Genomic DNA, 144,179 nt, shown 5'->3' with positions numbered 1-144,179 from the left:
GAATGATGTATTTGGTATGGATTCATGATTTTTAAAGTACGTTTGAGGCAGATGACACTTTTGACATGAGCAGAGAATTTTTTTAATTATTGGAGGAAGCTACGACGATTTTGAGATTTGACTGAGGTGTTATGATGTTATTTTTACGACGACGATGTGTATTATGCTGCTGAGGTATGTTTACGATTAATAGGCTGAGGCTATATGAGTTATTTGATTATGCTTCATATTTATAATGACGAAATATTGACGAGTGTCGATGGATACGTATATGTGTAATAAGGTAAGGAGTAATGAATAGTGGGTAGGGACTCTTGACTTGTGAAAAAGGATGTTGGAAACCAAGAATCGTACTTTAAGAGTTATGAAATGTGTGTAAATGCGTGAATGTATCACAATGCCGGCGAAAATTTTTTGGACAACGTTATATTTATAGGATTTTGTTTCTACAGATTTGCAACGCTAATTCTTGACCTGTGAAATATTTTTATGTGAAACTGTCACTGTAGCGGAAACTGGTGTCATAAATATTTCCGTAAGAAAGTTAAGTGACCACCTGCACATAATGCGTCGTGGGCACGCAGCTGTGTCAAACACCTGGAGAACAAGCCATTAGGGTGTGCCTTTCCGGAAGCACAGGTAGAAAAAAAAAAGAAAAAAGGCAGGCCTTTATCCTCGCCATTGGCATTCCTTTAGAGAAAATATTGCAAATGCGACACCCTCATTACTTCCATTAACCTTGCTATTGACATTCCTTTGTAGAAAGAATCGCAAATATTACACGCTCATTACCTGAAAACATATGATTACTCGTACTTTGTGCTAATTACTGAAATGCTTATGAATTGATGGGAAATATTCGTACATCTGCACACCTGATTATGACAAGTGTCTTTCTATGAGAGTTGAGAGCTACTGACTTACGAAATGCCACATGACTATTGAATGATATTTTTATGCTTTGCTTTTCGTAGTTGCTTATTTCACTTGATATCTGGTTTCCAGCTGTGTTGCAGCATTGCTTTTATAAAATAAAATGCATTTGCTAATGTGAACACTTTCTGTCAACAGATCTATTAAATAATTATTTTATGATCCACATTCTTTAAAAAAGGAGCACTTGAAAAGGAAAGAACAATAAGAAGGAACTAGTAACAGTAACACATAATTTTCTTTTCAAGTACATGGTAATATTTCTTTTTACAATCAGTTGTTGTGGTGCACCACTTTAATTTACATAGACATTAAGATGTGAATATACACTTCCCTTATCTGCATAGTTGTTTTTACTGTAATATCTTTTCTGCTTGAGCTTTGTCATGTATAGATATAAGTTTTATATTTTTTATATTTTTTATATTTGCTGCTGCTGTTTGCCAGGCATAGTGCTACTGAATTTTAAATTGTGTTACTCTGTTAAGCTAATTTCACTACTGACTTATTTTTCTTGCTACTGTACATTGGCTCATATTAGTTGTAATGTTGCATTGCTTGGTAATTTATATTTACTGTAGCTTGCTTTGCAATTTTCCATTTTTTTTGCATTGCTGTTTGTGTTAATTTGTTATGTGCTGCTGCATTGCCTCGTCCCTTAGTTTAGTATCTGAGCTCAGTAGATTTAAGTTAGCTTAAGAGGAGACTATATAAAAAACTAACTATTATAAATTTATAAGAAATGCATTGAGAAGCTATCAGAAAATGGTCTGGCAAAATAAAAAGGATACTGTACAGTGGAGAAAAACTATTATTGACAGAGGATGTGAACAGAATACAGAAAGCAGAGAGAAAAACTATTTTTGACAGAGGATGTGAACGAAATACAGAAGGCAGGCTTAGATAGGACTTTTAGGAATAATGATGAATGAAGGGAGAAGTTTTGTTTGCAAAATACTGCAATGAAACAAACCCTGTCCTTTCCTTTTGTGTTATCCCACTATGTGTTTGGGTACCCTTGTGTATATATGTTCTTCCTGTCTTTATATGTTTACCTCATCAGACTTTTGTTGTAGAATTTTTCTCATACTCAGCTACATGAACTATGATGAGGAATACTGTTATCCTCAAATATAATTTGCGTTAATAATATGTTATTTACTTTGTAAAGATGTTAGACATTATTAATTCTGTTTTGTTTTAATGCTCATGTGTAAAGTTGATGTTTCAAAAGTTATTCTGATCTTTTATGTATTTACTTATGTCATAATTCCTGTAACACTGATGTATATGTTTATTTCTATTCTTTTGTAAAGCCCCTATTACTACAAACGTTATCTGTATTATTATGTTTTTAATGATGTGTTTTGTACCTTTGTTATTGTATTCTAATGTTATAAAATTGTAATTGTCACCAGTTCATGATATTATTAACTTATTAGTTACATTTCACTGCACACGTTTCTGTTGGTCATAGTATATGGACAATATGTGAGAAGTAGGGACTGATAGTGTTTGCACGTGTGTTAATGATTCAACAAGGGACTGGATAACAGCATTGCTGGATCTAAGGACAATTCCAGAAACTTTGTGAGTGCACAAGTGGTGGTTTATGGACTTGCTATATTATCCGCAAGACTCTTCAATGGTGATTGTGCACCTGCACAGTCACAACAGATGGCTGCTGGCTATCTCTACAAGGACTACAGTGGGTCTGCATCTTTGATGACCCACCAGTCCCATTATCTCTTCAAGGACTACAGTGGGTCTACATCTTTGATGATCCATCAATACCATTATTTCTACAAGGACTGCAGTGGGTCTGCACCTCTGGTGGCCCACCAATACCATACTCTCTACCAGGACTACAGTGGGTCTACTCTGTGATGACCTACCTACTAATACTCTTCAAAATTTCGACTGACTCTGCTGTGGGTTTGCTCTGTTGTGACCCAATACTTGTCTGCATGTCGAGAGTCAGCACTGTCTTTCCGTTGGAAGGACAACACTACTTCTCCAAGACGGCATGGAAATCCACTACTTCTGTGTGCATTGTCTTTTACTGCTCAGACTTTGAGAAAAGAAACGGCAGTTTCACTGTGATGAATGATCAGGACTGTCTTTATAGACTGTGAGAAAATTTGAGCTTTTGACCAACATAATATCAATAAGTGTGTGCATTTGATTTCTTTGTTATTGTAATTATGAAAAATTTTTTCAAATCATTTTTGGCCACTGCCCAAAATAATTTGTAAATTTTTTTGTGGGGAGCATGGGGGCTATGTAAGTAGGCTGTTTATGTTTTCTCTATGTAAGTAGGCTGTTTATGTTTTCTCTATGTAAGTAGGCTGTTTATGTTTTCTTATTGGTAACGCCACCTCTGTATGAAAATCACTGGCTGTGCTGTGGGCAGTCTGTGTCTGCTTTGCATTGTTGTAATACTCGCCATTGTAGTGTTAGGCAGCTGGCTGTGAACAGCACGTAGCGTTGCGCAGTTGGAGGTGAGCCGCCAGCAGTGGTGGATGTGGGGAGAGAGATGGCGGAGATTTGTAATTTGTCATGAACTGCTATATTTATATATGATGATATCAAGGTAAATACATTGTTTGTTCTCTATTAATATCTTTCATTTGCTAACTATCCCTATCAGTAGTTAGTGCTTTCCATAGTTTGAATCTTTTATTTAGCTGGCAGTAGTGGCGCTCGCTGTATTGCAGTAGCTTGAGCAGCGAAGATTTTTGTGAGGTAAGTGATTTGTGAAAGGTATAGTTTAATGTTAGTCAGGGCCATTCTTTTGTAGGGAATTTTGAAAGTCAGATTGCGTTGCGCTAACAAAATATTGTGTGTCAGGTTAAGGACAGTCGTGTAAAATTTTTCTAAAGGGGATGTTACAATATAAACTTTATTATATAAATATTTATGTCGATCAGTAATTTAAAATTTTTCTTGCCAGTCTATGTTTGAATTCTATAGACTTATTAACTTCTTTTCTTAGATGCTTAAAACTTTGTGCACACATTTATAATATTGTCATCTAAAAAGTAGACTACAATGAAATGGTTTCAATCAATAGTTTTTATACTACACATACATAAATTAGACAATCAAAATTAAGGTAATTTTTTATAATTAATAAGGGTATTTTTCCTCCTGGTGATAGTAAGCTGGTGTCTGTAGTACACTTTTCTCCAAATGGTAGCATGAAATGCCACAAAAATTTCAGACCTCTGGCTTTTTTTGCGTAAAATAAACGTTAGAAAATAGGATCCTTGGGAAATTTAGTTTAAAGTTACATTTCATCTGAACCTCACCTCTGTTGTTATTAAAACCCTCCAGTTGCATAATATTCTTGGTTTGTGTGTTCCTCATCTTCTCTCTTCCTTTTCTTGCTCCTATCTGCTATTCTTGCCTCTTTAGTTGCATCAAGAACCCATTTTTCGCCTTCGGCCACTCTCAAGGAACCAATTGCCATCAGCGCTTGTCTCATATTGAAACCAGGAGTTAGTCCCAACAACTATGAAACATCACATCTGCTAACTGTCCCATCATTAAAATAAATAACTGCTTCTAATACACCTAATCTCATGGTATTGAAACCAACAAACACAGTTTTAGGTAGGCTTCCCATATCACATGGTTGGAACATTCATTAACATTATGTGTCTTTCCATGTAAGCACTGTGACAATAGTTTAGTTCACTTAGGTCCCTGTATATGGCTTTAATTGCTTCTTGAACCTCAAATGGCAGGGAGTGATGGTCTGCATAACTCTTACCATTTGCTGTTGCTTTTTTGTATACACACCATGTGTCTACACCACTGTCGTAGAGAGCATGCTGTGGATGGTCATCCCTAGAAGCTCTGTGGAAAAGTGTAGCCCATACTGCTTTCTTCATGGCCCCAATACTGTCTCGATTCCTCCTTATGGCTAAACCAGAATAGAGCTGCAGTTTGTCCACCTCTTCCTTAGTAAGATGACCCCGACCACCAGTTGGTTTGCCATTACTGAGCTTTTCCATCTTCATATCTTTTATTAGCTTACGTAAACGTGTGCCCATCCTCTTTTGGACATGACCAAAAGTGTATAAACTACTAACTTTTCAATTTTTACAGTTCTTCCATAAGGCATATTTTCCAACACATTTGCAAGCCCTTTGGAGGAATTTGACATCCGACTGCAGCGGAAATACGGTCGTTGCCGCATACCGACATATATTTAAATTCGTTTTTAAAGATGTTCCCGATGTCCGAATCGATTTATTTAACCACCATTTTGTTCACAAAACTGTAAAAATTGATTTAAGATGGAAAAAATTGAATTTTTGAAGCAGATTCACTAGCAAGTTACCTTAAGTGTCGTCATTTATCTTTCTGTAATAAAAATTCATTAATACGATTTGTCTGATTTGTTGTCTAGCGACCGGAGAAAGCAGGTTTTCTAGGCACCCCATATCCGACGAGTAGGAAGGACACAACAATTTAGGTAGATGATAGGACTCTACAGTGAAATGTGGGACATGAAGGTCTAAAATGTACAACGTAAGGTATGACACAAGGATATGGTAGATCAAATGTTGGAAGCTGTATAAAATTTGATATTTAAATTGTTTTATTATTTACAAGAGAAGAACATTATGTTATGTACATGTAGATATCATTAATTGTCTTAGTATTTTAATATTATCTCATGGAGGAACCAATTTTATTCAATATCTGAGCACGAAATGTATTCAAATTTTGAACAGTTAACGTTCTGTAACTGTATTTAGACAACATGTCATGTTTTTTTTCCCCCTTACTTGACCGAGATTAATGAAAACACACGTCCAACATTTTCAAAAACGCAATGGAATAGCGAAGAAGTACTCTGTTATTTTCAATAATTCTGAATATATGCTGCTGCTGAGATATCTAACGCATTTATAATTAAAATTTAAATTTAGAAAGGTTGGCAGATTCTTTTACAAAAATTCGTTTATGTAATTGTTAGCGACAGAAAGTATCATCAATCATAAAACGCATTTCACTTTAAAAAATATCATAATTTACACACTTTTGGGTTTAAATTAATCTATTCAAATATTTTAAGTCTAAAATTGATATATCCCATACATTTACCATACACTGATATGGCATATTTATAATTTGTGTAGAACCAGTAGGACAATAGTCACGTAGGAGTGACTCCCAAATATCGCAGGCAGTGTAGCAAGGTAAAGCAGCAGCCGTTGCTAGTGGATAAATAAGCAAATGCTTCCGTTGCCGCAAGGCTGGGCAAGTGAGAAGCGTGGAGGACAGAACGAGCTGCGCATAAGAGACAGTTTTTTAAGGCACACGACTCCGCCGTTTGAACGTCACCGGAAATCAGGCAAATAAGACCTCCAACCTAAGCTTACCGCTGCTGCTCACTCGGATGAAAAGTCCATTTGCGTGGGTCTCATCAGAACGTAAGACGTTGAAATTTCGCCTTAAATTCCTTCCGAATAGCGGGCACAAAGCTAAAATCAAGAGTATTGTAAGTAGGCTGTTTAGGTTTTTATGTTGGTAACGCCACGTAGCGCTCTATATGAAAATCACTGACTGTGCTGTGTGAAGTCTGTGGCTGGTTTGCATTGTTGGAATATTCGCTATTGTAGTGATGGGCAGTTGGATGTGAACAGCGCGTAGCGTTGCTCAGTTGGAGGTGAGCTGCCAGCAGTGATGGATGTGGGAAGAGAGATGGCAGAGTTTTGAGAGCGGACGATCTGGACTTGTGTCCGTCAGAAAAGCGAAATTTGTAAGACTGGATGTCATGAACTGATATATTTATTATGACTTTTGAACGCTACTAAGGTAAATACATTGTTTGCTATATTGTATTCAAATTTTGAACAGCTAACGTTCTGTAACTGTATTTAGACAACATAATGCCATTCACAGAGCCGTTGCTTAATCTGTTTTTTTCCCCCTTATTTGACCGAGATTATTGAAAACACACGTCCAACATTTTCAATAACGGAATGGAATAGCGAAGAAGTACTCTGCCATTTTCAGTATTTCTTTCATTTGCTAACTTTGCCTATCAGTGGTTAGTGTCTTCAGTAGTTAGAATCATTCATTTAGCTGGCAGTATTGGCGCTCGCTGTATTCCAGTAGTTCGAGTAACGAAGATTTTTGTGAGGTAAGTGATTCATGAAAGGTATAGGTTATTGTTAGTCAGCTCCATTCTTTTGTATGGATTATTGAAAGTCAGATTGCGTTGCGCTAAAAATATTGTGTGTTAGTTCAGTGTTGATCAGAATAAGTAAAGAGAGAAATGTCTGGGTACGTTCAGTTCTGCTCATGTGTTTGAAAATCAAATAACGTAAGAGGTTTACCAGCACAGTAATTCATAAATTTTCCAAAGGGGACGTTTCGGTATGCCCCACGATTTTCCAAATGTCTGTAACGTTAGATTTGGGACAAGGAAGGGGAAACGTAGGAGCGTTTCTCACAGGTGCATCCTTAAACGCAGCCCGTGTGAAACATATTCGCATATGGCAAAACAGATAAATATTTGACGTGGACACATATTTTGCAATGTATACTTAATGACACATCCATTACAACCAGCCCCTTGCATCAAAATCTTGAAGCGTGATTAATGCTTTCGTTCGATACATTTCGCTCGAAGAAAATGACGGACTTGAATCCGGCTCATCAGAGGGCGCAAATTTCTCGTGTTCGTCTGCGCACAATACGTTCAGCAACAGCAGTATATGCATCACCTCCGTCGGGGCGACCCTGTCGATCTCTTGTCTGAATGCTGTCTCCGTAAACGCTTCTGTGCTACAGCCCATTTTCTTCAGCCAGGCTACGAAACTCTCGTAATATAATGCTGTTAGTTCACCGACACTGTTTCTAACCAGATCGTGTCGTATGCTGGTGTACAGGAAAAATATGAGGTCTCTAACAGGCGACGAGTAGGTGAGCGTCTGGAAGTCGAAGAACTTCACACTCGTCGGATTGCCACTGACGTCGTTCAGGAACATCATGTTGTTGACCCACAGATCGTTATGCGACAGCGAAGCGTACGGTTCGACAACTTCCGCCCAAAGCTTCTCCAGAGAGATATCACACACCCGATCATTGGTAGCCCTAAGCCTGTCGTAATACGGTGCAACCTCTGGAAAAGATTTAAAATGTTCCATGAAGCTGTTGGAAAACTGCCGGTTCCTTTCGGCTCCCATACCAGCGAAAGTACACTTGCCGTCAATAAGGCTGCTAAACACTTGCGGTTTGAGGAGCCTGAGAGCGACAGCCGACGCTTGGAACTGCGCGACCTTCTCGACGAGCAACCTCGCGTGCGCCAAGTCCAGCCCCTTCTTCTGGTCTCCCATCTGGTAGCCGCTGCGCGTCAGGTTCTGCAGCAGGAGCACTGCGTTGTCGTCGGCCCCCGACGACTCGTCGTCGGCGATGTTCACCCGCGACCCGTAGTACCGCGGCATAGGGTCGCAGACCTCCTCTTCCGGAACGCCCCTCTCACGCTGCAGTTTAATCAGTTCGACGTTTATGGAGCGGTACGCGTGTATTTCTTTCACAAATGTCTTCGCCGAATCGAAAGCTGCTTTTTGCGCTTCTGTTCTAGGCATGAATTTGCCAACCAGGTACAGCGTTTGACCATCTCGCAAAGCTAACTCAATACTCAGTAAGCTGCTGCCGAAATTCTGACCGGGCTTCGTCATATTCTTTATAGATATACTTTCCACAGAGCCTTTGTTTAGCCCAAGGAGATCTTCAAATTTCGAAGATGTCACAGGCTCAGTCCACGGTATATTCTCCATGGCAAACCTGAAACAACAGCAAAAACAAATTACAAAGTCATTCATTATGAGCTCTGTTGTGATAACTAAAACACTAATTAAAACGAAAAATTTCCTTGAGTCATAAACGTTTTATTACACCCACTAGGGGTTTCCGTGACTAAATCATCATCATCATCAAATGAAAGACATCTATTACGTAACTGTTTCAGTTATAAGCGTCCACGAAAACTTGCAGCAGCGTGTAAAAAAATGGTTCGAATGGCTCTGAGCACTATGGGACTTAACATCGGAGGTCATCAGTCCCCTAGAACTTAGAACTACTGAAACCTAACTAACCTAAGGACATCACACACATCCATGCCCGAGGCAGGATTCGAACCTGCGACCGTAGCGGTCGCGCGGTTCCAGACTGTAGCGCCTAGAACCGCTCGGCCACTCCGGCCGGCAGCGTGTAAAAAACGCAGATTAGTCAGGCTACCTTCCACCTGATGATGTTCTGGCCACCGTTCAGCATAGTGCATGAAATAATACAACTGTAGTTGATGCAGAACCATAACCACACAAGTCACTAAAAATACACTACAGCCACTGTTTTCAGTCATTTCCTATACTGCAATGTTCCGTAATCTTACAGGATATACTCCTACTCAAAACTACACTACTGGCGTTTAAAATTGCTACACCACGAAGATGACGTGCTACAGACGCGAAATTTAACCGACAAGAAGAAGATGCTGTGATATAAAAATGATTAGCCTTTCAGAGCATTCACACAAGGTTGGTACCGGTGGCGACACCTACAACGTGCTGACATGAGGAAAGTTTCCAACCGATTTCTCATACACAAACAGCGGTTTACCGGCGTTGCCTGGTGAAACGTTGTTGTGATGCCTCGTGTCGGGAGAAGAAATGCGTACCATCACGTTTCCGACTTTGATAAAGGCGGACTGTAGCCTATTGCGATTGCGGTTTATCGTATCCCGACATTACTGCTCGAGTTGGTTGAGATCCAATGACTGTTAGCAGAATATGGAATCGGTGGGTTCAGGAGGGTAATACGGAACGCCGTGCTGCATCCCAACGGCCTCGTATCACTAGAACTCAAGATGACAGGCATCTCATCCGCATGGCTGTAACGGATCGTGCAGCCACGTCTCGAACCCTGATGGGAGCCTTTGCAATACCACATCCATCTGCACGAACAGTTCGACGACGTTTGCAACAGCATGGACTATCAGCTCGGAAACCATGGCTGCGGTTACCCTTGACGCTGCATCACAGACAGGAGCGCCTGCGATGGTGTACTCAACGACGAACCTGGGTGCACGAATGCCAAAACGTCATTTTTTCGGATGAACCCAGGTTCTGTTTACAGCATCATGATGGTCGTATCCGTGTTTGGTGACATCGCGGTGAACGCACATTGGAAGTGTGTATTCGTCATCGCCATACTGGCGTATCACCCGGCGTGATGGTATAGGGTGTCATTTGTTACACGTCTCGGTCACCTCTTGTTCGCATTAACGGCACTTTGAACAGTGGACGTTGCATTTCAGATGTGTTGCGACGCGTGGTTCTACACTTCATTCGATCCCTGCGAAACCCTACATTTCAGCAGGATAATCCACGACAGCACGTTGCAGATCGTGTATGGGCCTTTCTGGGTACAGAAATGTTCGACTGCTGCCCTGGCCATCACATTCTCCACATCTCTCACCAATTGAAAACGTCTGGTCAATGGTGGCCGAGCAACTGGCTCGTCACAATACGCCAGTCACTACTCTTGATGAACTGTGGTATCGTGTTGAAGCTGCATGGGCAGCTGTACCTGTACACTCCATCCAAGCTCTCTTTGACTCAATGCCGAGGCGTATCAACGCCGTTATTTCGGCCAGAGGTGGTTGTTCTGGGTACTGATTTCTCAGGATCTATGCACCCAAAATGCGTGAAAATGTAATCACATGTCAGTTCTAGTATAATATATTTGTCCAATGAATACCCGTTCATCATCTGCATTTCTTGGTGTAGCACTTTTAATGGCCAGTAGTGTAGAAAAAATGGTTTAACGTATTTCAAAAAAAAAAGTTTTTCACTTAGGCCATTTTACTTACATGGAGAATGGTGGGTAGTGGAGAGTGTTGCACGTTGAGGATAGTGCATGTGGAAGGCAGTATACTTAGGAACACATCTTATTTCCTGGTCGAGAATAGAAAGGGGCGATGTCTGTCGGTCCACGTTTGTCTAGGTTCACTATATGGTTCCAGAAGCAGAAACTCCGTGCTTCCGTTCTGGATACATTCACACGCTGCCCCTTAACGTGCGGTATTGGGTTTGGTTCGAAGGGTGGTAATAGTTTTATCATTTTTCAGCCTACTTTCGCAACTGCTTCTACCGCGTGAAATGAACACGCTGCACAGAAGAACAATGCAACCAATGGAAACGAATTGTGATTGTTATATGTAACTGGCTGCAAGCGTCGTATGCAACCTACGACTGTTGATATTTTTAAAAATATCGGGAATCCGTTACATTGGTATTTAAAGAATATTATTATTGTCTCTCGATATATCGACGGAAAAAATTTCGACGAACCGGCCTATGAAAATATTAGTTGCACATTGTAAATATACCGCCGGTTTTAGAGCTGAATATTTAAGTATTGGTTATTATTAAGAGAGCAGCCTGCCTATCGTCTTAGAGCAACAAACAATTGAAAGTAAAACGATACGCCGGCCCCTGTGGCCGAGCGGTTCTAGGCGCTTCAGTCCGGAACCGCGCTACTACTACGGTCGCAGGTTCGAATCCTGCCTCGAGCATGGATGTGTGTGATGTCCTTAGGTTAGTTAGGTTTAAGTAGTTCTAAGTCTAGGAGACTGATGTAGGAATGGTAACGGCTTGTAAGTGACGCAATAAAAGGTGTCCTATGGTCCGTTGTTCTGTTTCATCATTTATCGGATTTGTCCAAAACACTTCATGTCGACTCCCATGTTTTTTCGTTTCTGCCAACGCCAGCGACCTAGCAGCTGTAGCGTCGAAATTGCGTGGTGAAATTAAAAGTTTCAGTATCTTTTGGTAGCTGCGCTCCGAGCGCCCATTACGTCAGCATTTCCCCTCACACGTCTCCGCCCACTGCAAAGACCGTTAGATTTTTGTTAAACACTTTCGGCAACCGTTTTTGAAGAATGCCCATGTGAAGAAATAGCACACTAATTGCTTAAAAATTAGTTTTTTAACGCAGTTGGTGTGCTATTTCTTCACATAAATAGCACACTAATTGCTTAAAAATTAGTTTTTTAACGCAGTTGGTGTGCTATTTCTTCACATCAAAAATCTTGTTATTCCATTCACACCACCAACCGTCATTGCAAAGGGACTTTTTCTTTTGTGCCACTTAAACTTGCCTCACACACTCAAAGAGAAAGACTGGATGCGATGCAAGCTCAAAACGTAGTAAGACTCTTTCACACAGAAAAGTAAAATTACGTTCTACTGCAGTTTCAAACGAACAGTTTCAAATATTTACCATTAATCGCGAAAAAAATATAATATAAAAAATGGCCATTTTAATAACGATATATAGCAGATTGAAATATCGCCGATAACAATCGATATCTATTAGAAAAAATATCGATATACCGGTACTTTATCAACAGCCCTACATGCAACCTCTCCGCTGTTACACACTGCACCTGAAGTAGCAGAGCGATACAACAGTGAACATCACAGAAATCGTGACCAAGTTCGTTCGCTGATTGGTTATTACTATGACAAGTTTCCAGTAAACATCCAGCTCCCAATAACTTCGTTATTCTGCTCCAGGTATAGTGACTGGCTCTAGGATCACACGAAGGAATGGGCACAGCAAACAACCATATGAAGTTCCAGACATTTTCTGCTGTTTTTGTTTTGTGAGAAATGAGCTGCGGCGTTTGTAAATAGTGTGTATTCTTGATTGGCGACAGATTAGCAGACTTTGATGTTATAAGACAGGGCGCAAAGCTGTTGATACAAGGCATGCAGGTAATTTTGGTGTATTTACTGTTCTGCGTATGCTGCCTCAGTGTTGTAAATTTATCGTTCCAGTTGGCATTTGTTTGCGACAGGGAGAGAAGATCAGGTACGTTTGACAAGCCTGAGTGGTGCCTTCGGACTCTGAAGATGCAGAACCAGAAAGGTAGGTCCACTATGCACTAGATTATGCGCCCCGCTTGAACTACAGTTTCCTGGTACAAGCAGTTCACATATTGGTTACGGTTGGGACCGTCGTTCTTTTCTCCCATAACATATCGATGTGTTTCATTTTGTTTGACACGAAAATGGTAATAAGTGAAATTCACGTAAAATAGGAGAGGGAAGAGAGAACAGGTTACAAGAGGGCGATCTGCAGCGTTCTGTACTCTATTTACAGTTTTTATCTGAGAATTACAGCTTGGACATCAACAACGAAGAAACAAACACCGTGACCTTCTGAGGAAAATACCCAGTACAAAGTAAGATCTATATGAACAATAACTGTGTAGAAAGAGTGAACCGTTCACATATTTAGGCTATGAGCTACCCCTTTCTGGAAGAAAACAATGGGAGTCATAAATAACGGTCCATAAACACACCAGAATACGCCCTTATAAAGTCCACACGTAAAATATGCAGATAGTATCCGATCTGAGGCGTATGTATAGTTTCGACGATTTTTCACCTATAATAGTTTATGACGTAAAATATACATAAATGACCTTGTGGGTGACATCGGAAGTTCACTGAGGCTGTTTGCAGATGATGCTGTGGTGTATCGAGAGGTTGTAACAATGGAAAATTGTACTGAAATGCAGGAGGATCTGCAGCGAATAGACGCATGGTGCAGGGAATGGCAATTGAATCTCAATGTAGACAAGTGTAATGTGCTGCGAATACATAGAAAGATAGTTCCCTTATCATTTAACTACAAAATTGCAGGTCAGCAACTAGAAGCAGTTAATTCCATAAATTATCTGGGAGTACGCATTAGGAGTGATTTAAAATGGAATGATCATATAAAGTTGATCGTCGGTAAAGCAGATGATTGGAAGAATGCTAAGGAAATGCAATCCGAAAACAAAGGAAGTAGGTTACAGTACGCTTGTTCGCCCACTGCTTGAATACTGCTCAACAGTTTGGGATCCATACCAGATAGGATTGATAGAGAAGATCCAACGGAGAGCAGCGCGCTTCGTTACAGGATCATTTAATAATCGCGAAAGCGTTACGGAGATGATAGATAAACTCCAGTGGAAGACTCTGCAGGAGAGACGCTCAGTAGCTCGGTACGGGCTTTTGTTAAAGTTTCGAGAACATACCTTCACCGAAGAGTCAAGCGGTATATTGCTCCCTCCTACGTATATCTTGCGAAGAGACCATAAGGATAAAATCAGCGAGATTAGAGACCACACAGAAGCATACCGACAATCCTTCTTTCACCGAACAATACGAGACTGGAATAGAAGGGAGAACCGATAGAGGTACTCAGGGTACCCTCCGCCACACACCGTCAGGTGGCTTGCGGAGTATGGATGTAGATGTAGATGTAGACGCGCTGTCTCTTTGAAATTGGCACTTCACGCCTATGTGTTTACGCCCAAAGTGATAGTGCAGTGACAAAAATGGGCAAAAACTGGTCTTAACAGGCACGAAAAGAAGTTAAAATGACTGCCTAATATTATGCAAAGCTGGAAAGGCTGCAAGTTCAGTAAAGTAATTCTAAGTACATTCCTACTCTTTCAAGAATTAAAACAAAAGGCAGAGGCTTTGTTGAACTGCTGTCGATGAGTAAAGTATCAAAAATGGTTCAAATGGTTCTGAGCACTATGGGACTTAACTTCTGAGGTCATCAGTCCCCTAGAACTTAGAATTACTGAAACCTAACTAACCTAAGGACATCACACACATCCATGCCCGAGGCAGGATTCGAACCTGCGACCGTACCGGTCACGCGGTTCCAGACTGTAGCGCCTAGAACCGCTCGGCCACTCCGGCCGACAGTAAAGTATCCAGGAGAAATGTAAAGCATGTGATTATGTGTTAACCTCATATTATGCGTACTTTATGCGAGTGAACGTGCATAAATGTGCCTTATAAACGTGTCGAAGTACATAAACAAACTATCAAGACTTTCGTGACCTATAGACTTAGTTTTATATAAGCAGTAAACTTTACTGTAGCAGAGAAAAGAAGGGAACCAGTGGAAAATTCCTCCTATTAGAGGACAAGAAAGGCGAACATGTTCCTCGTTGAAAGACTTTGACCGAAAAGTGGGGAAGCAGCTGTCTCAATCCTTCTTCACCAAAAATTTTGACTTCTGAACGTAGGAGGGTTGCCCAGAAAGTAATGCACCACATTTTTTTCCTCAACCGAAAAAAATGCTACGAATGCGAAACGTTACGTATGTATTATTTGGAGTCTCACGAGTAAGTGCGCCAAGTTTCCGTCACTTTCGACAGATGGCGTAGCTGCAGGACGGTTTCATAATGGCGTCTATAGGTGGTGCACGTTACAAGCAACTTGCCGGCATTGAATTTCTCACTGCAGAGAAAGAAACTGTGAGCAATATGCGCAAAAGCTTGTGCAAAGTCTATGGAGCTTCTGCTGTCGACAGTAGTACAGTTAGTCACTGGGCACGGAGGGTGAGGTCATCAGAAAGCGGTTCGGCGGAGATATGCGATTTGCAGTGGTCGGGGAGACAATCCACAGCTGTCACACCTGACGTCCCTGACCTAACCCTCTCGGACTTCCACTTGTTTGGGCCATTAAAGGATGCCACTCGTGGAAGACATTTTGAGGACGATGAGGAGATGATTCACACAGTGAAGCGCTGGCTCCACCACCAGGACAAGGAGTGGTACCGACAGGGCATACGTGCCCTTGTTTAACGTTGGAGGAAGGCCATAGAAAGGGACGGAGATTACGTGGAAAAATGGAGCGTGTAGATAAAACTCCATTCTTTCATGTGTGTAATTCTCATTATGTTCAATAAAGAATTGTTCAAGAAAAAAATGTGGTGAATTACGTTCTGGGCAACCCTCGTATTTGCGCTATTTTGTGCTGAGAGAGTACCAAAAAGACAGTGGCGGTAGAACAGAGAAAAGGCAGTGCCAGATTGAGGTAAAGAGAGAGAAGACACAGACAGGAGACAGAAACTGGCAGTGAAAGAGAGAGATAGATGAAGATAATAGCAGTGGTAGTCAAGGAGGAAGAGGCGATGTTGAGGTCAGTGACAGACAACGGCAGTAAAAGAGAGAAAGAGAGATGGATCGAGATGGAAGGAGTGGAAGCAAAAGAGAGAAGAAACGATGGAAATGAAAAAAAAAGATGAGTGGAGACCAAATACGAGGCCTTGGGGGTCTCGGCCCTCTCAGATCGGCACACTTTAACACGTAGGTATAGCGAAGGACGTATTTTGGACCTAAATTTTAAACACGGGGGTGTAGGGGAAAATGTAAGCTGCCCTCCGCCAGAACTTTTGAGCTGCCGAGGTGTGGTTGAGACAGTGGCAACGGGAAAGAAAGATAAATGTAGACTGTAAAAGTGAAGGAGGATGGAGTGTCAGTGGGATAAACAGTGGTAGAAAAAAGAGATAGTGGGAGAGAGACATATATATAGACAGTGCCAGTGAGTGGGAGACCCTGAGTGTGGAGGTTTAACTACAAAGAGACACTGGGTAAAAAGATACAGAAAGTTCCCTGTTAGAAAAGCGCGAATATGTTCACACGCCATAATTCCGATGAGAAAGGCCGAATGAGGATTGATCCAGCGCTGCTTCCCCACTTTCACTGTCAGTTTTTAAAGAGGAACATATTCGTCTTTTTTTCGTGCTCAGACAGGATATCTTTTCCGCTGGTTCTTTGGAATAATGCTTGTGTTTCTTTACTGGTGTGAAATAGTACAGTTAATGCGAAGTAAAAGTTGTATGTGACCTGTGATTCAGTGGTATGGTGATCCGCGATAAAAAGAAAATACTTTCCCCATCACCGCTTGCGTGAGTTTCGCCGCCAACGAGAAGGCGGCGGGATGCTCACAAGATGGCGCCTCGCGACTGCTCTTCTGCCACCGAGACAAAGTACGGAGACGGCCGACCGCCGATCTGCAGATGCAGTGAACCGGCGAGCGTTAACACCATCAGCATGGCTGCCGGCCGCGAGGAGCATTTAGTCAACGCCGAACGCGAGAGAACTGCACAGTAAATTACGAAAGTGATCAGGAACGGGAAACAGTTACGAGTGTCGTTCAATTAGCAATAACCCACTTTTTTCTCAGAACATATTTATTGTTAATAGTCAGAATTTGCTGACAGTATACATCAACGTGTCTTGTCCATGTCCTATTTTTCTACGTAGTATCCATCACGTTCTATAGCCGTACGCCAACGTTGTGGAAGAGCATGTATTCCCTGCTGGTAAAAGCTTTTGTCCTGTAGGCTTAGCCATGTTTTCACTGCATGGCCGACACTCTCGTCATCTTCAAAGTGTGTTCCCTGTAGAGAATCTTTAAGCGGCCCAAAGAGATGGAAGTCCGAGGGTGTCAGGTCTGGGATGTACGGTGGATGAGGCAATGATTCAAATGGCTCTGAGCACTATGGGACTTAACCGCTGAGGTCATCAGTCCCCTAGAACTTAGAACTACTGAAACCTAACTAACCTAAGGACATCACACACATCCACGCCCAAGGCAGGATTCGAACAGGCGACCGTAGCGGTCGCGCGGTTCCAGGCTGTTGCGCCTAGAACTGCTCGGTCACTCCTGCCGGCGATGAGGCAATGATGTCCAACCCAATTCGGCGATGTGTTTCCGGGTTCTCAGACTTGTGTGTGGGCGCGCATATCGTGTTGGAGCAAGAATTCTTCTGGATTCTTGTCCGATCTGACACGTCGGAAACGGTTCTTGAGTTTATTCACTCTTCACATATGCCTCTGAACTGATGGTTGACCATCTTGGCATCACATCCATGAGAATGAGACCATCACAATCCCAGAAGACTGTAACCACGACTTTTTCGGCAGGGGGGTTGTCTCGAATTTCTTCTTTTGTGGTGAAAGAGGATGATGCCACTCCAAGGACTGCCTTTTTGTTTCTGGCGCGAAGTAGTGAACCCAGCTTTCGTCCCCCGTAACGATCCGTGACAAAGAGGCCTCTCTGTCGGTCTCAAAACGCTCCAAAAATTCAGATGAAATAGCCTTTCTTTGAACCTCGTGGTCCACTGTGAGCATTCGTGGAACCCATCGTGAGCAGCTCTTTGAATATCCGAGAGTCTCGATCACTGCAGACGAACTTCAAATGCCGACCGACAACTGTAGAGCCAAGTGACGAGTTGTGATGCGCGAGTCGGCACGAATAATGGCATCCGCAAGATTCGGCACGTCTGGAACAGTGGCTGTGACCCGGCGTCCCGATCGTGGCTGATCATGGAGCTTTGTTTCTGCTTTCCTGAGGCTGTAACTTTCTTTACCCATCGCCCAACTGTGCTCCTCTCGACTGCATCATCGCCATACACAACACACAAACGTTTATGAATGTTCACCACGATTTCTTTTTCTGCACACAAGAATTCAATAACAGCTCCACGCTTGTAACCGGAGTCGTAAGTAGACGCTATTTTGACGCTGCACTACGGCTCTACCAAATGCCAGAAAGGTTCGAAACTTCACCGGCCCACAGAACAAACATAAAATGTGAAGCACCAACAGGGACATTTGTCTATGTATATTAATGGCTTTTTTTTAAAAAAAAAAGTGGGGTATTACTTATTAAACGACCCTCGTAGTTACGGCGATGGCGTACTAATTTAATTAGATACCATTGAAACGTAGAGGAAAGCAATCACATAGACATGTAGCTGCTAAAATTAGGCGGTATCGAAAAGGAAACTGATTTCGGTACATCGTAAGCGAGAGTAACTGATGAGAGAAGTACATCAGTAGCGCTGTCAACAATGAAAGTAATAACGCCCGTTAGCTGTCGCGAACCGACTGTATATAAAAGTAGTAAAGCAACCTCTAGAGCAGCATTTCTCTACTGGCAGGTCGCGACACACTGGTGTGTCGCAAATATATGTCAGGTGTGTCGCGAGATTCTTATGTTCCTGCTTAAGAGAAATAAGTTTATTTCACTGCATGCCTTATATTTCTGTTCATATATAATTTGTATCTCGTATTCGTTGCACAATCAAAACAATGTTTTGTATGTACTTTGTGTGTTTGCTTTTTTGTATCTGGGAAAAAATATCTCATGTAGCGGTGTCACGAAACTTTAAAGCGTGCCGCAAAAGAAAAAGAGTTCGAGAAACGCGCTCCCTACACAGTCAGTACTATTGCAAAATGATACTAATGGGTAACCATAACTTTTTTACTCTTTAATGGTCCAACATTTGATACAATACTGGAAATAGACGTCCCATGACCAGAACACAAAACACTACAGTGAGATGCGCAATTCCACAAAGTCAGCGCTTATCTGTTACGTTACAGTACATTAAACGGCCAAATCTTCCAAAGAGATGAAATTTAAAAGTGCAGTTTCGCCTCAAAAGTACACTTTAAGACGAAAACACGACGTACCACGAAGCATCAAATGGGACGGAAATCTATAGGTGACATTTACATATACAGACAAAGAAGTGATTTCCGTTTCAGAAAAAATCGGTTATTTATTCATAAGAAAGAGGTGCACAAATTAAGCAAGTCAATAACAAACTGGTCCACCTCTGGCCCTTATGCAAGCGATTATTAGGCATGGCATTGATTGACAGAGTCGTAGGATGTTCGCCTACGGGATATCGTGCCAAATTCTGTCCAATTGGCGCGTTGGATGGTCAAAATCCCGAACTGGTTGGTGAGCCCTGCCCATAATGCTCCAAACGTTCTCAAATGGAGAGAGATAGGGCGACCTTGCTGGCCAAAGTAGGCTTTTGCAAGTACAAAGACAAGTAACAAAAACTCTCGCTATGTATGTATCGGCTTAATCTTGCTTAAAGGTAAGACCACGTTGACTTCCTACGAAGGGCAACACAACGGGGCGTACAGTATCGTCGACGTATCGCTGTACTGTAATGGCGCCGAGATTGACAAAACAAAGAAGTTCTTGCACGAAATGGCGCTCCAGACCATCATTCCTGGTCGTTGGGCCGTATGGGAGCCGACAGTCAGGTTGGCATCCCACCGCGTCAATGAAGTTCCAGGCTGAAGACGTGTCTGGAAACGCCCCAAACAGATGTGGATTCCAACCTTGCTGTCGCTCGCCATACGGCTCGACAACTGGGAGTGATGGTCTGGGGAACTATTTCTTTTCATAGACCCTTTGGTTGTCATCCTTACAGCACAGCGGTAAGTCGACGATCGTTTTGTTGCCATTCATGGCAAGTCATTCAGGGCTTACAATTCAGCAAGAACGCCCACACTCATACGGCGAGAGTTTTTTACTGTTTGTCTTCGTGCTTGCCAAACCTTTTCTTGGCCAGCAATGTCGCCGGATATCTACCCAATTGAGAACGATTGGAGCATTATGGGCAGCGCCCCCCCCCCCCTCCTTCCCAACTACCTGGAGAATTTGAAGATCTAAGGAACCAATTCGACAGACTTTTCCACGATGTCCCTCAGGAGGACACACATATTGAAGACATAGTTATGGGTAACTATCATCCAAAAATTCGTACATGAAAGAATTGTATTCGGGTGACTGATATACATACACAATTTTACTCATAACTTTCTAGTGATTTTTTAAATCAGTTACCTTCGTGGCATTCTCTGTATTTTATGAGCAACAACTCGTGCGATTCATTCTTAATATATGTGTTCTTATAATTATCTGCATAATTATCTGCATTTATCCAGAAAAAAACATGTTCCACATCTTCCTAGCCGGCCGCGGTGGTCTCGCGGTTCTAGGCGCGCAGTCCGGAACCGCGCGACTGCTACAGTCGCAGGTTCGAATCCTGCCTCGGGCATGGGTGTGTGTGATGTCCTTGGGTTAGTTAGGTTTAAGTAGTTCTAAGTTCTAGGGGACTGATAACCACAGCTGTTAAGTCCCATAGTGCTCAGAGCCATTTGAACCACATCTTCCTAGCAATCAGATGAAAATACTTGTGATGTTACGAAGGTCGATGCAAGGTCCCTTTGACGTACTTGTCCGACGGAACATTGTCTCATACTTCTTAACAGCACAGGCAGTGCCGTATTGTATTTATCCGCCGAATTCAAATGGTTCAAATGGCTCTGAGCAGTATGGGACTTAACATCTGAGGTCATCGGTCCCCTAGACTTAGAACTACTTAAACCTAACTAACCTAAGGACATCACACACATCCATGCCCGAAGCAGGATTCGAACCTGGGACCGTAGCAGCAGTGTGGTTCCTAGAACCGCTCGGCCACAGCGGCCGGCCGCCGAATTCAGAAATGAATTTCAATTAACATGTTCTCCCTTGTATGGGACTTACATAACGTGTGTACGAGTACAGGTTGCGTCGCAGGAAAGGCGACATATGGAAGTTTGGGTCGTGCACGGATATCCAAAGCGGCTAAGGCGCCCGCTCGCGTAAGGCGGAAAATCCGGATACTCGTCTCGGTCCGTCACAGATTTCCATTGTCGTCATTACCTTATATAGCTGATTGTTGTTCGTATTCGCAACTGCTAATACATATAATGAAATTCAGATGAAATATGTTTTTGTAAAACCGTTATCTGGGTAGTTAGAGCGTACAGATCTTCCCACTGTACGCGCTTTGGGTTGACGTGTGGGCAGAGATGATGAAATGGCAGCGACAAAGCGTGACGGACATCATCTCCACGTGCTGTGAAGGGGTTGCTTACACTCTGGTGTCGCGGCTCGGCGCTGTTTTGGAAGGCAGAGGGAAAGAGACGCCGCCTATGTGTCAACGCCCAGAAACAAATGAACAAAGCAGAAAAGAAATGTCACTCTCTTCTGTGATGTAATGACATTCATTTCGATGATGGTGTTCTATTTAACATTAAATCTCTTCCCCTGACGTGTGTGAATGTTACTAGACAGCAACAAAACACAGAAGAGTTATTTAAAGGCAGTTACCCTCTGGAAACGGAAATGAAGGCACATGGCAAGAGTTGGTGGCATTGCGTAGCAGGTCTACAGCATCAAGAAACTATGAGAATACGGCAGTAAGAAAATACCCAAGGTAAAAGTTCACGACCAGCTTTAGGGTGACAGATCATTGAAATGCAACGCGTCTTCTCGGATCAGTAGAGTCGTCAGAAGTTTCCTCTTCTTTACGGTTACATTTCGCAGCCCACAGTGCCTGCAATAACTTATCCGTTTTGGTTCACCCTAATAGGAACGCTCTTTCGTCTTCTTTTGAGTCCATTTTCAACTCTTATGCAACAACGCCAACAGCAACGCACAAGAAACTCAAAGATGCCCGTAGGCTGCAGCATGCGAGAGACTGGCAAGTATGTTACCCATAGACGGCAAAATATTTTCAGGCAGCACCCTAAACACTATGTGATCAAAAGAATCCGGACACCCCCCCAAAAACATACGTTTTCCACGTTATTGTGCTGCCACCTATTGCCAGGTACTCCATATCAGCGACCTCAGTAGTCATTAGACATCGTGAGAGAAGAGAATGGTGCGCTCCGCGGGACTCACGGACTTCGAACGTGGTCAGGTGATTGGGTGTCACTTATGTTATATGTCTGTACCCGAGATTTTCACACTCCTGAACGTCCCTAGGTTCACTGTTTCCGACATGATAGTGAAGTAGAAAAGTGAAATGAGCGTACGGCATTGTGGGCCGGGAGTGCCCCATTCAAGTTCGGCCGCCGAAGGCAAGTACTTATTGCATTCGACGCCACATTGGGCGACTTGCGCATCGGAGATTGGGATGAAATGATGAGGAGGACAACACAACACCCAGTCCCTCAGCGAAGAAAAATCTCCTGCCCAGCCGGGAATCGAACCCGGGCCCCTTGGCGTGGCATCCTGCTGCACTGACCACTCTGCTAACGGGGGCGGACAGTGAAGTGGAAACGTGAAGGGACACGTACAGCACAAAAGTGTACAGGCCGACCTCGACTGAGAGACTGCCGACAGTTGAAGGGGATCGTAATGTGTAACAGGCAGACATCTACTATACCATCGCACCGGAATTCCAAACTGTATCGGGATCCACTGAAGTACTATGATAATTATGCTGGAGGTGAGAAAACCTGGATTTCATGGTCGAGCGGCTGCTCGTAAGCGCCGGCCGGTGTGGCCGTGCGGTTCTAGGCACTACAGTCTGGAACCGCGTGACCGCTACGGTCGCAGGTTCGAATCCTGCCTCGGGCATGGATGTGAGTGATGTCCTTAGGTTAGTTAGGTTTAAGTAGTTCTAAGTTCTAGGGGACTGATGACCGCAGATGTTAAGTCCCATAGTGCTCAGAGCCATTTTGCTCGTAAGCCACACATCGCGCCGCTTGATGCCAAACAACACCTGGCTTGGTGTAAGTAGCGTAAACATTGGACGATTGAACAGTGGAAAAACGTTGTGTGGAGTGACGGATTCACGGTACACATTATCGCGATCCGATTGCAGGATATGGGCAAAGGTAAGGGTGGGCCAACACCACATTGAGTTCCAGCATTACCGATGGCGGGTGCCACGAACTCGTAGGTCATGTTCATCCAGGTGTCCAGATACTTTTGATCACATGGTGAACTTCAAAAGCTTTTGGTGTACTCAATATTATTGCCTACCACTCAGTCATTGCACATCCAGGAATATTGCACAATGATATTGATCGTCTGCGGGTCGGTTAATAATGTGACGCTGCTATTTGTGCAAAGTACCTACCAAAACCTGGAAACACTTGAAAATAATAATCGTGAAAACAAAGATAACGATTGCTAGGTGAAAGAGAGTAGTTGCTGGCTTTGAAATTTACTTACTGAGGCATTTACTTACTGAGGCATTTGATATGAGTACTAGACAGTTTAGAGAGTAATTCCGCTGCTGGGAGGGATAATTGAGGCCGAAGTAGCAGAATTAAAGATCAAAGGAGATAGAGACATCGCTAGCGCAGACGGTGTATGTCAATTTAACAAAGGCACTTTAATGAAGATGACTGGAGACTTGCAGAATCACTGTCTGTTTGGAGCAAAGGATAAGTGAACTGTACGAATGGACAGGGAAAGGTGGTTTAAGAATTCAGAAACTGATGAGACCAACGCACGCGAAGAAATTAGGCGGTAATGGAAGATAAGAGAACGGACTCTGTCATCGGCGAGTCGAGCGCCGCGGATGATAATCACATCTAAGTACGGCACTTCCAGTCGCTTCAATCATCAGGTAACCTCCACGCAGCTGCGTTTGTGAAACAGTTTAAGGATGCCGTTCCGTATAACTGGGACGAAGGTAAGAGAATACGCTTCTGCATTAGTTACATGCAAGAGACACTGCATGGGGGCTTAATTAAATGCAAGATGGAAAATATTTTTCTTTTTAGTAGCTGTATGTCCGATTACGCAGTGTCTCGTAATCGGTTGGCCCTGACTAGAATTATTACGCAATCTGACTGCAACAAACAATGTAAGAAGATTTTCGTAAACACAGTTAATTAATTAAGTCCCCAGCAACTATAAAACCTACAAAACCAATAAGCACAAAAGTAGCTGTTCTGTATGTGGGAGTGTGACTCAACGTCCACATCTGGCACGGTTCTTCTCCAACAAGACAAGAATTTTTAAATACCAATTATACTGACGTGACAAAAGAAAATTAGAAAAACTATAATTACGCAAGAAAACCAGAATTCACTCTAATACAAGAACACAAGCCAGATGCTTTGTTGACTGATCCTGTAGTGACGCATTATTTCAGACACACAATTAATAAAAGAACATTGTAGTTTTTACCTTCATATATATTGACGAAATGCACTCATTACAATAACATCTGCTATCTCTCCCATCAAATAACTGCATAAAACATGGAACAACACTCTTTACTACAACATCTTACTCCGACTTCACGACAAGCAGTGCCCACTAGGACATCTCGGCACGAACTCTTAACACACACTGTCCTCTACGAGCTCTCTACTAGCACTGACTGCTACGAACTCTTAACACGCACTGTCCTCTACGAGCTCTCGACTAGCACTGACTGCTCCGAACTCTTAACACGCACTGTGGAGGCGGCTTAATAGTACTCTTTGGCGCAATCTCTGGCGCAGTGGCACAGTGTAGCCACCTTTCATATGCCCCTCCTCCACAGGCCAGAATTTGATGGTACTTTTGCCAGCATTGGTGGTGAAAATACCACCAAATTCGTCCAGAAAAATACAGACAAAAATAAAAGATAATATTAATACCTAAATATCACATAATTAGTTAAAATTTTGGCTTTGCACTGACCTTTCACTAACCTAATATATGAAATACAGTAAGCAATACAACTTCTTTTCATGCATGTGGCTTTACATAATAGTTTACACAATATACAAAAAATCAGTTTATACAAATGTTCACATAAAATGCTTTCAATGATTAGTTTATACAAAAAAAGACACCAACAGGTTACATCTTTTCAGTAGAAGCAGTCCATCAGTGGCACCCAGCAATGTTTAGCAGGTACACCCAGCAACAAGTCACATTAATTCAGTAGAAGCAGTTCATCAGTGGCACCCAGCAATGTTGAGTAGGTGCAGACAGCAACAAGTGACTTCATTTCAGTAGAAACAGTTCATCAGTTGCACCCAGCAATGTTGAGCAGGTGCAGACACCAACAAGTGACATCATTTCAGTAGAAGCAGTCCATCAGTTGCACCCAGCAATGTTGAGCAGGTGCAGACAGCAACAAGTGACATTATTTCAGTAGAAGCAGTTCCATCTGTGGCACCCAGTAAAGTTCAAGAGGTACACACAGCAACAAGTCACATTAGTTCAGTAGAAGCAGTCCATCAGAGGCACCCAGTAGTGTTGAGCAGGTGCAGACAGCAACAAGTGACTTCATTTCAGTAGAAACAGTTCATCAGTTGCACCCAGCAATGTTGAGCAGGTGCAGACACCAACAAGTGACTTCATTTCAGTAGAAACAGTTCATCAGTTGCACCCAGCAATGTTGAGTGCAGGTGCAGACACCAACAAATGACATCATTTCAGTAGAAGCAGTCCATCAGTTGCACCCAGCAATGTTGAGAGCAGGTGCAGACACCAACAAGTGACATCATTTCAGTAGAAGCAGTCCATCAGTTGCACCCAGCAAAGTTTAGCAGGTACACCCAGCAACAAGTGACATTATTTCAGTAGAAGCAGTTCATCAGTTGCACCCAGTAAAGTTTAGCAGGTACACCCAGCAACAAGTGACATTATTTCAGTAGAAGCAGTTCATCAGTTGCACCCAGTAAAGTTTAGCAGGTACACCCAGCAACAAGTGACATTATTTCAGTAGAAGCAGTTCATCAGTGGCACCCAGCAATGTTGAGTTGGTGCAGACAGCAACAAGTGACATCATTTCAGTAGAAACAGTTCATCAGTTGCACCCAGCAATGTTGAGCAGGTGCAGACACCAACAAGTGACATCATTTCAGTAGAAGCAGTCCATCAGTTGCACCCAGAAATGTTGAGCAGGTGCAGACAGCAACAAGTGACATTATTTCAGTAGAAGCAGTTCCATCTGTGGCACCCAGTAAAGTTCAAGAGGTACACACAGCAACAAGTCACATTAGTTCAGTAGAAGCAGTCCATCAGAGGCACCCAGTAGTGTTGAGCAGGTGCAGACAGCAACAAGTGACTTCATTTCAGTAGAAACAGTTCATCAGTTGCACCCAGCAATGTTGAGCAGGTGCAGACACCAACAAGTGACATCATTTCAGTAGAAACAGTTCATCAGTTGCACCCAGCAATGTTGAGTAGGTGCAGACAGCGAGAAGTAACATCATTTCAGTAGGAGCAGTCCATCAGTTGCACCCAGCAATGTTGAGCAGGTGCAAACACCAACAAGTCACATCTCTCAGCAGAAGCAGTTCGATAAAATTCACTAGCACTGGTCACACCGTTCATCAGAGTTTATGAGCAGAAATTAAACATGTCCCAGTGGCATTAATCATGTAGAAAAGGTACAAGTAACAGTCCATAATAATTTTTTTTTTTTACAATCACTGATCACACAGTTCATCAGCAGAAATTAAACACGACCAAATGTCACACATCATGTTGAAAAAGTGCAAGTAACAGTTCAGAATATTTATCTTCACTAATCAGACAGTTCAGGCATGAACAATAGTTTGAATGCACATACAAATGCTTTTACAGTAACATACAAATCATAACAAACACACAAATGATGTCAAATAATTGTCCTATTAACTATTACAATACACAAATACCAGTAAACCTATAATATTCATGGGTGTCAGTGCAAGCCACTACCAACAAATAAAATAATACTTAGGAGATAGGTGGGTATGATTAGTAAAGGAAAACACACAAAACACACTCACTCATCTTCCATCCACATCAAGTACTACTGTGTAATTGAATAGTGTTAACTGTGTAAATGCAATTCTGTCAAAATCTGATGTTCATCATGTGTATCAAGTAGTACTGGCAGGAATGTATAATAGTCAATAATAGTTAGTCAACGTCATAGTCATCATGTCAAGACCAATGTTTGCCAAGCCAGATCAAATGTACTGTTGTTGAACAACTGTCAGTGAGCCAAGATATGCAATTACTTCCTCTCTCCAAAAAAAGTATATATTGCTTAGTTATTTAACAAAGTGTGTGTATAGACTATCTTCCTTCTATTTTAGTGTTCTAGTCTGGTATCTTCATCCTCCTTGTTCCATAAGACCAACAAAAAAAAATATGCTCCTCACTTACTTTACCTCTTATACACCAAAACTCCAATAATCATCAGCTTCACACAATCTCAATAATACCTCAATAATACCTCTTCAATACGTCTTATCATCAATATCATTTACCTTACCTCTTGTCCACAAAAACTCCATAATCATCAACTTCATATAATCTCTATACCTCAATAATACGTCGATAAATATAAACCTCAGCACCAATATCATTTCACTTCCATAACAACTCTTTCCTCTAGTCAGTCTCCTCGAACAAGTACAGATAAAATCCTAATGCAACTTCAATTCAGCATCCCATACAATCCGAAGACACAGTGTCCACACACAACCTCTGTGTAATCCATCTGACCCAAATTTTCTACTCCTTATGAATTATAAACAAAGAAATGCATACATGACCTCTAACAGACTTAGTTCGAATAACTCTCAGTAATTAAGTACGATTACGGAGTGTGAATAATCATAATGTTTCACAGTGTGTACACCACTTCAAGAATCATGGCAAACAGAAGCAAACATGTGGAGTATTTCTTGTGTCAAGTGTCACTTCCTATTTCAATTGCTCACGAAAAATGCAGTGTAATAATTGTCAATGGTCTAAACCTATTTTTGGTATGTCATGTCGTTAGCCTCCTTCTTATTAGCATAAATTATACAGCTTCCATAAAACCTCAGCTCATGTGACTTCTATGACTTTCTTGTACTAATGTCGTTCGTCGAATTATAGCAGTTCATTTTCCTATCTTAAAAATATAAGGCACTGAGCGTAAGCAAAACTTGCAATAGCGAGTAGATATACCAGTAAAGAACAGAATGTCAACAAGTGGATGCAGCACAATCCCTACAACGAGGCTCTGCCAAGCGAACAATCTATAATTAATCCAATAGTGTGACCTAAACTCTATGTTTATACACTGTACATCAGCATTGCTATACACCAAATTAAAGAGTAGTTATGACAACAAAACAGAAATGTATAAATATACAATATATACGCATAGCAGCAAACATATATCTTACGTAATAAACAGGTCATTAGCATCATATCAGCATAAGCAAATAAATATTCATATGTAATCTTAATAAGTAAACATGAAGGCGCAAGCAGATAAATCACAAAGTATAACTTACATACCTAAACACATTAGCACAATAAATCAGGTTACCATTATAATTTAAATAAATAAGCACAGCAGGAACATAATTAAAAAAATGACATCAGCGAAAAAGCAGTGCAGCCAAGCGATGCATAATATATACAAGTCACAACCCAGTTCATTAATCAATAATTGTCAAAATCAGTAAATGTATACAAGCACGTCGCTTCACAAGTAAATCCATAGAACATGAAATTAGCACAAAGTATGAATCACGTAATCGCGAGCAGCAAATTACGTCTAAAGTACGTACCTAAGTGGAAATATGTTACCTGAAAAATGAACTCAATTAACAGTTACCTTTTTTTAGTTTATTACTTTCTTCTTCGAAATTACATTCTTCCTGAAAATTTCTCGATAGCAAGTCGTCTTAACGTCGGAGACACACAGAATTTACCTGAAGTTCTCAAATATTTTACACAACCGTATCCTGGAAAATACTGAATGTTAATAACAGAATTTATCAAGTCACTATAGCTTTATACTGAATTTAGTCGGAGAAATTAGACTGAGTATTTGTTTACGGCTGTCAGTGCATTCGCACTGAGCGCTCGATCAGCTGTAGGCGCGTGACGTAGGAAGTCATTGTTTGCGGTCAACGACTGCCTCGTGCGGCGCGCAGACTTCACTGTTGCTTTGAGTATGTGCCGCCGCCAAAACACAGCGCGGTATCCTTGTACTCTCCGCATGTTTACATGTAGCTGTTAGTTTCTCTAAAGTATGTTATTCCACAAAAATTTTTACGTTAGATATATGATGTATTCCTTTAGAGCGTCGAGATTTAAGAGTTTCTACTTCGACAGTGTTATCATGAATAATTTTGCGAATTCTATATGGACCGTTATAAAGCAGAAAAAATTTGCGACACAAGCCTTTTCCTTTGTGAGACAAACGGTGGGACTTAATTAATACCTTCTGACCAACTGACAAGATTTTTGAACGACCAGGACGTCTCGCTGATTTCTCTCTTCTAGCAGCCGCAGATGCAATATTTTGTAGAGCCAGGTTGACAACTTCAGAATGCCGCAGTTTCCGTGAAGGCGGAAAAGGAACGATTTCAGAAATGCGATTTGTCGGTGCTTTGTTTTTTAATATCATTATAGGCGGTAAAGAAGTTGAATCATTAGGGAGTTCATTCAGAATGTTTTGAAAAATATGAAGATACTGATCCCAAGTTCTGTGATTCTGATGACAATAAAGACGGCACAATTTATTGATTTCCTTCATCCATCTCTCTGAAGCGTTAGATTGAGGGTGAAAAAGTGAGATGAAGATTGGTTTAATTTTACGACGCTGTAGAGTACGAAGCCAAATTTTAGAGCGAAACTGTGATCCATTATCTGATATAACCTTATCAACATGACCAACTTCTTTAAGAAAATGTTTGATGAAAGCGTTAGATACTGAACGAGCTGTTGCTTTGCGTAAAGGTGTAAAACACACATATTTTGATGTCAACTCCACTGCTACGAAAATGTACGCAAAACCATTAGTAGATCGAACCACTGGACCGAACAAATCGACTGCAGCCATCTCCTTTAATTTCGCTGGAATGATGGGAAACAACGGTGCTCTGTGAGAAATCGTTGGAGGCTTAGCCATTTGACATAATTTGCATTTGGCAAGAACAGATCGAATACGTTTTTCCATATTACTGAAGTAACAATTTTCTCGTAATTTATGAAAGCATTTTCGGGGACCAAAGTGTGCATAACTGAAATGCGTATACCAAATCAATTTATTGACCCACTCATCAGGAATACAAACTAACCAAACAGAGTTGTCGACCGATTTTCGTTTAAAAAGAATGTCATTGCGGACTAAATAATGCTGTCTAATCGCTACGCTTTCCTTTCTCCTCCACTTCTCCTTAATGTCCTTCCAGATTGGATCCTTATTTTGCTCCTTAGCGATGTCCTGGAGCGAAGACGAAATAAAGTTCTCAAACGCAACACCTTGAATATACATCAAACAATAATTGTTTTCTTTGCAGTCCTCTTCAGCACTTCGTTTCAAACCCATAGGTGCACGTGATAAAGCATCAGCAACAATATTTGAAGAACCCTGTATGTAAACAATACTAAAGTCAAATTCCTGTAGGTACAACGCCCATCGTGACAATCTGCCGTGAGTTAATTTTGTTGACATAAGAAATTCCAGAGCTCGATGATCGGTGTAAACCTTAGTATGTCTGCCAAACAAAAATGTGCGAAATTTTGTAAAAGCCCAAACAACAGCCAAAGCTTCAAGTTCCGTAATCGAATAATTCTTTTCGGATTTAGAGAGAACGCGACTTCCAAATGCAATAGTCTTCTGTACTACAACGCCGTTTTCTTCTATCTCTTGAAATAAATGTGCACCTAGGCCCTTGTATGATGAGTCCGTCGCCAAACAAAATTCTTTAGATAAATCCGGATGTGAAAGAAGTGGAGCAGCAACTAAAGCATCACGAAGCTGTTCAAATTCTGACTGAGCTTCCTCATCCCAACACCAATTAGATTTCTTTCCAGATAGTTCACATAAACGAGGTGTGGCCAAATCGTCCAATTTAACAAAGCGTCTAAGAAAATTACAGACACCAAGGAAACTACGAACATCACGTTTTGTAGTAGGAACAGCATAATTACGAATAGCGCCTAATTTCTCTGGATCAGGAAGAATACCTTCTGTAGAAATAATATGACCGAGAAATTTCACCTGAGAACGACCAAATTCAGATTTTTCCAAATTCACTGTCATGCCAACTCGTGCAAAAATACGTAATAATGAATCCAAAATTTTGTTGTGCTCACTCCAAGAACGTTTCGCAATAAGAATATCGTCAACATAAGAAGTAATGTTGTCACGAAGATAAACAGGTAAAATTTCATTTAAGCTACGAATGAATGCTGCTGAAGATACAGTAAGTCCAAACGGTAATTTCCGAAATTGGTAACAGTTACCAAAGGCTAAAAAGGTGGTGTATTTTCTACAGTCAGGGTGGAGTTCTATTTGCCAAAAACTTGCGCGCATATCAATCGTGGATAAAACTTTAATTCCATGGAAATGTTGAAGAAGTTCATCTAAATTTTGTGGGCGGTCAGTTTCAGGAATGATGATGTTATTTATCTGTCTGTAATCCAGAACCAGACGAATTGATCCATCCTTTTTAAGAACAACGTGTAATGGGCTAGTATAAGGACTGACTGCAGGCTCAATAATGCCCTGATCTAACATGTACTGAAGTTCATTCTTAACCTTGTCTCTGTAAGCCAAAGGAATAGCGTACGTTTTCCCGCGAAATGGTGTGTGTTCTTTCACTTTAAATAAATATTGTAAGCCTTGTATAGTTCCTGTGTGATGACTAAACACTGTAGCATGTGAAGTCAAAATGTGGTGCAGCTCTTCTCTTGCAACGTCATCTGGCACTTCAGCTTTCTTAACCTTTTCATTAATTAATTCTTCGCTATTAATTATATCATCCATCGCGTCTCTGTATCTATTGTCATTATCATGAATAAACACATTGTCGTCATAATGCTCAACGAAAACATCAGAAGTAAGAAACCTTAAACATTTTGTATCTGACTCAGATCTTGTTAAACACTCGAAAAATTTTAAACATTTCGGCATTCCAGCAACAGTCAAATTTACACTTCCTTCTTTAAAGTTCAAAATTGCCTTATGTGCGTTAAGAAACTCCATACCTAATATAATTTGTGTACTGAGTAATGGAACAATAATAAAATTAGCAGAAAATTCGTATCCTTGACAAATGAAATTTAAATTGGTCTGTTGTTTGACCTCCACACTTTTTCCAGAAATCGCACCTCGAATTGTAGTTTTAGAAATAGGTAACACAGGACAGGCAATAGTTCTTTCACATATACGAAAAACTGATTCACTAATGACATTCAATGGGCTCCCAGAATCTAAAACTGCAGTGAACTTATTCTTACCCACACATACTTCAATAACAGGATGTAAAAATGCGTCTACATTATTTTCCTTTTCATCTAACAAAATGTCTCTCATGTCTTCCAGGCGTACGTAGTGTAAAGTCGTAGTGTCATTACTTTCTGAACCGTCTATATTGCTGCCAGAAGCCGAAGCTGCAAGTCATTGTCGATTGTTTGCGTCACGTCTTTGAGTATTCGCGTCATTTCGCGGATCAATTTCTACGATTTGCACTTGTCTCTCTGAAGTTCTGTCACGTGGAGGATGCCAATTAGGTCCCTCCTGTCTGTTGGATGCAAATTCTTGGCTGTGTCTGTTATTAAAATTTCTGTTTTCCTGTCTGTCTGCATAACTACTTCTTGTGTAATTTCGACTGTCATTTCTGAAATTATTGTTGTATCTACTACCCTGGTTATTTCTGTAGTAAGAATTTCTATTACTGTATGAATAATTTCTGTCCTGATGATACCGATTACTGTTTCCGTATGATTGATCATTCCGGTACGAATTACCGCTATTGTCTGTGTAATTTCTGTTAGAACGTCTGTTATTATCATAAGGCTGGTATCTGTTGTCCTGTCTGTTACGTCTGTCATTCTCAAAATTACCGCTATAACGTCCGTTCCGACCACTATCACTTTTCTCTGAAAATCTATTGTAATTACTGTTACTGAAAAAGTTACAAGAGGTCCCGTCGTCGTTGTCATACTCAAGTTCTTGCAACAAAGTCTTAAAAGTCTCAATGTCATCTTTACATCTTCCGGCCAAAGCAATTTGTCTTATGGATTGTGGCAGCTTAGTTAAACAAATGCGAATTAATTCAGTCGGGCTATAAGGGTTGGACAGGAACTGATTCTTTCGAATCATGTCTTCAAAGTACTCTGCCGGCGTGCGGAACTCAGACTGTTTGAAATTACGCTGCATAATAAGACTGTGTTTGACTCTGTCTTGCGTGTTTTCGGACCAATATGCCGATAGAAATGCATGATAAAAATCATTTAGATTATTACAATCTCTAATGAGTGCGCGCATCCGCGTCGCTGGTTCGTTTTCTAAATATCCACACATAAATTCCAGTTTGTGACTTAGTGGCCAATTTGGTGGAAGTGCGTACATAAATTGATCTAACCATGCACATGGATGTATGTCATTCTTAGAATTGCGGAAGATCTTAAATTTCCGGACAGTCAAAAAGTGTTTATAGTCAAAGTTTTCGCCTCGTGGCGACAAAGACCTACCGTGTCTGTCCCAGTCCGAATGTCGATTATTGTAAAGTTCGCGCGCCTGGCGCTCTCTTGTTGCATCCCGTAAATGAAACAAATTATTTTCTTCAAACCCCTCTGCTACCTGTGATTCTAAATTTCTTCTGCTATCTTTTCCTACAATTTCGCCTTCGATCTGTTTGACTTGCTTCCGTAATGCCTCAAATTCCTTTTTCACGCGTTCATTAAATTTTCCCTGATTCTCAACATGCTTATTTATGTTCTGGTATTCTTCGGTTTCTGCAAATGGCAATGGAGCTGTATCATCTGAATCTCTGTCCCCATGTAAACTAAGATTTGTCAATTTATCTGAAATTTCCTCAACTCTTTCCGATAAGTCACCTAATTGTTCTTTCTGTTTATTTACGTCTTCCGTAAGTGTCGCGACTCGGGTTTCAGTATTGTCACATTTGGTAGCTAGCTGTTCATATTGTTGTGTTAGGTTATTTAATCTGTCATTTGGTACGGATCCTTCGATTCTCTCAAATATTTCTTCCTTATCCTTTGCACGTTGTAAATTTAACTCTGAAAAATTCTGTACTATCACGCGATCTCTTTCTTCCTGTTCTCTATCCTGTTCCCTTTGTCTGATTTCTACTGCGATTAATTTATTATTGTGAGAATTCAGAATCGGTTGTACTTCTTCCCTGATTTCTTTCTTTAATTCATCTTTCATATTTTTGAAACATGTCCCTATTCGTGAATCTATCCGTGTTTCCAAAGTTCCCATCTCTGTTTTAAATTCAGATCCTAACCGAGTTTCCATTGTTCCCATCTCAGTTTTAATTGTTCCTATCTCTGTTTTAAATTCAGATCGAAACTGCTCCATTGTTCCCCTTTGTGTTTTTAACTCAGATCCAAACCGTGTTTCCATTGTTTCCATTCGTGTTCCCATTGTTCCCATTTGTGATCCCAGATTTAATATTGCACCCATCAACTGCTCCATATTAACTTGTTCTAAATTCTTTTCGCCCCTAACATTTCCCGCAAAACCATTTTCCTTCGTCATAGCTGTAAAGCTATCAGTGTTCGATACTATTCCAGAATCTTCTATCGTTAATCTCGGATTCTGTGGATTATCTGATTGCGAAAAATTTTGAAATGGTTCCGGACTATTTTCCCGACTTATTACACTGTTTTCCACCTCATTATCCACCATACTGTTTTCCTCTGTTGGCGAGTTCGCCATGTCAACAATTTCGTCATTCTCACTATTCATCATTTTTCCCTTTTTCATCGATCGCGTAATCATTTGCAAAACATACAAAAAATTCGACACTGTACGAAAATTACACACAAGGACTCCTTATTTCCAACAATACCATTTACATGCAATGTCTCCCTCAAACACGATCAATCGAACAATTGAAATAATTGCACTAGATTGTCAAACGCGTAAACAAGACAACAAATCAAATTCTGAGAAAAAAATATCATTAGAAGAATGCCAATTACCAAATCTACACATGCAATATAACCTACAATTACTAAACTACAAATTACTACAACAATACTACAGTCTACAATTTTCACAATCAGAACAATTCCAAGGGACGATCTGAAGCAGCGGTCGCCACGTGCATGGGGGCTTAATTAATATTATTGAAAATGATTTTTGTAACTGTATGTCCGATTACGCAATGTCTCGTAATCGGTTGGCCCTGACTAGAATTATTACGCAATCTGACTGCAACAAACAATGTAAGAAGATTTTCGTAAACACAGTTAATTAATTAAGTCCCCAGCAACTATAAAACCTAAAAAAACCAATAAGCACAAAAGTAGCTGTTCTGTATGTGGGAGTGTGACTCAACGTCCACATCTGGCACGGTTCTTCTCCAACAAGACAAGAATTTTTAAATACCAATTATACTGACGTGACAAAAGAAAATTAGAAAAACTATAATTACGCAAGAAAACCAGAATTCACTCTAATACAAGAACACAAGCCAGATGCTTTGTTGAACCTGTAGTGACGCATTATTTCAGACACACAATTAATAAAAGAACATTGTAGTTTTTACCTTCATATATATTGACGAAATGCACTCATTACAATAACATCTGCTATCTCTCCCATCAAATAACTGCATAAAACATGGAACAACACTCTTTACTACAACATCTTACTCCGACTTCACGACAAGCAGTGCCCACTAGGACATCTCGGCACGAACTCTTAACACACACTGTCCTCTACGAGCTCTCTACTAGCACTGACTGCTACGAACTCTTAACACGCACTGTCCTCTACGAGCTCTCGACTAGCACTGACTGCTCCGAACTCTTAACACGCACTGTGGAGGCGGCTTAATAGTACTCTTTGGCGCAATCTCTGGCGCAGTGGCACAGTGTAGCCACCTTTCAACACATGCATGAAGTAGTCGCAGGATATGAGAATTGACAATCTGAATAACCATTTAAAACACATACTGGTCAATCAATAACCAAATAGGAATATAAAATTGTAAAACAATTGTAAAACAGGAACACCTGTGAACGGGAACGCGTTATGCAGATCTTGGTGCCTCTCGCGTCCATCTAGATTTTACTATTTTATATTCCTAGTTTTTACTGAGTTTAACGAAGGCGATATTGGCCTGATATATTCTACGATGCCCTTTGGCTACACTGACTAGAGGATTCTTCTAAGAAATACCACATTAAGGTATATACTCTTTCAATATTTGATCTGTTTATACATGCTCATAGGTTATCCAAGTCTGCACAACGCGATCGCGATTCTTAAATAGATGTATTTGTTCTCTGTTTTCCAAGTAGATAACTTTAAGATGCCTAAATAAGGCGAAACGCGTCGTTGAAAAATAAAAAACTAAAATTGCAACCAAGACTGTTTTTAACTAATACCGTTAAGCACTGGTTTGCTGTATGCCACATATGGATTGGAAGAATTTCTTTAGTCAATCTCGTTCGATATGCTGACATCAGATATGTCATTTTTGAAAATGTTTCTTCACAGCACTGATGCTATATCAGCGGAAAATTTCTTTAATATCGGAATATCAGGTAAACAGTGGTAAAGTTCGACAAGTTTTCCTTCTCTGTGCTTTTCTTTCAACAAGTCATTTGCTTGGAAATCAGTGAGCTCAAACTACAGTTTAACTGGCTCTTCAATAAGGTTACAATCAAAAGTATTCTAGAAAAGATGAATGGCATTGTGAATTCTGTCGGGATCTGAAAATCTCTAGAAAAAATGTTTCTTCAACTCACAGATAATTTATTTTGGAAAATAAGGATTACATCTTCGGGGACGGTATCACGAAGTTCTTTGAAATGAAAAAGAAAAGTTTTCTCCCCCCAGTTGCGCTTCAAACGACGACAGCCTTCTCCGAAATTCTTTGATGGTTCTACATAGGTCATAGACGAGGTTATCCTTTCCCTGAAGTTTTAAGTACAGTTCATACTCGTAGAATGTGATGTCGACCAAAATGGATAACTTTGACAGCTAGTCATAATTTCGAACCAGTTTCTTCAAGGAAAGCCTGAAACTGACGGTGATTTTGAGTGAAAGTCACCGAATCAATTTCATACTGGATTATGCGGGGCAAGAACCAGTGTACGGCGTTCGTAACGATGATCTGAAAGAGCCTGTACGCAACATGGTATGTGAAAAAGTTCCTAGATCCTTGTGTACCAAGAAAACCGGGTCCGTACCTCGGGACGCTGGTGCCGGGCGAAATATTTCGAAGTGGAGCTTACTGAAGTAGGACGAAGGTTCTCGTGACGGGTGGCATCTTGCTGCTCGAAAAATTCACCGTACACAGATTTTTCTGCAAAAGCTCCAACTTCAGGTTTAACGGCTGCACGTAGTCCGAGTAACACCAGCAGTAGGGCAAGTACACATCGTGTTGCATACGTTTTATGAAACAAACTGAAGTACCGTTGGCGGCATCAGGCGCGGGCACTAGTTTGGTGACCCCTGGCATTAAGTATGGACAGCTATGGGAGCCACCGCCGTATAATTACAAAATTAGTTACACATGGGTGCTGCCACTCCTGTTCATCAACGTGCGTGCGGTTTGCGTAATACTTTAAGCTTTTTTTGTAGTTAACAATTTACTGCGAATTGTGTACTTACTGCTATTCATGCCTAGAGAACATTTTTAAAGAAGTTTTCAATCGTTATCGGCTGCTGTCAAACACCACATATACTTAACTTTTCACGGCAAATATTTCGGATTTCCCTCTCTTATAGTGCCGATAAGTCTATGTAAAATACGTTGAACTAGCCACATTGATTACAAGTCGCTTCCAAGAACTGTTATGAGATCAGATTAATCTGAACTCAGTACTTGCGCCTAAGTCATTATTTCTCAACCTAAGCTTAAAGACCTAGAAAAATACTTCGAGTTTCAGCAGTGTGAAGTAGTGAATTCATACGTATAGACTTAACATTTAACAACTCTCTTACTGAAGAAGGCCGTTGTAATACGGACGAAATGTTGGTTTTTAGTTTATAAGTGAAGTATTTTATACAATGACGCGGTACAGCAGCCAGAAGAATTTAATCGTCGTAATCATCTTTATTATCTACGTCTTTTTAACCCGTATTTGCGTAAAACAAACGCTTAGTTTTAAAATGCCGCTACTTTGTACTTGAACTTAATCTGCGAAATTCCGTCAGTCAGAGATGATGCTGCTTGACGACTATATGATCTGGGATTGACGTTTATACAAGGCAGATTTCGAGTTCAGCTTGAACTGTCGTCATTTTCTGTGTTAATCTAAGGTCAACTGCTTTGTGCAATTCGATCCCTTGCTGAAAATATATATAGTGTTGTGCATTTTACGGAAAGTAAATGCATGCTATCTGTCTGACTACCTGATTAATCATTAATAAATAAAGTGAATCGTGCCTTATAGCCGGCGGGTGTGATACCGGGAATAAACCAGCTACGTAAATTTTAAGGGCAAGTGATATTGCATTCTACTTCTTTGCGATAGGTGTCACAGTTCAGATGCACTCGATTTTTTTGTAGTTTTCGGTATGATACGGCACTTTATAGTATTACAGAGCCTCACGTACATTTTTGCAGTGATAGTCTTGCAAAACGACTTGACAGTACGCTAGTACTTTTGCAAGTGTCCGAAAAACACCGAATTTGCCTCACATTAGTGATTATATCCCTGCTAATTCGTCCTTTTTTCTGCTATTTCCGCGTATTTATTTTCTCGGTTTTGCGACCTAAAGCACAATTTTTCTTACTCGTGACACTTTGAGGTGTATATTTAACGCATTTTACGTACTTGCTCCCAGTTTATTAAATAAATAGTAGACTGAGCAAGAAGGGGGGAAAAGGCGATCGGAGAATAAATGTACTGTAAAGCAAATAGAGTTGGTCATGTAACAGTCAACCCATATAACATCATTAAGGGAAGTGGAAAGTGGCACAAATGAAAGAGTTTGGGGACATGTTTACTAATATTTTACGCTTCTTAATGGCAAAGGAAATAAATTGAAGGCAAAATACACCAAAGAAGATGTGTACTTTTATTAGCTACACTATTGTGTTTTTTATTTGATTTGTGCAGAAAATGTATTTAAGCTGAATGCAGAAATTGGTAGTAGGCGTTGTGGAAAATTAAAAATAGTTGGTATAGCATCTATCTTCAGCCACACACGTCCAAATTTTTCTCTTTCTAAACATTCCTCTTCAAAGTGTTTTGAACATACTTTGGAATATTTTGTGGGGACAAAATTACTCCTCCTTATTTTCTGGAGCAACGTCTTTACTCATTGTTCATCCTTCGGGAAACTAAAATATAAATCACACACAATCATCCTCCATGTAGACACACTTGGTCTCTTTATAGTAAACAAAAGATTTGGACACACATATTATACGAAAACAATTATAGACTCCCACTCTATTGAATTTATCTGCCTCCCGTTTTCAAATCTATATACATAATCGACAAGTCACTGATAAATGTATGGAGGATAGTATTTGCTGAAACAACTAACCATTCCCTTGGAACGCACCTTCGTTACAGACGCCATTTTGAAGGCTACGTGTAGCGCTGCCACCTATCGGAACTTCATGAAACTGTAGGAGCTGAAGCGGGAATATGCCACGACGTCCCACAATAAATTCTGCCTTTTTTCACCCGAAACTGGCCGAGAAAAATGTGTTGCGTTACTTAACGAACGCCCTTCGTGTGTGAATAGAGATTGACGGCACAGATGACAGCAGTATGCCTTCAGTATGAACAGTTATGGTTATGTAAATTCATTTGGAGTGGTGACGTCGATAAGCTGCACAAAGACAGCACGTATACATCGTAAATCTGGTTCTTCTCAATTTGTGAACCGCTGTGTAATCAATGCGCCACCTGATCCAACTTCAGTTATCGAGATAGGATAACCACTGTTACAAGAACGATAATATCAACACGTTCTTGATAATACCAGTGACATCATAATGTAATAAGTCGTCTACATGTGTCCAAATTCTAGCAATATTTTACAACCAACAACATTCTCTGTAAATGACGCAGACTCTTGTCTTAATGCACATGCAGAATGTGTGGACATGGCCGACACGAAGAAAGTATCGCCCTAAAATGAACGGCGGATTGACGCACTTCGTTGTGAGGCAGGAAAAGCTACAATTTTAAAAAAAAATTGTTTTAAAATATTGACTGTGTTTTCGAAGCTGAACTAATCTTCAAACAAATTATACTGTTACAGCTATCGCCTAAAAATGGCATAATAAGCCGAAATCGCAATCGTGTTGAACTTAACAACAGCCCAGGAGAAACAAGGCATTAGAATTTGGCTATTTCACTCAAATGCTGAACTGAGCTTTGGAAGAAAACATTCTCTCGTAGTGCTTAAACCAACTCGTGAAGTTAGTACCCCAGACCACAGAATACGTGATCTGGGATATTACTTCAGATTACTTCAACAGTACTGATTAAATTTCAGAGTGTCTTTATGCAAAAATTTCATACACGATTAGCCGATGACATCATTACGACAGTTCATGACAAAGTAAAATATAAAGTTATACTGAAATTTACAGCTGCAATGGAATAGGTGATGTTGGCTTGCTATAACTGTTACAAAGCCTCAATTAGAAAGCTTCGGAATACGAAGTTCGAAATTTGCTGACGTGTTGCAACTGATCTGCTGCGTAATCGGAGCGGGTGAATACATTATTTTTCTGTTAATAATGAACGCTCACCTACATCTCATGAAACGGTGGCACCGTAAGACAGATCTGTAGATGCTGTGGAGGAGCGCAGCCAGATGCGTAGAGAAATACAGACCGTTACTTTTGCAAACGACATTGAGAGATATCTTGCTTAGATAAGTGCAACTGGTATCTGGTACTTAACGAGAACAGAGTTATTATAGTGGCTATCTTGAACATGAGAGTAATTCGAGAGAAGTCATTCAGATTGACTTCTGTAGAGGTTTGATCTGCGATAACAGTTATCAGACAGACGCCGGAAAGCAGGTTGGAAATCCCACAAACACTCAAAATAAAAACAGAAGATAAAATCTCCAGCCACTCTTTCTATAATCGATCAGCATATGTGGACATGGGATTTAAATTCCCGTTAACACTACTGTTCACATTAAACGCACTTGAATTTCTGAAATATACAGGGTGATCAAAAAGTCAGTATAAATTTGAAAACTTAATAAACCACGGAATAATGTTGATAGAGAGGTAAAAATTGACACACATGCTTGGAATGACATGGGGTTTTATTAGAACCGAAAAAAAACAAAGTTCACAAAATGTCCCACAGATGGCACGTGAAAGATCAATACGCGCGTCGTTTGGTGATGATCGTGTGCTCAGCCGCCACTTTCGTCATGCTAGGCCTCCCAGGTCCCCAGACCTCAATCCATGCGATTATTGTCTTTGGGGTTACCTGAAGTCGCAAGTGTATCGTGTTCTACCGACATCTCTAGGGATGCTGAAAGACAACATCTGATGCCAATGCTTCACCATAACTCCGGACATGTTTTGCAGTGCTGTTCACAACATTATTCCTCGTCTACAGCTATTGTTGAGGAATGATGGTGGACATATTGAGCATTTCCTGTAAAGAATATCATCTTTGCTTTGTCTTACTCCGTTATGCTAATTATTGCTATTCTGATCAGATGAAGCGCCATCTGTCGGACGTTTTTTGAATTTTTGTATTTTTTTGCTTCTAATAAAACCCCGTGTCATTCCAAGCATGTGTGTCAATTTGTACCTCTCTATCTACATTATTCCGTGATTTATTCAGTTTTCAATTTTATACTGCCTTTTGACCACCCGGTATATATACTGCCGTTAGTGCTCTGTGAAGTCATCTATAAATTTAGTTTGAATGATTACATTAAAAACACCAGTTGAGTAGTGTAGAGGCAGTGCAGTGGCTTTTTTTTTTTTTTTCGAAGTAGTCTCTCTTCTGATAATATACCGGGTGGTGCAAATAGAAGTGTCCCGAAGAACAGGCTACAAAGAAATACAGCAGAGACAGGAGAATGCAGTCTAACCTGACTATAGCAGATGTTCATCTCTTGGCTCTTTTGGGTCCTGATGAGCAAGTTGTTGAAAGCGGATCGAAGCTGGACTGCTAGAATTGCTGCAGTCTCATCCTAAATGTTCTGCTGCAGTTCTTGAAGATCATGATGGTTGTTGCCATACATCTTCGACTTGGGGCCCCCCCATTCAAAGTAATCGCACACTGACAGATCAGGTGACGTGGATGGCCAGCTAGGGGACGTCCAGGTGGAGTATTCGTCCACACGGTCGACGGGATATGTCGGTCTCTTAAGACATGCGACGGGTTGATTTCGTAGATTCTAAAGCATTTTCTAGCGAACTGCAGCCACATTTTCTGGTGTGCGGGCACATTTCGGAATATTTTCTGACTTGTTCAAAACAGATCCCGTCTGACGCCGTTTCCGGACTAAGGACTGCAAGGCACTCTTTGTTGGCGCTTTGACACCATTAAACCCTCAGCAAACCACCACAAGTACCTTCGTCCCCGTTGCACTACTCCACTCACGCTGACGCAGCTCTCACTACGCTCTGAACTGGTGTGGATCGCGCTACACGTGGTGTGCGGTTATATGCATACATTCACGTCCAATCGCGTCCACTCGTCTGGGTCACTTTTATTTGCCCCATCCCGTACATAGTAAAGGATGTTATGAATGCTAGACGCCGATCTGGGGTAGATCGGTTTGGGCTTCGCTGAAATGCAGGAAAACGCGAGCCAGTACTTAGGCTACGACATAAAGTCTTAGAAGGTAAGTTAAAAAAAAAAAGGAAAACTCACTGCAGCATTTGTAGATTTAGCAATAACTTTTGAAAGTGTTTACTGGAAAACTCACTTCGGTATGCGAAAGTCATCAGATATAAAATACAGAGATTGACATTTTATCTACAACGCGTGCAGATATCAGACTACTGGTGTAAGAATCGAAAGACATAAAAGGGATCCTGTAATTGAGAAGGGAGTGAGATTTGACTCTAGACTGTACACCGTTTTATTCAACCTGTACAAGAAGAGGGGAAAGTATTACCGTCGCCTTTGTGAGTGTATCAGAGTCGGTAACGCACTTAGAAGATCGGTTCAGCGGTCTGCATGGAATCTTGAAAAAAGACTATGAGGTGAACACGAACAAAAGTAAAACAACAGTAACGAATATTGTAGGTTTGAAATTAAGAGATGACACTTTAAAGTAAGACGAATTTTTCTATCTGAATAACAAAGTAACTGTCACTGGTCTTATATGGAAGTGAAATGCGGATGATAAAAGGGTAACAGAAACTTTTGAAAAATGTGCTGATACAGGAGGATGCTGATGATTAGATGGATGAAAAGAGTAAAACTAATGCAGTGATGCTGCATCGAATCAGGGAGACTAAGGAAGGCACAGGAAACATCCTGAGAGATAGAGGAGCAATGAATTTCGTAATGGGTTTAAGAATGGTAAGCAAAATTTGTAGAGGGAGACCGAGATTGGACTAATGCAAGCAGGCTCAACTTGATGTGGGGTTCCGTAGTAACGATGAGAAGAAGAGACTCGTGTAGGATGTATAAGCGTGGAGAGCTGCAGCAAACCAGTTTCGGACTGAAGAATATAACAACATATAATAACGCAGTCTTGAAGTAATTCCCATAATTTAGTAACCTTATTAAATACAAGGTGCACATATTACGTTTTCATTGTATTTTCAAGCAACATACTAATACGAATTCTTCAGTGAAGAATGGAACACCTGGTAGAGGGCGATCTCGGGAAAACCAGTTTTTATTCTCGAGAAATGTAAGAACACGCGAAGCAACATTGATTCTACACCTTGTCTTAGGTTAAGGAAACGCAAAACTACGTTTATAGCGTTTGTATACTTACAGAAAGCTTTTGACAAAATTGACTGGAACACTCTCTTTGAAATTCTGAAGGTAGCAAGGGTAAAATACAGGGAGCAAAGGGCTATTTCCAACTTGTACAGTAACCAGGCAATTATAAGAATCGAGGGGTTTGAAAGGGAAGCAGCGGTTGAGAAGGAGTGAGACGAGTTTGTAGCTCAAAAAAATGGTTCAAATGGCTCTGAGCACTATGGGACTTAACATCTATGGTCATCAGTCCCCTATAACTTAGAACTACTTAAACGTAACTAACCTAAGGACAGCACACAACACCCAGTCATCACGAGGCAGAGAAAATCCCTGACCCCGCCGGGAATCGAACCCGGGAACCCGGGTTTGCAGCTTATCGTCAATATTATTCAATCTGTACACTGGGCAAGCAGTAAAGGAAACAAAAGAAAAAAATTGGAAAAGGAAGAAATAAAAACTATGAGGTTTTCCAGTGTCATGGTAATTCTGGTAGAGACAGCAAAGGACTCGGAAGAGTTGTTGAATGGAATGAACAGTGTCTTAAAAGGAGAATATAAGGTGAACGTCAACAAAAGTAAATTAAAGATAAAGAATTGTAGTCGAATTAAATCAGGAGATGCCAAGGGGATTAGATTAGGAAATGAGACGCTTAAAGCAGTAGATGAGCTTTGTCATTCGCGCAGCGGAATAACTGATGGTGACCGAAATAGGGAGGATATATAAAATGTAGACAGGCAGTGGAAAGAAAAGCGTGTATAAAGAAGAAAAATTTGATGAGATAGAATATAGATTTAAGTATTAGGAAGACTTTACTGAAAGTATGTGTGTGAAGTGTAGTCATGTATGGAAGTGAAACATGGGCAGTAAACAGTTAAGACAAGAAGAAAATAGAAGCTTTCGAAAAGTGGTGCTACATAAGACTGCTAAACATTAGATGGTTAGAACAAGTAACTATTGAGGAGTTACTGAATAGAACTGGGGAGGAAAGAAATTTGTGGCACACCCTTACTAGAAGAAAGGACCAGTTGATAAGAAACATTCGGGGGGATCAAGGATTTAGTACTGGAGGGAACCATGGAGCGTAAAAATTGCAGAGAGAGACCAAGAAATGAATACAGCAAGCAGATTCAGAAGGATGAAAGTGGCAGCAGTTATTCGAAGATGAAGAGACTCGGACAGGATAGAATAGAATGGAGAGCTGCATCAAACCAGTCTTCGGAGTGAAGACCACAACATGAATATGTTTCCACCAATCTTTCGTTAATCTGATTAGTGGATGAGTTGAGCCTCCACATTTCATTAAGTGATATTTTGGGTATGGCCTGTTGTACATTTATGTCCTTGGGGTCGTGATACGATCCCTTATGGCATATCTTCCCGCGTAACCAGGGGCTGCAAAACGCGTGTACAGGCTACGCAGTTGGAAGTTCGCTTCTTTGGAGCTATTGTATCTGAATTCATCGCTTCTGATTCCATAATTTCCATCGTTATCTCTATTGCTTCAGTCTCTCTTTCCTCGATGACGGTTTTGTATGAGCGCGTCCACATAAGATCGAAGCATTGTCTAATGTCTTCTATGAAGAAAGATTCGTGCACTGTTATGTTAGTACAGCTATTCCTTGTCAATTTTGAGACTGACAGAGCTCTTTCTAGGAATTTGGCTTTACCATTTTCTTGTTTCCTGAATTTGCATTATTGCCAAAATTAGTTGACTAGTACTGTCAGCACAGACGGGCGAACGTCTGTCAAGTTTGTGAAGTAGGGCTAAGGTGTTGGCAGTATTGAAGCTGAGAGGGCAGGTCGTGAGTCGCGCCTGGCTAGCACAGTTCGTAAGAGGACTGCCCGCGAAAGGCAAACTCCTAGTTTCGATTCCTGGTCGGACTCAAGATTTTAATCTATCACGAAGTAATAATAAAGAACTGTTCTCTGTCAGACTGTGCTCGTAGAGAGACAGAGCTACAATGCAAGAGTAAAATACTACTGGCTAGCCACGGAAGTGTCCTGTAACACAGGTGAAAGATCTAGTCAGCTTGCCAAAATATCGCACCATTTGGGTATTCGTACGTGTACCTACAATGACGAACCAAAATGTTATGACCACCTTCTTAATAGCTTGCCTGTCCGTCTTTGGAACGAAATACATCTCTGAGTCTGCGTATCAGGGATCCAACAGTTTGTTGGTAGGTTTGTGGAGGTATGTAGCATTTGATGTCTACCCACAGGCCATGTAATCCGCGTAAACAGCGAGTCAATGATTTACGTGACCGGTCAAGGCGCCCTAGAGTGACCCAGATGCGTTCCATACGATTTACATCAGGTGAATTTGGTAACCACGACATCAACGTGCGTTCAGTGCAATGCTTCTCAAACCACTGTAGCACGGTTCTGGCTCCGAGACAACGACAATTATACTGCTCAAAGGTGAGACCGCTGTCGAGGAAGACGTAAAGAATGAAGGGACGCAGGAGGTTCGCAGCTGTCAGCGTGTCTTCCATTACTACCACAGATCCCATGCAAGAGCACGAGGATGTCTCCCACAGCATAATTGTGCTTAGAACAGCCTGCGCCCGTGGCTCGCTGCACATTTCGAGCTGCCGTTCACCTCAATGACGGGGATTTTGGAGACGACTGTAGACCCGGTGTAGCAAAAATGTGATTCACCCGAACAGCTTACACGTTTCCACTGATCGACGGCCGAACCCTGGTGGTCCCGTGCCCACTGCAATCGTAACTGAGGATGTCGTTGGGTCAACAAGTGAACACGTAGCGCTGGTGTGCTGCCGAGCTCCACGTTCAACCCTACGATGAACGGTGTGATCCGAAACACTTGAGCGTGCACCAGCACTGTGCTCATTAGGCGCAGATGTCACAGAGAACCATCTATCCTAGTTTACAGAGCATACAAGCCTTCGAACCCCACGTTCTGTGAAACATCGTGGACGTCCAACCATTTAGGGCCTCGTTGTTTCACTGTCGTTCTGCCTCATGCCGTAAATGCTCACGACAGTAGTACGTGAACATTCGACGAACTTCGCCGTTTTCGAGATACTCGCTCACGGGCTCTCGTAATAACAATCTGACCTTTGTCAGAGTCGTTTTCCTCAATGGATTTTCCCACTTGCAGCCATATCTTCGCTAGGGTATACGTCATCGTTCTACTATTTGGATTGCGGTAATGTTGTGGATACAGTTTTAATGTGCACTACGTAACAACCAGGTGCACGCCAGAACTGTATACATAACACTAATGCAATCCCAGTAGTGTAGAGCCAACGTACATACGTTCACTTTTTCGTATTGTTTGTTAAGAGCCACTCACACAGTTGTAGATGACACGCTGTATGCTGAAGAAACGGCAACAGAAACACAGAAAATATGCCGGAAACAGCGACAACAAATGTAAAAACCATGCTGTGACTTCAAATACATAAGATATTATGAAGCTGTTCACGGAACACAATATTTGGAATCAAACAGCAAACATGTAATAATGTTTTATAATGTTTATAGCTATGCTATTTTTTGCATGTTTTAGAGCTAGAGAACGCACTGATGATGACGATATTGTCGCTGAAACTAGTTTTGGAATAGATAAATAAAGAACAAAAGTGTTTGGCATCAAAGCAGACCCACATTCCCATATTGTTGCCGAAAATTAATATAGCACATGAAGAGGAATCAGTAAATAGAGCAGAACGTTCTACATTTTTGGGAGTACACACTGATGAAATCTTAAACTGAAAGAAACTTATCACTGTGATGCCCAAATAGTTAAATCATGCAACATTTGATCTTCGTGTAATTTTTAGTTTTGGAAACAAACAAATAAAAACATCTCTCGCATATTTCTGTAAACAGAAATTACTGATCGCACAAAAGCGAACTTTGACAATAAAATGTGATGTCCATCCACAAACATCTTGTAAGAGGCTGATTCGTAGTAAGTATAATCATTAAAGAAATTTGACTTAAAGAATCCATCACTATTTGGGGAGAATGGTGATGTTCACGAATACGACACTAGCGGAAAAAATAACCATCAGTACTGATGAACAAAGCTGTTTATAGATCAGGAAAGATTTCAATATCTTGCCTCATCCAAGACTGCCTTACAGTTTGACACTATAGTACGAAGCCATGCCAAGTGGACAGAAGAATCTGTCACTATATGACTGAATTTTGCGCTGTGTGCCACCCATACAAACTGCAAAGATTCCAACTCCTACACAATCATCTTTCCGACCTTAAAGTTTCACATTTGTTTTACTCGCTTCTACCACAAAAAATGTATTTCTTCTTTTGGGCTTGACTCATTTGGGTTCATATGTGAATTATACAGGAACGCGCCCACAAATCTAGTCGAATCACAGACAATCGTTCCCAGATAATCGTTGCTGTAAACTGTAATGTACAACAAAGTCTGTATCGCAGAGTCCAGGAGGGAGCGAGAACACTTGCCCCCTCCCCCTCCCCCTCACCTCCACCCACCTTTCACCAACCCCTTGTGGACTCCTGTCCATGAGACCCAGGTATTGTTGCGCGTGGGACATCTCTTAATAGATTATTAATAGCCCCTTAGTTGTTCTCAGTGACTTTAGGACCACTTTCGTGCGTATCACTAGCAAGAGCTCAAGCAAGGGAGCTATGGAGCTCTGTTTTCAGGATTATACGTACAGTTGCGTTCACTAAGGGCCATAGCTCTGGATCTCTTCTAATGATACGCAAATATCCTGAAGGACAAAATAATAGTAGATTAAAACTGTGTGCCGGACTGAGACTCGAACTCAGGACCTTTGCCTTTGGCGGCCAAGTGCTCTACCAACGGAGCTACCCAAGCACGACTCATGCCCCGTCCTCACAGCTTTAATTCCGCCAGTACCTCGTCTCTTACCTTCCAAACTTCACAGAAGCTCTCCTGCGAACCGAGCAGGACTAGCACTCCTGAAGGTAGGAGACGAGATACTGGCAGAAGTAAAGCTGTGAGGACGGGCCGTGAGTCGTGCTTGGGTAGCTCAGTTGGTAGAGCACTTGCCCGCGAAAGGCAAAGTTCCCGAGTTCGAGTCTCGGTCCGGCACACAGTTTTAACTTGCCAGGAAGTTTCATATCAGCGCACACTCCGCTGCAGAGTGAAAACCTCATTCTGAAAATAATAGTAATTTGTCAAGATTTTCGACCAATCCACAGTCACAAAGTTCTAAGTGCTGGTTTCCAGTTTCAAACAATATTGCGCCGAGCTCTGCAATATATTACTATGTTCAAGATTCAAATAAAGGCTTAAAAAGGGAAAATAAGTGACAAAATCCGCTTATGGTGAAGCCACCACGCTCCGCCATCACGTGTCGCGCCGCCATCTATCAGAACTTCATGTATTTATAGGTGCAGAAGCGGGAATATGCCAAGACGTCCCACAATAAATTCCACAATTTCTTTCAACGGAAATTCGTTGAGAAGATAATTTGTTGTGCTCTGTCTGTCTGTCTTTCAACTGGTATTTGAGGACATGGACTATAACGCCTGCGAGGTTCCTGTCTGTTCTGGATATCTGACGAGGATGTGCCACGTAAAGCCCGCAGTCAGGTGCGATCATCAGACTGAGTGATAAGCGCGGCAGAAAAACCGGCTCCGTGTCCTTGCACTGTGCTACCACTTCAGCACTGAGGCCAGCTGCTATCAGGAGAAGCTCCGATTAATCTGTAGCAGAGCGTAGCGCAACCGGCAGGCGCAAGGCGATCGAACCAAGGTCGGAGGAAGGGGGGGGGGGACAATTAAGAAACACAACAAATATCTTCTCAGCCATTTCCTGTTGAAAGAAATTGTGGAATTTATTGTGGGACGTCTTGGCTTATTCCTGCTTCAGCCCCTATAATTACATGCATCTTACAAGGGAACCTCCCCATCGCACCCCCCTCAGATGTAGTTATAAGTTGGCACAGTGGACAGGCCTTGAAAAACTGAACACAGATCAATCGAGAAACCAGGAAGAAGTTGCGTGGAACTATGAAAAAATAAGCAAAATATACAAACTGAGTAGTCCATGTGCAAGATAGGCAACGTCAAGGTTGATCTTAGCTCCGGAGCGCTGTGGTCTCGTGGTTAGCGTGAGCAGCTGCCGAACGTGAGGTCATTGGTTCAAGTCTCCCCTCCAGCGAGAAATTTTTATTTAGTTTGGCAAAGTTATGATCTGTCCATTCGTTCACTGACGTCTCTGTTCACTGTAATAAGTTTAGTGTCTGTGTTTTGCGACCGCACCGCAAAACCGTGCGATTAGTAGACGAAAGGACGTGCCTCTCCAATGGGAACCGAAAACATTTGATCGCAAGGTCATAGGTCAACCGATTCCTCCACAGGAAAACACGTCTGATATATTCTATACGACACTGGTGACGGCATGTGCGTCACATGAAAGGAATATGTTGTCGACCCCCCTAACTTGTACACTTGGTGAATGGGTAAAAACATTCTTCTACCTTGCCCGATTTAGGTTTTCTTGTGGATGTGATAATTACTCCCAAAAAAGTGATGAAAACATAAGAGTTTGTCACATAAACTGCAACAAATGAATCCAACAGTTTCGCAGTCGCTCACTTTTCCCTGTGCTCTGTCAAAACATATGTTTCAAATTTTTCCGTGTGTAGGCCGTCAAATCCTGCCTATGTCCAAGCAAATCTGAACATGTCCTGGAATTTTGGAGAGCGAAGTTGATTATGTGTGAGTGTCTGAACGTTGATAATTGTCTGAAAATAAAAAATTAAACCTTTCGCTCGAAGGGAGACTAGAACCTAAGACCTCTCATTCCGCAGCTGCTCACGCTAACCACGGGACCACGGCGCTCCTGAGTTCAATTTGTCGTAGATGTTGCATATCTTGCACATCGACTACTCGGTTTGTATATTTTGCTTATTTTTTCATAATTCCACACAACGTCTTCCTGTTTTCTCGATTGATCTGTGTTCAGTTTTTCAAGGCCTATCCACTGTGCCAACTTATAACTAAATCTGAGGGGGGTACGATGGGGAGGTTCCCTTGTTAGATATTAATAGCCGCTTGCAGAGTGTCTGTGGAGACCTGGCGCGCTGAACAAAAGCGAGGCGCCTGTCAAAGGCGTAACAACGTCGTTCAGATTAGTTCGATCTTCCAAGAGCTGCTCGGCCGCGCACGGCTGTCACTCCTCCAACGTAGAAACGTGTGGACGCTCCCATTCGAGGTGATCGACAGATCACAATCAAACACCTAGCTGCACAGCTGGTAGTGGTGACACACTCGTCCACCAGATGGGGTATCTTTGGGTGTGTCCGCTTGGTTCCTCGCCTCCTAAGAGAAGATCATAAAAAGCAACAAAGGACCATCTGTGCGCAGTTGCTTTGCACATTACGAGGTTGATGGTGACAATGTTTGTCGAACGTCGTTACAGGCGAAGAAACATGGGTTCGTCTCTTCGAACCGGAAACAAAACAGCTATCCACGGAGTGGCGCCAAACCACTTGAAAAGTACATACACTGGGTAAATTAATTCAAGTCTTGTAAGGAAATATTATATTCAACCAGATATTGTCAAATATAGTACCGATTGTGTAGTAGTGTCGCTGCTTGCGATCGTTCATTCAAGGTGTTATGGGTGATATGTTAGAGTAAATTTAGATAGGGAGGAGTCTCAAGTGTAAAGACGTGTTGTATTGGACGCGTGCTAGATTTATACTTACTCGTTACGGGCAGTAATGAATTTTATTTGCTAGATACTGTGATGTTTGCTAACTGTGAAAGGAATCTCAACTGAAGTTGGAAATAATTAAGTTAAAAGAAAGTTGATTTGTTACTAATTCAATGCGAGTATTCATAAGTAATGATTGAGAGAATGTATAGCACTCACATCCAATAATTTTGTAAAGCTAATTGTTAATGTGTAATAGGTTTATTGAGTATGTTAATTACGAGCATTACTAATTTTCAAAGGGTCAAAATACAAGTTTTAATGTTCGTGCCGTATTGTTACTTACCCCAAGTTAATACTAATTCCCAGATCCATGTATTTTTGATTCACTAATTTTATCAAGAAGTAAGTGTGTCAGTCATATGATTTAATTAAAATGCATGCTAAGCAACAGAAGTATACACAGCTGTTTGCCACCTATACAATTTAAAGTACTAACAGAGAGTAGTGCGAAGAGCGTTACCATTGCGTAGGTAAAGGGATAGCAATCATTAAGCACAGAGACCATTATTTTCAAATTGATCAAGTTTTATTTTATTATCAGGGCCAATTTCAAATCAGTAGTGTTGTATTACATTCAAATCTTGTATTACGCAAATTCATGCAGTTTTGGTTTGGTTTAAATTTATTGACAGTTTACATTCTCGCAGCTAAATTAAATTTACATTCTCGCAGTCAGAAAAGTTCAGTACAGGGCAAAGAGTATAAGCGACGAGGTAAGACACACGTCCAGAGGCCAAAGTTGTGCTTCAGGGCTACTGTCAGTTACGTAATTTCAAACGTACATGTTTCAATCTCCGCTCCGAAGAAAAAGTTCAAATCTGCACCCTCAGCCTGTAAAGACATAGTTATTGTCTTCTAGGACTCTGAAGAGGTTACTCTGTTCGATGTCTTCCCTCATGGCGCAATCGTCAACTCGGAAGTGTGTTGCGCTGCCCTCAGGAAACTGAATAAACGACCTCAGCGTGTTCGTCGCCTCAGAAAATGCAAACGAATTTCTCCTTCTCCATGACAACACAAGTCTGTGCATCCGAGAATACCTCACAGAACTTCATTGGACTGTTCCTCCTAGTCCACTATACAGCACGGATCTCACGTCTTCCACCTGTTTGGCCTAATGAAGAATCTATTCCGTGGGAAGCAGTACTTGGATGACGGCGAGGTTATTGATGTAGGAAGACATTGGTTCCGGCGTCGACCAGTAAAGTGGTACCATCTGAACACACAATCCCAGGAAGGTGGCGTAAGGCCGTCGCACTGAGAAGAGATTATGTTGAAAAATAGGGTTTTGTAGCCAAAAGAATGGGGAATGATATGCTGCATTGGAATGCTGTATAAAGTCGACCTACTGAACGCCTCTCGTAGAATCAAAGTAAGCGACACATTCCAACGTTTCCACACTCGTGATTAAGTGACAAGGTTAAATATTATTAAAAGAAAGTGTCATTTCTCCATTTCTGCTGCATTTATTTCTTTCGTACTTGTCTAGCTTCTCCTTTTAGCCAATATTCAACTGATTTTCTGCAGTATAAATATGCGCCATATTCCAGAATGAGATTTTCACTCTGCAGCGGAGTGTGCGCTGATATGAAACTTCCTGGCAGATTAAAACTGCGTGCCCGACCGAGACTCGAACTCGGGACCTTTGCCTTTCGCGGGCAAGTGCTCTACCATCTGAGCTACCGAAGCACGACTCACGCCCGGTACTCACAGCTTTACTTCTGCCAGTACCTCGTCTCCTACCTTCCAAACTTTACAGAAGCTCTCCTGCGAACCTTGCAGAACTAGCACTCCTGAAAGAAAGGATATTGCGGAGACATGGCTTAGCCACAGCGTGCGGGATGTTTCCAGAATGAGATTTTCACTCTGCAGCGGAGTGTGCGCTGATATGAAACTTCCTGGCAGATTAAAACTGTGTGCCCGACCGAGACTCGAACTCGGGACATTTGCCTTTCGCGGGCAAGTGCTCTACCACTTGCCCGCGAAAGGCAAAGGTCCCGAGTTCGAGTCTCGGTCGGGCACACAGTTTTAATCTGCCAGGAAGTTTCATGTGCCATATTTATTAAAAAGGCAGCACCTTTAAATTTACGTGTTTCATTAATTTTTGTAGCACATTTGGTGACTTCTTGATTTCATAGCCTGACATTTCAAGAGTGGAAATGGTCAGACGTCCTAAGTACGAAATCCCACATTGTCAGGAGAATTAAAAAACCAAGGTACCTCTTTTTGTATATAATTATTTGTGTCCAAAAAACTGAGAAAATATTCTTCTACCACAGAATTATGGTCCTCGCCTCGTCACTGCAAAGATAGTGAGACAAACTGGAAAATACTTAATTTATTAGGAACGTTTTAAGTGTTGTATCAGTGAACTCGCCGGTTCCAAGTAGCAATAAGAACGTTCTTCTTTCAAGTGCCATTAATACCATGGCGCTAAGTTGTATTTGTGATAATACAGCTGCAGGAATACAGCACTAATGGTTTAACTAGTAGAACAGTTGTCAACAAAAAACCATTTCTCTTATCTTTTAAATTTTTGCAAGAGAGTAACAAATTTAATTTAATTAAATTCAAGAAAAAATCTTTCGATATTGACTTCTGCTTCTTACACATACCCGTTCTTAGGATCAGTACTAAGTAGTGTATAGAACTCCCTGTGTTGTTGAGGCAGATGTACTTTTCGCAACATTTTCCACACATACATCGCTTTGACTGTCCACTTCTCCAATCTTTCTTACTATTTTTCAAAACCCAAATTGTCTCTTTCCATTATAAAGATGTTTCATTGATAAAAACAAAAATTCCGTGCACTCTGCTTTCCACACGAACTGTCCATCATCAAATAAATGGATGAGACCTTTACGCATGGCATTTGGAACTCCAAAGCAAAGCACTGCTAGGCACAAAGACCATGCGCCATCTGCTGATGAATGTTTGAAAACATTCTCTTCATTATTTGGTACTTGGAGCAAGGCCGCGCACTAATGTTCCGAGAACACAGCGGCAAAAAACGCGTAACGTGAAAGAAATGGAACTTGGAAAGTCTGATATTAGCACTCTTTCTTTTGATAATGATGAGGCACCTTATTAAAATGTCAGTTTGCCAAACCAACAAGAAAGCATATATCTGAACTGTAACGAAAAGAACACGTAAATTTAAAGTCACTGCCATTTTAATGTATATGGCCCATTTTCGTATTGCAGAAAATCACCTGCGAACAGCCTAATCGGCAGTAACTACTAGTGTACCAGTAATATAAATGCAGCAGAAGTGGAAAAATTACGCCTCTTTTTTAATAAATTTCTTGCTGTGGTATCCACTGCGAAGAAAATACATTGCAATCGCTTGATTGGTTCACGGGCGTCGCGTCGTATAATGTTGTGGAAGCTGCACAATATTTCGACGAGACAGCTGCTCGTCATCTTCCAACAAAGTATTTTCTCACTTTGAGGAATAAGATGGTGATTAAAATTTGATTGGGACGTACCGCCTCAACGAAAAATGCCTTTATTGATTGGCGGCTCCATGGATTGTTCTGTGCACCACGACCAAATAGTGGATAGAATTCGAAGGAGAATCAGCATTGGTCGTATATTTTTGTTTTATTATCCGCAAAATCGATTTTCGGTCACTTAGTGACCATCCTCAGTGCTGTAACATACAATTAAAATTGGTAGGCACTGGTATCAACAAGATTAGAGCGATCACATAAACTAATGTGATCGCTCTAATCTTGTTGATACCAGTGCCTACCAATTTTAATTGTATATTACAGCACTGAGGATGGTCACTAAGTGACCGAAAATCGATTTTGCGGATAATAAAACAAAAATATACGACCAATGCTGATTCTCCTTCAAATTCTAAAAATGCCTTTGTTTTAATGACTGCCACACCAGATCTTGTATCATATCCTTGACACTCTCTCCCCTATAAATCGCTGCCCAACTTTTTCTATGTTCTCCATCAATTCTGTCCGATGTGTGTCCCACACCGCACAACAGTACTCCAGAAGAGGATGCCCAACCACATTGTAAGCAGTCTCTTTAGTAGACCTGTTGCATTTTCTAAGTGTTCTGCCAATAAATAGCAGTCTTTGGTTTGCTTTGCCCACGACATTACCTATGTGATGGTTTCAACTTAAGTTACTCATAACTGTAATTCTTAAGAATTAAGTTGAATTTACAGCCTTTAGATTGGTGTTATTTATCGTGTAACCGTAATTTAGCAGATTACTTTTAGTAGTTACGTGGATGACTTCACGCTTTATATTATTTAGACTCAATCGCCACTTCTCGCACCATACAAATATCTTGTCTAAATCAATTTGCAACTGGTTTTGATTATCTGATTACTTTACAAGATAGTAAATGACAGCATTACCTACGAACAATCTAAGAGAGCTGCTGAGAATGTCTCCTAAATCGTCTATGTAAAACAGGAACACCAGAGAGCTTATAACACTTCCTTGGGAAACGCCGGATATTAGTTCTGTTTTACTCGATTACTTTCTGTCAGTTACTACGAACTGTGACCTTTCTGACAGGAAATCACGCATGTCAAATGGTTCAAATGGTTCAAATGGCTCTGAGCATTATGCGACTTAACTTCTGAGGTCATCAGTCGCCTAGACTTAGAACTACTTAAACCTAACTAACCTAAGGACATCACACACATCCATGCCCGAGGCAGGATTCGAACCTGCGACCGTAGCGGTCACGAGGTTCCAGATCGAAGCGCCTTTAACCGCACGGCCACACCGGCCGGCTCACACGTGTCCAGTCATACTCCACAGACACACAATTTGAGTAGAAGTCACTTTTGACGAATGGCGTCAAAAGTCTTCTGGAAATCTGAAAATGTAGAATCAATTTGACCTCGCCTGTCGATAGCACTCATTACATCGTGAGAATAGAAAGCTAGTTGTGTTCCACAAGAACGGTATTTTCTTGATCCGTGTTGGATGTTTGATAAATGATTTTCCTCGATGTAATTCATGATGTTCGAAAAGAGTAGATCTATGTGTTTCAAAATACTACTGCAAATCGACGGTAATATATGGGCCTGTAATTCGGCGGATTATTGCTATTTCCTTTCTTGAGTATTGGTGTGACTTGTACAACTTTACAATCTTTAGGAACGAAGATTTCGACGAGCCATAGATCGTGTATAACTGCTAAGTACGGAGCTATTGTATCAGCATACTCTGACAGGAACCTGACTGGTATAGAGTCTGGACACGATGCCTTGACTATATTACGTGATTTAAACTGCTTCGTCACACCGAGACCGAGAATATCTACTTCTAATTTGCTCATGTTGCCAGCAGTATTTGATTCGAATTCTGGAATATTTAATGTGTCGTTTATCGTGAAGACATTTCGGAAAACCGAGTTCAGTAGCTGTGCTTTAGTTGCACTGCCATCAGTAACATTAATTTGCTATCGCACAGTGAAGGTATTGATTGCGTCTTGCCGGAGATGTACTTTGCATACGATCAGAACCTGTTCGGGTCTGCAGCCGGCCGCTGTGACTGAGCGGTTCTAGGCGTTCAGTCCGGAACCATGCGGCTGCTACGGTCGCAGATTCGAATCCTGCCTCGGGCATGGATGTGTGTGATGTCTTTAGGTTAGTTAGGTCTACGTAGTTCTAAGTCTAGGGGACTGATGACCTCAGATGTTAAGTCCCATAGTGCTTAGAGCCAGCCATCTTCGGGTCTGCGAGATTTCGAGACAGAGTTTCGCTGTGGAAACTATTAAAAAGCATTTCGCACTTAAGCCCACACTAACTTTCAAGCTTCTGTAAAACGGTTCCAGTCTTGGAGGTTTTGTATTCTTTTAAATTTGACACGTGTATTTCATTGCTTCTGCAACAATGTTCTGACATGTTTTGTGTACCATGCAGGATCAGTACCATCTATATGGCATATATCCCTCAGATGCCGTGGATACAATTTCTTCCAATTTACGTTTGCATGGTCAGATCAGAAGGAGTGGAGACTGTCCCTTAGGACGGCATCAAGAAAATTTTTATCTGTTCTTTTGTAAACAGATGCATTTTGCGTTTACTCTTGGTGGATATGGATGCTGCTGTATTCATTCTTGCAACAATGACCTTGTGGTCACTGATCCCTGTATGCGTTATTATGCTCACTATTTGCTCAGCATTACTTGTAGCTAACAGGGCAAGTATATTTTCGCAACCATTCTTGAACAAATGGTTCAAAATAATTTTCTGAGATAGCATTCAGTACGACTTCGCACGACGTTTTATGCCTGCGACAGACTTTAAACATGTATTTTCGCCAACATATCGAGGGTGCACTGAAGTCACCACCAACTATACTCGTATGAGTGTGGTACCTATTTGAAGTGAGGTTCAAGTTTTCTTTGAGTTGTTCAGCAGCTTTGTCATCTGAGTCATGGGGTGGAGGTTGGTAAAAGGAACCAGTTATTAATTTATCGCAGTTGTCAAGTACAAGCTATACCGATAGTAACTCACGGGAACTATCTACTTTAATTTTTTTTCAGTGGAGCAATCAGCGCGCTAAGATGGTTCGACGTGGAGACGCGACAGAGTGACAGACAGAGCGGCTGTTCTCTGGACATATCCGTGGCCACGCTGTGAGTGAAGCGGCCGCCGGATTTTCTGGCGTATCAACGAGGACTCTCCAGTCTCTCTGAGAACGGTGTTCCATAACAACAGTGGTAGTGGAAAGACCCTATCTCACAGGTGCGGGAGACAGGTGTCGCGGCCTCTAAGTGATAACCGGTTTGAAACCGTACAGACATTTGTGCAGTCTGTGGACATTTGGAATTGAACTACATGCAATTGGCATCTGCAGAGGATACCCCGCAAAAATCCACTGCTCGCGTATAGCTACGCGTCTTCAGTGGGCCAAACAACACAGAAACCCCACGTAACACGAGCGAAGTGCTGTCCAACGCGTCGCGATTTCGGCTCATATCGAGGCGTAGAGGGCACCGACGGCTCGAATTGGCTTTTAACTCGCCGGCTGTCGATGGCGTAATTCGGGCTGGAGGACGTGGTTCTTCGATGTTTTGGGGGTTTTTTCCGTACCGCGACTCAGGCAAGCTCGTTCAGGATACCGCGAACGTGAGTCAGCATGCGAGGCGCCCACAAGTCTTTCAGACAGGGAATTCACAACCGACCACGTCGAGGGGCGAGCGGCGATCGTCGCGTGGGAGCGGTTTTGTCTGGAATCTCGTGTCGCGAGTTACGCTACGATGTGGCCGTAAGAGCAAGAAAAAATAACTCGTGATACTGGGCAGTACCGAAGTCTGTGTGAAAGGTGAAAAGTGCTGGCTCAAATGACACGTCATATAGTGCTCAAAGGCATTGCTCTGTTCGCATCTCTGGAACAGAGGACATAATCTCATGCAGAAACGCTTTGGCCGCACGTGGGAAGATCTTCAGTCATTGCAGTTTTATAAAATCATAATATTAGCTACTGAAACAGCTTGCACTGTTTTTAATGAGAGTTCCGACAGTCTCCGAAGTCTGCGTCAGTGGTTCACGTCAAAAACCTGGTACTGTAATCTAAAAGAGAGAAAACTGAAGACAATGTTACTCAGTATGTGTGAGCAGTGTTGATCACAACAATGATTCTGTTACCATATTTGATTATTTGCAGATCATTTTCTCTTTGTTGTGGTCAAGATCTATGTGAACTACAGCCATTTAGCGAGACAAATCGTATTTCGTATTCTCCTCAATTTTCTGATGTTGTTCTTGATGTGTTTTGTTGAAATGCTTCTTCTTATTGCAATAAAAGAAAGTAACTACAATGTCACTTTATTATCATTTAATTTCTTTTTTCACAAGATTTTGGAGTTTAAAAAGAGTACAGTTTGTAGAAAAAGAATAAAGATATATAAAACTGCAACAAAACTGGCCAAGTCAGAACTTAACAGAAAAAAGGATTATTATTAATTAGCTTTCACAGACCAACAGCACTTAAACACTAACCCAGTATGGTTATATTTACGAAAGAAAAAAGTTTGTAGCCCTAATTGCCGGCGGGGGTGGCCGAGCGGTTCTAGGCGCTACAGTCTGGAACTGCGCGACCGCTACGGTCGCAGGTTCGAATCCTGCCTCGGGCATGGATGTGTCTGATGTCCGTAGGTTGGTTAGGTTTAAGTAGTTCTAAGTTCTAGGGGACTGATGAGCTCAGAAGTTAAGTCCCATAGTGCTCAAAGTCATTTGAACCATTTTGTGACCCTCATTGTTTTACCTCTAGAGGTTTTTCATCCCTTTAGTGACAGCTAGTTTGGATAATATAACCGGCCGTTGTGACAGATCGGTTCTAGGCGCTTCAGTCCGGAACCGCGCTGCTGCTACGGTCGCAGGTTCGAATCCTGCCTCGTGCATGCATGTGTGTGATGTCCTTAGGTTAGTTAGGTTTAAGTAGTTCTAAGTCTAGGGGACTGATGACCTCAGATGTTAAGTCCCGTATTTCTCAGAGCCATCTGAACCAGTTTATGGATACTACAAGTCTTATATTTATTTCAACATTCTCGGAGACTAAATGCTGGCCTCTCTTCTACGTTCTCACGATGAGTATGCTGTCGACATTCTCGTTTTCCAAGACGATAACAGCTGTGTTTGTAGAGCTGCCCACATACGTTCCTCGTTTGACCGATGCTTACGCATGCCATCGTGACTGGTCAGCTATACCAGCCGATCTCAGTCCCATAGAACTTGGACCGTTTGCAACGTCGTAGCGAGCGAAATGTACCAATCAACACCCACGAAATTTGGTAGCTCTGCACTAGAAGATCTATTCGTTAGTGTGGATATGGCACGCCGAGTTGTCATCAAAGCTAGAGGCGGAGTCACTGTAGGACCAACACAACTCGGCACTTCAGCAGGAGACGCTCGGTGCCTCTTCCTGGCACACTGATTGTTTCAGCTGTGGAGAAGTGTGGGAGGAACAGCCGCAGCCCCACCCTCGCAGGGCAGCCAACACACTGGAACTACACTCGCAGTGCGTACTACACACCTACAGTAGCCCGCAGCTCGTGGTTGTGCGGTAGCGTTCTCGCTTCCCACGCCCGGGTACCCAGGTTCGATTCCCGGCGGGGTCAGGGATTTTCTCTGCCTCGTGATGGCTGGGTGTTGTGTGATGTCCTTAGGTTAGTTAGGTTTAAGTAGTTCTAAGTTCTAGGGGACTGATGACCATAGATGTTAAGTCCCATAGTGCTCAGTGCCATTGGGACCATTGGAACCACACCTACAGTTCTGTCGTGTGCTGTACCGTTTCCCAGCTACAGAGTGGTAGGAAACAAAACTCGTACAACTTCTTTCAGAATTTTTTTTATAAAAAACGTATAATCCGTATTACTTATACGTTTAGACGACATTGTCTGTGGAGTGCAGCGATCTGGTGCTAACTTCGATGAGAACAAGTATCGATTATTACCGGTTTCGGCTTACGTTAAAGCCATCCTCGGACTTTTCTTAGGCCCCCTTTTTATGCCACAGTGGAAGATCGTAGCATCACGAGAAGAACCGAGGAGCCGCCAGCTCTGGACGTAGGCGGCCTAAAAAATCTGAGTATGGCTTTAACATAAGCCGAAACCAGTAGTAATAAACATATCTTATGGCGATCTCGACAGTTGTTGGAAGAATAAAAGAACATAAAAATGTAACGACTAATTACCAATCTGTTAACTGTATAAGCGAAATGAGTTACAAAACGAGCCGGCCGCGGTGGTCTCGCGGGTCTAGGCGCTACAGTCTGGAACCGCGCGACTGCTGCGGTCGCAGGTTCGAATCCTGCCTCGGGCATGGATGTGTGTGATGTCCTTAGGTTAGTTAGGTTTAAGTAGTTCTAAGTTCTAGGGGACTGATGACCACAGCTGTTAAGTCCCATAGTGCTCAGAGCCATTTAGTTACAAAACGAGTTCTGCGCACGTAAGTAGCGGAATCTTCCAATAGTTTCTCTCACGAGGCTCACCCCCGTCGGAGGTTCGAGTCCTCCCTCAGGAATGGGTGTGTGTGTTGTCCTTAGCGTAAGTTAGTTTAAGTTAGACTAATTAGTGTGTAAGCGTAGGGACCGATGACCTCAGCAGTTTGGTCCCATAGAACTTAGCACAAATTTCCAGTTTATCCAATAGTTTCTCGCATTAAGTACAAGACATAAAAAATTTCCTTACGGTGCGTTCTTCCTCAACACTTACTGCTATCATCCCGCGAGAGTGGACATGTATCCACTGCCGGTTTTATACACTTAAAGATGGAAGTTGGTTTGCGTAAATTGTTTGCTAGATGATTTAGAGACAACTGCATGATGGTAAATGAGAATAAAACTGTACGAAAGAATCTTAGAGGTGTAAGGAAAAAAAAGAAAAAAATGGAAGTAGTACAGTACTAGAATGAAGGGACAGCTTCACTGAACAAACTTCTTACGCGAATTTTCTTGGACTATCGCTGGATGGGAAAAATATGTTCGCCTATATAACAGAAGTTCAAAAAAATGCTATTATCTTTTGACAGTGCTTACATATTGCTGTGACACTGAAAACTGTTGTGCGTGCTACTGTGTCCAAATGTGCACACGCTGGTCTGAGGAATTACAAGTTTTGCCAAACAATCGATTTAAAATTCAGAAAAGAGCAATAAGAATAATCAGTGGTGTGTGTGTTTGTGTGTGTGTGTGTGTGTGTGTGTGTGTGTGTGTGTGTGCTGGAGTGAGAGAGAGAAAGAGAGAGAGAGACTGTCTGTGTTGCCTTTAATCAGACGGGAAATATGAGCACTAAACAGCCCAGTTGACAGCTGTGATGCAACTGTAAGTAGGGATTATTTCCGTAGAGAAGCAGATAACAAGATCCTACTATATATACGCTGTAACTGGCAGACAACGCTCTGTGACACGCCACTTGAGACAGGGCTGTTTGAGCATTCAAGGCGATTTCACAGACAGCCTTTGAAACGATAGTAGTATAGCGCTGTATAATCTGCGCAGCCCCCTTAGATTGTTTGCAGATGACACTGTAATTTACCGTCTAGTAAAATCATCAGACGATCAGTTCCAATTACAGAATGATCTAGAGAGAATTTATGTATAGTACGAAAAGTGGCTATTAGCACTAAACAAAGAGAAGTGCGAGATCGTCCACGTGGGTACTAAAAGAAATCCGATGTATTTTGGATATACGGTAAATCGCACAAATCTAAGGGCTGTCAATTCGACTAAATACCTAGGAATTACAATTACGAGCAACTTAAATTGTAAAGACCACATAGATAATATTGTGGGGAAGGCGAAACAAAGACTGTGTTTTGTTGGCAGAACACTTAGAAGATGCGACAAACCCACTAAAGAGACTGCCTACATTACACTTGTCCGTCCTCTGCTAGAATGTTGCTGCGCGGTATGGGATCCTTACCAGGTAAGATTCACGGAGGACATCGAAAAAGTGCAAAGAAGAGCAGCTCGTTTCGTGTTATCACGCAATAGGGGTGAGGGTGTCATTGATATGATACGCGAGTTGGGGTGGCAGTCACTGAAACAAAGACGGTTTTCTTTGCGGCGAAATCTATTTACGAAATTTCAATCACCAACTTTCTCTTCCGAATGCGTAAATATTTTGTTGACACCCACCTACGTAGGGAGAAATGATCACCATAATAAAATAAGAGAAATCAGAGCTCGAACGGAAAGATTTAGGTGTTCCTTTTTCCCACGCGCCATTCGAGAGTGGAATGGTAGAGAAGTAATATGAAAATGGTTCGATGAACCCTCTGCCAGGCACTTAAGTGTGAATTGCAGAGTAACCATGTAGATGTAGATGTAAATTATTGGGCGTATGTGGGATGCCTTGCAATGTCCTGTTCAGAAGAAATATCTACCCCTCGTACCCTCGTACTCTACGGATTTATGGACAGCCCTGAAGGATTTATGGTGTCAATTCCCTCCAGCACTACTTCAGACATTAGTTGAGTTCATGCCCCGTCGTGTTGCGTCACTTCTGCGTGCTCGCGTGGGCCTTATACGACATGAGGCAGGTGTACCAGTTTCTTTTGCTCTTCAGTGCACAAAAAAAAGAAAAAAAAAAAAAATTCGGGGTCCTAAGATGGAATCTTGTGGGACACCGCGTGTAATTTAAATGACGCCTGATAGGTTAATGCATGTCTCTTTTCTAATAACACCCTTTGTTTACTGTCGTAGATTTAGGACTTGAATCACTTTGCTGCATTTCCTGTTGCACAGTAATATCATAATTTACATAGTCAAATGCTTTTAACATATCACAATATATACCAGTTGCCTGCTATGCATTGGTTAAGGAATTAAGTACATTCCCACTGTATGTGACTATAGCATCATCAATGTCAGAACCCTCTAGAAATCCGAATAGTGTCTTTGACAATATATTATTTGCTTTTAGACGGTTAACGAGTCGGTTGTGCATTACCGTTTCGAAAATTTGCTGGAAAAGTGAAACTGGCCGCGAATGTGACGATATTTCTTCATTTCCTTTCTTAAACAAAGGCTTAACTTCATATCTGATGCGTCATCTTTGTGCAAAATGAGCACAAGATGTTAAAATATTGTATTATTGTTATTATTATTGTTACTATTAATGTGTTGGTATTTTAATGTTCTTATGATGCAGTTATTTTAAGTGGCTTTCCTTTCTTGTGATGGGAACTGCACATCATTTTTTTCCGTGAAAGGCATTTAATGCAACTGACATGGAGGCGTGTTAAATGTAATAGTTTTTAGGTGTATGAACAGCGGTATAAAGATATCCAGTCGCAAAAAGAAAAAAAGAACTTTACTGCAGCCCTGAAATCCTACAGCGGGTGGGTCGATTTGTTCAGACGATGTGGAACCCATCAGTAATGTGAGAAGCCGAAGTTTGACAGGCGAGAAGTCTCTCACTAGGCTGGAGTTCGTGCCTCAAGGACGTACCTGTTGCGACTGCTGGAACAAGAGCTGCTGTGTGCTGTGAGATGCGTTACTGACTGCTGACTTGTCAGCGAGCGACTGATGGCGGGAGCGCTCCGTATCGTGACCAACGGTTTTCTGCCGGCCGCTATCTGATCTTGACGAAGACACCTGCAGACTGCCGTCACGTAACGGACGGTGGGACGCTGATATTCCTCTCAGCCGCTGCAGCACCTGGTTCGGGACAAGTCGAACTGACAACTGGTTATGGCAATAGTCGAAAGGCTATTAGCTTCCTCTTGTAGCAGCAGTATACCGGAAGTCGCTGGAGGAGCGAAGCGTCGGAAGTGACTGGAGAAAGGCACAGGTCACTCTCGTTTTCAAGAAGGTTCGTCCAACAGACTTAGAAAATACAGTGTGTATGTCTGACGCTACAGAATTTTGGAACACGTTTTACGCTCGCGCTTATGATATTTCTTGAGCCGAAGATCTCCTCTGTAGGGGAGAACAATGATTGGGTGGAACAGCGCTCTCTGCTTGCCCCAAACACACAAAAACCAGCAGATAGCGGGTTCTGGAAGGTACTCCGTAAAGTTCCACACAGATCACCTGTGTGACTGTATGACTGGTCTGAAGAATTTCTAGCAAACAGGACGCGTATCATTCTGAACGGAGAGAGGTCCTCAGACATAAAAGTAACTTCGGGCGTACTCCCTGGGAGTGTAATAGGACCAATACTTTTCACAATAAGTATAAACGACGTAGTAGACAAAGTTGGAAGTTCCACCAGGCTTTTTGCGGATGCAGGAAATTTTAGCGGAATTCAGGAACCCCTGCCGAGTATCGACACTTACGTCAGGAACTGGCAACTGACCGCCCAAACATAAGCAAATGTCACATATTGCACGTCCTTAGAGGGAAAGACCCATCATTGTATGGTTGCACGATAGCAATGGAGATACTATCGAAGACAGCGCTGCCTAAGCAGAGTTACTAAACACAGCCTTCCGAAATACCTTCACAAAAGAAGACGAAGTAAATATTCCAGAATTCGAATCGCGAACAGCTGCCAACATGAGTAACGTAGAAGTAAATATCCTCGGAGTAGTGAAGCAACTTAAATCACTTAATAAAAGTAAGTCTTCTGGTCTAGACCGTATACCGATTAGGATCCTTTCGGAGTATGCTGATGCATTACCTCCATACTTAACAATCATATACAACCGTTCGCTCGACGAAAGATCCGTACCCAAAGACTGGAAGGTTGCACACGTCACACCAATATTCAAGAAAGGTACTTGGAGTAATCCATTAAACTACAGGCCCATATCGTTAACGTCGATATGCAGCAGGATTTTGGAACATATATTGTGTTCGAACATTATGAATTACCTCGAAGAAAACGGTCTATTGACACACAGTCAACAAGGGTTTAGAAAACATCGTTCCTGTGAAACACAACTAGCTCTTTATTCATATGAAGTGTTGAGTGCTATTGACAAGGGATTTCAGATCGATTCCGCATTTCTGGATTTCCGGAAGACTTTTGACACTGTACCACACAAGCGGCTCGTAGTGAAAATGCGTGCTTATGGAATATCGTTTCAGTTATGTGACTGTATTTGTGATTTCCTGTCAGGGAGGTCACAATTCATAGTAATTGACGGAAAGTCATCGAGTAAAACAGAAGTTGTTTCTGGCGTTTCCCAGGGTAGTGTTATAGGCCCTTTGCTGTTCCTTATCTATATAAACGTTTTGGGAGACAATCTGAGCAGCCGTCTTCGGTTGTTTGCAGATGCCGCTGTCGTTTATCGACTAATAAAGTCATCAGAAGATCAAAACAAATTGCAAAACGATTTAGAAAAGGTATCTGAATGGTGCGAAAATTGGCAGTTGACCCTAAATAACGAAAAGTGTGAGGCCATCCACATGAGCGCTAAAATGAATCCGTTAAACTTCGGTTATACGATAAATCAGTCTAATCTAAAAGCCGTAAATTCAACTAAATACCTAGGTATGTCGAGGGACATGGTGGCAGGGGTAAAATACAGGGAGCGAAAGGCTATTTACAGTTTGTACAGAAACCAGATGGCAGTTATAAGAGTCGAGGGGCATGAAAGAGAAGCAGTGGTTGGGAAGGGAGTGCGACAGGGTTGTAGCCTCTCCCCGATGCTATTCAATCTGTAGATTGAGCAAGCAGTAAAGGAAACAAAATAAAAGTTCGGAGTAGGTATTAAAATCCATGGAGAAGGAATAAAAACTTTGAGGTTCCGCGATGACATTGTAATTCTGGCAGAGACAGCAAAGGACTTGGAAGAGCAGTTGAACGAAATGGACAGTGTCTTGAAAGGAGGGTATAAGATGAACATCAACAAAAGCAAAACGAGGATAATGGAATGTAGTCAAATTAAATCGGGTGATACTGAGGGGATTAGATTAGGAAATGAGACACTTAAAGTAGTAAAGGAGTTTTGCTATTTGGGGAGCAAAATAACTGATGATGGTCGAAGTAGAGAGGGTATAAAATGTAGACTGGCAATGGCAAGGAAAGCGTTTCTGAAGAAGAGAAATTTGTTAACATCGAGTGTTGATTTAAGTGTTAGGAAGTCGTTTCTGAAAGTATTTGTAGTAGCCTGCAGTAGGTACAGGGAGATGAAGAAGCTAGCACAGGATAGAGTAGTATGGAGAGCTGCATCAAACCAGTCTCAGGACTGAAGACCACAACAACAACAACCTAGGTATTACAATTACGAACAACTTAACTTGGTAGGAACACACAGAAAATGATGTGGGGAAGGCTAACCAAAGATTGCGCTTTATTGGCAGGACACTTAGAATATGTAACAGACCTACTAAGAAGACTGCCTACACTACGTTTGTCCGTCCTCTATTAGAATACTGCAGCGCAGTGTGGGATCCTTACCAGATAGGACTGACGGAGTACATCGAAAAAGTTCAAAGAAAGGCAACACGTTTTGTATTGTCGCGAGATATGGGAGAGAGTGTCACAGAAATGATACAGGATTTGGGCTGGAGATCATTAAAAGAAAGGCGTTTTTCGTTGCAACGGAATCTTCTCACGAATTTTCAATCACCAACTTTCTCCTCCGAATGCGAAAATATTTTGTTGGCACCGACGTACATAGAGAGGAACGATCACAACAATAAAATAAGGGAAATCAGAGCTCGTACGGAAAGATATAGGTGTTCATTCTTTCCGCGTGCTATACGAGATTGGAATAATAGAGAATTGTGAAGGGGGTTCGATAAACCCTCTGCCAGGCACTTAAATGTGATTTGCAGAGTATCCATGTAGATGTAGATTACACCATTCCAGAACAATCAATGGAAGCAATTACTCCCATAAAATATCTACGAGTAAGCGTACAGAGCTGTTTAAAGTGGAACGGCTACATACGACTAACTGGAAGTAAGGCAGATGCCTCAGCAGTTGTAGTCCACCCACCAAAGAAGGTACCTTACAAAACACACGTTCGTCCAATGCTTGAATACTGGTAGTCAATCTGGGATTCGTCACAGATAACAGTGTTAGAAGAAAGAAAAAAAAATCCAAAGATGAGCAGTGCGTTTCGTCACAGGGTCATTTAATGAGCGCGTGTCACACATACGAAGAAGTAGATGCTGCAAGAGATGCATTCAGCATCAAGTAGTGGTTTACTGACAAAATCCTCGTTAGTACACCCTCCGAACACGTCCAGCGCCACAGAAAAAAAGATCTAAATTAGGTGAAATTGGCTGATAACCACCAAGCTGATGATGAAGAAGAGACGGCTGTGAAGTACAACTTTTGCATGATGCGAAAATGGTATACATGATGGTACCGGAAGTGTCCCACATGTCCAACGGACACTGCAGTCTGTACTTGTAGTCAGGAGTGTCAGACCAGTAAGAAGATTACCGAGAGAGAAGTGTTAGTTACTACATCACTACAGAGAGTACTGACAAAAGAATACTTACACGAACGTGCTGTTTGTGACCTTGGCATAAACTTACAGAAAGAATAACCTCATAGTGGGTCTCAAACAGTAATGGCTATTTACTGTTGCGCGTCTGTCACTGCAATGCCGCGGGGGCTACACTGACGTGCAGGGGACCAGGGTACAATTTCTGGTACTGCCAGGGACTTTTCCTTGGTAGGAGGATTGGCAAGGGCAGGGCCGGCCAGAAATTCTGCACGCGTGCGGTGCTCCTGCACATGTGCAACTTCCGGGTCACAGCGTGCACGCCGGAGCCGTCAGCGTTCATGTAGTGCGTGTTTCTACGCATAGATGTCGCTTTATCCACTGTACCGGCGAATTCTAGTGCTCTTTCCACAGCTTGCAATCCAACCATGGGAAGGTATTTCCCGTATTAAACATTACTGTCACAGTCTGCTCATTGAGACGTCTACTTTTATGTTAACAGTTTAACCCAGTAAGACAAGCAATACAGTTAACAGCCGTGGGTTTTTATTAAGGCAGATTGACTGACGCCACGTAAATACTTGTAGTGTTTTTGATCTAATATTTAAGAAAGAGAGCACTTAGCGACTTTTCCCTCCCGTAAACTCGATCCTCCTCACCCACTCGTCTCCCCAATCCTCTCCCATCCCCGCCCGCTGCCGCGCCTGTATTCCCACGTCCCGCCCCGCCCGGTCTCCATCTCTCCACCCTCCTTACTCTCTCCCAAGGTGGCTTCCGCCAGCTCCCCCTCCCTGATGATGTCCTCCTCCCCTCCATCTACCCCTCCTATCAACTTTGACCCTGCCCCACCACCCACTTCCGGTGTCCTTTCCTTTAGGCACCCTCCCTCCCTCCCTTCTCTTCCCTTCCCTCCCCTTCTCTTTCCTTTTCCCCCGTCCCCTCCCTTCACCACTCTTCCCCCCCCGGGCTTCCCCTCCCCCTTCCTCCCTCCCCCCTTTCTCCCCTGCCCGTGGCATCTCCGCTCTCTCCTCTCCCTCTCCCACTCCCCTTCCTCCTCCTCCTCTCTTGGCAGGTCCCCGGACTCGCACACGCATGGTGAACATTCCATTCGCGCGCCCGAGATCATCGCCGTCAGTGTCTAGTGTGTGTGCTTCGTTTTGTGTTTCGTGCAGTTACAACTCCACTGTTCACATGTGCTGCGCCGTGTCAACAAGTGTTAGTGTCTTTTCGTCCAACGTGAACGGCTTCTTGTTTTTTTGTTTTTTTGTAACTACTTTCTTTGCCTGCCATTTTTTGTATTTTCTGTGTCACCTATCTCATATTATTGTACCCCATACGGCTGAAGAGCGGCGTATTAAGCTGCTGCCAGCCCGCCTTGTATGAGGTGCTGAAAATTACAATAAAGGAAAAAAAAAAAAATAGCGACTTCCAACGAACCTTATTCGTGATTTCAAATAACATTACACTAATGCAAGGTCTCCTATAACTAATTCTCGGTGCCCTGAGCTACACCCACATAATTTCTGTCTCACTGACCTCTGAACAGAATGATAACCGCAGACCTCTCGATGATCACCTGTTATTTCAATACCATCATTGCTACATCTTTCATCAGCTCCGTCTGAAATCTGCATAATAACCGACAATTAGATGAATGTTACGTTTTATCGACTTAAGCTGAGCGTAGCCCTCCACACATTAAAAAAAAACCTAAATGTAAGTACAGATTGGAACGATCGGTTTAATGACCAACTTTCCTGATAATAATGTAACATGGAGCAGAATGAGGCTCTAATGCACAGTTAGTAAACAATAATTTTTAATTATGAAAGGAATAAATCCAAACACGTTTATCACTGGTCATGAGAAAGAATAATCGAGTTGATGTGTCTCATCCATTTTCTTAAGGACATTTAATTTTGCTTGCCGTTCTTCACTCTTGAGTACACTACACTCCTCTTTGTGATATGTATTGTAGTGTCTTTCAATTGAAAACTTACGCTGGCCGCCTATTATTCGGCGGCATAGCAAACACTGTGAGTTTTCACCAACCGCTACAAAAAAGAACTGCAGTTCCCAGTCATTTTTAAACGACTGAGAACATAGATCTCCCGTCCTTTGCTTTTTCACAGTACCTGCCATTTCTCAGTACTTCTCTGTTAAGGTTACGGTTACCAGGAGTAAACGAGACTGGTTATGTTGCGCTCTTGCTTGTACCACATAAACACACACTGTGCAGCGTTTGGTCGGCCCTGGGTAAGGGGTTGCAGTCAGAATATTGAATGAGACGTAGGGGCTCCAAGATTTAAAAAACCGACGAACGGCCGAGAGAGCACTTTGTTGACACCCTGCCCCCATACTACGTCCGAATAAAGCCATGTAACGGACGATGACACTGTGGCCAGTCGTTATTTTATGGGCTCTTTGTGTCTGATCGTCGAGTTATATTCTCTTTTTTTATTCTTGTTTTTAACAGACGTGTGCAAGGAGACGAGACTGGGCCAACTGTGGAAGCATGGTTCTCCCAATACGCTCGGCGATTACTGCCTCGCAGTACAGTTACTCGGGACTGTTCTGTGCGACTTTCGTAGCGCCCCTTTATTTACATAGATCAAAACGTTGCACGAAAGGGGCAGGGAGAGAATGAGCTGGCTGTTTTGGCGAGACAACTACGCTGAAGAGCCAAAGAAACTGGTACAGCTGCCTAATATCATGAAGGGCCTAGCGAGCAGGCAGAAGTGCTTCAATACGACGTGACGTGGACTCGATTAATGTCTGAAGTACTGCTGGAGGAAACTGACACCATGAATCCTGCAGGGCTGTCCATAAATCCGTAAGAGTACGAGGGTAGAGATCTCTTCCAGACAGCACGTCTCAAGCCATCTCACATGCTCTCAATAATGTTCATGTCTGGGAGTTTGGTGGCTAGCGGAAGCGTTTAAACTCAGAAGTGTTCCTGGAGCCACTCTGTATCGCATTGTCCTGCTGGAATTGCTCAAGTCCGTCGGAATGCACAATGGACATGAACGGATCCAAGTGATCAGACAGGATGCTTACGTACGTGATACCTGTCAAGAGTCATATCTAGACGTATCATGGGTCCCATATCGCTCTAACTGCACACGCCCCATACCATTATAGAGCCTCCATCAGCTTGAACAGTCCCCTGCTGACATCCAGGGTTCATGCATTCATGAGGTTGTCTCCATACCTGTAGTCGTCCATCCGCTCGATACAATTCGAAACGAGACTCGTCCGACCAAGCGACATGTTTCCAGTCATTAACACTCCAATGTCGGTGTTGACGAACCCAGGTGAGGCGTAAAGCTTTGTGTCGTACAGTCATCAAGGGTACACGAGTGGGCCTGCAGCTCCGAAAGCCCATATCGATGATGTTTCGTGGAATGGTTCGCACGCTGACTCTTGTTGATGGCCCAGCATTGAAATCTGCAGCAATTTTCTGAAGGGTTGCACTTCTGTCACATTGAACGAGTCTCTTCAGTCGTGGTTGGTCCGGTTCTTGCAGGATCTTTTTCGGGCCGCAGCGATGTCGGAGATTTGATGTTTTACGGGACTCCTGATATTCACGATACACTCGTGAAATGGTCGTACCTGAAAATCCCCGCTTCAACGCTAGCTCGCAGATGCTGTGTCCCATCGTTAGTGCGCCGGCTATAATACCACGTTCAAACAAACTTAGATCTTGATAACCTGTCATTGTAGCAGCAGTAATGGATCTAACAACTGCGCCAGACACTTGTTGTCCTATACAGGGTGAGTCACCTAACGTTACCGCTGGATATATTTCGTAAACCACATCAAATACTGACGAACCGATTCCACAGACCGAACGTGAGGAGAGGGGCTAGTGTAATTGTTTAATACAAACCATACAAAAATGCACGGAAGTATGTTTTTTAACACAAACCTACGTTTTTTTAATGGAACCACGTTAGTTTTGTTAGCACATCTGAACATATAAACAAATACGTAATCAGTGCCGTTTGTTGCATTGTAAAATGTTAATTACATCCGGAGATATTGTAACCTAAAGTTGACGCTTGAGTACCACTCCTTCGCTGTTCGATCGTGTGTATCGGAGAGCACCGAATTACGTAGGGATCCAAAGGGAACGGTGATGGACCTTATGTACAGAAGAGACTGGAACAGCACATTACGTCCACATGCCAACACCGTTTTATTGGTCTTTTTCACTGACGCACATGTACACTACCATGAGGGGTGAGGTACACGTACACACGTGGTTTCCGTTTTCAATTATGGAGTGGAATAGAGTGTGTCCCGACGTGTCAGGCCAATAGATGTTCAATGTGGTGGCCATCATTTGCTGCACACAATTGCAATCTCTGGCGTAATGAATGTCGTACACGCCGCAGTACATCTGGTGTAACGTCGCCGCAGGCTGCCACAATACGTTGTTTCATATCCTCTGGGGTTGTAGGCACATAACGGTACACATTCTCCTTTAACGTACCCCACAGAAAGAAGTCCAGAGGTGTAAGATCAGGAGAACGGGCTGGCCAATTTATGCGTCCTCCACGTCCTATGAAACGCCCGTCGAACATCCTGTCAAGGGTCAGCCTAGTGTTAATTGCGGAATGTGCAGGTGCACCATCATGCTGGTACCACATATGTCGACGCGTTTCCAGTGGGACATTTTCGAGCAACGTGAAGATCATTCTGTAGAAACGCGATGTATGTTGCAGTGCTCTCCGATACACACGATCGAACAGCGGAGGAGTGGTACTCAAGCGCCAACTTTAGGTTACAATATCTCCGGATGTAATTAACATTTTACAATGCAACAAACGGCACTGATTACGTATTTGTTTATATGTTCAGATGTGCTAACAAAACTAACGTGGTTCCATTAAAAAAATGTAGGTTTGTGTTAAAAAACATACTTCCGTGCATTTTTGTATGGTTTGTATTAAACAATTACACTAGCCCCTCTTCTCACGTTCGGTCTGTGGAATCGGTTCGTCAGTATTTGATGTGGTTTACGAAATATATCCAGCGGTAACGTTAGGTGACTCACCCTGTATAGGCGTTGCCGACCGCAGCGCCGTTTTCTGCCGGTTTACATATCTCTGTATTTGAATACGCATGCCTATGCCAGTTTCTTTAGCGCTGCAGTATATGTCAGCGTGTCCTACCGTATCCGTGGCTGCTGCATCCTCGTGTCCCAAACAGACTTTTTATTTTAAAGTTGAGAATGGATGCTGGAAGATAATACTTATTACGTTCCACTAATCCTCCCTTTTTCTCCTAATTTTTTCTTCGATATTCCATGAATTTGAGTAGTTTCTGTAGAGTTAGTTGAAGCGGATGCTTTCCTTCTTCGTTCAAGTCCCATAGTAGGGTCCATATTACACTGTGAAAGACTTACGAAGCTGTTGTCCGACTCTGTTTCTTGTAGTATACGTACCTTTAGCCCTAGGCACTTTTGGGTCTCTGCCAAAATCCAGCACGCAGTTGCCCCACGCTATTGTTTTTGGGCGCGTCACGTCGGAAAGAGCCTCTGTGCCGAGGGGATGAAGGTAAGAACGTGTAGAGGAGAAGACGTGTACAGATTGGGTTGGAAGATGTGGAATGATGATCCATGTTGCCAAGCATTACAAAGTATTGTTGTGGTTAATACTAAATAAAGGCCGCGCGGGATTAGCCGAGCGGTCTAGGGCGCTGCTGTCATGGACTGCGCGGCTGATCCCGGCGGAGGTTCGAGTCCTCCCTCGGGCATGGGTGTGTGTGTTTGTCCTTAGGATAATTTAGGTTAAGTAGTGTGTAAGCTTAGGGACTGATGACCTTAGCAGTAAGTCCCACAAGATTTCACACACATTTGAACAACTAAATAAAGCTGAATCGCCGCTGTAGTGTGGCCACGTCGCGGTTTGGAGAAGAGGCAGTTATTGCCGTTCAGCGATTTTCACGGCAAGACGTTTGAAAAAACACTGAATTTCGTTGACTGTCAGCGGTCAGTGGAGGTGTATGTGTGAGCAGAACGGTTTAAAACTGGACTACCTTCCGACAAGAGCTGCACTAGATATATACGCTCGGATCTCCCGCCAGCTGAAGACAGTATTTCTCCATTGCGAAGGAATCCTACACAGAATCATGTTAAATACACAAGGAGATTTGTAAAAGTATAGCCCTAGAGAGGTTATATAAATATTTTTTCTTTATTATTTTATTTTAATCACAATATTTAGCAATAAATGTCAACACGTACATTAACAACATAAATATTTCAGTGTATCTGTATAATATCTTTGCTACAAAACGCCTGTTGTCGATTATCGAGACTAAACGATCGAGCGGCAGGGCTGATTGTTGACTTTTCCCGTGGCTGGTGTGTTGGTTTTCGTGCTTACAGAAACGAACAGAACTTTTTAATCAGTATGCCCCCAGCTTCGTGTGAATTGCTATTCGCGTTGATGGACTACACTTTCCACTTTTAGGAATTTTTTCTCTTTCTTAGGGTGCCCTGCCCATATTCCCCACAACAGCATATCAAGCGCTGCTGGATTCTGAACTGTTGACATTAAAATAATCGTCATAAAAATATTTAATTATTTTTTTCAATATGCACGGTAAGGGCAGAGAGGCTGAATGAGTTCTTTTTTATGTTGATGTGAATCATCAGACTCTTCTATCTCACTCAAACAAGATGACTCGTTAATGCTCGCAGCTGAAAGAATTCTTAAGCTTTGGATTCCATTAAAACAATTTTTGACCCCGAAGACAGACCACCCAAAATATTTTCTGATTTTCAGTAGTCCGATCTGTGAAATTTACGTCATGTTTATGCAGTCAAACTTAGCTCTGTTTCAATAAAGTATAGAAATAGTGGAGAAGAATAAGTCTCGATAACTGAAATAAGAAATATATTAATCAGCTCTCAAAGATGTCTGAGTGAAAGGAAGACTGGTAATTTTATTGGTATGCAAACCAAGATGAATTTGAACAAACTGAAGAACGAGAACCATAATTAATTTGATTTCGAAATTTGAGGAAGAGACTATGGATTTCTATACAATAGCATTTGATTACTTAGAGAAATGGGCTACTTCTTTTAATAAATATCAAGTGTTTGACCGGATGACATTATCTGAAAACCTAGATTAGGTGATGATTGAAAACACTATTATATACCTGACTAAAAATGGTTTGAAGATTTCAAGCGACAATTGTTTTCAGGAACGTAGTGTCTGAAGAGCTTTTAAGAAACTAATCGTGACTCGGAAGAATGGAAGTCTAAACACTCCGTGGAAGAAGGGTGGATTTCCTTTTTTAAGGAAACCGAACTCTGAAAGGAAATCCCAACTGCTAAAATTATACGAGTATGTGTTTTCTATTTCCGCACACAGCGCAGCTGTGGAAAGAGTACTTTACCTGATGGCGGCCCAGTGGACTGATGAAAGATATCAACTGCTGCCAGCGACTGTGGAATCAATATCATGGTGCCGGTTAGCCACAAGCTGACTTGCGTGGACTCCTCAGCTTAGCATGCGTTAGCCGCTGAGCCTTACCTTCAAGTGTTTTCTGTTGGTGAGCGTCTTTCATGGCGGCCGGGGCGCTGCAGTCTCTCGCCGACAATGCCTGCAGTAGCGAGTACACGCGGAGTCAGTAGTAGTATGAGTTCGATACTGAGAACGACCGAGGTTGCCAACCGTCCCATACGGTAAAGGATTTCCTTTGTTTGAGGGATAAAGAAGTAGTTCCAGATGGACCTTGTATAGCATGCTAAACTCCTGTATTAATATTTTCCCGCTAATTTACCCAATTCCTGTAACTCATTTGTCAAAACTATATCAATGGCAGACCCGTATGTCGTTGAGCAATATACTAACTTATGAATCTGTCTTATCGCACTGTCATAATCACGGTACAGTACGTCACACTACTTACTTATTATTAGAAAATGCTTATAAGTTTGAATTTACCGGCCGGCCGCGGTGGTCTGGCGGTTCTAGGCGCTCAGTCCGGAACCGCGCGACTGATACGGTCGCAGGTTCGAATCCTGCCTCGGGCATGGATGTGTGTGATGTCCTTAGGTTGGTTAGGTTTAATTAGTTCTAAGTTCTATGGGACTGATGAGCTCAGAAGTTAAGTCGCATAGTGCTCAGAGCCATTTTTTTTGCATTTACCTTATTTAAACTATAGCCTAAGTCAGTTGTCAGAGTAACTTAAATAATACAATCTACACATGTTACTAAACAATACTACGAAGTTTAAAATGTTTTGACAACAATGAATGGCGCTTTATTTATATGAACCAATTCTTATCTAGGGTACTGAACCAATGACGATTACACACAGACAACAGATTTCAATTGTCAACGCTAGACACCAGACATCAGTTCTTTGTTGTACGAATATGATTAACGTCGAAATACCAACATCTAATTCACTTCCTAGGCGACTGAAACAGGTATGTGTTTATGTACAAAGATGAGAAAAGGCATTAATGGCTAGCACACATCAATGATATTTCACTCAACAAGAAATGTGTATGTTGCAACTCAGTTACAGCTGTCAAAATCTTTTTAGTTGTGAAGAATGACAATTAACTGTTGACTACAAACAGATGAACACGGTTTTGTCAAAGATTATCCTAATGATGGAAGGAAGTATGGTAACGTTCAATTTTTGACATTTTGAATTTTTTGTAACTGTCTAAACAAGCTTTGTAGTATTTGCATTCAAAGCTGTTAATACAGTATTTTACAGTGAACCGATTAATATAACTTTTCTGCTTACTACCTGCGCATGTCCTTTCCTTAATAAAGTAACGGGTGATTCATTGGCGTCTCAAACTTAAATATTGTCGAATTTGGCGACCATAGAGCATAGAGTCGCAGGAAATGGTCACGTGAAAGTTAGTGCGGGGAGAATTTCAGCAGTTATATTGATAGAAGGTATATATTTGATACATGAAGATTAATTCAGACCTGTCAGTTGGAGAATCTTTCACGTTGAGCAAAAGTAAGTTTACGGGACAATATGTCATCTTACGCAATTCGTATGAATACCCATTGTTAGTGTGGATAACGACAGGGAAATAATTTCTAGGATGTTGTGGTTTTCAGTCCAAAGATTGGTTTGATGCAGCTCTCCATGGCACTCTATCCTATTTAAACCTCTTCGTCTCCGAATAACTACTGCAACTTACATCCTTCCGAATCTGCTCACCGTGTTCAACTCTTCGTCTTCCTCTACAATTTTTACCTCTGACACTTCCCGCCAATACTAAATTGGTGATCCCTTGATATCTCAGAATGTGTGCTATCAACCGATCCCTTCATTTAGACAAGTTGTGCCACAAATTTCTTTTCTCCCCAATTCTATTCAATATCTCCTCATTAATTACGCAATCGACCCATCTAATCTTCGACATTCTTCTGTAGCACCACATTTCAAAAGCTTCTATTCTTGATGTCTAAACTGTTTATCGTCCATGTTTCACCACGATACACGGTTATAATCCAGACAAGTGCCTTTAGAAGAGACTTCCTAACACTTAAATCTATATTCGATGTTAACAAATTTCTCTTCTTCAGAAATGCTTTTCTTGGCACTGCCAGCCTACATTTTATATCCTCTCTACTTCGGCCGTCATCAGTTATTTTGCTATCCAAATAGCAAAACCTATCTACTACTTTGTCTCGTTTCCTAATCTAGTTCCCGTAGCATCAACTGTTTTCATTCGACTACATTCCGTTATCGGTGTTTTGATTTTGTTGATGTTCGTCTTATATCCTGCTTCCAAGACACAGTCCGTTCCGTTCAATTGCTCTTCCAAGTCTTTTGCCTTCTCTGACAGAATTACAGTGCCATCGGCAAACCTCAAGGTTTTTATTTCTTCTTCTTGAACTTTAATTTCTGCTTCTAATTTTTTGTTTGTTTTCCTTTACTGCTTGCTCAGTGTACAGACTGAATAATATCAGAGATAGGCTACAACTCTGTCTCATTCTCTTTTCAACCACTGCTTCCCTTTCATGCCCGTTGACTGTTATCACTGCCGTCTGGTTTCTGTACAAGTTGTAAATAGGCTTTCGCGTCCTGCGTTTTATTCTAATCAACATTGTCAAAAGCTTCCTCCAAGACTACAAATGCTATAAACATAGATTGACCTATTTTCTAAGATAAGTCTTATTGCCAGTATTGCCTCGCATGTTCCTACATGACTCTGAAATCCAAACTGATCTTTGCCGAAGTCGGCTTCTAGCACTTTTTCTATTCTTCTCTAAAGAATTCGTGTTAGTATTTTGCAACCATGACTCATTAAATTGATAGTTCGGCAATTTTCACACCTGTCAGCAACAGCTTCCTTTGGAATTGGAATTATAACATTCTTCTTGAGATCCCAGGGTATTTCTCTCGTGTCATACGTCTTGCACACAAGGTGGAAGAGTTTTGCATGACTGGCTCTCCCAAGGCTATCAGTAACTCTGACGGAATGTCGTCAACACCGAGAGCCTTGTTTTGCCTTAGGTCTCCCAGTAGTCTGTCAAATTTTTGGTAGTATCATATCTCACACCTCATCTTCTTCTACACCCACCTCCATTTCTCTAATGCTGCTTCCAAGTTCATCTCCCTTGCATATAGCTTCTACATACTCCTTCCACCTTTCAGCTTTCTCTTATTTGCTCAGGACTGTTTTCTCATCTGTGCTCTTGATATTCATAAAACCGCTTCTCTTTACTCCAAAAGTCTCTTTAATTTTCTTTTAGGCGATATCTGTTTTTCCCGTAGTGAAATATGCTTCTAAATCTTTACATTTGTCCTCTAGCCATTCCTGCTTAGCCTTTTTGCACTTCCTGTCAATCAAATTTTTTAAATGTTTGTATTGCTTTCGCCTGCCTCATTTGCTGCATTTTTGTTTTTTCTACTTTTCATTTAAATTCAGTATCGCCCGTGTTATCCTAGGATTTCTACTAGGCCTTGCCTGTTTGCCTATTTGATCCTCTGCTGGCTTCACTATTACATCTCTTACAGCTATGCATTCGACCTCTACTATATTCCTTTCCCCTGTTCTAGTGAACCGTTGGCTAATGCTCCGTCTCAGACCCCCAACAGTCTCTCGTATTTTCAACTTATCCAGGTGCCATCTCCTTAATATCCTATCCGTTTTCTAAATTCTTTAGTTTAAATCTAAGCTCATAAGCAATAAATTGTGGTCAGTGTCCATATCGGCCCCTAGAAACGTGTTACAATTTAAAATCTGGTTCCAAAGTCTCTATCTAACCATTACGTAATCGATCTGAAACCTCCCGGGGTCTCCGGGTCTCCTCCACGTACACAACCTTCCTTCATGATTCTTAAACCAACTGTTAGCTATGATTAAATTACGCTCTGAGCAGAATTCTACTAGGCAGCTTCCTCTTTCATTCCTTTCCCCAGTCCATATTCACCTACTATTTTTCCTTCTCTTCTTTTTCCTACTGTCGAATTCCAGTCCCCCATCACAATGTAAATTTTCGACTCACTTACCTATCTGAATAATTTATTTTAACTCGTCATACATTTCTTAAATCTCTTCATCAGCTGCGAAGCTAGTTGGCACATAAACTTGTACTACTATGACAGATAACCACCTTACAAACAGACTGCCTTGCAATATTTATGAACAGATTCGCACTGAACCAACATGAATAATCTGCGGCTCCTCTGGAATAAACGGTCTTTTATTTGTGCGTTGCACCAGTGTGAATTAGCAGGAGATACACGTGTTCTGTTGTTTGTAGATTAATAAGATAAGCCAAAAAAATGGCTCTGAGCACTATGGGACTCAACTGCTGAGGTCATTAGTCCCCTAGAACTTAGAACTAGTTAAACCTAACTAACCTAAGGACATCACAAACATCCATGCCCGAGGCAGGATTCGAACCTGCGACCGTAGCGGTCTTGCGGTTCCAGACTGCAGCGCCTTTAACCGCACGGCGACTTCGGCCGGCTAAGATAAGCCGGTGGACATCATGTTTTATTGCAGGAGATCCTTGTAATCACTAGTTATTATTTCTGAGTGGCAATTAATTTCAAATACGTTGCAGGCAATAGGCACGCAGTTTTATATTTTGCCTGGCGTGATCTGTTTGCAAGTTGTCTGCCTCCGACAGATCCGATTGCCTTCAAATTGAATGAACTGTAGAATTTCGATGGAAGGGGGAGGAGCGAATGCTGTTACGAATGATGTTCAGGTAAGAGGAAAGGTAAAGGGAAAAAATATGCGCTTCTCATGTAGAGGACATTTTATTTGTTTATGGCAAACGTTAAACACCCAGTCTCATGAAGCATAAGAGACTATACTAGCTAATACATTTATCTTATAGCCAACCTCTTGCATCATAATCTTGGAGGGTAATTAATACTTTCTTTCGATACATTTCGCCCGACGAAAACGGAGGAACTGAATCACTCACATCATCTATAGAAAACTTTTCATGTTCCTCAGCGCAAATTACATTCAGCATCATCAGTATGTGCACAATCTCTGTCGGGGCGACCCTGTCGATTTCCTTCATGAATTCTGCTTTTGTGAAGACTGTTGTGTTGCACCGCAGTTTCTTCAGCCAAGCCACGAAATTTTCATAGTAAGCATCTGTCAGTTCATCGACACTGTTTCTAACCAGATCGTGTCGTAGGCTGGTATACAGGAAAAATACCAGGTCTCTTACAGGTGAAGAGTAGGTCAGAGTCTGGAAGTCAAAAAATTTAACGTCCGTTGGCTTCTCACTGTCCTCGTATCGGAAAACCATGTTGTTAACCCACAAATCATTGTGTGATAGCGAAGCAAATGGTTCCACAACTTCCGCCCAAAGTTTTGCGAACGGCAAGTCACTGAGGCGTTCGAAAGCAGCTTTTACTTTATCGTTGAACGGTGCGATCTCTGGAAGTCGGCACATGTGTTCCACCATGACGTCGCTGAATCGCTTCTGTTCTTCAGGAGGCATGCTGACGAATTTACACTTGCCTTCGATAACGTCTTTAAACACTTGTGGTTTGAGGATCCTGAGAGCGACAGCTGACGCATGGAACTGGGCGATCTTCCTGACCAGCATCCTGGCGTGCGGAAGGTCGAGTCCGGTCATCTGGTCTGCCATCCGGTAGCCGCTGGAGGTCAGGTTCTCCAGCAGGAGCACCGCGTTGTCATCGGCCGCCGCCGAGTCGTCGCCGGCGCTGTTTACCTGCGATCCGTAATACCGCGGCAAAGGGTCGCACACTTCCTCAGCCGGAACGCCCCTCTCACGCTGTAACTTAATTAGTTCGACATTTACGGAGCGGTACGCGTTTATTTCTTTTAAAAATGTCGTCGCGCTACCGAAAACTTTTTTCTGCATTTCTGTTGGAGGCATGAATTTGCCGACAAGGTCCAGCGTTTCACCATCTCGCAGATGCGCCTGAATACTCAATAGAGTGCTTCCGTAATTCTGGCCGACCTTCGTCAGACGTTTCACAGATAAAGTTCGTACGGTGCCTTGTGGCAGGCCGAGCAGGTGATCAAACTTCGCAGCGGTCACAGCCTCCGTCCACGGAATGTCCTCCATCGGAAACCTGAAATAATATTTGCAAATGTTTATATTCATGATTTTGATAGAATTACACAGGAAATTCATTATTAGACGTACGTTATAAAATATTCAGCATTTTTGTCTACTTTGTCTTTACGGTTGTTTCATTTCCGTCGCCTACACTAGCCAGGAACAGGCCGTCAGCTACTCACTAACAAGGGAACCTCCCCACCGCACCCCCCTCAGATTTAGTTGTAAGTTGGCACAGTGGATAGGCCTTGAAAAACTGAACACAGATCAATCGAGAAAACAGGAAGAAGTTATGTGGAACTATGAAAAAGCCGGCCGGAGTGGCCGCGCGGTTCTAGGCGCTACAGTCTGGAGCCGCGTGACCGCTACGGTCGCAGGTTCGAATCCTGCCTTGGGCATGGATGTGTGTGATGTCCTTAGGTTAGTAAGGTTTAATTAGTTCTAAGTTCTAGGGGACTGATGACCACAGCAGTTAAGTCCCATAGTGCTCAGAGCCATTTAAACCATTTATACTAAAAAAAAATAAGCAAAATATACAAACTGAGTAGTCCATGCGCAAGATAGGCAACATCAAGGATAGTGTAAGCTCAGGAGCGCCGTGGTCACGTTGTTAGCGCGAGCAGCTGCGGAACGAAAGGTCCTTGGTTCAAGTCTTCCCTCGAGTGAAATGTTTAATTTCTTTATTTTCGCCAAGTTATGATCTGTCCGTTCGTTCATTCACGTCTCTGCTCACTGCAATAACCTCAGTGTCTTTGTTTTGCGACCGCACCGCAAAACCGTGCAAGTAGTAGACGAAAGGACGTGCCTCTCCAATGGGAACCGAAAACATTTGATTGCAAGGTCATAGGTCAACCGATTCCTCCACAGGAAAACACGTCTGATATATTCTATACGACACTGGTGACGGCATGTGCGTCGCATGACAGGAATATGTTGTCGACCCACCTAACTTGTACACTTGGTGAATGGGTAAAAAGATTCTTCAGTCGTAGCGCGCTGGTCACTGCAGCACGCGGCGCTCTACTACTGCGGGAGAGCAAGAGAGGAGATCGTACTGCGCGCGGGTGGCAAATTGTCGTGTTGCTGTTTTAACGGCAGAAAGCAAATTGTCATAACCCTAGCGCGCAGTATGGTTAAGATGAGCAGCGTGGGACGTGATGTCGCGAGAGGCGGCAACTCGGCGACAGAAGAAGCAGTTTCCCCCGCTCCCGCCCTGTACATCAAGTGCAGGGAGGTCGAGTGGGTGGAACTCTTCGATGAGATGGGGCAGAGCTGCGAGAAGGAGGTCGTCGTTGAGTCCGTCGACTCCGACGCCACCATCAAGCTCCAGGCCGCTGACTGGAACGACTACCGGGCCCTGAGTGCCCTTGTGGCCGCTCACACGGTGGACGCCCCGGGAAGAGGTGCGATGGGTCCAAAGACTCGTCGCAAAGACGTCACCAAGGCGCTCCTGAGGGGACTGCCTTGGATCCTCTCGGAGAGGGCGGTGAAAGAAGGACTGCGCCGCCAAGGTTTTGTTGAGGCAACCGTCAGGTTGCACAACAAAACCAATAGGAAGAAACCACCTCTGTTTATCGTCGCCACACCAGCGGCGGACAATGACGGGGGCATTCTTGACATCCGGAAGCTCTTGGGCTTCCACGTGCAGCCGGAGACTCTCCCCCCCCCCCCCCCCACCTGGACACGAAGCCACAGTGCTTCAAGTGCCAGGAGGAAGGACATGTGGCAAAGCACTGCCGCAACGCCGCCAGGTGCGTCAAGTGCGGACGTCACCATGACACCCGCACTTGTACCAGCACCAAAGATGTCAAACCGACGTGCGCCCGCTGCGGCGGTGAACACGTCGCCAACTGGCGCGGATGTCAGGCCTTCAACGGCAGAAATCACGCCACTACAAAGGAGACGGCGTCCCGGGCAAAGAAGCGACGCCGCAGGAGAAGGCGACGACAACGTCCTGCAGCCGCGGCGAGCCGCGAAGGGACAGTGGAATCAGCGAGAGGAGGGGGCAACGCCGCGGGAACAACGGCGGCGCCCGGAGGTGATTCGACGGCGGCCACCGCTCACGTGCGGCCGCCTTCCCCGCCGCCTGTGGCAGGGGCGGAGGAGGGAGGCGGCGGCGCGACGCAGCGAGTGGGAAGACGGCGACGACAGCTGGTCCCGACATCGAGTCGGCCCTCCAGGAGGCGGAAACACGATTCCGCATGGTTCTCCATGCGGAGATGGAGGCCGCCTGCCTCACTCTACGTGAATCCCTTAGCCGCAACACCAACAAGAAGGAGGCGCAGCACCAAGACGACAGGATGGCAACAACAGCAGCACAGCCCAGTCGCGACCAGGCCACACAAACGGACTGGCCTAAGAAGATGACAATAAGTCGAGCCGCACAGGCCTCGTTAGAAGGCAAGGGAGAAGCGGTTGCACGTCAGGACTCAAGCGTCCAAACCAAGGAGTTCGTCAACCACCGGGCGGAACTTGTGGACAGCGAAATCCTGGACGACGCCAGCCCACGAGACGAGTACCAGATGAGCTTCCTGCAAAGCAGGGAGCTCAGAAGAAGAAAGGAGGAAGCCCTGAACGAGCAGTTCAGAAGACAGAGAGAGGAGCAAGAGGCGGAGCGTGACAGAAGACGCGAAGCCGCCCTTGCCCGCCGTGAACGCCAGCGTCAACGCTGGCAACACGGAAAATAAAGAGAAGGCAGTTCTGGCCGGGTTTTGCAGGTTTTCCTTGGCCGCTAAGGTAAATACCGGAACTGTCCCCTACAAACTCCTGCAAATAAATTCCCAATTGGGAGATATCCACCCCTTTCCCCGCACCCCAGCAACAAAAATAATAAACGGTGACAAAACAGAATAACTAAAACCCATGGCTGAAAAGAGCCCAACGCATGCTCTATAACAGCCCGCCCTTCTCCATCCGAGAAAAGGGAATGAAAAAAAAAAAAAGAAAAAAAAAAAAAAAAAGATTCTTCTACCTTGCCCGATTTAGGTTTTCTTGTGGATGTGATAATCACTCCCAAAAAAGTGATGATGGACAGATAATAATTGTCTGAAAACAAAAAAATTAAACTTTTCACTCGAGGGAAAACTTGAACTAAGGACCTATGGTTCCACAGCTTCTCACGCTAACCACTGAACCACGGCGCTCCTGACCTTACACCCTCCTTGATGTTGCCTATCTTGCGCATGGACTACTCAGTTTGTATATTTTGCTTATTTTTTTTCAAAGATCCATACAAGTTCTTCCTGTTTTCTCGATTGATCTGTGTTCAGTTTTTCAAGGCCTATCCACTGTGCCAAGTTTAACTAAATCTGAGCGGGGTGGGACGGAGAGGTTCCCTTGTGAGTAGCGTTTACATCCTCTGTTCGACCACTGAGTTTATCACGGTGAACTTGTTAGGGATTAGTCACATCTTAAGATGGCAATAAAATGCTGAAACCGGTAATTTGACTATTGTAGTTATTAAATAATAACTTATTACATAAACATTTATGAAGCCCATATACGATATTGAAAGCAGTCTATTGCGGCACACTTGTATGTGGTACCGAATATAACAATAACATTATAAACGGATAGACTTTATAAAGCGGATCGCTGACTGTGTACGACCGCAGAGCCAAAGATACTGCTTTTGGTCTGAGATTGTAGTGTTGAAGTAAGAGAGCACTTGGCGCACTGTAGTGGGTAGTTGTCTGTAAGCGAAAGAGGATCGATTAGGCAGTTTTTGTGCTGTGATCTGTGAAGCCACCGTGTGTTAGATTAAAGTAGAAATTACGAGGACACGGAAGCAAAAGTCTTCACGCAAGCAAGGTAGAGATGCTAAATAATTATGACTTTCGTTTTGCCAGCGCGTTGGTATAGATGAGTTGGCTGATGATTTGAAATTGTTGAGTAATCCCAAAATGCACGTAAACTGATTTGATGAAAAGAATAGTTAGATATTTCAATTTTGTAATGTTTCTAAGATTTTTTATCACGGGTATATGTAATTTGATGATTTGTATTTATGCTGTTTTTTTAGAGAGGTTAGATAATAATTGCTATAAAAATCTCATTGTTTGTCAATCAAGTAGGAAAAAAGGAAACGTTAGAGACAGCCCCGTACATTTGCACAAGCCCCGCCCATTTACCCCCCTCCACACCAACCCCTGCCACACCAACCAAGAGCACATCAATATGATCTTTGGTAGTCCTCGTCGCTGTCGTGTTTTTGTTCGTCGTTTTTTGTTTTACCGCAGTTGTTCGTACTAGCAGTGTTGTGCTGTTAGTACTTCTTAGCAGTTTGTGTAATACTGTCAAAATGAAACATAGCTATGCATTCTCAATAAAATTATCATACACAAGGCACCTAACCTTGACTGTTGTGGCCAACTGCTGTCAAAACTGATATCTAACAGACGTTAAAGTACGATAAGATGTGTTGCAATGACACTGACGAAATTATGTACATATGTTTAACAATAGTCAGCTCTAAAGCTCTCAAACACTGAAGAAGAACTCAAAGTAATCTCGTGTCTGCTATAAGCAAGCAGTCATAAGAGTTCACAAGTAAAAATTCACCCATTAGACAGGCAAATATTAATGAAGAATGTCACTGTATAAATATCTGACTGCTTGCATTACGCACTTCTACATTATCCCACTCTTATATTCTTTAGTCTTAATGAGGTATTCACAAACAAACCAAGACAGCGACTTTGCCTTGTTTATGCACAACATTGACTTTAGACAATCGAGATAATGGACAGCATCCTTGGCGATACTACCAATTAATATTTCCCAACAGAATATCTTACACTACGCGAGGTGACGGAAATTTGCGCTCACTGCAGTTAACAAATATCACATGTTTTGATATAGTGCAGATGAAAGCTCATGAAATAAAAAAGACAGTGTGGATACCATTTTTATTTTTCATTCTTATTGATGATTTTTCATCTCGCATATTCAATGAACATATTTCTAATTCTTTTCACAACTACTGATTTTCTCCCTTGTTATGACTGGCATATCTGTGATACGAACAACTCTGATGTTGGAACATGCGGCAGACCGTGGGCGGAGCTTAGGACATGGATTGGTGTTGAGGGGGGTGATTGGGTGGGACTTGTGCACCGTCCGGGGCTGTCGCTAACGTTACGTTAGGAAAAAGGATGTAATTTTTCTGAGGAATATAATTTCAAATGTCAGATGTTTTGAAAAGCCAAACTTAAATTGCAATATAATTATACTAAAAAGTCAGTGTTAGTAATTCACCACAATCAATACCGTCTCCCTGTCCAGGTCATATGTCTTTCAAAGATGTTGGATTTTTCTTAAATGTTTTCATCTATCAGCCAAAAGTATTTCATTTGCATTTCATTGTATTACGGGCAGCATTGCACACCGCTGAGCCTGAAGCTACGATATTTATATTTTTGTTGTGAGAGACCAAAATATATCGCGTTCCACCGTTGCTGCTGTAGAGGTAAGACAGTATATATATTTGTATGCACACGCATTCATCCAGTCTATTAAAACATAAGAAGAAATATTATAAAAGATCGTTACAACCTCCCAACGTCCCCCCCCCCCCCCCACAACCCGGAGAACGGAGTTGGTGTCCATTACATAATCTTCTACAAGTGAGTGCATAAATATCATTTCGTTGGTGTATAACAAGGTTTTTGTCTCGTCTACAAAAATTAGATCTTGTGGCATGAGAGTCTCGACCAGTTCAGTTATGTCGCAAATGACAGTTTTAGACTCTTGTCTACGCTCCTAGATAAATTTCTGCATACGCCCATAATAAGGACATATACTTTCGTTTCACAGTATGCCTACTCACAATATTTCAGTAAGCAGAGTTAAGTGAAAAATCTACTAAGCGAAACGTCTACAGATATTTCCCATCCCTCTTCGTGTCCTTCCCGGAGAGACTGCGAAGACAATCTACATCTATACTCCGCGAGCCACCTTACGGTGTGTGGCGGAGGGTACTTATTGTACCACTATCTGATCCCCCCTTCCCTGTTCCATTCACGAATTGTGCGTGGGAAGAACGACTGCTTGTAAGTCTCCGTATTTGCTCTAATTTCTCGGATCTTTTCGTTGTGATCATTACGCGAGATATATGTGGGCGGTAGTAATATGTTGCCCATCTCTTCCCGGAATGTGCTCTCTCGTAATTTCGATAATAAACCTCTCCGTATTGCGTAACGCCTTTCTTGAAGTGTCCGCCACTGGAGCTTGTTCAGCATCTCCGTAACGCTCTCGCGCTGACTAAATGTCCCCATGACGAATCGCGCTGCTTTTCGCTGGATCATGTCTATCTCTTCTATTAATCCAACCTGGTAAGGGTCCCATACTGATGAGCAATACTCAAGAATCGGACGAACAAGCGTTTTGTAAGCTACTTCTTTCGTCGATGAGTCACATTTTCTTAGAATTCTTCCTATGAATCTCAACCTGGCGCCTGCTTTTCCCACTATTTGTTTTATGTGATCATTCCACTTCAGATCGCTCCGGATAGTAACTCCTAAGTATTTTACGGTCGTTACCGCTTCCAATGATTTACCACCTATGGCATAATCGTACTGGAATGGATTTCTGCCCCTATGTATGCGCATTATATTACATTTATCTACGTTTAGGGAAAGCTGCCAGCTGTCGCACCATGCATTAATCCTCTGCAGGTCCTCCTGGAGTACGTACGAGTCTTCTGATGTTGCTACTTTCTTGTAGACAACCGTGTCATCTGCAAATAGCCTCACGGAGCTACCGATGTTGTCAACTAAGTCATTTATGTATATTGTAAACAATAAAGGTCCTATCACGCTTCCCTGCGGTACTCCCGAAATTACCTCTACATCTGCAGATTTTGAACCGTTAAGAATGACATGTTGTGTTCTTTCTTCTAGGAAATCCTGAATCCAATCACAAACCTGGTCCGATATTCCGTAAGCTCGTATTTTTTTCACTAAACGTAAGTGCGGAACCGTATCAAATGCCTTCCTGAAGTCCAGGAATACGGCATCAATCTGCTCGCCAGTGTCTACGGCACTGTGAATTTCTTGGGCAAATAGGGCGAGCTGAGTTTCACATGATCTCTGTTTGCGGAATCCATGTTGGTTATGATGAAGGAGATTTGTATTATCTAAGAACGTCATAATACGAGAACACAAAACATGTTCCATTATTCTACGACAGATTGACGTAAGCGAAATAGGCCTATAATTATTCGCATCTGATTTATGACCCTTCTTGAAAATGGGAACGACCTGCGCTTTCTTCCAGTCGCTAGGTACTTTACGTTCTTCCAGCGATCTACGATAAATTGCTGATAGAAAGGGGGCAAGTTCTTTAGCATAATCACTGTAGAATCTTAAGGGTATCTCGTCTGGTCCGGATGCTTTTCCGCTACTAAGTGATAGCAGTTGTTTTTCAATTCCGATATCGTTTATTTCAATATTTTCCATTTTGGCGTCCGTGCGACGGCTGAAGTCAGGGACCGTGTTACGATTTTCCGCAGTGAAACAGTTTCGGAACACTGAATTCAGTATTTCTGCCTTTCTTCGGTCGTCCTCTGTTTCGGTGCCATCGTGGTCAACGAGTGACTGAATAGGGGATTTAGATCCGCTTACCGATTTTACATATGACCAAAACTTTTTAGGGTTCTTGTTTAGATTGTTTGCCAATGTTTTATGTTCGAATTCGTTGAATGCTTCTCTCATTGCTCTCTTTATGCTCTTTTTCGCTTCGTTCAGCTTTTCCTTATCAGCTATGATTCGACTACTCTTAAACCTATGATGAAGCTTTCTTTGTTTCCGTAGTACCTTTCGTACATGATTGTTATACCACGGTGGATCTTTCCCCTCGCTTTGGACCTTAGTCGGTACGAACTTATCTAATGCGTACTGGACGATGTTTCTGAATTTTTTCCATTTTTGTTCCACATCCTCTTCCTCAGAAATGAACGTTTGATGGTGGTCACTCAGATATTCTGCGATTTGTGCCCTATCACTCTTGTTAAGCAAATATATTTTCCTTCCTTTCTTGGCATTTCTTATTACACTTGTAGTCATTGATGCAACCACTGACTTATGATCACTGATACCCTCTTCTACATTCACGGAGTCGAAAAGTTCCGGTCTATTTGTTGCTATGAGGTCTAAAACGTTAGCTTCACGAGTTGGTTCTCTAACTATCTGCTCGAAGTAATTCTCGGACAAGGCAGTCAGGATAATGTCACAAGAGTCTCTGTCCCTGGCTCCAGTTCTGATTGTGTGACTATCCCATTCTATACCTGGTAGATTGAAGTCTCCCCCTATTACAATAGTATGATCACGAAACTTCTTCACGACGTTCTGCAGGTTCTCTCTGAGGCGCTCAACTACTACGGTTGCTGATGCAGGTGGTCTATAGAAGCATCCGACTATCATATCTGACCCACCTTTGATACTTAACTTAACCCAGATTATTTCACATTCGCATTTGCTAATAACTTCACTGGATATTATTGAATTCTTTACTGCTATAAATACTCCTCCACCATTGGCGTTTATCCTATCCTTGCGGTATATATTCCATTCTGTGTCTAGGATTTCGTTACTGTTCACTTCCGGTTTTAACCAACTTTCCGTTCCTAATACTATATGCGCACTATTTCCTTCAATAAGAGATACTAATTCAGGAACCTTGCCCTGGATACTCCTGCAGTTTACCAATATTACGTTAACTTTTCCTGTTTTTGGTCTCTGAGGACGGACGTTCTTTATCAACGATGATAATGTCCTCTCTGGTAGGCCGTCAGGTATTTTATCGTTTCGCCCAAGGGGGGGTCCCTCTAACCTAAAAAACCCCCGTGTGCACGCCACACGTACTCTGCTACCCTAGTAGCTGCTTCCGGTGTGTAGTGCACGCCTGACCTGTCTAGGGGGGCCCTACAGTTCTCCACCCAATAACGGAGGTCGATGAATTTGCAACCATTATAGTCGCAGAGTCGTCTGAGCCTCTGGTTTAGACCCTCCACACGGCTCCAAACCAGAGGACCGCGATCGACTCTGGGCACTATGCTGCAGATATTAAGCTCAGCTTGCACTCCGCGTGCGATGCTGGTTGTCTTCACCAAATCAGCCAGCCGCCGGAAGGAACCAAGGATGGCCTCAGAACCCAAGCGGCAGGCGTCGTTCGTTCCGACATGTGCTACTATCTGCAGCCGGTCACACCCAGTGCGTTCAATAGCTGCCGGAAGGGCCTCCTCCACATTACGGACGAGACCCCCCGGCAAGCACACCGAGTGCACACTGGCATTCTTCCCCGACCTACCCGCTATTTTCCTGAGGGGCTCCATAACCCGCCTAACGTTGGAGCTCCCTATAACTAATAGGCCCGCCCTCTGTGACTGTCGGGACCTTGCCGGAGAATCAGCCACTGGCCCAACAGGCGAGGCATCCTGTGGTGGCTCGGAAACGATGTCATCACCACTAGGAAGCACCCCGTACCTGTTGGAAAGGGGTAAGGCAGCTGCCACGCGGCCAGATCCCACCTTTGCCTTTCGGCCAGGCACGCGCGAGCCCACCACTGTCCGCCATTCACCCTGGAGTGATGGCTGACCGGTAAGATGCTCACTGCCGGAAGACGCAGCGACATCAGGGGTTCCATGTGATTCCAAGGCCACCGAAGTAGGCATAGGTCTCACCACAGTTACCCCAACGCCACTACGAGCCGACGCCTGCGCCTCGAGCTCGATGAGCCCAACAGACAAAGCCTCCACCTGCCCCCGAAGAGTGGCCAATTCTCCTTGCGTCCGCTCACAACAACCACAGTCCTTACACATGACTATGTTTACCCTACTCTATACGGTGACAAATTCCCAAGATAATCTTCTGATGAGCTACTCTGATAATCAAGAAACACTCACTGAAATACGAGACCCGAAAACTACGCTAGGTTTTCCCAGAAAAACTATTTAAAAGCTAAGCGCAGCAAATAAGTACAAAAACGCTTTATACAAACAGTACTCGCTGCTGCTGGTGCTCTCGCTCTGGCTGTCACAAGACAAGTCTGGTGCGGCAGTACCATCATATACAGCGCTTTGCGATAGCAGAAATTGGCAGCTTAATGTTCTTAACGTTGCTGGAGGAAAATACTTCGTTAGTGGCTTCTGGTGTAAGATTTCCCTTCAGTGAGGCAGTCCCAGGTGGGGATAGTGATGGACCTGGGTGGTCGCAGCCCTATGAATAGGCGATAGCTTATCTCTTTCCTGCTGGGCTGCTGGATCACAGAAATGTTGTGACGACATGCTAGCCGATTTCCGGAGTCCGTGAGGCTCCACGGTAGTGGAAGATAGCAGGGCGGCTATGGGTGCCCTTAGCATTTCTGGTGTGACAAATCTGCATTTCCTGTCGGCAGCTGCAAATATGCGACACCGAAATTGTGCCGTGTTCAGTGTGGTGTGGTTCTAGAATCTAACTGTCCGGATGACGTCAGCCAATCAGAAGGGTCATCGACGTAGGAATTGTAGCGTAAATGTCTGAACCAATGAGTGGCGACACAGCATATACAGTGGGCCAATCTCTGATTAGTTAAACGGCACTCAGTAAGCGATAGTGGAGAAGTTTTAGTAGGCTTCAGCCTGTTGAGAAGCTCTCTTGATTGTCACTGTCGCAGTCTGGTGCAGTTTTCGCTGAATCGTTGAGTAAGTGTCGCCTTTTTAGCGCTAGCGCGGCTTTTCTCCCAGGAAGCTCACAGTTTGCGAGGTAAATTCCGCAACTTGTGTTGCTTTTTCAGTGTTTTTGCTTGTTTAGATCTTGGATACGGTTTTAACTTGCGTTTCAGAGCTGCACAGAGCTTGGAAAGCCCATCGCGGTTCCATAGCAATCTTCTGTTCAATTAGAGGTACCCACCACATGTTAGCAGAACAGTGTGTCTCAAGTAGGTTTGGACACATCAGTGTGCATTCCATTGCAGAATTTGATTTGTTGGACTCTTTGGAGAGACAGTTTCTCTCTTATCTAAGCATTCAATAAGAAACGGTTCAAAGATCCATTTCGAGAAAATATTCACTTTACTTGTATGCCAATTTACAGAAAATAAATCCACTATTTAAAAGAAATGGTATGTTTTCCTCCTTTTCTTTCGACCCACAACAAATTAGGTCGGGCGACGCAAATTATGAAACGTACCCGATTTATTCTGCATCACTGAATTGTGCTCCCAACGTGACAGGTTTCCGTTGTAGAGCAGCATTTACACGACAAACGACAGATGAGAAATGCTCTCATTTCTATTTAACAGTTGTGGAGTCACAGAGACCTCTCAGTTACTGTGGTTAGTAGTGTGCTGGGTTACGGCAATATAAGGTTACATCAGTTTGCATATCGTTCGTGTGATGAGCTCGTAAGTGTGGCAGGCAGACAGCACTTTCCACTGCAGAGGCCAAGCACACAGCAACCGCCCTGTGAGCGGCACATTGCACTGGAATAACCGTAGCGTGCAGGACGCAGTCAAGCAGTCATTCTCGCTGTCACTGGAACGAGAACAAGAGCTGACACGTGCTATGATGCCAGGTACCCCTCTGCCATACACTTGCACAGTGCGTTGCAGAATATCCATATGTGGATGTAAGACACCGTGACCAGCATCTCGATATTATGACGACTCGTTCACGGTTTTTAAGTGGTTACGATGAGATCATTTAAATACTGACAACCCCAAGGAGAGTGATAGCTTTCAATCTTGAAACGAGTTGCTGTGTTTTGTGGACGTAGCTGTAATGTGTGTCGAAAGCTGCTCAGCTACAGCATACGATATGTATTTATTCTGAGCAATAAGTTGTTAGCAGTAACAGAGAAATCATTCATGGAGCTCAAGGCTGTGCAGGGCCTCTAAGATTAAAATCGGATCACACCATGACTTTTCTCTAGAAGTCGCAATTAAAGTTTTACATCGATAAAGTAATGACAACACTGATGGAAAAGTACGGAGAAGGGTTTACTTAAGACGAAGCTATTTAGAGAAATCAGTTTCATCAACTCCAGTATTCTCTTCATATCGACGAAACGCGTAGATAATGCGATTTACGTGCAGTCCTAAAAAGAAGTAAAATTATGGCGGCAAAAGAAAAATTTTCAGCGAGGTCAAAAATTTTCTGAACAGTGTCATCATACAATAAGGCGTAGTTATCGTATCTTAAGAATAATGACATAGTTAAATTTAAAAAGTAGAACATGTCTTTTGCCAATTTACCTTCACTGCGTAATGCATGTTACTGGAAAAAACGTTATGCCAGATATCTTTGCTGGAAAAAGTTAACTCCTTACATCTTTCTGATCTGAACACCTCCTTCGTTGACTCAATTTTTCAGACGCGACGGCACTACTTCAGACGGACAAATGGGAACGCACATCATAATGTAGGGAAGAGGCACGGGTGTAACCATGGTCCTGATATAATTTGAAAGGATGTGTGCGTAGTGAGTGCAATGTGTCTCAACTCTTGATGAGAAGTGAATTAAAAGTGTAACATTAGTTTTGGAATTAACTACAGCCGTAAGCAATTATATGCATGTATATTAGTTCAGTTTTAAATATATGTTACGTTTAAATAAGTTTAAATCTTTAATACAGTTTTAAAGCAAACTGTGGAGGAATGAACAGCTAACTAATCTCACGCAGCTAACAAATTAAGCAAAGTTCAGATTGTTTATGGAGCCGTGGAGCGAAACCTAAAATAAAAGAACGAAAAAATATATTACGTGAGAGCCACAAAATTGTGCTCTGTCATTCTTGTGTGGAGGTGTGACATGAGTACTGGAATGGACAAAGGAGAATAAGTCACATCTCAACACATGTGAAAGATGGCGCTTGACTCTATAGGTTACATAATGAAGATACTTATAAAGATCTAAAACAACATTCTCTCCTATTTTGAAGACATACAAAAACGCGTTTCTGCAAACATTAGCGTTTGCACATGTACAGATGTCAAATGCTAAATTTCTGCATGAAAATTTTCAAAATATTCACGCAGTATATAATATGAACACCTGGAAGTTAAAACAAACGCATTGACTACGTCTGTAAAAATCTTCGAAGGGTAAGAAGTTCGATCAGTAACAAAATACATCAGATAACAGACGATATGTGTTTGGGTAGCCATATTTTGCAGTTAACAAATCAGAATAGCGAAGACTTTACCAAAGTATAATAAATCAATTGCGTATTAAAAAAACGTGATAGATAAATGATATAAGAAATACAGATCATATTTTACAATGCAATGTCGAAAGTGGCTCCCCTAAATGGTAATCAAAGTTGGACTCTTTCTCAAAAAGATAAAGCAAGCACGAACTAAAATTCTTACATTTCTAAAGTGGCCTAACTTTGAGGGACAGAATGAGAAGTAAAAATATAAGAAAACTATGACATCTAGACGAAATGTTTTACGATTTGCATATGTACTAATCTGAATGACACAAGTATGTTGCTAATATTCCAGGGAGTAGGATTCTCCATAAAACATCCCCATAGGAGAAGAGATTTAGGAAGACGATATCTTCGATGGATTTAACATTTCGTTCAGTCACAGAATGGCAGCATATCCAGTACTGTTAATAGATAATGATGTTACTAATGACGATGAAAATATAACCGGTGTTTCTACACATGAGTTCAAATGGTTCAAATGGCTCTGAGCACTATGGGACTCAACTGCTGAGGTCATTAGTCCCCTAGAACTTAGAACTAGTTAAACCTAACTAACCTAAGGACACCACAAACATCCATGCCCGAGGCAGGATTCGAACCTGCGACCGTAGCGGTCTTGCGGTGCCAGACTGCAGTGCCTTTAACCGCACGGCCACTTCGGCCGGCTACACATGAGTTGATACGCGGGAAAACAGTAGTTGTTTTAAAGAACAGCCAGCAGGACACCAGCCACACATTAAGTGGAGGCGACATAGTTTCACATTGACAGCTTTGTACGTGTTAAATCAGAGATTCTGAACATTGCCTCGAAAAGGTACTGGTGGAAGATATGGACTTGGCAAGAGTTATTCAAGCAGGAATTGATAACGGTGTTTCCTTGGAAACTAATGGGTTAGACTTTGGTGTGATTTACCAAACGAAACAGACAAGAACACAGTAGTAACTTCTGAAATGTGATGCGACAGGACGATGGAGTAGACGGGTAGATACAGTAACTAATGAAGAGGTACTGAGTTGCACTGTGGGTTAAAGAAATTAATGAAATGTAATTTATATTTAATTCTGCGGCAGTCACGAAGTTTTTCGATAGTTCCACGTGGTCGTTGTTACTGGAAAGCGTTGGTGATTTTGTGCAGCAGTATCTGAGGCTATCAATGACACAACATACCGCCTTGGCCGTCACACATGAAGCTGAGCAAAATCACCGACACTCTCCTGTAACAACAACCACACAAAACACGCCTCCCACGGATCGTAATGGTTAACCATCGAAACGCGTTGCGGCCAAAATAAAATTTTGTTACACAGTATTGAAAGTATTATATGTTTTTTCATTCTGATTCACAGTTACAGCCCTTGTTGTTGTTGTTGTGGTCTTCAGTCCTGACGCTGGTTTGATGCAGCTCTCCATGCTACTCTATACTGTGCAAGTTGCTTCATCTCCCAGTACGTACTGCAGCGTACATCCTTCTGAATTTGCTTGGTGTATTCATCTCTTGGTCCGCCTCTACAATTTTTACCCTCCACACTGCACTCCAATACTAAATTGGTGATCCCTTGATGCCTCAGAACACGTCCTACCAACTGATCCCTTCTTCTAGTCAAGCTGTGCCACAAACTCCTCTTCTCCCCTATTCTATTCAATACTTCATCATTAGTTATGTGATCTACGCACCTAATTTTCAGCATTCTTCTGTGGCACCACGTTTCGAAAGCTTCTATTCTCTTCTTGTCCAAACTCTTTATCGTCCATGTTTCACTTCCATACATGGATACACTCCATACAAATACTTTAAGAAAGAGACTTCCTGACACTTAAATCTATACTCGATGTTAACAAATTTCTCTTCTTCAGAAACTCTTTCCTTGCCATTGACAGTCTACATTTTATATCATCTCTCCTTCGACCATCATCAGTTATTTTGCTCCCCAAATAGCAAAACTCCTTTACGACTTTAAGTGTCTCATTTCCTAATCTAATTCCCTCAGCATCACCCGAGTTAACTCGACTTCATACCATTATCCTCGTTTTGCTTTTGTTGGTGTTCATCTTATATCCTCCTTTCAGGACACTGTCCATTTCGTTCAACTGCTCTTCCAAGTCCTTTGCTGTCTCCGACAGAATTACAATGTCATCGGCGAACCTTAAAGTTTTTATTTCTTCTCCATGGATTTTAATACCTAATCCGAATTTTTCTTTTGTTTCCTTTATTGCTTGCTCAATATACAGATTGAATAATATCGGGGAGAGGCTACAACCCTGTCTCACTGCCTTTCCAACCACTGGTTCCCTTTCATGCCCCTCGACTCTTATAACTGCCATCCGGTTTCTGTACAATTTGTAAATAGCAATTCGCTCCCTGTATTTTTCCCCTGCCACCTTCAGAATTTGAAAGAGAGTATTCCAGTCAACATTGCCAAAAGTTTTCTATAAGTCTACAAATGCTAGAAATGTAGGTTTGCCTCTTCTTAATCTAGCTTCTAAGATAAGTCGTAGGGTCAGCATTGCCTCACGTGTTCCAACATTTCTGCGGAATCCAAACTGATCTTCCCCGAGGTCGGCTTCTACTAGTTTTTCCATTCGTCTGTAAAGAATCCGCGTTAGTATTTTGCAGCTGTGACTTATTAAACTGATAGGTCGGTAATTTTCACATTTGTCAAAACCTGCTTTCTTTGGGATTGGAGTTATTATATTCTTCTTGAAGTCTGAGGGTATTTCGCCTGTCTCATACATCTTGCTCACCAGATGGTAGAGTTTCGTCAGGACTGGCTCTGCCAAGGCTGTCAGTAGTTCTAATGGAATGTTGTCTACTCCTGGGGCCTTGTTTCGACTCAGGTCTTTCAGTGCTCTGTCAAACTCTTCACGCAGTATTATGTCTCCCATTTCATCTTCATCTACATCCTCTTTCATTTCCATAGTATTGTCCTCAAGAACATCGTCCTCGTATAGACCCTCTATATACTCCTTCCACCTTTATGCTTTCCCTTCTTTCCTTAAAACTGGGTTTCCATCTGAGCTCGTGATATTCATACAATTGGTTCTCTTTTCTCCAAAGGTCTCTTTAATTTTTCTGTAGGCAGTACAGCCCTTAAAGTATGAATAATCCATAAAGGATGTTTAATGTTATCCATTACGGATGTGAGGTAATGATTGTTAAGATTTCACTGTCATAATTGGTAGCATTCATCGATATTTCTGTCCTAAAAACATCTCAACAATGCGTTCCAAGAGTCAACGCTATTATCGTCAGGTTGTAAAAAAGCTGAAGATTTTAAAAGGCTAAAAATTCTAACAATAATAATGATTACAAGCTGGCCGATGTGTCCGAGTGGTTCTAGGCGCTTGAGTCTGGAACCGCGCTGCTGCTGCGGTCGCAGGTTCGAATCCTGCCTCGGGTATGGATGTGTGTGATGTCCTTGGGTCAGTTTGGTTTAAGTAGTTCTAAGTTCTAGGGGACTGATGACCTTAGATGTTAAGTCCTATAGTGCTTAGAGCCATTTGAACCATTTTTGAATAATGATTACGGTATTCATGAGATAAAACAAAATGAAAGTAAATTGGACCGTGGGTCTCTGTCTTGCGTCAAAATCGTCTACATCTGTCAGTGGTCGTCCAAACTCACACGTTGGTCCACCTCTGGTCCTTGGGCAAGAAGCTATTCGGCTCTCCATTGATTGATAAAGTTGCTGCATGTTGCCCTGAGGGAAGAGAGCCACCGAGCTTGCAGGCCAAGGTAGACAAGTCTTCCCTGGTCATCGGGGCTCAAGTTGAAGCGGGACCCACCACTGAAGACGCCCTCTACATCGGTGAGATACAATACGGCCCGACCACCAGGAGTGCTGGTATCGGGTGCCATTTAATTTCAAAACAGGACTACTTTGGTTGTTATCCGCGGCACCTTTGCAGCACAGCGGTACGTCGACGATATTCTACTCCCTTCATGTCAAGCCGTCCTGGGCTTACATCTCAAGGTAATGCCTGTCTTTGTGCTTCCCAAAAATACCTTGGCCAGCTCTCCACAATTGAGAGCTTCGGACCATTATTGGCAGAGACCTTCAACCAGCTCGGGATTTTGACAATTTAACGCTCCAGTTGGACAGAAGATGGCACGATGTCTCTCAAGACAACATCCAGCAACTCTATCAATCAATGTCAAGCCGAATAACTGCTTGCATAAGGGCCAGGTGAGAAACAACGCGTTATTTACATGTTCAATTTGTAAAACTCTTTTTTTAAATAAATCATCCAATTTTTCTGAAATTGTAAACAGTTCTGTACGCGTAAATCACATGTACCGATTTCTGGCCCACTGTGGTAATTCCTTCGTGGTGCGTCTTTTTTTTTTGTCTTAGAGCGTGTATTGGACAGACTGCAAGAACATTTTCGATCTGCTACAAGGAAGACAAAGTTGCGTTCAGGTCAATAAGTATGACAAATCAGCTGTTGAGAATCATATGCACGAAATAGGCCATCCCCTCGGGATTAAGGAAATAGGAGACTTAGATATCTTGCACAGAGAGGTGAAAGGGAAGAAACTCGCCTTGCTAGGAGAATTGAAGATTGTCATTCATGAAAAGAAACATGGGAATAATCTGAATGCACGAGTGAAAGATAACGAAAGGAATTTTCTTAGCGGAATTGTAGAATTATTTTATAGGGCAGTACATGTTCATATATTTATAATAACTCTTTGACGGAACATACAGAGGCTAACAATGGTAAATTTCGGAAATGAGGAAAAATAAGCGACCAAGAAAACGGCATTATGGTTGAGCCAATACCTGCAGTTACACAATGGTTCCGTGGACGTGTCGGTCCACAGTGACCCCTGGACCTCTGCAGAGGCGTCAACTCGACAGTCTTGGAGTCCACAGCAGAGTAATAGGGCGCGGCGTGGAGTAGTGTGCGATGCGAGTGCCGACAGATGCCGACGACTGCAAGACAAGGACCCACAGTCTACCGTAATTTTATTCTATTTTATATTCTGAACGCCTCAATTATTACTGTTGGTACATTTTTATGTTTTACAGTCTGATGACGAGAGCACTGGCTCCCGAAACGCATGGTTGGTCTGAGTGTAGGACAGAAATTCGGTTAAATGCTACCCATTATTACTGCATAATGGATGTAATTGATGGGATAGGTTGAGGCCTCAAGAAATAATTTGATAACAGAGGGAAGTAAAAGGGGGGGGGAGGGAGGGAGGCAGGGTGTTAAAAATTGTAGAGAGAGAGAGAGAGAGAGAGAGAGATAGAGAAAGAGAGACAAAGGTTTAAATACAATAATCTGGTTCAAATTGGTATATGTTGTTGCAGTAGTTATGTAGGTATGGAAAGAGTTGCGTAACATAGACTTATGTGAAGAGTTGCATCAAAGCAATCTTCAGATTGATAGTTAAAGCAGCAGTCTGATATTTATATCTTGTAACGGATATCTTGAGTCTTTTAGTTTGCTGAAATTGTCAAAGGCATAACAAGGAGACAGCTGCGGATTCAACGGAGATTGCTAACATTTTGTAATTGCAGTTCAGAGGCGTGACGGAATTTTTCTATAGTCTGTCTGATCGCTACATGGCACTGTTGAATTTACGGCATTTAGTTTTGACTCGTCTATCGTGTAACCGATGTTTAACACATTCCTTTTAGCACTCATGTGGATGACTTGACCTTTTCATTATTTAGCGCCAACTGCCAATTTTCGCACCCTAAAGATATCTTTACAAAATCGTTTTCCAATTGTTTTGATCTTCTAATGCCTTTGCTACACAAGAAACGATAGCATCATCTACAATCAGTCTAAGACGGCTGCTCGGATTGTCACCTAAACCGTTTATATACACTCCTGGAAATGGAAAAAAGAACACATTGACACCGGTGTGTCAGACCCACCATACTTGCTCCGGACAATGCGAGAGGGCTGTACAAGCAATGATCACACGCACGGCACAGCGGACACACCAGGAACCGCGGTGTTGGCCGTCGAATGGCGCTAGCTGCGCAGCATTTGTGCACCGCCGCCGTCAGTGTCAGCCAGTTTGCCGTGGCATACGGAGCTCCATCGCAGTCTTTAACACTGGTAGCATGCCGCGACAGCGTGGACGTGAACCGTATGTGCAGTTGACGGACTTTGAGCGAGGGCGTATAGTGGGCATGCGGGAGGCCGGGTGGACGTACCGCCGAGTTGCTCAACACGTGGGGCGTGAGGTCTCCACAGTACATCGATGTTGTCGCCAGTGGTCGGCGGAAGGTGCACGTGCCCGTCGACCTGGGACCGGACCGCAGCGACGCACGGATGCACGCCAAGACCGTAGGATCCTACGCAGTGCCGTAGGGGACCGCACCGCCACTTCCCAGCAAATTAGGGACACTGTTGCTCCTGGGGTATCGGCGAGGACCATTCGCAACCGTCTCCATGAAGCTGGGCTACGGTCCCGCACACCGTTAGGCCGTCTTCCCTCACGCCCCAACATCGCGCAGCCCGCCTCCAGTGGTGTCGCGACAGGCGTGAATGGAGGGACGAATGGAGACGTGTCGTCTTCAGCGATGAGAGTCGCTTCTGCCTTGGTGCCAATGATGGTCGTATGCGTGTTTGGCGCCGTGCAGGTGAGCGCCACAATCAGGACTGCATACGACCGAGGCACACAGGGCCAACATCTGGCATCATGGTGTGGGGAGCGATCTCCTACACTGGCCGTACACCACTGGTGATCGTCGAGGGGACACTGAATAGTGCACGGTACATCCAAACCGTCATCGAACCCATCGTTCTACCATTCCTAGACCGGCAAGGGAACTTGCTGTTCCAACAGGACAATGCACGTCCGCATGTATCCCGTGCCACCCAACGTGCTCTAGAAGGTGTAAGTCAACTACCCTGGCCAGCAAGATCTCCGGATCTGTCCCCCATTGAGCATGTTTGGGACTGGATGAAGCGTCGTCTCACGCGGTCTGCACGTCCAGCACGAACGCTGGTCCAACTGAGGCGCCAGGTGGAAATGGCATGGCAAGCCGTTCCACAGGACTACATCCAGCATCTCTACGATCGTCTCCATGGGAGAATAGCAGCCTGCATTGCTGCGAAAGGTGGATATACACTGTACTAGTGCCGACATTGTGCATGCTCTGTTGCCTGTGTCTATGTGCCTGTGGTTCTGTCAGTGTGATCATGTGATGTATCTGACCCCAGGAATGTGTCAATAAAGTTTCCCCTTCCTGGGACAATGAATTCACGGTGTTCTTATTTCAATTTCCAGGAGTGTAGATAAGGAACAGCGGAGGGCCTAGAACACTACCTTAGGGAACGCCAGATATCACAGTCCAACAATGATTTTGTGCATTAGTTACCCACGGACGGGATAGTTTTGGATTATGAGGTAGAAATCAAGAAGACAGAAGCAGCAGGTGAGGCATGCTTAATACTATTGCCTTGCTTTTCGTGGGATTCATTTTAAACTCCGCAGGTTGAACCAGGGTGATGGTGTTGAGGTGTATCTGGAGAGACCATTCAGGAATATAGACGGTTGAAGTGTAGAACCACTGGCATATCGGAGCAGGCTTTTGCTAGCAAGTGTCGTAGGCATATCAGCTCTGTAGAGGAATGGTGACAAAATCAATCATTGTGGCAAACCTGCAAACTGATGACGGATTAAGGATTGAGTGCAGTCAATAAGACAAAAAAGGATGATCAGCCAGGGAGCTACAAGGCAAATGTAATTAATTGGAAGTGATTAACTCTGTAGTTTGGACAGGAGGGCAGAACACAATACATCATAAAAGGCTTCATTGAGATTGATGGAGAAAATTACCGCGTTTCGACTTTTGTTCAGTTGTAAGAATAGAGTTGGGCCAAGCTAATGGTCCATGTAATGCTTGAAAAGGTGGGAAAGCGAAAACATTGTACTATATTTTCATGGATGCGCTGTGTTAGAATTGCTGCAAATATTGTTGAAAACGAATTTGAGGTTCATGCGCCGATAGGACGAAGTTTTGTTAGTCAGTTTTGTTGGGTTTATGGAATACAAGTATTCTGGAAGTCTTCCACGGCACTGGTTCGAAACCAGTACAGAGGATGATGTTGTAGAGTATGGTCAGAGCTTGCAGGAAGAACTTAAGTCTTTCTTTGTGCTGGTGGTGGTAGGTTTCTGTGCGTGCGTATGTGTGTGTGTGTGTCTTTTCTATATTACTCTTTTGATATCTTGCACTGTAATTGGCAACTTTAATTCTGTTTGTGGTCTGGAGTGAAGATATTCCAGATAGGAAGTAAGAACAGATCTGTAGTGTTTTTGCGTTGGTAGCTGTATGGTGCTAAGGAGTAGATGGTTCGATCATTGGTAAATCGAGCAAATCTTCAAGATATAAGGCAAAGAAGTAATGTGATAGCTGTTTGCTGTTTTGGAAGAAAGGATAATGTAATGACAGGCTGATGCCAGAAAAGCAGTGGAATACTTTCCAACAAATCGATATTTAGCCAACAGCCATCGAGTGAATTTTTTGCTGTTGATTACTAGTACGCGAGGCTATTTTCTTATCCTTTAAGTCAACGAGGTGGAGCATGCGCGTAAGGCGCTCTTTGACCGCCCTCTGTCGAATTCTTCGTTAAGTGTCGAGTTGTACTGAATCTCAGGTGCGCCTGCGCGGGCGGCACGGTGTTATTGTTTGTACGACGTCTGTCGAACTGGGCACTTCTCCAGAAACATGAGCATCATTCACATATTGTGCAGTAACCGTAGAGATCGAATCGAGGTGGAAAAACCACGAAAACCTTATAGAAACTAAGACCAATGGCAGGTTTCTAGATAGATTTAGTATGTCCTACAGGACACTTTGCACAGCACCCGTCACTGGATACAGGACCTCTGTCCCGGATCTCCATCTGGGCAAGCAGCCAAAAAAAGAAGGAAGGAAGCTTAGAGTGCAACACCTCATTGACGACAAAGCAATTACAGAGAGGTACAAGCTCAGAATTAATGTACATGAGAAAGGAAATGTGACTGTTCCGTCTAAGAGTAGTAGGAGTAATCCACTAAATTACAGGCCCATATCGTTAACGTCGATATGCTGCAGGATTTTAGAACACATACAGTAACTGACGGAAAGTCATCGAGTAAAACAGAAGTGAGTTCAGGCGTTCCCAAGGTAGTGTTATAGGCCCTTTGCTGTTCCTTATCTATATAAACGATTTGGGAGACTATCTGAGCAGCCTTCTTCGGTTGTTTGTAGATGACGCTGTCGTTTATCGACTAATAAAGTCATCATAAGATCAAAACAAACTGCAAAACGATTTAGAAAAGATATCTGAATGGGGCGAAAAGTGGCAGTTTACCCTAAATAACGAAAAGTGTGAGGTCATCCACATGAGTGCGAAAAGGAACTCGTTAAACTTCGGTTCACGATAAATCAGTCTAATGTAAAAGCCGTAAATTCAACTAAAGACCTAGGTATTACAATTACGAACAACTTAAATTGGAAAGAACACACAGAAAATGTTGTGGGGAAGGCTAACCAAAGGCTGCGTTTTATTGGCAGAACACTTTGAAAATATAACAGACCTACTAAGGAGACTGCCTACACTACGCTTGTCCGTCCTCTTATAGAATACTGCTGCGCGGTGTGGGATCCTTACCAGGTAGGACTGACGGAGTACATCGAAAAAGTTCAAAGATAGGCAGCACGTTTTGTATTATCGCGAAATATAGGAAGAGTGTCACAGAAATAATACAGGATTCGGGCTTGAAATCATTAAAAGAAAGGCGTTTTTCGTTGCGACGGAATCTGCTCACGAAATTCCAATCACCAACTTTCTCCTCCGAATGCGAAAATATTTTGTTGACACCGACCTACATAGGGCGGAACGATCACCACGATAAAAAAAGGGAAATCAGAGCTCGTGCGGAAAGATATAGGTGTTCATTCTTTCCGCGCGCTATACGAGACTGGAATAACAGAGGATTGTGAAGATGGTTCAATGAACCCTCTGCCAGGCACTTGAATGTGATTTGCAGAGTATCCATGTAGGTGTAGATGTCGATGTAAGGGTGTCAAAGATACTTTAGTGAGACAGTGCACGATATACGTAATGTTACTGTTCTCACAGGTCGTCCGAATATCGATATGCGCGTACGCATCTAGGAACAGCGTCGGTGAGTTGCGAGAATACGTAAACCTACATCTTCGTCCGCACCAACGGGTGGGTTTTGCACTGTGCTTAGCGCCGCTGGCAGCAGCGGTCCGTCGGCAGAGGAGTTACCAGGAGGTCGTAGTAAATGATTGGACGATACGGATCGGTAGCGAGAGTTTAAGATAATTTCCTTGTCGATTATTGGAGAGTTTGTAGAGCAAAATGGTTCAAGGTTCAATTAAATTACTAGTCAGATAGCTCAGTTAAAGCCGGTGACATATAGTATTCAGTGAAATTTGGTTATAGTCTGCCCGTCCAATCTTCAGCATTCTTCTGTAACATCACATTTCAAAAGCATTTGTTCTCTTGTTGTCCGTGCCGCTTATCCCCCAACTTTCTCTTACATGTAACTCTATAATCTAAGCTAAACCAAAATTTTCTGAAAAACTATTTATGTTTGATGATTAGATACATTCTAAGAAGAAAACAAGAGACACACCAGGAAGGAATTACCTGAGCGAGACGAAAATCTGTAGATGTGATCAGTATGTGCAGGTGCAGACAGACAAATGATTACAATTTCGGAAAAACTGAGTGATTTATTCAACACAAACAGCTTCGCAAATAGAGCAAGTCAATAACCCTGGTTGGCCAACCTCTGCGTCTCATGCAAGCAGTTATTCGTCTTGACACTGATTGACAAAGTTGTCGGATTTCCCCCTAAGTTATATCGCGCCACATTCAATCCAACAGACACGTCAAATCGTCAAAATCCCGAGATGGTTGGAAGGCCGTGCCCATAATGCTCCAAAAATTCTCAACTGGGGTGAGATCCAGCGACCTTGCTAGCCAAGGCAGAGTTTGGCAAGCACTAAAATAAGCAGTAGAAATGGAAATGTTCGTATGGTGTCAGTGGCCGGGAATTCCCAGGCGGGAAGTTCGGCCACCAACTGCAAGTCACATTGAGTGCGACGCCACAATGGGCGACCTGCGAGTCGACAATGAGGACAGCACAACACCCAGTCACTGAGGGGGGAAAATCTCCCAACACAGCCGGGAATCGAACCCGGGCGCCCGTGCGTGGCATTCCAACGCGCTGACCCATCAGCTAATGGGGCGGACTAAGCAGTAGAAACTCTCGCCATGTCTGGGCGGGTATTATCTTGCTGAAATGTAAGCCCAGGATGGCTTGTCATGAAGGGCGACAAAACAGGGCGTAGGATATCGTGGACGTGCCGCGAATTACAACCAAAGGAGTCCTGTTATGTAAAGAATGGCACCTCAGACTAACACTCCTAGTTGTTGAGCCGTATGGCGGCAACAGTCAGCCTGGTATACCCCCGCTGTCCAGCGAGTCTCCAGTCACGTCTTCGGCCTGGAATCTCATTGACTGGAGTAGAAATGTCTTCAGCGTTGGCTCCCGCTTCGAACTGAGCCCCAGTCACCGGCGAAGTCGTTTCTGAAGACGCCCCGGACAGCATTGGGCTGTCAGCCTGTCTGTCGCCTACCATACGGCCAGACAACCAGGAATGATGGTCTGCGGTGTCGTTTCATTTCACAGCAGGACCCTTTTGGCTGTGACATGCGGCACCTTTACAGCACAGCGGAACGTCGACGATACTGTACGCCCCGTTTATTCGTTCTTCATGGGAAGCCTTCCTGGGCTTACATTTCAGCAAGATAATACCCGCCCAGACATGGAGAGAGCTTCAACTGCTTGTCTTTGTCAAAGGCTGGCTTGGCGAGCATGGTCAGCGAATATCTCAGGAATTGAGAACGTTTGGAACATTACGGGCAGGGCCCTCGAACCATCTCGGGATTTTGACTATATAACGTGCCAGCTCGACAGAATGTGGCACGATATCACCTAAGTCGAAACAAGGCCCCAGGAGTAGACAACATTCCATTAGAACTGCTGACAGCCTTGGGAGAGCCAGTCCTGACGAAACTCTACCATCTGGTGAGCAAGATGTATGAGACAGGCGAAATACCTTCAGACTTCAAGAAGAATATAATAATTCCAATCCCAAAGAAAGCAGGTGTTGACAGATGTCAAAATTACCGAACTATCAGTTTAATAAGTCACTGCTGCAAAATACTAATGCGAATTCTTTACAAACGAATGGAAAAACTAGTAGAAGCCGACCTCGGGGAAGATCAGTTTGAATTCCGTAGAAATATTGAAACACGTGAGGCAATACTGATCCTACGACTTCTCTTAGAAGCTAGATTAAGGAAAGACAAACCTACGTTTCTAGCCTTTGTGGACATAGAGAAAGCGTTTAACAATGCTGACTGGAATACTCTCTTTCAAATTCTGAAGGTGGCAGGGGTAAAATACAGGGAGCGAAAGGCTATTTACAGTTTGTACAGAAACCAGATTGCAGTTATAAAGAGTCGAGGGGCATTAAAGAGAAGCAGTGGTTGGGAAGGGAGTAAGACAGAGTTGTCGCCTCTCCCTGATGTTAGTCAATCTGTATATTGAGCAAGCAGTAAAGGAAACAAACGAAAATTCGGAGTAGGTATTAAAATTATGGAGAAGAAATAAAAACTTTGAGGTTCGCCGATGACATTGTAACTCTGTCAGAGACAGCAAAGGGCTTGGAAGAGCAGTTGAACGGAATGTACAGTGTTTTGAAAGGAGGATATAAGATGAACATCAACAAAAGCAAAACGAGGATCATGGAATGTAGTCGAATTAAGTCGGGTGATGCTGAGGGAATTAGATTAGGAAATGAGATACTTAAAGTAGTAAAGGAGTTTTGCTATTTGGGAAGCAAAATAATTGACGATGGTCGAAGTAGAGAGGATATAAAATGTAGACTGTCAATGGCAAGGAAAGAGTTTCTGAAGAAGAGAAATTTGTTAACATCGAGTATAGATTTAAGTGTCAGGAAGTCTCTTTCTTAAAGTATTTGTATGGAGTGTATCCATGTATGGAAGTGAAACATGGACGATAAAGAGTTTGGACAAGAAGAGAATAGAAGCTTTCGAAACGTGGTGCCACAGAAGAATGCTGAAAATTAGGTGCGTAGATCACATAACTAATGATGAAGTATTGAATAGAATAGGGGAGAAGAGGAGTTCGTGGCTCAACTTGACTAGGAGAAGGGATCGATTGGTAGGACATGTTCTGAGGCATCAAGGGATCAGCAACTTAGTATTGGAGGGCAGCATACAGGGTAAAAATCGTAGAGGGAGACCAAGAGATGAATACACTAAGCAGATTCAGAGGGATGTAGATTGCAGTAGGTACTGGGAGATGAAGAAGCTTGCACAGGATAGAGTAGCATGGAGAGCTGCATCAAACCAGTCTCAGGACTGAAAACCACAACAACAACATCACTCAGGAGGACATCCAACAACTCTATTAATGAGTATCAAGCCGAATAAATGCTTGCATAAGGGCCATAGGTTGACCAACAGGTTATTGACTTGCTCTGTCTCTGAAGCTGTTCCTCTTGAATAAATCATCCAATTTTTCTGAAATTGTAATCCTTTGTTTGTCTACACATGTCCATCACATCTACGGATTTCCATCCCATTCGGATTATTCCTTCGTCGTGCATCTTTTCTTGTCTTCGAGAGTATTATTCCTTTTCAGCAGTTATTTTGTTGCTGCTGGAAGTCTACATTTCATATCCTCTTTACTTTTGTGGTCATTAGGTATTTTTCTGTCCAAATGCCACAACTAATCTACTCCTTTTACTGTCTCGTTTCCTAATGTAATTCCCCCAGCATCACCTGACGTAATTCGGCTCCACTCCAGTCCCCGTGTTTAGCTGTTATTCGTGTTGAAGAATGAGATTTTCACTCTGCCGCGGAGTGCGCGCTGATATGAAACTTCCTGGCAGATCAAAACTGTGTGCCGGACCGAGACTCGAACTCGGGACCTTTGCCTTTCGCGGGCAAGTGCTCTACCGTCTGAGCTACCCAAGCACGACTCACGCCCCGTCCTCACAGCTTTAATTCCGCCAGTATCTCGTCTCCTACCTTCCGAACTTTACAGAAGCTCTCCTGCGAACCTTGCAGAACTAGCACTCCTGTGAGAAAGGATATTGCGGAGACATGGCTTAGCCACAGCCTAGGGAATGTTTCCAGAATGAGAGTTTCACTCTGCGCTGATATGAAACTTCCTGGCAGATCAAAACTGTGTGCCGGACCGAGACTCGAACTCGGGACCTTTGCCTTTCGTGTTCACTGTGTAACCTCACTTAAGGCCACTGTCCATTCAATGTATCTGCTCTTCCAGGCCCTTTTGTCGGAAGCAGTACTATATAAACAAACATTTTGCGAGGAAAGCTCTGCGCGGCATCTATTCCGAGAACCTATTAGATGGCAAATGAGAGAAAATTAAGGGAATGATTGGGCTAAACACCCAGTAAAGATGTATGTCAGGCGATGAAAATTATGCCTCGTCGGGCTATGAATGAGATGAAGTGGTGGTATCTTTCTAGGTTGAAGGCGACGGAGGCCTTCATGATAGTGCGTTTTAATAGGAAGTCTCTATCTTACAGCGTTACATCTAACTATGAAAAAATTAAGTGTAAAAGGCGTTCAGCAAATTTTCATAATGTAATGCAAAGGTCTCAAGTGGCTCTTGTAAAAAGTGAGCTTCGTGATGGATACAGGATAAAAGCCATTATGACAGAGAAAGTATTCGATCTTCAATGTTATCTAGAACAGCTTATTTCAAAGTCGTACAATTGTAAGTACTAGCGACGGGAATCACATCTACGATTTTCTATTATCAGATGTTCTGTTTCTCTCCTGCGATGTAGGGGATCCAGGGACAGCCGGATAGAGCTTCTTCTGGGTATGAGCTACTTTTAAGGCATTGTTAGTATTTTATGGATAACTAGCTCGAATTATTTCCCTATAGCTGTTCCACATATTTAGCAACCTTGCAGAGTTAGAAATGCTGCTTCTTCAGTGACAGTCTAGCGACAGACCTAGGCGACACGGTTTGTTGTTACTGCAGTATAGTGAGTAGAGTATCCTTCGACGTCAATGATACGTAGCTCGTACTTAAATGACCAGCCGTAAATCAAATGGAATGTAAAGAGCGAGAAAATGAACATAAAATGCCAAAATCTCTTCGCAGTTTAACGAAAAGAAAATCACTCAACATTTTGTGTCTGGTTTGTGTTATTTCAATCAACTTTGTTTTTACATCTACATCTACACAATCTACGACTCCACAAGTTGCTGCAGAGTGTATGGCGGAAGATACATCGTCCTTATTTCATTCACGAACAGAGCGGGGGTAAGTAGGTTGCCCATATATGCCTCTGTACGCTGCTGATCTCACTTACGTTATCCTCACGATTCCTACGCGAAACGCGCAGTCGCACAGTCTCGTTCCAACACAGGTTGTCGAAAGTCACCCAGCAGTGTTTCACGACAGCTGTTTCGTGCTTCTTCCAAGGTTTCTGATTTCCCCGAGAATTTCTATAACACTTTTGTATAGCCTAGAGCGACCTGTTACGCAGCACGTCTTTGAATTCGTTGGACGCCTGCTGTCGTGTCTGCTTGATAAGGACTACAAATACTGGAACTTGGCACGGTCTCCAGTGACATCGTTATCAGAGCGATTTAAACCGTGGTCTTCGTTTATTCCTTGCCTGCAACTAAACATCACACTCTAGCAGTTCATCGTGAGTCGCTGGAGCAACAAAGGGAATAGAAGAAAGCACACGCAATTCCCGTTGTAAAATTTACGCATGGACATTCCTTGCTTGTTTCGTAGTTTACACACGATATACAAGGGGTGTTCAATAAGTAATGCAACCCATTTTTTTCTGAAATCAGGTTGGTTTTATTCAGGATTCCAATACACCCTATTGTTTCCCACTCTTTGGCTACAAAACCCAATTTAAATGAGTCGGCCTTACGTCACAGCCTGCACGCCCGCAGGGCGCCACTCTACTGGTCAACATCGGAGCCAACGTCTTGCTTCGTCAATAACTTCCCCATCGTCAATGTACTGCTCCCTTCGTAGGACCAAACTGATGGAGGTGGGAGATCCGGACTGCAGGGTGGATGAGGAAAAGCAGTCCAATGAAATCTCGTGAGATCCTCTCGGGTGAGCAGACGTGTGTGAGTTCTTGCGTTGTCAGGGAGAAGGAGAAGTTCGTTTGCATATTTGTGGCGACGGGCACGCTGAACTAGTTTCTTCGATTTCCTGAGGGTAGCTCGCGGGAGATCGGACAGGTGCGTGCGACCTTGTTGCGATGATGACAGACGCCTCTACCAACGACTCACCGTGCTTTTGTTCACTGCCTAGCCTCCATAGACATTCTGCAAGCGCCTACGATTGTCTGCTGTGTCCTGATCTTCTGCAATGGAAAAAAAACACACAATGACAGCTGTCTGCTTGGAACGCACCTTCGTCACAAACGGCATTTTGACGCTACGTATAGCTCTGCCACCTGTTGGAACTTCATGAAACTATGGGGACTGAAGCGGGAATATTCCACGACATCTCACAAAAGATTCCGCATTTTTTTCAATCGAAATTGGCCGAGAATGTTGCATTACTTATTGAATTCCCCACCAATGTACAATAATATCATCGAGATACTCGTCAATTATGTAACATATGTCTTCTGAATTTGTCTTGCAGTTTTAACTATTACGATGAAATGTGCGTCAAACATGGCACGGACGTAAACATTAGGTTACGCTACAGATCAGTCTGTTAAAACAAGTGGTAACCGGCATTCTCATTCGGTGGCTTTGTCAAATGACAACCTAATGTACACTAGAGATCAGTCTTTCATACCATTTCAGAGGAGGCGGGGGGGGGGGGGGGGGGGGGAGGTTGCAACGACACACACTTGCCATTCCCGTTATCAAGAGGGAACGTCGGAGAAATACATACAACAAATGGTTCAAAAGGCTCTGAGCACTATGGGACTCAACTGCTGAGGTCATTAGTCCCCTAGAACTTAGAACTAGTTAAACCTAACTAACCTAAGGACATCACAAACATCCATGCCCGAGGCAGGATTCGAACCTGCGACCGTAGCGGTCTTGCGGTTCCAGACTGCAGCGCCTTTAACCGCACGGCCACTTCGGCCGGCTACATATAACAACTAATTTGTCTAAAACGGTGACATCAGTCTGTTGCAGAATTATGGAACGCTTTTTATGCTCCTGCAAAATAACCTTTTTTCAGATCAAAAATCTGTGTTTGCGATGTGCCTTCACTTCCGGAGGAGGAGATTAGTGTTTGACGTCCTGTTGACAACGAGATTACAAGAGACGGAGCCCCAATTCGGATTAGGGAAGGATGGAGAAGGAAAAAACCGTTCCCTTTTCGAAGGAATCATCCCGGCATTTGCCTTAAACGATTTAGGGACATCGCGGAAAAACTAAATCAGGCGACCGGAAGCGTGTTTGAAGCGTCGTCCTCCCGAATGTGAGTCCTGTGCTAACCATTGCGCCACCTCCCTCGGCTTTACTTCCGAAAGGCTTTCAGCGCAGATCTGCACTCTTGAAGGGAAGAAAATACACTCCTGGAAATGGAAAAAAGAACACATTGACACCGGTGTGTCAGACCCACCATACTTCCTCCGGACACTGCGAGAGGGCTGTACAAGCAATGATCACACGCACGGCACAGCGGACACACCAGGAACCGCGGTGTTGGCCGTCGAATGGCGCTAGCTGCGCAGCATTTGTGCACCGCCGCCGTCAGTGTCAGCCAGTTTGCCGTGGCATACGGAGCTCCATCGCAGTCTTTAACACTGGTAGCATGCCGCGACAGCGTGGACGTGAACCGTATGTGCAGTTGACGGACTTTGAGCGAGGGCGTATAGTGGGCATGCGGGAGGCCGGGTGGACGTACCGCGGAATTGCTCAACACGTGGGGCGTGAGGTCTCCACAGTACATCGATGTTGTCGCCAGTGGTCGGCAGAAGGTGCACGTGCCCGTCGACCTGGGACCGGACCGCAGCGACGCACGGATGCACGCCAAGACCGTAGGATCCTACGCAGTGCCGTAGGGGACCGCACCGCCACTTCCCAACAAATTAGGGACACTGTTGCTCCTGGGGTATCGGCGAGGACCATTCGCAACCGTCTCCATGAAGCTGGGCTACGGTCCCGCACACCGTTAGGCCGTCTTTCGCTCACGCCCCAACATCGTGAAGCCCGCCTCCAATGGTGTCGCGACAGGCGTGAATGGAGGGACGAATGGAGACGTGTCGTCTTCAGCGATGAGAGTCGCTTCTGCCTTGGTGCCAATGATGGTCGTATGCGTGTTTGGCGCCGTGCAGGTGAGAGCCACAATCAGGACTGCATACGACCGAGGCACACAGGGCCAACACCTGGCATCATGGTGTGGGGAGCGATCTCGTACACTGGCCGTACACCACTGGTGATCGGCGAGGGGACACTGAATAGTGCACGGTACATCCAAACCGTCATCGAACCCATCGTTCTACCATTCCTAGACCGGCAAGGGAACTTGCTGTTCCAACAGGACAATGCACGTCCGCATGTATCCCGTGCCACTCAACGTGCTCTAGAAGGTGTAAGTCAACTACCCTGGCCAGCAAGATCTCCGGATCTGTCCCCCATTGAGCATATTTGGGACTGGATGAAGCGTCGTCTCACGCGGTCTGCACGTCCAGCACGAACGCTGGTCCAACTGAGGCGCCAGGTGGAAATGGCATGGCAAGCCGTTCCACAGGACTACATCCAGCATCTCTACGATCGTCTCCATGGGAGAATAGCAGCCTGCATTGCTGCGAAAGGTGGATATACACTGTACTAGTGCCGACATTGTGCATGCTCTGTTGCCTGTGTCTATGTGCCTGTGGTTCTGTCAGTGTGATCATGTGATGTATCTGACCCCAGGAATGTGTCAATAAAGTTTCCCCTTCCTGGGACAATGAATTCACGGTGTTCTTATTTCAATTTCCAGGAGTGTACGATCTTAAAATTCGGACCAGATTTACTTCTTGATTCAGGACTTCGTAGCTCCCTATATGGACTGGAAAAAAGTGCAGTTGCCTCCTGTATATAAGAACGGACCCGCAAAATTACAGTCCAGTATTCTCAACATCGGTTTGATACAAAATTCCTGAAAATATCCTGCGTTCGAATATAATAAATTTCCTCGAGACAGAAAAACTTCTGCTCACAAATGAGTAGATGAGCAGCTATTCAGAGGCCACAGCCTGTGCGAAACTGAAATTCCCTTTTCTCATACTGTGAAAGGTGACTACACTGAGCCACTGCGCCAAAGAGTATTATTCTGCCGCCTCCACAGTGCTTGGAGAGAGCTCGTAGCAGTCAGTACTTGTTAAGAACTCGTAGCAGAGAGTGTTTGTAGGCAGTGCTTGCTGAGATGTGATATTGGAGGGTTCTGGTTGAGATGTGATGGTAGAGAGACGGTGTGAGATATATTGTAAGGATTAGAGTGATTTTCATCAATATAAATGAGGTAACAAACTCCGTTTCTTTTTATTTCAGCATCCTAAATAATGCGTCATTACAGGTTCAGTGAACAAAGCATCTGGCGTGTGTTCTTGTATTAGAGTTTAATTCTGCTTTCCTTACGCAATTATAGTATTTGTAATTTTCTTTTATCACGTCAGTAAAATTGGTATTTAAAAATTCTTATCTTGTTGAAGAAGAACCGTGCCAGATGTGCGTTGAGTCATACTTCCACATACAGAACAGTTATACTTGTGCTTTGGTTTCGTAGGTCTTATAGTTGCTGGGGACTTAATTAATTAACTGTGTTTACGAAAAATTTCATTTCATTCTTTGTTGTTGTTCTTTGCAGTCAGATAGCGTAATAATACTAGTCAGGGCCAACCGTTTACGAGACTTGCGTAATCGGACATACAGCTACAAAAAAAATTATTTTCAATCATATTTAATTAAGCCCCCATGCAACTGTACCCTGCGAACCACGGATGAAGGCCATCAGGCAGACTCCATATTTTCAAATTTCCGAAAAGCATTTGAGACAGCGCTTGACAACGAAGATACGAGCACATAGAACAGGTTCCCAGATATATGAGTGGTGAGCTGTGCCGCCTTTAAGCTAGTAGACTGTTCTGTCTGGCGCCACTAGCTCAGGGGCAGCATCGACTATCCCCCGTGCGGCCCCGTTGCCAATATCTATGAGGAAGAGTTGGTATCTGTGGGCTGTGTCTCCAGAAACTCTTTGCTTGCCGATGTACGTACGGGTTCGCTCGCCCGAGAAAAGAGGCACCAAGTTTGGGGATTGGCGGTAGCGCCGCGACAAGAGGCGGTCACGATGTCCGAGCGGCCGAAGCCACGAGCTGCGCAATGACGGCCTTGCTTCACCGCGGTCAGCGTCGACTGCAAGCAGCAGGCCGATATCCCGTCGGTTGGCTGACAACATTTGTGTCGCTCGCCGCTCGTGGCCCGGCTGTCCCCTTCTTCCTGGTTGTCATCGGCACCGCTCAGTAACCGCTGCGACGCACCGTCGATCCGTAGAGCTGCTTGCTGATAAAGGGGACCAACATTCTGCAATCCTCGTTTTGACTGGTGTCATTGTCTACCCGATCTCCTAATTAATTTCTGGTTTGAACCCCGCTCAGAGTTTTACTCGGTCGGCTCTTTGGCCGTAAATATAGACCGTAGTATTATACTAGACATTAACTGTCGTTCGAAAGTTTGTTCTGGTATTATATTGCCCGTTCTTTCTAGTTCATACCCGATCATCGGAAATACAGTCGGAACAATTGTACCAAGGCACATGTTGCCGTTAAACAAACAGGAGTCTTTTGGTTAGATTTAGATATTAATCGGTTCTATTCAAATGGTTCGAATGGCTCTGAGTACTATGGGACTTAACATCTATGATCATCAGTCCCCTAGAACTTAGAACTACTTAAACCTAACTAACCTAAGGACATCACACAACACCCAGTCATCACGAGGAATCGGTTCAATTCCTTGATAGTTATTGTATTTGAGATAATCTGAACTGCCTGTTGTTCTAAGCTGTGCGTTCCTGTCCTTGAAAGACGAGTCATTATTGGTGTATTTTTATCTGGCTCTTGTGGTTCCGGCGAGTGAGTTCTCTTGTAATAAGTGCTCATACGTTCCTTCAAGGCGGCCTTCATAACTGAGAAGCAATTTTACATCAAACTGTCACCAGGGCTTTAGTCAGAACAAGATCGTCAAAAGGGACGGGTTGGGATCCAGTCGCACCTTGTTGCTATGATTGAAATGAAAAGGTTTCTCTCTTTGAAGAAAGCCTTATCATTGTCATAATTGTTTCCTAATTTTCTTAACCTTTAAGCATAGGTGCGCATCTTAACCTTTCGACATACAGTTTCCAAATAAGACAAAATTTTTACGTCATTTGTTTGAGTAATTGAAACACTCTTGTCATCAATATTACTTATGTTTTCATGTGTTGCAGAAGGGCATTTAATAAGAGAAACTGTGTCCAGCTCGGTAGTAAACACCGCTGTTTCTCCAGGTAGCGGGCGGGCTGCAGGTCCGTGCCCTCGTAATTATTGTCATGTTGTCCCTGTTTTGATTTCTCTTGCAAAAGCATATTCATTTCACTAATTTGTTAATTTGTAAAGAAAATAAATCTATGGTTATATATTGTTAATTAAACAGGTCGTGCGAAAAGAAAGTTACATTGGTGAGTCCTCCGTTCCGCGTTTTCCTTAATACCAGTAAATACCACGTATCAAGTGGGACGAAGACTTCTTAAATAAATGAAGCCAGTACGTTGTTGTGGACGGCGCGCGTTTATCAGAGACAAGGGTGTCGTCAGCAGTGCCCCAGGAAAGTGTGACAGGACATCTGTTGTTATTCTGCTGTTATTTTCAATACATAGAAGTGGCGTAGTGGACTGGGTGAGCAGTAGCCTGCGACTGTTTGCAGATGACACTGTAATACATGGGAAAGTATCGTCGTTCATTGCCTGTAGGAAGATGTAGAATGACTTCGACAGAATTTCTACTTAGTGTGACGAATGACACCTTGCTCTAAATTTGCAAAAATGGAAATCAATGCAGACGAGTAGTGAAAACAATTCTGCAATGTTCGAATACAGCATTAGATAGACGTGCGGTGCTTGACACAGTCACGTGGGTTAAATATGTAAGAGTATTGTTGCAAAGCGATATGAAATGGAACGACCACGTAATGTCGATAATAGGGAATGTGAACGGTCGATTTCGTTTTATTGGGAGAATTTTGGTAAGGTGTAGCTCATCCGTAAAAGAGACAGCGTAAAATGTGGCTCTTTTTCGAGAACTGCTCGAGTATTTGGGGTCCACGCCATGTCGAAGCAGTTCAGAGGCGTGCTGCTAATTTTGTTTAATAGTAGGTTCAATCAACATACGAGTGTTAGGGAGATGCTTCGTGAACTCAGATGGGAAGCCCTGTAGAGAAAACGACTCTGTTCTCGCGAAACACTCTTCATAAAATTTAGAGAACCGGCATTTGCAACTGACTACAGAACGGTTCTACTGTCGCCGACGTACATTCCGCTTAAGGACAGGGAAGACAAGAGAAATTAGGGCTCGTACAGAGATATATAGATGGCTTTTTTTTTCCTCGCTCCGTTCGCGACTGGAACAGGAAAGGCAGTGACTAGTAGTGGTATAAGATATCCTGCATCATACACCATAGTGGTGATGTGGGAGTGTGTCTGTAGATGTAGAACACTGGTTTCTAAAACAGACGAAATCTTCAGATATAAATGCAACAGTGAGAGTGTTACAGGTCTGTCTCGTTTTACGGTATACATATCTCACAAAGTACTGTGGTTTCCAAACTTTCTCCCTTCCGAACGCCCTTGTTATATCCGAATTTTTCCGCGACACCCTAAGCCGAAACAATCGTCCACCTAACACAATTCAAGTGCCCAGTTGATGATCGCATGTTAAATTGACAAACTGTCAACTGAATATATTGTGAATATATTTTTCATTAATATAACGAATGGAATTGTTAAGGTTATTGCTCGCTACACAATTTCTGAGATCTCATAATCAAACTGTTCCACGTTAATTAACGCACCACCAAAAACCCAGTGCCACGAAAAAGGATGTTGCAAATGGAATGAATGTTCGTTGTTCTTTGCCACCAGCGAACACTCATCTCTTACCGTTGTCGAAAGTTCATTAAGTTTTATGCTGCCATACTACGTTTTCAAGCTCAATAAGACTTCCTTTTTCCAAACAACTAAATTCAGACAGAAAATTCGCTCTAAACGGGTCTCGAATCTAAGCAAATTTTCCGGTATTATACGCTAGAAAAGCAACTGATAAGCTTTGATAGCTGATCTTCAAAAACAGGTTTTATATTGTAACGCCAAGCAACTTCGTTGGGGCCGACCGGAGTGGCCGAGCGGTTCTAGGAGCTTCAGTCTGGAACCACGCGACCGCTTCGGCCGCAGGTTCGAATCTTGCCTCGGGCATGGATGTGTGTGATGTCCTTAGGTTAGCTAGGTTTAAGTAGTTCTAAGTCTAGGGGACTGATGACATCAGCTGTTAAGTCCCATAGTGCTCAGAGCCATTTGAGCCAACTTCGTTGGGGTTAGATGGTTGGTTGGTTTGTGAGAGTTAAAGGGACCAGACTGCTAAGGTCATCGGTCCCTTTTTCCATAAAAAAAGAACAAAAACAAAAACAAAAAAAAACTAAAATCACCCACAGAGAATAAAAAACGAACAACAGAAAAGACGGCAGACGACACAGGACAAGAAAGACTCAGACAGAGATCAGACAAAACAAATTAAAACCACACAGAGTGTGACGGTGGTTGGTCGACCATAGAGATAAAAAAGGAAAAGCCAACCACCGAGGACACATTAAAAACTCAGTCTAAAATCGAACGCCAAAGGCCAGAATCAAAACAAAAAGGACATAAAAAACACTCAGATTAAGTTATAAAAAACCCCTGCCCGAATAAAACGCAAAACTAAGTCCACCATGGCACAGTCATCTGTTAAAAGTGCAGGGAGCGTGTCAGGCAGTGCGAACGTCTGCCTGGGTACAGCTAAAAGGCGACACTCCAATAAAATGAGGACCACCGTGAAAACGGAGCTGCAGCGACATAAAGGTGGGTCCTCACGTCGCAATAGGTGGCCGTGCGTCATCCATGTGTGCCCAATGCGCAGCTGGCAGAGGACAACGGACTCCTTACGAGAGACCCGCAAGGAGGAGCGCCACACACCGGTAGCCTCCTTGATGGCCCGAAGTTTGTTTCGTGAAGGCAGGGCGCGCCATTCAGTGTCCCAAAGTTCCAAAATTTTGCGGCGTACGATCCCTCGCAAATCAGTCTCCGGGAGGCCAATGTCCAGAGATGGTTTACTGGTAGCCTCTTTCGCCAGCCGGTCTACATATTCATTGCCGGGTATCCCAACATGGCCTGTGGTCCACACAAAGACCACAGAACGGCCGCAACGGGCAAGAGTATGCAGGGACTCCTGGATAGCCATCACCAGACGAGAACTAGGGAAACACTGGTCGATAGCTCGTAAACTGCTCAGGGAGTCGCTACAGATAACGAAGGACTCACCTGAGCGGGAGCGGATATACTCTAGGGCACGAAAGATGGCAACCAGCTCAGCAGTAAAACCGCTGCAGCCAGCTGGCAATGAATGTTGTTCATAGTTGTCCCCTAGAGTCAGAGCATAACCGACACGACCAGCAACCATCGAGCCATCAGTGTAAACAACGCCAGAGCCCTGACACATGGCCAGGATGGAAAAAAGCGGCGGCGGAAGGCCTCCGGAGGGACTGAGTCCTTCGGGCCCTGTGCCAAGTCGAGCCGATGGCAAGGGCGAGGAACACACCATGGGGGTGTACGCAAAGGGGCCCGGAAAGGAGGTGGAACAAGGAAAACCCCAAGCCCAAAGAGAACCTGACCGGGGCCGACGTTCTGGAAAATGGACGCCCGATTGCGGGAACAGAAGACGATAATTTGGATGCTCGGGCAAGCTAAAAACATGGGCAGCATAAGCGGCCAGCAAACGTTGGCGCCGTAACCGCAGTGGAGGGACACCTGCCGCCACGAGTATGCTGTCCACAGGGCTGGTCCGGAAGGCACCAGTGGCAAGTCATATCCCGCTGTGCAGGATTGGGTCCAGCACCCGCAACGCAGAAGGGGATCCCGAACCATAAGCCAGGCTCCCATAATCCAGACGGGACTGGATTAACGCCTGGTAGAGCCGTAAGAGGAATTACTTCGAGCAGATAGTTAGAGAACCAACTCGTGAAGCTAACGTTTTAGACCTCATAGCAACAAATAGACCGGAACTTTTCGACTCCGTGAATGTAGAAGAGGGTATCAGTGATCATAAGTCAGTGGTTGCATCAATGACTACAAGTGTAATAAGAAATGCCAAGAAAGGAAGGAAAATATATTTGCTTAACAAGAGTGATAGGGCGCAAATCGCAGAATATCTGAGTGACCACCATCAAACGTTCATTTCTGAGGAAGAGGATGTGGAACAAAAATGGAAAAAATTCAGAAACATCGTCCAGTACGCCTTAGATAAGTTCGTACCGACTAAGGTCCAAAGCGAGGGGAAAGATCCACCGTGGTATAACAATCATGTACGAAAGGTACTACGGAAACAAAGAAAGCTTCATCATAGGTTTAAGAGTAGTCGAATCATAGCTGATAAGGAAAAGCTGAACGAAGCGAAAAAGAGCGTAAAGAGAGCAATGAGAGAAGCATTCAACGAATTCGAACATAAAACATTGGCAAACAATCTAAACAAGAACCCTAAAAAGTTTTGGTCATATGTAAAATCGGTAAGCGGATCTAAATCCCCTATTCAGTCACTCGTTGACCACGATGGCACCGAAACAGAGGACGACCGAAGAAAGGCAGAAATACTGAATTCAGTGTTCCGAAACTGTTTCACTGCGGAAAATCGTAACACGGTCCCTGACTTCAGCCGTCGCACGGACGCCAAAATGGAAAATATTGAAATAAACGATATCGGAATTGAAAAACAACTGCTATCACTTAGTAGCGGAAAAGCATCCGGACCAGACGAGATACCCTTAAGATTCTACAGTGATTATGCTAAAGAACTTGCCCCCTTTCTATCAGCAATTTATCGTAGATCGCTGGAAGAACGTAAAGTACCTAGCGACTGGAAGAAAGCGCAGGTCGTTCCCATTTTCATGAAGGGTCATAAATCAGATGCGAATAATTATAGGCCTATTTCGCTTACGTCAATCTGTTGTAGAATAATGGAACATGTTTTGTGTTCTCGTATTATGACGTTCTTAGATAATACAAATCTCCTTCATCATAACCAACATGGATTCCGCAGAGATCATGTGAAACTCAGCTCGCCCTATTTGCCCAAGAAATTCACAGTGCCGTAGACACTGGCGAGCAGATTGATGCCGTATTCCTGGACTTCAGGAAGGCATTTGATACGGTTCCGCACTTACGTTTAGTGAAAAAAATACGAGCTTACGGAATATCGGACCAGGTTTGTGATTGGATTCAGGATTTCCTAGAAGAAAGAACACAACATGTCATTCTTAGCGGTTCAAAATCTGCAGATGTAGAGGTAATTTCGGGAGTACCGCAGGGAAGCGTGATAGGACCTTTATTGTTTACAATATACATAAATGACTTAGTTGACAACATCGGTAGCTCCGTGAGGCTATTTGCAGATGACACGGTTGTCTACAAGAAACTAGCAACATCAGAAGACTCGTACGTACTCCAGGAGGACCTGCAGAGGATTAATGCATGGTGCGACAGCTGGCAGCTTTCCCTAAACGTAGATAAATGTAATATAATGCGCATACATAGGGGCAGAAATCCATTCCAGTACGATTATGCCATAGGTGGTAAATCATTGGAAGCGGTAACGACCGTAAAATACTTAGGAGTTACTATCCGGAGCGATCTGAAGTGGAATGATCACATAAAACAAATAGTGGGAAAAGCAGGCGCCAGGTTGAGATTCATAGGAAGAATTCTAAGAAAATGTGACTCATCGACGAAAGAAGTAGCTTACAAAACGCTTGTTCTTGAGTATTGCTCATCAGTATGGGACCCTTACCAGGTTGGATTAATAGAAGAGATAGACATGATCCAGCGAAAAGCAGCGCGATTCGTCATGGGGACATTTAGTCAGCGCGAGAGCGTTACGGAGATGCTGAACAAGCTCCAGTGGCGGACACTTCAAGAAAGGCGTTACGCAATACGGAGAGGTTTATTATCGAAATTACGAGAGAGCACATTCCGGGAAGAGATGGGCAACATATTACTACCGCCCACATATATCTCGCGTAATGATCACAACGAAAAGATCCGAGAAATTAGAGCAAATACGGAGACTTACAAGCAGTCGTTCTTCCCACGCACAATTCGTGAATGGAACAGGGAAGGGGGGATCAGATAGTGGTACAATAAGTACCCTCCGCCACACACCGTAAGGTGGCTCGCGGAGTATAGATGTAGATGTAGATGTAGATCGGTCGGCGCCCCAGCTGGTGTGGCTCAGGCATCGCAGAGCATTTAGATGCCGCCAACACATCTATTTAAGCTGCCGAATATGAGGCAGCCAAGTCAACCGAGCATCAAAAATTACACCCAAAAGCCTATGTGTCACCACCGCAGCAATAAGTTCGCCATGAAGATAAAGTCGCGGCTCCGGGTGAACAGTGCGTCGCCGGCAGAAATGCATAACGCAGGTCTTGGCAGCCGAAAACTGAAAACCATGCGCTACAGCCCAAGACTGCGCCTTGCGGATAACGCCCTGCAACTGACGTTCAGCAGCTGCAATGCCAATAGAGCATACAAGGACACTGAGACAGACGTTCCCACCGCCGCAGCGAGCCCGTTAATTGCTATTAAAAACGTGCAGACTCTTAAAACAGATCCCTGTGGCACCCCGTTCTCCTGAACTCGGGAGGAGCTATGTGAGGCTGCGACTTGCACGCGGAAGGTTCGATGCGATAGAAAATTTCGGATGAAAATCGGCAGTGAACCGCGAAGACCCCATCCATGAAGCGTAGAGAGGATGTGATGACGCCATGTCGTATCGTACGCCTTCCGCATGTCGAAAAAGACAGCGACCAGGTGCTGACGGCGGGCAAAGGCAGTACGGATGGCCGACTCCAGGCTCACCAGATTGTCGGCGGCGGAGCGGCCTTTACGGAACCCACCCTGAGACGGAGCCAGAAGGCCCCGAGACTCCAGTACCCAATGCAAGCGCCGGCTCACCATCCGTTCAAGCAACTTGCAAAGAATGTTGGTGAGGCTAATTGGACGGTAGCTGTCCACCTCCAAAGGCTTCTTGCCAGGTTTCAAAATGGGGATAACAATACTTTCCCGCCATTGCGACGGAAACTCACCCTCGACCCAAATACGGTTGTAAAGGTCGAGGAGGCGTAGCCGGCAGTCCACTGAAAGGTGTTTCAGCATCTGACAGTGGATGCGATCTGGACCAGGAGCGGTATCAGGGCAAGCGGCGACGGCACTGTGAAATTCCCACTCACTGAATGGAACATTGTAGGATTCAGGATGCTGGGTGCGAAATGAAAGGCTCCGACGTTCCATCCGCTCTTTAACGGAGCGGAAGGCCAGTGGGTAATTCGAAGAAGCGGAACTCAGAGCAAAATGCTCTGCCAAGCGGTCGGCAATTACGTCGGAGTCAGTACAAATTGCTCCATTCAGTGAGAGCGCAGGGACGCTGACAGGGGTCCGATGGCCATAGAGGCGTCGAATCTTGGCCCAGACCTGCGATGGAGTGACATGGAGGCCAATGGTGGACACATACCGCTCCCAGCACTCCTGCTTGCCTTGGCGAATAAGGAGGCGGGCCCGCGCACGCAGCCGTTTGAAGGCGATGAGATGTTCTATGGAGGGATGTCGCTTGTGACGATGGAGCGCCCGCCAGCGATCTTTAATCGCTTCAGCGATCTTAGGCGACCACCAAGGCACAGTCCACCGCCGAGAGGACCCAGAAGAACGGGGAGTGGCAGATTCTGCGGCATTAACGATGCTGGTGGTGACTGAATGAACCACCGTATCAATGGCTTCATGAGAAACAGGGCCAATAGCGGCAGTGGAGGAGAACAAGTCGCAGTCAGCCTTATTCATTGCCCATCTGCTAGGGCGCCCAGAAGAGTGACGCTGTGGCAGCGACAGAAAGATCGGAAAGTGGTCACTACCACACAGGTCATCATGCACACTCCAGTGGCTAGGGCTGCAGATCGAAAGGTCGATGGCGGAGTACGTGCCATGCGCCACACTGAAGTGTGTGAAGGCACCATCATTTAAAAGCGAAAGATCGAGCTGTCCCAATAAATGCTCAATGGTGGCGCCTCTACCTGTTGCCGTTGGGGATTAGAAACTGGATCAAGATGCGAAGACGGACAGTTATACCGTTTCGTCTACATTAATTTATCTGTATCAAAGTTGTAACTTTTTCCGAAATCAGAAATATTCTCTGTTAATTTTAAATCTTTGATGTTGCTTTCTTTCAGGGAGAGATCCAGCACATTTAAAATTTCAAAGACATCACATTATTATCGTAGTTTATTCAATAAATCTCTTTTCATATATTCGTCATTATAACGATCGGAGCAGCATGACACGTACTTTAGTACGTGCCATGAAGATAAGTCAGCAGATTCTTTTTACTCGACCTATCCGTTTCAGTTAGTTCTGCAGATCGTATCTAATACCTGGACATTTTCACAGCGCCCTGTAGAAAAATTTGGGACTCATGATCTAGCGGGTAATGACGGATATTCCGTTAGGCTCTTGGCAGAGGACGGCGTTGTCCTCAGAAACACTGAAAAGTTGGAAGACCGCACCGAAAGCTCGCTGAGGAACGACGGTTGGTAGAGAGACTGACGGTTGTCTCTCTACGTAAATAAATGTAACGTACTGCGTTTAAATTAGTCGAGAAATAGCTTGCTGTTCGTTTACAATAATGGCAAAAATTCACTGGAAACTGTAGTAACCGTAAAACACCTTGGAGTAACCGTTCGGAGCAACCTTATGAAACTACACTGCCGAAAAAAAGGATGGAACACCCTCAAGGTCAAAGTCATTTGATTGACAAGTGAGATGGTAGGTAGTTCATCATTGTACAAGTACACGACGGATTCAGACAAGATGTAGTACACACGTCACAGTGATGGGTGTCGAGACAGTCGCATCAACACACACTGTACCCCTTCTGGCAGCAACGCAGTAGTGTATTCTCGATTGCAAACAATCACAAAAGCGCCGAATGCCATTCTGCGATAGACAGACCCGAGCGTATTGCACCTTTTGTGGCAGTTCGGCAATTTTTCTTGCGGGCTCTGGACAATGAATAAGTCCCCTTTCCAACTTTTCCCATACGTGTTCGATTGGCGAGAGGTCTGGTGCTCATGCTCGCCAGGACAGGTGTGCACATTGTGCCGCAGCAGACGTACGGGTGTGCATTGTGCTGCTGAAAAAGCCCATCACCTTCCAGGCCTTTCAGCCGTCTACGTACCATCCTTATTTTGTTTGGCAACCAGTTTCAGAGCTTTACTACGCCATATTTAGGCCCGTGACCGACGTGTGGGGAGATTCTTCCTCAGTTGTGATTAACTACTGGTATTCTTAGATTTCTACTTGCTATAGCGATCACATTATCTGCCAACTGTCGGCAGATGATGGTTGAAGTGATCGCTATAGCAAACAGAAATCTACGAATACCAGTATTTAATCACAACCGAGGTAGAATCTTCCCACACGTCGGTCACGGGCCTAAATATGGCGTAGTAAAGCGCTGAAACTGGTTGCCAAATAAAGGAAGGTTGGAAACTAGACGGCTGAAAGGTGTTTAATTTGAAATCCTGCACCGAAAAGCCGAGTCCTGCAACCATCTCTAAAAACATGGACATACAGAGACATCACGTTCCTGTCGAAGAAATAGCAGTGGCGCCTGTGCAATGTAGCGAGCACTGGTTGCTGTACCCTGCAAAAACACCAAATGTGGCCGCGACTGCAAATGATGCAGCGCCCCCCTCTCCCCCACACACCATGAAGGCTGGTATGGAACCTGGGCGGGGGCAGGGCGTAGGTGAACGGACTCTGGAATCGGCAGCTGACGAGGGCTACGCCGTACACATCATTTGTGCCGACCACTAACATACAGACAGAATCAGCTCCCATCACTGAAGACGAGAAGCGTCGTTTCTCTCTCTAACCAACTCTTCCACGACACCACGGTGGCCATGTTCAGTGGTGTCGTGGTATCACTGGTAGCGTGGCCAGAAACACAAGTGATCTTAGCTCTGGCGAAAGCAGATGGATTTCAATGGTCCCTGACGACACAGCAGATGGAACACGTGCCCCGATTTCGTCCCTGGATAACGTACGGTCGGCCGCCGCTGCTCGCAAAGTGCGTCAGTCTTCACCCGCGTCTGAGCTACGCGGACGTCCAGAACCTGGTCAGGCCACTACTGAAAGGAGCGGCACATCACCGCACCGATTCACTGTGCCCAGCATGCGCAGCAGTTCGTCGATACATCCATCCAGCTGCCCGTAGCCCCCCCCCCCCCCCCCCCCCCTGCTACGCCGTTCAGACGGCTGATGGTGTTCTCGGCGGGGAACAGTTGTATCCTAGAACGAATGTTGCAAACACTGTTCAGCTCTAAACTCAGTACAGTTGGCGCCTGCAGAGGCAAAAAAAGAGAGGGCGCCCAGATGGGCCTTTTGAGCGCCATCTGACTGCCGATGATCGAGACAAATGAATCACTAACACAATAACTCCTCAGTATGTGCGTTACTGTACGCTGGTGCCACTGAACACCGTGCTTGGAGGTGCTGCATTCTTCAGCAGTATACTTCCAGAAACAGTCAGTGCCAGGCTGAAAATCGTTGGAAGAAGCCTATGAAGAAATAATTATCTATGAAAGACACGGCTTACAATTCTACATCTACATCTACATCTACATCCATACTCCGCAAGCCACCTGACGGTGTGTGACGGAGGGTACCTTGAGTACCTCTATCGGTTCTCCCTTCTATTCCAGTCTTGTATTGTTCGTGGAAAGAAGGATTGTCGGTATGCCTGTGTGTGGGCTCAAATCTCTCTGATTTTATCCTCATGGTCTGTCGCGAGATATACGTAGGAGGGAGCAATATACTGCTTGACTCCTCGGTGAAGGTATGTTCTCGAAACTTCAACAAAAGCCCGTACTGAGCTACTGAGCGTCTCTCCTGCAGAGTCTTCCACTGGAGTTTATCTATCATCTCCGTAACGCTTTCGCGATTACTAAATGATCCTGTAACGAAGCGCGCTGCTCTCCGTTGGATCTTCTCTATCTCTTCTATCAACCCTATCTGGTACGGATCCCACACCGCTGAGCAGTATTCAAGCAGTGGGCGAACAAGCGTACTGTAACCTACTTCCTTTGTTTTCAGATTGCATTTCCTTAGGATTCTTCCAATGAATCTCAGTCTGGCATCTCCTTTACCGACGATCAACTTTATATGATCATTCCATCTTAAATCACTCCTCAATGCGTACTCCCAGATAATTTATGGAATTAACTGCTTCCAGTTGCTGACCTGCTATATTGTAGCTAAATGATAAGGGATCTTTCTTTCTATGTATTCGCAGCACATTACACTTGTCTACATTGAAATTCAATTGCCATTCCCTGCACCATGCGTCAATTCGCTGCAGATCCTCCTGCTTTTCAGTACAATTTTCCATTGTTACAACCTCTCGATATACCACAGCATCATCCGCAAAAAGCCTCAGTGAACTTCCGATGTCATCCACAAGGTCATTTGTGTATATTGCGAACGGCAACGGTCCCAGCAATCTACTTCTAGAAACAGTCAGTGCCATGATGAAAATCGTTGGAAGAACCCTATGAAAAAATAATTACCTACGAAAGACACGGCTTACAATTCACTCGATCGATTTTTGAGTATCGATCATCAGTGTGAGACCCTTACTAGGTAGGACTAATAGAGAAAAAATGGAGAAGAAGTAACGAATAGCTGCACATTTCCTTAGTGATCCATTCTACAGGAGCGACAGGTTATCAAACTCCAACAGCAGAGTTTATAGAAGGGTCGCTGTGCGTCACAGAAGGCTTCACTGTTAAAATTCCGAGAGCGTACGTTCCTAGAAGGGCTAGGCAACACATTGCTTCCTCACAAATAACTCGCGAAACGACCGGGATAGGAAAATCAGGGAATGAGAGGTCATTTGTAGATACAGCGACAATAGTTCTCGTCACGCAGCATTCTGATCCGCTGCGTCTTGCTCCTTTCAAACCTCCCGTCGTGCGAACTAGAGCAACAGCCGTTCCTCGCCACGGAGAGCGCCTTCCAACCAGGGAGCAGCCGGGCCGTTGCTCTCAACAGCAGTGTGGTTTGTGGCATCCAGTGGATCACGGCTCTGCAACGTCGGTTCTCCGACGTTATTGCCAACTGCGCATTACTGTAGCGATCTTGGTTCAAATGGCTCTGAGCACTATGGGACTTAACATCTGAGGTCATCAGTTTCTTAGAACTTAGAACTACTTAAACCTAACTAACTTAAGGTCATCACACGTATACATGCCCGAAGCAGGATTCGAACCTGCGACCGTAGCGGTCGCGCGGTTCCAGACTGAAGCGCCTAGAACAGCTCGGGTAGCGATCTTGGCCCCATGTTTTGCTTCAGCGACAAAATTTATTTCCTTTGTATGTTTAAGTCGTTTTCCTCTCATTTGGGGATTCAGTTTGTATGAAGTAATCTGATGTTTTGGAGAGTGTGGTGTTTTGGAGAGTCTCTTTCATTACGTGCTTTGCTCTTTGGATTATGGGATCACTGTGTTGTCTGTCGGCCGAGTGAACTAGCAGCTGGTTAAGCACGTTAGACGGGCTAAGTCGAGATAAGGCGATACTGGTGGTGTCTAGGTTTGTTTCCTGTCCCGGTATCTTGCCTCCCTGTGCTGAGCACAATCAAGGGGCTGCAATGCCTGAGATGTGGTTCTAGTAAGTGTATGCTGGGCGGTAAATTTGACAGGGTAAAAATATTTAAAATTGTGCGAATGATTATTGGTCTCGAGTGTGGAGAACTGTTGATCCTGGTGGAGTTCGCGCCTCCTAGGTGAACCCTCTCCTGACTGAACATCAGATTACGGGAGATGGTTAAATGGGGTAGTGGTGCCCCAACTTACATGTAGAAATCCCCATCGCGCTCCCCCCCCCCCCCCCCCCTCATATTTAATGGCAATATGACCAGTGGATAGCCCGTCAAAAACTAAGACAGATCAAGCGTGAAAAGAGAAAGAAGCAAAACAGAAACAATAAACGATCCAAGCTCAACATGAGCAACAGTGACAGAGTCCAGAGACTCGGCGATGTGGTTATGCAGTCCAAGTGTCGGAAGATCTCCCTTATGCCCTATTTTATTTTTCAATTTTTTTCAGAAAATTATGAACTGTCCGTTCAGTCATTAATGTCCAAGCTCGCTATATTCAAATTTGTGTCTGTGTAATGGTGTAACGTCCGTTTGCAACAGCGAGGTGTAAGGAAGGGACTTATATCTACATCTACATCTACATCTACATGATTACTCTGCAATTCACATTTAAGTGCTTGGCAGAGGGTTCATCGAACCACAATCATACTATCTCTCTACCATTCCACTCCCGAACAGCGCGCGGGAAAAACGAACACATAAACCTTTCTGTTCGAGCTCTGATTTCTCTTATTTTATTTTGATGATCATTCCTATTTCGTAAATAGATCTCGCCGCGACGAAAAACGTCTTTGCTTTAATGACTTCCATCCCAACTCGCGTATCATATCTGCCACACTCTCTCCCCTATTACGTGATAATACAAAACGAGCTGCCCTTTTTTGCACCCTTTCGATGTCCTCCGTCAATCCCACCTGATAAGGATCCCACACCGCGCAGCAATATTCTAACAGAGGACGAACGAGTGTGGTGTAAGCTGTCTCTTTAGTGGACTTGTTGCATCTTCTAAGTGTCCTGCCAATGAAACGCAACCTTTGGCTCGCCTTCCCCTCAAAATTATCTATGTGGTCTTTCCAACTGAAGTTGTTCGTAATTTTAACACCCAGGTACTTAGTTGGATTGACAGCCTTGAGAATTGTACTATTTATCGAGTAATCGAATTCCAACGGATTTCTTTTGAAACTAATGTGGATCACCTCACACTTTTCGTTATGTAGCGTCAACTGCCACCTGCCACACCATACAGCAATCTTTTCTAAATCGCTTTGCAACTGATACTGGTCTTCGGATGACCTTACTAGACGGTAAATTACAGCGTCATCTGCGAACAACCTAAGAGAACTGCTCAGATTGTCACCCAGGTCATTTATATAGATCAGGAACAGCAGAGGTCCCAGGACGCTTCCCTGGGGAACACCTGATATCACTTCAGTTTTACTCGATGATTTGCCATCTATTACTACGAACTGCGACCTTCCTGACAGGAAATCACGAATCCAGTCGCACAACTGAGACGATACGCCATAGGCCCGCAGCTTGATTAGAAGTCGCTTGTGAGGAACTGTGTCAAAAGCTTTCCGGAAATCTAGAGATAAGGAATCAACTTGAGATCCCCTGTCGATAGCGGCCATTACTTCTTGCGAATAATGAGCCAGCTGCGTTGCACAAGGACGATGTTTTCTGAAACCATGCTGATTACGTATCAATAGATCGTTCCCTTCGAGGTGATTCATAATATTTGAATACAGTATATGCTCCAAAACCCTACAGCAAGCCGACGTCAATGATATAGGTCTGTAGTTCGATGGATTACTCCTACTACCCTTCTTAAACACTGGTGCGACGTGCGCAATTTTCCAATCTGTAGGTACAGATCTATCGGTGAGCGAGCGGTTGTATGTCATTGCTAAGTAGGGAGCTATTGTATCAGCGTGATCTGAAAGGAACCTAATCGGTATACAATCTGGACCTGAAGACTTGCCCGTATCAAGCGTTTTGAGTTGCTTCGCAACCCCTAAGGTATCTACTTCTAAGAAACTCATGCTAGCAGCTGTTCGTGTTTCAAATTCTGGAATATTCCATTCGTCTTCCCTGGTGAAGGAATTTCGGAAAACTGCGTTCAGTAACTCCGCTTTAGCGGCTCAGTCGTCGGTAACAGTACCACCGGCACTGCGCAGCGAAGGTATTGACTGCGTCTTGCCGCTTGTGTACTTTACATACGACCAGAATTTCTTCGGATTTTCTACCAAATTTCGAGACAGTGTTTCTTTGTGGAACCTATTAAAGGCATCTCGCATTGAAGTCCGTGCCAAATTTCGCGCGTCTGTAAATTTTAGCCAATCTTCGGGTTTCGCGTTCTTCTGAACTTTTTCCGTTGCCTCTGCAACAGCGTTCGGACCTGTTTTGTGTACCATGGGGGATCAAGTTCCATCTCTTACCAATTAATGAGGTATGAATCTCTCAATTGCTGTTGCTACTATATCTTTGAATTTGAGCCACATCTCGTCTACATTTGCATAGTCAGTTCGGAAGGAATGGAGATTGTTTCTTAGGAAGGCTTCTAGTGACACTTTATCCGCTTTTTTAAATAAAATTATTTTGCGTTTGTTTGTGGTGGATTTGGGAGAAACGGTATTGAGCCTAGCTACAACGACCTTGTGATCACTAATCCCTGTATCAGTCATGATGCTCTCTATTAGCTCTGGATTGTTTGTGGCTACGAGGTCAAGTGTGTTTTCGCAACCATTTACAATTCCCGTGGGTTCGTGGACTAACTGCTCGAAATAATTTTCGGAGAAAGCATTTAGGACAATCTCGGAAGATGTTTTCTGCCTACCACCGGTTTTGAACAAGTATTTTTACCAACATATCGAGGGAAGGTTGAAGTCCCCACCAACTATAACCGCATGGGTAGGGTATTTATTTGTTACGAGACTCAAATTTTCTCTGAACTGTTCAGCAACTATATCATCGGAGTCTGGGGGTCGGTAGAAGGAGCCAACTATTAACTTAGTTCGGCTGTTAAGTATAACCTCCACCCACACCAATTCGCAGGTTCGAATCCTGTCTCGGGCATGGGTGTGTGTGATGTCCTTAGGTTAGTTAGGTTTAAGTAGTTCTAAGTTCCAGGGGACTGATGACCTCAGAAGTTAAGTCCCATAACTACTCTGTTAGCAGCCGAGAGGAAGTGGGTCTGCAATAAGAACCGTAAACATTTGACGACAAGACGAGAACTCAACCGAATCCTCCACCCGGAAACACATCTGGGGTGTCATAAATGTCACTGGTGGCAGTATGTGTGCCATTTAATAGGAATCTGTTATGGACCCATCCAAGTTGCACGGCCGGTGTGCGAGTGAGGGGTGCCTCCTAGCTTTATTTAGGTGATCCTATGATTGTGACTGTGATCACTCCCAAAGTAATGATGAAAATGTAATAGTTCGTCACATAAGCTGCAATAAATAAACTCAACAGTTTCAAAATGACACAGTTTTCCTCGTGCTCTATCAAAACATATGTTTTTGATGTTTTGATTTTTGAATTTCTTCATTGTAACATAGTTCACACCCGTTAATTTCTTGTTTTCATTTCTGTGAAAGGTCTAAGTGTCATCTCATTTGCTCTCACTGTTCATTACATTAACTTGCAGCGGCAATATATTTTATCACATGATTCATATTCTGTAACCAATGTATAGTATGAAAACGGCGAAAACTATAGAAACATAACAAACTCGTCAATGAGTGGACGGACAGCTCATGATATTGTGAAAAAAAGAGCACAATGGATATTTGACCACGGATATCCTGCTTTCTAGGTCAACGCCGTAACCCCTGGACCACGACGCCGTGACTGTTCTAACCCTCTCAATGTTACACATCCTGAGCTAGGAGCATTCATTGTTTCCGTTCTGCTTCTTTTTTCACAGTTCAGTACATCTTCTTCCTGTTTTCATTCTTGATCTATGCACAGTTTTTGACGGGCTTATCCACTGGGCCGTTTTACCACTACACCTGAACCTGGGAGGGGGGGGGGGAGGTGTGATGGGGAGTTTCCCCTGTTAGACCCTCCCTTAGTGTATTCGAGTCTTATGACTGTTGTGACATGCAGCCTGCTGACCCCACAGTTCTCTTGTGGGCTGCTGCCTGTGTGCACCGACTGCCGACATCACCTTCACCAGCCTGCCGCATCCTGCATCGCCTCACGCCGCAAGGCATTAACTTACGTAACTTTGTTACGGGCTTCTGCCGCAATGATCATAATATTTGTCCTATTCTCTTTTTTTTAAGATATCTCATTCTATCTCACATTTTACACTACTGGCCATTAAAATTGCTACACCAAGAAGAAATGCAGATGATAAACGGGTATTCATTGGACAAATATATTATACTAGAACTGACATGTGATTACATTTTCACGCAGTTTTGGTGCATAGATCCTGAGAAATCAGTACCCAGAAGAACCACCTCTGGCCATAACAACGGCCTTGATACGCCTGGGCATTGAGTGAAACATAACTTGGATGCCGTGTACAGGTACAGCTGCCCATGCAGCTTCAACACGATACCACAGTTCATCAAGAGTAGTGACTGGCGTCTTGTGACGAGCCAGTTGCTCGGCCACCATTGACCAGACGTTTTCAGCTGGTGAGAGATCTGGAGAATGTGCTGGCCAGGGCAGCAGTCGAACATTTTTTGTATCCAGAAAGGCCCATACAGGACCTGCAACATGCGATCGTGCATTATCCTGCTGAAATATAGGGTTTCGCAGGGATCGAACGAAAGTTAGAGCCACGGGTCGTAACACATCTGGAATGTAACGTCCACGGTTCAAAGTGCCGTCAATGCGAACAATATGTGACCGAGACGTGTAACCATAGGCACCCCATACCATCACGCCGGGTGATACGCCAGTACGGCGACGACGAATACACGCTTCCAATGTGCGTTCACTGTGATGTCGTCAAACACGGATGCAATCATCATGATGCTGTAAACATAACCTGGATTCATCCGAAAAAATGACGTTTTGCCATTCGTGCACCCAGGTTCGTCGTTGAGTACACCATCGCAGGCGCTCCTGTCTGTGATGCAGCGTCAACGGTAACCGCAGCCATGGTCTCCGAGCTGATAGTCCATGCTGCTGCAAACGTCGTTGAACTGTTCGTGCAGATGGTTGTTGTCTTGCAAACGTCCCCATCTGTTGACTCGGGGATCGAGACGTGGCTGCACGATCCGTTACAGCCATGCGGATAAGATGCCTGTCATTTCGACTGCTAGTGATACGAGGCCGTTGGAATCCAGCACGGCGTTCCGTATTACGGTCTTGAACCCACCGATTCCATATTCTGCTAACAGTCATTGGATCTCGACCAACGCGATCAGCAATGTCGCGATACGATAAACTGCAATCGCGATAGGCTACAATCCGACGTTTATCAAAGTTGGAAACGTGATGGTACGCATTTCTCCTCCTTACACGAGGCATCACAACAACATTTCACCGGGCAACGCCGGTCAACTGCTGTTTGTATATGAGAAATCGGTTGGAAACTTTCCTCATGTCAGCACGTTGTAGGTGTCGCCACCGGCGCCAACCTTGTGTGAATGCTCTGAAAAGCTGATCATTTGTATATCACAGCATCTTCTTGCTGTTGGTTAAATTTCGCGTCTGTAGCACGTCATCTAATAGTGTAGCAATTTTAATGGTCAGTAGTGTAATTAATGTGAGCTTAAAAGTTTCACTCAGCTTGCTTAATATTTTGCAGGGCAGTGAACGAGTCTTTTAGGTGTAGAGGCAGTATGTTAATGTGGATGCATTTATAACTAATCGTCTTGATTACCCATCATGTTCTTGGCTTAGTATTAGTCGGGTCCCGTTTGTAAATTGGAACTGTGGTATAAGATTCTAGAACACCAACTAGTTGCCTTTATCAGGATGATTATGACGCATTTTGGCATTGATACTCGGTTTTCCTTTTTATAAAAGTGTAAAATTCAAAATTAGACTATATTCTCTTATTTATTGTTGACGTTTTATTTAAGGTTCAAATGGCTCTGAGCACTATGGGACTTAACTTCTGAGGTCATCAGTCCCCTGGAACTTAGAACTACTTAAACCTAACTAACCTAAGGACGTCACACACACCCATGACCGACGCCGGATTCGAACCTGCGACCGTAGCGGTCGCTCGGTTCCAGACTGTAGCGCCTAGAACCGCTCGGCCACTCCGGCCGGCTTATTTAAAGGCCCTGTGGACTTGCTTTCGAATTGTTAAAGAATTTTTTTGGAATCACTCATCTTAAATTTATTGAGCGACAGTAGCCCTTGGGTACATGCTGAAAGTCTGCTTAACGAGAAACAGGAAATTGGCACCCTACAATATTTTGTAATAAATGTTTTACAAATGGTAAATGATGAAAGTTCCTGGCAGATTAAAACTGTGTGCCGGACCGAGACTCGAACTCGGGACCTTTGCCTTTCGCGGGCAAGTGCACTTCCCCGCGAAAGGCTAAGGTCCCGAGTTCGAGTCTCGGTCCGGCACACAGTTTTAATCTGCCAGTAAGTTTCATATCAGCGCACACTCCGCTACAGAGTGAAAATCTCATTATGGTAAATGATGTTTGCCCAAAACCCGGTCCAGTACTTCCACGTAATTTACCCGCAACACCTGGGCCCCATTTGACATTCGTGCAAGGAGCACGAAAGCCGGCAAATGTAAGCGATACCGGAGTACCCACGTCCCCCCCCCCCTCCCCCCGCAGACACCGACAGGTCGCTTATGGAGGATAAACTTAGACGTACATTCAGAAGTAAGCTCTCTAGTTAACAGCGACGCCAACAGCATCTCTTTCCGTTCGGCTACAGGCGTACCTTTATCCTTTTGAAATGCGTTGGGCGAGCGATGCAGTCGGCGCCAGTTACTGTGCGTGACTGAGGTCTTTTACCGGGCAACCTCAGTCACGCGGGGCCGGGCCGCTATCTCCCTCTGACGAAGATACGCGCTGACATCCGGAGCCTATTGTGGCGTAACCTGACATAAACCTCTCCTGAAACAGTGGCAGCTTACGTCACAAGCCTCGACAGCTGAATCACACGGTTTGCACTGCAGCACTAAATAAAGAGGCTGATACAGTCGCCTTCGCACCGAGACACATCTGGACCACAGAACCGTTCTGTGAAGAATGCCGTGGCACAATGTACTTTTTTTTTCTTGGCAAATGTATTGTATTGTGGGTCAGGGCCATGGGGGAGGTTTTGAAACTGGTGTCACTTGCCCATCTTGCACGTGGCTCTTTTTCAGTAAAACCGAGCGAGGTGGCGCAGTGGTAACATTCTCGACTCGCGTTTGGGAGAACGAAGGTTCAAATCCACGTCTAGCAATCCACTTTTAGATTTTCCGTTTTTTCCCTAAATCTCTCAAGGCAAATACCGATATCGTTCCTGTGACATACGCTACCTTTTTATTTTCTTCCTTTTGTCCCACTTTAATGAGAATGCCTTTCCAGTTGTTGTTCCATGCGTGCTACAAACGGATACAAAATCTTCCGTGGAAACTGACACCGCGAATGAACAGAAGAGCCGGCCGTGGTGGCCAAGCGGTTAAAGGCGCTACAGTCTGGAACCGCGCGACCGCTACGGTCGCAGGTTCGAATCCTGCCTCGGGCATGGATGTGTGTGATGTCCTCAGGTTAGTTAGGTTTAAGTAGTTCTAAGTTCTAGGGGACTGATGACCTTAGAAGTTAAGTCCCATAGTGCTCAGAGCCATTTGAACCATTTGAACAGAAGAAGTTGTGACGTACTCGAGAGATCAGACGGCCATCCAGCACCAAAGAAACAGCGAGAAATTCCCAGCTTTCTTTCAAATCTGCAGCCTTGTATTCTCTCCAATTTCTTCTGTTCTCTGCACAACTGAACTTGCTGATAGGCACGTACTTCCAAACAAATCTGCTTTCTTCCAAACAAATCTGCTTTCATCGTACACTCTTCGATGAAGCTGAGAGGCACCCTCATGCCTTGCTCATACTGTGGCATCAAGCAGTCAGGCCTGCAAGATGAGTGGTCTGCCAAGCGAGTGGATTTATTCTTATTTATCGCAAAACATCAATGACTGATTGTGAGCTCTAGTACCCACAATTAAGCTACAAATTATTCTCCTGTTTGAATATTACGCAACGGAAACGGATAACGCACATCTGACTATTAAAAAATTTGCACAACTCTGATTGTTCACTACGCACTGGCAATACCACATTTCCTTTCTCACCCAACGGCTTTGATCAACACGTGGCCATCGCACTGAATATGAACGGCGCACACGTTATAAATTCTGGATAGCATGACTACACACTATTCGAAGCACAAGGCCACCAATCTTTTTCTTTCCACAATCTTTTTTATTCAGATAAATTCTATTATGATTAACAGATAACCTAAACACACCATTACATTTTATACTACAATTACACATGAGACACTCCGTCCAGTGGGCATGGCTTTACATTGGTGATTCTCTATCTTATGGTCTCGTAATGATCTAACGCTCCAGTGCACTTTCTGGATAGGATGGTGGATCTTTTGCTATGTCTCACACTTCGACTCTCACACCCATCATCACGAAAATTTCCTCCAGACCGAGGGGTACAAAAAGGAACATTGCATAACCCACTGCCTCTGAACCTATCTTGCTACTCTCCCATGCAAACCACACATACTTAAATTACATGAAATACATCACACTGGCAACATAGAATACCACACAAAGAATAGTCACAACGTTAGAATCACATCACTTTCAGCTTTCCCACTTCAATTAGTATTCATCCCAGTTTCGCACGACACTGCCCCACTTCGTAACTTTTCTTTCCTACTACGAACTCTGGAGAATATGTGCACGTCTTCCTGTGCAGTGCAAGCCAAGTGGCGTTGCTGGATAGACGGCTGACTCACCTTGCTTCTCTCTCAGAGTATTAGAGTTTGAATCTAGCGTCACACGAAAACATAACACGCAAAGTAATATTAAGAACATATTCGTCACACACGCGAGTCCTCAACTGATACCATGGACGAGTACTTCTCTTTATCCTTTGTCTCATACACAGATTGAGACTCACACAGTACTCACCCGCGTGGAAATACTCTCTAATTTCAAGTCCTGCACAGGCCATTTCTTAAATATTTCCAGCTTATAGAACACACGCCAGCTTAACTTTAGAACTCGGAAGTATTTCAACTTAGTACTAGCACTCGCAAGTATTTCAACTTAGTACTACATGTGGTTTCATTGTGACCGTTGGTCACTTCCGAAGATTACTACGGTCCCCTTAATATTACCTGCCTGTCATTTAATTCTCCCCCCACCCCCACCCCCCAAAAGTTCCTGAAATAGAGAAATTATTATTCCAAGCTACTCTTAACTATTTCACATCCATACCATTCCCTCCACTCTTTTGTCTTTACGGAGCACACCTAAGACAGGTCATACCAACAGAAGATCCAGCGCCAGAGTGCTGAAACATGGCCGTTCTTCAGGTCATCTCGCACCTCCGCCGAGGTGGGGGAGCACCATGCTACCGTATTGGCCAGCCACATTTCAGGCGCTCAAACCTCAGGTAAATTTCATCTCTTTGGTTCCACCAAACGTGACCAAAGGACCGTCTCAAAGATTATCATATATTGCACATTCACTATCTGCAGTTAGCAGATGACCATACATACATTCATTTCGCAGATCTCACCAAATTGGATATAGGGATTTATTTTGTGGGAGTGCACATGTGATCAATTAAATAAATAAATTGTCCTTCTTTCCTACACTGGCAACCAGCTTCGGTGTATTAAGTGAAACTGAGTTATTATTACAAAAAATATGTTGTTCTGGCAAGAATAACGAAGAATGTTGAACCTATTTTCAATGTCGGGCGGTACTGTACCATTTCAAAGTTGCCATCTTAGCTCTCCAATCACATGCATTGCTTTATAACCGGTACGAGTGACAGATTCATTTACAGCAAACTTTCTCTTGAACAGATTTCTTTGGATTTCTAAATTACCTTTGACAGACTTATATTTCGCACAGCGACATTTTGGGTCATACTGCAACAGGTAATAATGGGTTTACTACCGATGGTATTGAGAAAGGAACCCTGGTGGCTGTCGTACCAGCAGACAGCCGGCAGCTTGGACCCTAGCAAGCTGGTATTCACCTTGACGTAATCCTAGTATAGAAAATCCAGAGGTGTTAGATCCGGCGATCGCGCTGGCCATGGGACAGGTCCGCCCCTTCCAATGCAACGATGAGGCCAAGTGTTGTTCAGATGGTTGTGGACATTATCATCAAAGTGGGCTGGTGGACTGTCGTGTTGAAACCACATCCTTTCACGGACAACAAGGAGTACAGTCTCCAAGAACTGCGGCGGTATATCTCGCAGGAACACCAGATAACTGGGATCAATCAAATGGGGAGGCAGCAGATAAGGTCCTTTTAGGAGATCTCGTACAAAGCCCGGACAGAGAATCGTTGCTGACGGCCACTGATGTGGGTGGCGTGGGGATTGTCCTCGCTCCAGACATGGCTGTTGCAACTGTTGAAAACACCATCACGTGTGAATGCGGCCTCATCCGCGAACTGTTGCACTGGTACGTAAGAAAAGCCCTGAAAAAAAAAAAACATTAGCGCGACCGCTGTAAGCATCAGCAAAAGATGTATTTTACTATGACGGAAGACGGTAACAAATGAGGGGAACCTCATTCAACTTTTTTGTCAATTAATGGAGAGACTCTGTCTTTAGTTCTCGAGTGGAGAAGACGTATTTTTGTAAGATGTGTGTGGTAGCCATTTGCGTTGTTTGAATAATAATTATTATTAGTGCAAAACCATGAAAGTTTTCCTTTCTTCGGCGCATCATCTCAGTTTCAGCGGCCTGCATCGGAAGAAGAAGCGCGATTAAGAACTGTTATAGACACGGTTAACTGATGAATACTTAGGGCCGTAAGAGATGAATGTAACCAAGGACACCAGAAGTAAATTCACGACACGACTTGCTCACAATTTACGAGATTCATGAATTTAAAACGAAAGACAATTTATTTCCTGCAAACTAAAAAAAGTCAAGTATGCCAAGAGTATATAAGCAATTTGTTTAATTATATATATATATATATATATTTATTTATTTATTTATTTATTTATATATTTATATGCACACTGTATGAAGTTTGGCACTACAGCAAGGCTTGGATAGCCGCGCGGGATTAGCCGTGCGGTCTAGGCCCTGCAGTCATGGACTGTGCGGCTGGTCCCGGCGGAGGTTCGAGTCCTGCCTCGCGCATGGGAGTGTGTGTTTGTCCTTAGGATAATTTAGGTTAAGTAGTGTGTAAGCTTAGGGACTGATGACCTTAGCAGTTAAGTCCCATCAGATTTCACACACATTTGAACATTTTTGAATGCGTTGGATAACACACTGACAGAAATGAATGCGTGGCTCAAAATCCGTTGGTCCCAGTATTTGAACACGTTGTTTGTGATAGGGACGTAATACTTGTTCGACCAGTACTCTGCCCACTGTATGCTTCGAAGTGTGCATTTCGCGGGCAAGCTGCTTGTTGCTGGGTGGTCAGCCGCATGACCCAACAACATCTCTTCAATTCTGGTGTTCGGACATGTCTCTGGCGGGAACCTTGGCCGCTTCTCTGTGACGTGAACGACCCTGGCTCTCATACGTTGGTAGACATAGAGATAAAGTTCTCCCAATTAGGATGGCGCCTGTTGGGAATGCTGCTGCTGCTTTACGAGCACTGCATCCTGCCACACCGTACATTAAATGCGCGTCTGCCAACTATCGTGATGAGTAGCATACCATCGTTGATAATGCATCAAGCACTGTACACAATAACACCTCTCGCCATAGACACATCACAAAATGTCTGTGGCAATGGACAACTATGCATGCGGCACAGGTTAATGACCCGGTGAGACGCATGCGGTCGCCACATGACACATGTGCTCTGAGCTAAATTCTGTACAGCGAGTCTGTTTGGTGGTCAGGGGTGTATGCTGTTTATCACCCACTCCTTTTCCAGTGTACAACAGCCTCCGGGGCGGGAGTGCGGCAGAACTACATGAGCCACTGCAGTACATCCACTGAGACCGACGGTCGCCACTTTTAACAATTACTATGAGGTACGTTGCTGTTATGTGGTGTACGCTATGTGTCCATAACATAATAAATATGGATTTCCAATCATTGGTTCCCTGTCTCAAAATAATCCATTGTGGATTTACGATCACCTGTTTCAATTTGACCCAAAAGCTGTGAGACACCCAATATGTTTTGTTTCATGGTGTCACCAAAACGGCAACATTTTCGCTGCATATTACGCAAATACTTTTCTGTCCCGCATCCTCTAATGAAAACACGACCTCGGCATCGACTTTTAGAGGCTTTTAATTATAAACATAATTAAAATCTGAGGATAGCGCGAAATAAGCAAATACTACAATAAACGAGAAAACCTACACACAATAATTTAAAATTGCCAGTTTGTTGACCCCTGGTGTAGGTGATTCGCTGATTTTCTTAGTGCATACAAGTTCCACCACTTCTCAATGAAAGGTAACATACGTCCCATAGCGTTCATTGGACAGTTTGACAGTATTTGTCCTGAACACTGGTCAGAACAACAGGGTTGCCAGTAGTTTTGAAGTGGACGTCACATGATGGGGAACAGGAGTAATAAAACAGGGGAAACAAAATGGTTCTGAGCACTTTGGCACTCAACTTCCGAGGTCATCAGTCCACTAGAACTTAGAACTACTTAAACCTTACTAACCTAAGGACATCACACACACCCATGCCCGAGGCAGGATTCGAACCTGCGACTGTAGCGGTCGCGCGGTTCCAGACTGTAGCGCCTAGAACCAGGGTAGGATTTGTGCTTTTACCAGTGGGAGGGATGTCTTAGGGGGTTAGTAGAATTTAAATATGTTACTAGCTTGGACCGTGGCGTTACGCGTGGTTAAACAGCTATTTATAAATAGATGTTAATGCCGAAACTCACTATTGATTCGTATGCACTATCAGAAAAGCCATCCCTTGTTATATCTTTAAATGTACATTATAGGTAAATCTTATTTACAAAATCATCTACATACTGGTACAGTTATATGAGGGGAATTCGAAAAGTAGAGGCACATTTGTGAAAAGTTGTACTTATTCTGATGATAGAAAACTGAAACATATTAATAGTATTAATAGTAAGACACATCAAAAACTTTCAGTGTTCGGCTCCACAAATTTAAATTATATGTAAAGTTTTACTCCAGTGCATGAGAAATAAACATCCCAGGTTGGGATGCATAAACTAAAACCAGAGGAGGGGATGGTCTGATGCAGAGGGGGGCAAATCCCCCTCATCCCCCCCCCCTGCAAATCGCACACTGCCTAGAACCGCTCGGCCACATAGGCCGGCACGGAGAAAACATATGATGATTTTGTATAAGTGTTTCTGAATCACAGAACTGTGTCACCATCGAAATATTTGAAGACAGACGCTATGCCAATAGCTGGTGTGGCAGTTACAAGGAAATTTTCCAGCACTACTGGGAGAAAAATATGTATTTTTCCTACCTTCTTAAGAGAATGTGACCTTGTTGCAATTTTTATACCGAAATTACCAGTATCGGTGCAAGAGAAGCTTGTTAGCATTAATAAATGTGACGTCAGTAATTTAGTGCATGGTCTTGAGCATTCGGTGTCTGGCAACAGACAAGGGCAGGAAGCCTGGAGGAAAAGCGGACGGACAAGCGTAATGACAATCAGCACAGTAGAGTCACCGGCCTGGAGGGGGAATGGTACGCATCGTAGCTGGGAAGAAAATTGACGACCGCGATGAATCTGCGGCTGATCTGGAAGGGGAAAGGACTAGTCCACTCAAATAGCAGATATACCTTGCAAAAGGTGCGGTAGAAGAGTTTATTTTTTCAACTCGTTCATATGGTTGGAAAGATTAGAAAACTGAGTTTTGCCAACAAAATTTCGCCTGGGAAAACTTTCTGCAGTCAAAAAACTTGGAAAATTTCGGCTTTTTTCAGTTTTTTTCAAAATATCTCAGTTTCATTTGCTCCTATCGCTTTGACGTCTATTTTCTTTTTTAAAGAGCACAAAATTCTCTACAAATTTGATTTTTGCCATTTTTTTCTACTCCCAATATCTTAGGCGCTCCAGCGCCTCAAAAAATACCAATTTTTCAAATTATGAGCATAGTGGCAAGATACCTTACTTTTGAACACTATTTTTTCAGTTTATGTTTGTGCAGTATAAACACATTATACATCATGTTATATGTTGGAATTTACCACCTCACTTTCAGGTATTCAATTTCTCTATATGCAACATGAGGATTGCTGGGCATCCAACTATTGTGATTCTTACATCACTACCTAAAGTTCACTATGGGCCACCTCAGCCCTGGTATTTGTAAAAC

General features: G+C 43.4%; 2 protein-coding genes across 2 annotated transcripts; both read right to left on the bottom strand.

Moving 5' to 3' along the window:
- Positions 1–7,436: 7,436 nt before the first annotated feature.
- LOC124709086 lies at positions 7,437–65,052 on the bottom strand. The gene is made up of 2 exons (XM_047240734.1): positions 64,959–65,052; positions 7,437–8,742 (listed from the first exon to the last, which is right to left on the bottom strand). The coding sequence occupies exon 2, from the start codon at positions 8,733–8,735 to the stop codon at positions 7,515–7,517; it is 1,221 nt and encodes a 406-aa protein (XP_047096690.1). The 5' UTR covers positions 8,736–8,742; positions 64,959–65,052; the 3' UTR covers positions 7,437–7,514.
- Positions 65,053–81,172: 16,120 nt separating this feature from the next.
- On the bottom strand, positions 81,173–136,623 carry LOC124805344. The gene is made up of 2 exons (XM_047265863.1): positions 136,569–136,623; positions 81,173–82,432 (listed from the first exon to the last, which is right to left on the bottom strand). Exon 2 carries the CDS (start codon positions 82,423–82,425, stop codon positions 81,205–81,207), a length of 1,221 nt encoding a protein of 406 aa, XP_047121819.1. The 5' UTR covers positions 82,426–82,432; positions 136,569–136,623; the 3' UTR covers positions 81,173–81,204.
- Between the last annotated feature and the right edge of the window lie 7,556 nt (positions 136,624–144,179).

Source organism: Schistocerca piceifrons, chromosome 7 (genome assembly GCF_021461385.2).
Source record: "Schistocerca piceifrons isolate TAMUIC-IGC-003096 chromosome 7, iqSchPice1.1, whole genome shotgun sequence".
Taxonomy (NCBI): Eukaryota; Metazoa; Arthropoda; class Insecta; order Orthoptera; family Acrididae; genus Schistocerca; species Schistocerca piceifrons.
Note: the sequence above shows the minus strand (reverse complement) of the source record. Positions and strands in the feature narration are given on the sequence as shown.

Excerpts from the sequence above, each read along its gene's own strand:
- LOC124805344 (XM_047265863.1), bottom strand. The coding sequence starts at position 82,425 with ATGGAGGACATTCCGTGGACGGAGGCTGTGACCGCTGCGAAGTTTGAT.
- LOC124709086 (XM_047240734.1), bottom strand. The coding sequence starts at position 8,735 with ATGGAGAATATACCGTGGACTGAGCCTGTGACATCTTCGAAATTTGAA.